General features: G+C 36.1%; 3 protein-coding genes and 1 long non-coding RNA gene across 6 annotated transcripts; 2 read left to right on the top strand and 2 right to left on the bottom strand.

The window, feature by feature from the left end:
* The first annotated feature begins 51,000 nt into the window (after nt 1-51,000).
* Nucleotides 51,001-57,950, top strand: LOC126827824 (cyclin-Q). The gene is made up of 6 exons (XM_050557394.1): nt 51,001-51,139; nt 52,100-52,197; nt 53,175-53,260; nt 53,660-53,792; nt 55,196-55,423; nt 56,584-57,950. The coding sequence occupies exons 1-6, from the start codon at nt 51,082-51,084 to the stop codon at nt 56,677-56,679; spliced, it is 699 nt and encodes a 232-aa protein (XP_050413351.1). The 5' UTR covers nt 51,001-51,081; the 3' UTR covers nt 56,680-57,950.
* A 3,138-nt stretch (nt 57,951-61,088) lies between these two features.
* On the bottom strand, nt 61,089-65,603 carry LOC126827209 (uncharacterized). The gene is made up of 3 exons (XR_007682607.2): nt 65,513-65,603; nt 63,235-63,276; nt 61,089-61,283 (listed from the first exon to the last, which is right to left on the bottom strand). It is a non-coding gene; the product is annotated as an uncharacterized LOC126827209 (long non-coding RNA).
* A 2,528-nt stretch (nt 65,604-68,131) lies between these two features.
* On the bottom strand, nt 68,132-95,009 carry LOC126827345 (copine family protein 1). Of its 3 annotated transcripts, none has more exons than XM_050556621.2 (7): nt 94,896-95,009; nt 82,297-82,788; nt 79,917-80,017; nt 78,516-78,632; nt 77,335-77,466; nt 76,527-76,538; nt 68,132-71,546 (listed from the first exon to the last, which is right to left on the bottom strand). In XM_050556621.2, exons 2-7 carry the CDS (start codon nt 82,760-82,762, stop codon nt 71,238-71,240), a joined length of 1,137 nt encoding a protein of 378 aa, XP_050412578.1. In that variant the 5' UTR covers nt 82,763-82,788; nt 94,896-95,009; the 3' UTR covers nt 68,132-71,237. The 3 variants fall into 3 exon arrangements, with proteins under 3 accessions (XP_050412578.1, XP_050412579.1, XP_050412580.1); XM_050556622.2 differs by lacking the exon at nt 94,896-95,009 and adding an exon at nt 94,746-94,766; XM_050556623.2 differs by lacking the exon at nt 76,527-76,538.
* Nucleotides 95,010-96,014: 1,005 nt separating this feature from the next.
* Nucleotides 96,015-108,618, top strand: LOC126827843 (cleavage stimulation factor subunit 1). The gene is made up of 13 exons (XM_050557409.2): nt 96,015-96,183; nt 97,375-97,502; nt 98,044-98,115; nt 99,075-99,167; nt 99,574-99,614; nt 100,061-100,183; nt 101,275-101,397; nt 101,885-101,960; nt 102,943-103,022; nt 103,812-103,967; nt 104,539-104,683; nt 105,952-106,032; nt 107,557-108,618. The coding sequence occupies exons 1-13, from the start codon at nt 96,131-96,133 to the stop codon at nt 107,667-107,669; spliced, it is 1,284 nt and encodes a 427-aa protein (XP_050413366.1). The 5' UTR covers nt 96,015-96,130; the 3' UTR covers nt 107,670-108,618.
* The last annotated feature ends 35,561 nt before the right edge of the window (nt 108,619-144,179 follow it).

Genomic DNA, 144,179 nt, shown 5'->3' on the forward strand with positions numbered 1-144,179 from the left:
AATGAGGACAGACATATGACATGCAATGTGCTATGCAGGAAATTTTGCCTGGACAGCGGTGTTTCCGCCTAAACCCTTTCTCGAATTCCAACTGTCAAGGGTTCTTGTTTATGCCCAACGTCATATATTTCTGTTGTCTTATCCAATCTTCTAGAAAAGATTCCTAGCCAGGGTTACTGACAGTGACAAAAGAAAAATATGATAAAAGGGTTCCTTAAAGTCCCCATACTGCCCGGCGGCCAAAAATCGTGTTCTTTATTTAAATAGCAATAAAAACTAAACATGGGTTAGATGATAACTTAATACATCGACGGACGATCTTATGACTAGAGACAAACGTGATGACTGCATGAAATCAATATAAAATAGATGGCCATAACTTCCGTTAAATTTTAGGACCAATATTTTTTTTATAATAAGAATATTTAAGACTGGCCTCCTCAATAAATCAGCTTAACACGCGCACTACAAACGGTTCATTTAATTATTTTTATGGGGAAACTATGACACAAGCTAGGCCATTTCGGGACCCCCGCCCCCTACCATCATCCACATGCGTAGTTACCGACTCGGGCGAGGTCAAAATTGTCAATCTAGCTGTGCGTGTCCTACCGGCACACACATTGGCGTACCAGTAACAGAACCCTTAACTTTGACAATGTAGGCCGGAATATCGCTGTCCCGGGCAACTTCTCCTGCCTTGATTTTTCTTATCCAATAATATTAAAGAAGAATAACTTTATGTTGCCATGGTAAAATATCAACACGACAGTAAACCCGATTTTATTTCATGCATTTTTTTTTTCACTCTTTCTGTCTTCACCAAGAGTAAATGTTATTGATAGATACATTAACATAAATGTACATATCTGTATTTTTTTACGTTCAATGCTTTGACCCAGTGAGAGTATTTATGTATAACACATTTTCAGTAACTATGGATACGATGGGAACGAGACATGTTCTTCCATCGGGGAAGTAAGAGGATGAAACACAAAAAATTCAGACTGTCACATCTTTTAGAATTTTATATCAAGTGCATTAGAAACGTATACAACGTATACATTGAAATAAAACTCCGCGATATTTACAGCTTACAGAACCAAACGCGATCTCTATAGATACTCCCAAATACGCTCGGCCAAACGTGGCCATTTTCTGGATTTTGTTACTAATATCGAGTGACATCTAATGTTCATTTTATTTTATTGAACAGAATCTTTACTACCAAAACTGTCCGTAATGGCTGAATTTCTCATTTGATCTAAACGCATCAAGGACATTTTTATGACACTAAAATTGTTTATTTTCTACATCTGAAAAGACATTATTCTGACCCAAAAACTTTAAACGTACCGAAATACTTTTAACAAAATGGCGCCCTTTACGGTGGGAGGAAACCGGGGAGCTTGGCGAAAATCCACGTGATTAAACAGATAACCCTTCTCCTTGTCACAAACAAATATATAGACTCAAAATCCCAACTACTTCAATTACTGAACCCTATAAAACATGAGTCATCTCGAGTTAACGACTTTATTTTATATTATTGAGGGTAATGAAATATAATTTAGTTAAGTTCAGCGTTATTTAAACGATTATTATTTTTTATTATTACTGGTACCGAGGTTGGGCTATGTTTAATGTATTGTATTGTGTTTAAAGAGCCCCCATCCTGCACCATTGACAAGCAGAAACCGGGAAAACCACACAGAACTTGAACTCTGGACCTCATGGCAAATGAGCCAGCATCTTACACACTGAGTCACCATGCCCCCTACCCCTGCCCCCCCCCCCACACACACACCAGGAGTACTGTGGCGGTGGCGTTTAAAGGGCCAATAAACCTTTCTTCCTGTGCCACACAATTATCTGGAGCCATGTGATAAATGTCACCGTTTCAAATGTATGCATTTTATAAGACAATGAAAATAACTAATACACACCTAATGGTGGTAAGTTCTCTTGACCCTACCTAATAATGTAGAAAACAAAAGTATAAATAAAATGTCAGACAGGACCAGTGGCGTTTAAATGGAACTAAAAACATTACGGGTAATATTGTCAACATCACCATAGTTTAACCATAAATAAAAACTGTCTACGGGCTGTCAAAATGAGGAAACCTTAAGTTATTTATTGCATGATGGAGTCAATTCCATGATGTTATATCCGCTTGATAGATGACAAGAACCGCACATAAAGGTACCAACCACTCTTTTACCCAAAATATCAAACGGGTTGATCATGCCGAACTGAAGTTCTTGGATGGATGACCAACACCCCCTGGCCAAAAATGGTTACTGCGGAACGACCATATTGTATATTAATATTTCAATAATTCGCTTGTGATGGCGCCCTTAACGGTGGAAGGAAACCGGAGAGCTTGGCGAAAATCGACGTGGTTAAACAAACGATCCGTCTCCTTGTCACAAACAACTATGTGGACTCAAAATCCCAACTACTTCAATTAATGATAAACCTTAAGGTCACCCTCCAATGGGTAAATTATATTAGTTAAATTATTTTTGGGACAGTGATGGCACTGATGGCATTGGATCGTGGTACCTGATATAATGTCCCCGCTTTAGTCCACAATTTCTCTTAGTATAGTTATAACGAATGGTTTGTTTGCCTTTCCATTCTATCTACTGGAAGCACAGCTTTCCGGCTGTGTATAAAGTGACTTTATTGTTTTATACCATTTGATCTTTATTACCTTCAGCAGGCTTGATGACACCTGGTGCATTATTAAAGTGGGTGTTTTTCTCTGTAATTGTTTTCACAGTTCTACACATTGTCAATTGGAAAGGAGCAACGAGAGAAAGAGAGAGACAGAGACAGAGAGAGACAGAGAGAGGGGGAGAGAAAATGGGGTTTAACGTCCACTCAACACAAACTAGGTCATTTCGGGACTAACATATTGTTTAATTTTATTTCAATAATTCGCAACGAGAGAGAGAGAAATGGGGTTTAACGTCCACTCAACAAAAACTAGGTCATTTCGGGATTAACATATGGTTCAATTTTATTTCAAAAATTCGCTTGCGCGTAGGGGTCTTTAGCAGTGAAAGCAAACCGGGGGACCCGGAGGAAACCCATGGGGTTGGAAAGGCGACCCTACCCCTTGTCACGTACAACTGGGGAATCGAAACCACGCCAATTGACTCAACGACAGACCTTATGATGCAAGGCGCATTCAATGGATACGTGGCAACAACCACGTCAGTTGACTCAGTAACAGACATTATGATACAACGCGCACACGCTACCCCCAACCCCCATAATGTTATGAGCTGGTGCATTTGCCTATTAGTAAAAGTCAATCTACAATTAGTCCAATAATTAATTGTTCATAAGTCACGCGTGCATTAATTACGTTAGTGAGAATCGGATATCAATATTTCCATTGTCAGATGATATTGTAGGATTGGGCGTATGTTTATTTATATGCAAATGCTTTTTAAATACTAATACGGTTGTCAATAACACCTTTATCAATGTAAATGATCCGTTTCTGAGTGGAAAGAGCAGGGGGGCTGAACGAGGAGAAACGATGTTGATAGACGTGACTCCGGGCACTGGTCATCATGGCTACAGCGTTGTCTGTGATTCTCCTAAAACAGCCAATGGCGAACGCCCAAAAATATTTATAATGCGACAGCAGAATAAAAAAAAATACGCTTGAAATAAAGGAATTCCGATCATCAAGTCGCATTATCCCTATTTAGGATGGCTACAGTCTGATGTATATTAATTTTAGGTTATTGAAATCCACAGTCAAGGCTATTCGTATATAGACCATTTAACAATCACGTTAACTGGATCATTCTGCTCTGTATTATAATTCTAATTTTCCACGTGAGCTACAAGGAAGAACGTGGACGTAATATTAAACTACTTCCAATGGTCTGATTTTTTTTAGGTCAGTCATTGTGATTGATTTGTTGAAATATCAAATAAAAGACTGCCTTGTCAATAACTTGTTATATAGTTCTTAGAATCCATATAGATCGGTTTTACTAGCTCTATTAACATGATCTGATCAATTTGCTTAAATTTCAAACCTAACACTTCCTTGTCGAATAAATACAGTTCTCGAAATACTATAACATAGCTTGCCGGGTATATTAATGACCAACTCAGTATTTGTTTTGAGGTATTAGGGTTCGCCCAAGTATTAATTACTATTTAGTCCAGATCGTGGAATCCCCCAAAAGTTTCCTTTTTATAGTGTCAGATTGTTCTCTACACAGATATTGTTTGGTTAAATCCCACTTTCAATAGTATCATCTGTAAGATTCCCTCAAAAACTATTTGTCGATTTCATTTGCTATGCCAAGAGATGCATCTCTTTTAAAAATTAAAGAGTTCCTCAGATTGTTTTTTGCCAACGAGTTGGGTCGTATTCCAAGCAAATATTCCTCCATATTGCACGAAGTCCTACATTTACTCAAAATCTACTTTATCTAATTTAACAATAAGAACGCACTAAGAATTATTGACGCGCATACCCAGGGTGGTATGGGGCATGCAGTCGTCCCCGGGTGCAGCTGCATAAGGTTCAGTTATATACCTAGACCCATAGATATAAAAAATATCCATGCTCTAAGTAAAATGGGCCTACTTTATGACTACCTGCGTGGGGTGCCAGACTTGGAGATACCCCGGGCGACGAGAACCATTGCTACGTCACTGAAAAGCTTCCTTGTTCTTGGCCCTTGGCGTCATGGATCTAATGATACAAGAATACATCCTGACAAGCGACCTAAACATTGACCTAATGATAACTTAGAAACATCCTGTCCAACCTGGGGACAAACAGGAAATTCGAAAGAATTGGTGGAAACTAGGGGACGTCAACTCAAATAAACCCGGTTAGTGGATGAAAGGTTGCCAGAAGACTTATGACTTTTTAAATGGAAGATGTGTGTTTTTCTCAAGGACATTTTGTAAGAAGTCCGTGTCTGTTTATATGGATTTAGGAATGCTGTTTGATAAGTATGCCATTCATCAATGACTGATAAGGCTTCTTATAACATGAAATCCAATAGAATTGACTTAAACTTCTAGTGCCACAATACTTCGGTAATCGAGTTGTGACTGTCAATGGGTATTTTGTGTACGCTGCCAATTTGTACCTTGGTTTGTCGTCCCATCTGACCGACTAGATACACTTTGCTTGTCATCCTCGCAGTCGCTACTTCTGAAAAGTTTGAACTGGAGTGAATTCCAGAGATATAAATGCTCATTAAAATTTGTCTATGCTTTACTGGTCTCATACATGCAGCGCTATATTATTGCGCCTTACTGCTGTTCCACCAAACCATTATCCAAGCTTCTTACATCATTTCTTGCAACTCCAAACCATAGCTTTCAGGTATTTAATACAAGTTACGAGCACATTGGTGCCAATTAAATGGATGAACAACATAAAAGTAATTTCTAGATCTTCTCAACTCCCACAAGAGTTGAAGAAACTGACAACACGGCGTCCCGCATGGACCTTGTTACTAGAAATTGATAAAGCAAAATCACCGAAACTTATTCCACTTTATGACAAGAAGAACGGTTTATGTTTAAGTTTCTCATTTGAATACTATCCAGAGCTTGTATACTTTATGATTGTCTCTTCGTTGAATTCCAACAGCCAGATGTTCTTTTATGTGAACCCCATGGGACACATGCTGTTTCTTGCCAACCTCTCTGTAAACAAGGGGAAAGCAGACTGGGATTTCCCGAGGAACCCCCTCGGTCAACAACTGGTTCGAATCTGTCGGCCTTTTTATAAAGTTACAAAGATGCTTAAAAAAAACCCCACGTACTTTGGTAATTGCATTCATTAATTTGCATAAAATCATTAAAAGATTCTTGAAAAATGGTTGTCTTTCTTTTTCGGTCTTTAATAAATCATAAAATTCATAATTCAGAGCGGAATTTAAGAAGGGCGTTGCACTTTTCTATGAATATCAATGAAACTAGAATTGAGCGTTTCACTGATTATTTGCTCAGAAACCGTTAATTATTGGATGAAAATTATTCATATTTGCATTAAATAGCTTTTTAAACTGATATCGATCTTCCGTGGGCATTATTCGATTTGGTGCAGAACGGCAGGAAGTTACAACCTATTTCATTTCATATATTGATCTTGACAGTAGCCTGTGCATGTTAAATCCCCTATTAACTGTGTTTAAAGAATAAAGTCACGTCATCTTACCTGCGGGATTATATGTTCTAGGAGATTCATATTAAATAGGCAATATCACTGCACCGGAAAAAAAATATTAATTTTGAATCATAAACTGAACATCCTTAAGCTCTTTAAGAAACACTATAGCCTCGTCCGACTTGCAAATTGAATGATCAAGTTTGCTGGACCCTTTTTGTCCTTGTACCTTTTGTAGGATTTTATGTTCTGTAACATTAGTATTAAACGGATAATCTCACTCCCACCGGAAAATAAATATATCTAATTTTGGGTAATATCGTATTATTAAAAATAACATAACAACTAACGAATCATAAGGTCTATAATTCAGATTTCAAAGGGGTCTTGGACTTTTCATTTTATTTCTGCGGGGTTGGATGGCCGAATGGTTAGCACGTCCGCGCTGTATCATAAGGTCTGTCATTGAGTAAACTGGCGTGGTTTCGATACCCTGTTGTACCTGACAAGGAGTAGGGTCGCCTGTCTAACCTCGTGGTAGGTTTTCTCCGGTTCCTCCGTTTCCCTCCCACTGCTTAAGGCCCCTACTCGCAAACGAATTATTGAAATAAAATTTAACTATGTGTTAGTCCCGAAATGACCTAGTTTGTGTCGAATGGACCTTAAACCTCTCTCTCTCTCGCTCCCTCTCTTTAAGTCCCTGTGCGTGATTTGAGCGATAAAGGACTCTCTTACAATTTTGTAAAATTTGAATCTCTAAAAGGATCTGTCGACAAAACAGGTCTACATTTCTTCGAAGTGTAAAATGCTTATAATTAGCTCTTGTCAACATAATTTTAATTACATTTTGATACTTTTGTTCTTGTGTGTATCTTATTTCATTTACAGTTTGGGAAGCTATTTCATCAGCATTGGGAAATTAGAACATTACTTTTACATCCAAACACCTGCGCGAAGAGTTATTGAATGTGACAAAATGTCGTAAAAATACTATCTTTTTGGGATGATCTCTGATTAAATGGAAAATTCAGACGAAGCAAAGTAATAGTAAATACTTAAGAACTGGAGACAGGCTGTCGTATATTTTGAAATTTTCATTCGTTTTAAAGAACACAAACCATTAATTCACTTGGAAAGAAGTCGGCGGATGTCGGCTTGTTGTCTATTTCTACTTTAATTTTTTCTAACTGTATATCAACAACGGAACACCAATTAGGTTTTTATCTACAGACGTAAACTTTTCAATGAAGACGGACCACCGTCCCTCAAAATAGATCAATATATAAAATCCAAGGACATCTACAATTTTACTGTTGATCCAAATTAAAAAGGTATAGGCATTTCAAGCCGACATCAATAAACTTCTATTAGTAAATCATTCAATTTTGATTGTATATAATATGACTATTCATCGATTTCGGACATGTTCAATAATGTATTAATAATATGGGGACACATAGATTCAGCAATCTCTGTCCCTCTAGATATTACGTTCCGATGTTTATTCATACATACGTATATATTCCTCATCACACCTTCTCGAAAACCCTTGTCCTGGAGGAGGAACGGTGGCTAAGTGGGTAAGACGCTGGCTCAGCAGCCTGAAGGTGGCGTGTTCGATCCTTGCATTGGCCGAGAAAGTTCATCGGGATTTTCCGACGTGGTTTCCCCTTGCCAGTGCTGGAGGGCCTGACAAGAAGAGCTGTCTAGTCGTTCGGATGGCACGAAAAACCGAGGTCCCGTGTATACATAGTCCCGTTGCCCGTGCAAAATATCCCCCATAGCACACTGTATGGCGTATGCCCGTCTTCATAAGTCGGAGCACAACATTAGGACCTTAAACCCCATTTAACTTCATTTCATTGTCCTACAAAATTTATGTACATCAAATATGAACATTTATGATAACAACAAGTTGTGTAATTATTGAAATATTTAGTTCTTATCAAGATCCCTTAATCAACTTTTATTTAGTTAGATTTATTAATTGTGGTTTCCCAAAATCCTAGTTTAGAAACTAAGTGGATTCAAAGTTACTTACACTGACGATAAGGGTTAGAACCGTTAATATATATATGAAGAGTCCAGGGGAAGAACGAGCTAAGTCACATTTTTGTCTTTTCGCATAAAAGGCAAAACAGACTTTTGGGCGAGAATACTTGACGCGAACAGAACAACGAGTGGGTTTAATTACAACTTCAAATTGGTGTTTAATACGGATCATAATTACCAGTACAACAACTGACTTTCACTTTTCAGCCAAATTAAGGTCAAATAAAGGGTACGATGGACGTATTTGTCCGGGTGGCCATTTCAGAAGGGCCTTGGTTTGATGTGGACTCCGATCGTTTTTATCCTAAATTTATTGTTCCACAGAAAGCTTATACAATTTGCTACCATATGGCGCCATTAACTGGGGTTCATTGAAAAAGTGACTTAGATCGTTCTTCCCCGGGGCTCTTCATATGGGAGTGATCCCTGTCGATCTATATATTATTGCTTTGGGACAAGGGTTTGCCCGTTTTGCATTAACGGAAGACACACCTAATTCCCGGGGCGCAACGGATCATCAAGGCATCCTCGTCGTAATAACGAATAAATAATGCGAAATAAAACCCCGTTCCCAATCCAATTTGCTTGTCGCAGAAAGCTATAATGGTTCCAAAAGCACTTAATGTTATGACTTGTTCAATATTATAATATTATTCAAAATTAATCGCATTTGTTTTCCCGATAGGGAATGCGGATTTCATTATTATGATCTAGCTGTATATTCGTGTTACAAAAATACATAATGTCAGTTGGAAAACTTTAAAGCATATTTTATGGTATATTCATTAATAGAACATGTATAACACGATTTTCAATGGTTAAATGCCGTGGGTTTATTTACATACAGGTGTTGCATGTCTCCCAGCGGACATCCATTTAATACAATTAATTTTGTTACAGTCGACGTATCTTTCCTGCAAAAATTAATTAACATGCCGTCTATATATTCTCATTAGTTTTATATCGGTTTTAAACTGATTGACCTTAACTGTAATATATTATGTGTGTCCATATTTTGTGGAGTCGCGGTGACTCAGTGAGTAAGACGTTGACTTGTTAACTTGGAGGTACCGGTCGTGTTCGATCCCGGTATTGACCGAGAAAGTTCGTCTGGTCCCCACCCCCTCTTGATAGTGGTATAGGACAGAATCAGGGACAATGTATAGTCGTTCAAATGGGACGGTGTATACATGGCGTTTACACATTGGTACTCGATATAAGAGTAATCTGTAGCGCCGCTTTCGAGGCAAAATTTCCCTCGTAGCACACTGTACGGTAAATGCCCGTCTTAAACAGGAATGTGGTTTTTACGCAGTGTTATCACTGATCGTAGTTTCGCAACGTCCATGTGCTTACAGAATTTCTTCTGCCACATGGATTGGGCTTTGCTCACAAAGTATTTGGGTAAAATCCAGATAAAGCTTAAAGAGGAATTAGTTAAAGATGCATTATGTAAGACCTAAATCTGTTTAGTGCCGGACTTTCCTTAAACCTTAAATGTTATATTTTATTATTAATTAAACATTTATTAATTCAATTCACAAATCTTGTCAAAACTAAATGTTATATAAATTATTGATTAGATACTGATTAACATGATAAGACCATAATCAACTCTCGATGCTATCTGATGCCTCCGATTTTAAGTAGATTAGAGCGGTTCGGCCATTTAATGATTTAATTTTAAAATGGAGAAACTAGGTTGTTTGAACAACCAGTACGGGGGTTACGATAATAAACAATCAATTCACACATCTTGTCAAAACTACAAACATTGATAACTTCGCTCAGAATTAAGTAATTTGAATGAAATATTCAAAATATTTAAAATCTTATAGCGAGAACGGTCAAATCTTTACCTAAATCTTACGTAATGCCTCTTTAAATCATAAGACATTGGCTGCTAAATTGTTGGGTCTCCATAAGTTACGGGCCTTGGCAACCGCAAGCTTTAGATAGTGAATAGACTACTTATAAATACTTGCAGAAGAACAGGAAAATGAATAGTCCTGGTGGAGCTTATATACTTCACCCTGAAGAAGAACAGCAAGACGATTAGCGACTGGGGCCCATGCAGATCCCGATTCAAAAATACGTGTATCTCAAATAATCTCAAGGCAACTTAAACATACATTAAGCAAAGGCTAAATCTTCCTATTTGCAGGTCTTTTTTGAGGACTCAAATGTTATATAAATTATTAATTAGACATTTATTAACATGGCAACACCATAATCAGCTCTCGATGCCATCGAAAATAGAACGGTTCGGCCATTTAATGATTTAATTTAAAAATGGAAAAGCGTGGCTAAGACTCGAATGACCAGTGTGGCGGTTACGACCAATCGTGTCAAAACTACAACCCTTGATAACTTCGCTCAAAATAAAATAAATTGAACGAAATGTTCAATATATTCATTTTGCATTATCTATTTTTGAAATATTACAGTGAGAACGGCCAGCTCTTTTTCTAAATCTAACATAACGCCCCTTTAAATTTACCCAACAGTCCAACGAACCCGGCAGTTTCGTGAGCCTTTAACGTCTATTGATTATATTTATACTCTTTGAGTTTTGTTATCTTACTATTGAGTTCCATAAACAAGGTATTAAATATTAACCCAGCTATTTCATAAAAAGATTGTTTTGTATATAATTGAATGGTTACCATAATGGCAGAAAGGATTTTCGATAAATTCCCAATTGTAATATATTAATTATTTGATATATAGGTTCAAGCACTAAGTTATTGTTCAGCTCCGTTTAAATGGCGCTAGCTAGACACCCACCAGAGACAGTTGATCAGCAAAATTCTTGATCATAATATTTGCTCATAAATAAAAAAGTTACCTATTATAAATTACCTTTACAAGTAAAAATATTTGAAAAATTGTCATCCTAGTAAATAAATCAGCGCATCCAATGAAATCGACTATTTTATTTTCGACCCAAATCAATGAAGTCTAACTATTTCAACATGGTACATGTTTTTTGCAACTTTTATTGGCTTGTTAATAATGCTATGTTGATAGGATTCAGCCTAAGCAGGAAGTCCCAGTCATGTCCGATAAAGTTCCTCGGGATATTTTAAAAACTAACTAATCAATTAAATGGTTATAATTTGTTTTAGGCTATGTTGGATAGAAGTGTTTCCGAATCCCCAGATTATTGTCCTGTTTACTAAATATCACTTTCACACCCTGATATTTTCATTAGTATTTGATAGACGCAAACATCGTTAATGTAAGTAAATATCGTGGGTGTAAGTAAATATCGTGAATGTAAGTAAATATCTTGAATGAAAGTAAATATCGTGAATGTAAGTAAATATCGTGAATATAAGTAAATATCGTGAATGTAAGCAAATATCTTGAATGTAAGTAAATATCGTGAATGTGAGTAAATATCTTGAATGTAAGTTAATATCGTGAATGTAAGCAAATATCTTGAATGTAAGGAATTTAAGTAAATATCGTGAATATAAGTAAATATCTTGAATGTAAGTAAATATCGTGAATGTGAGTAAATATCTTGAATGTAAGTAAATATCGTGAATTTAAGTAAATATCGTGAATGTAAGGAATTTAAGTAAATATCTTGAATGTAAGTAAATATCTTGAATGTAAGTAAATATCGTGAATGTAAGTTAATATCGTGAATGTAAGGAATGTAAGTAAATATCGTGAATATAAGTAAATATCGTGAATGTAAGTTAATATCGTGAATGTAAGGAGCATAGGCCGATGAAATTTTCACTTCGTGATATCTTTGTAGATACTGAACGAAATTGAACCATTTTTTTGTTTCAACAGATATTCCTATCAGAGATTCCACTTTCACAATATAGTAGATGGAAGGGATTCTATGGTGTTAAATCACGCATAGAGCCTTTAAATAAAACTATAGGGAACTCATGCATACCAAAATGGTCTTTGTTCATGCGAATCCAATATAACCATCGATAAAGATCGACAGTTATAATATAACATGACTATTTGATGATTTTAAACGGTATTATTTATATTTGTCAACGAATAAAAACATTAAACACAATACGATAAATTTATCTTGAAACCTGTCTTAGCAATGGTTGCTGTGGAAATGAAGATAAGCCCAAAATAACGTGTCTTATCTGCTATGCAATTATGAAATTTAGATCGGTGATTAAGCAAAATCTATTTAGTGTTGATCTATTTGATTATCTCAGATGGGTTACAACATAGGAGATGCATATCTTTCTACTAATCTTTTAATATAGTATAACAACATTTAATGGGCTCTTAAAGACTTAAAGAGGCATTGGTGTTTGTTCCGTTTTTGGTTAGGTTTTTTTTGGTGGGGGGGGGGTAGCGGGTTTGTTTTGTTTTGTTTTTTTTGTTTTTTGGGGGGTGGGGGGGTATCGAGATTTTTGTTCTTATTTGACGTGGTTGGACTATGTACAATTACATACTATATAAGAAATATCTACAAATATATCGCCGCAATACACTCATCTGACTATCAAGGTACCAGTTAGACAATTAATGTGGGCCAATATGGTGTAAAAATAGATGATTTTATTTTAAAAACAAAGTGAGAAGTAAAACGAAAAGTCGAGAAAGATAAAAGTGTGTTTTAAACACAATTATTAAGGAGGAATAATTCAAGAGCCAAATCTGCCTTTTGATGGTTTTTTCTTTACATTTATTAACTTACCAAGACCATAATCAACAGTTAATAATTCAAATTACAAATTTTATTATCTTACTTAACAACGGTAGCAATGACAATCGAGACTACACTGTTCCTCCAACGGCGATAATTCGGCTCTGAATGAAGTAATTTGGCTGATATTTTCAATATATCCTCTTTTCATTATCTATATCTATTGTATCGAGAACTGACAGCTTTTTATCTAAATCTTACATACTGCCACTTAAGCAAAGCCGCGAACAATGCGAGATCTTTAAGACTAGAGTGCGTGTAAAAAAGGCTTATGACCGCGTCAAAAATACGCCTTAACCGGAGGCCCCCTAGATCACGAGGTCCTAGGCTTTAGCCTGTCAAGGTCATAGGTAAATCCGGCATTAAGTACAACTAACAATAAAATAGATATTAATATCGCCGGAAGAGGTTCAAGAGAACTGAAAACGTTAGCCCAAAACATGTTTATTTCTTTTTTAAAGCGTAAATAAAAAATACGTCCAGGTAAAAAAATCAATCACTTTACTTCAATATGATATACACCAAATTATAAGCCAGCTGTTGTAGCACTTTGGCCCTTGAGACAATTTTGGGTTTTTATAAAATTGTCCCTTCAATTTTGTCTATAAAGTCAAATCACACAGTACTAAATGAACGTGGATATAGTTATTCGTAAAAAACAGTGATGTTTTGGTTAAATTATAATCATTGTCAAAATAGTCATCAAATTCTAGCTGTTTATTGACCTATGGTTGATAGACCAAAAATAGGTAATGTTTCCTATCTTATTTGTGGGAAATAAAGAGTTTTATTCCTTATATGGAGTGGAAATTCACGTCAAGGTTATGGAAGACCTGCAGAAATTAGGGGATATAAATTAGGGTGTAGAGGCGAGCTGGATTAGAGCTCACCTAGAAATTCTTACCAGCCTTTACCATTGAGAACGAGGAACCTGCAAAGCCAGTACAACTTAGAAATAAAGTTGTGAAACTATTATTACTGTAGTATTATTAACGATCACAAACACAACAAATAAAGAAGTCCGTAGTACTACACTGTCTGTCCTCTACAGGTGTCTTCAGGTGTTAATAATGTATATAAATAATTAAACAATTAGCCATGCATATATAGGCCTACATTCGTAGAATAATAGAATTCCATGACAATGGATTATAAATTATTTCGGATAAAATACAAGGTCACATTTACATAGTCTTCCGTGTATAATCTGACAATAGTAGCCTACAATACAGGAGTAATGAGATGAAATGAATGTCAATACATTAATTATGTAATCTGGCTATAAATCTATAAATGAACCTTTCATTAGAATTTATTTCAATCTTATTACCTAATAAACCGATAATAATAACAATAATATTAAAATCCTCTGATATTGTCGAAAAAATAGTTGTTGTTTTTTTTGTTTGTTTGTTTTTTAAAAAAAAACAACAACATATATCCAGAAAACATTGTATATTTATAGGGTGGGTGGGAGGGGGTAAGGCAAATTAAACATGAAATGTAATTCCATGTTTCTTCTTAGAACGATATCTTCAAATTTGACTTTATAAAAGGGAAAAATACTAAATTTAAATAAATTTGTATAATTAATTATACATTTCATTGACAAGTTTTTTAATCAGATTGCCACCATACATTTCGTTTCGTTTTTTTTATACTTTCGATGGCCTACACCACACTGATCCGCAGTGAATATTTGCTTGGCCGCGACAATCACTGATAAGGATGACATTGATGCGGCTTAATGAGCTAGAAATATTAACTTTTTTCCTGCGACAAATTAAATTCTAAAACATTTTTTGTATATATTGGAAAAATAAATAAAGGCGTTTGACGTATTTGTAGGTAAAAATTATTTCCGATTTAGTGTAAATGGGTATTAAATTGACTAAAATGCAGCATTCTCTCCGAAGCAGTTATGTCTTATGTAAACAATGCACGCGCCATTCAGTCAATGATTCACGTGTTAAGGCAGTACAGATTGGGCCTACACTACATGAAATACAGATCTATATTTCGTTTCGTTTTTTTATACTTTCGATGGCCTACACTACATGAAGATCTGACCAGTTTTACTGAAAGGTCGCGCCAGGGGTCGTACGAGCGGCTTTTTACCCTATGACGTCAGACATTGATTAATCAATCAGCGCTGGCGTTTCTAGTGCATGGCACGCCAAGAAGTCGCCGTAACAGATGGTTTCATTGGTTAATACCTCACGCCATCCAGAACGCATGTTATATAACAGCTCTTCCAGATCCTAATTTTAAACTATAAAAAAACGAAACGAAATATGATCTGTGTATGTAACTATTAATAAATAAATGAATCACGAAATGAAATGAAATGAAATGGGGTTTAACGTCCTACTGTTTTGCTCCTATACTGGGCTAATGAAGACCATACAGTGTGCTATGAGGGAAATTTTGCCCGGGCAGCGGCACTATCGCCTACTCTTATATCGAATTCCAACTGCCAAGGGATCTTTTACGTGCATTCCAATGTTTACACGGGACCTCGGTTTTTCGTCTCATCCGAAGGACTAGACAGCTGTCCTTGTCATGCCCTCCGTCCTGCATCACTGACAAGGGGAAACCACGTCGGAAAATCGGGATGAACTTTCTCGGCCAATGCAGGGATCGAACATCCGACCTCCAGACTAGCGAGCCAGCGCCTTACCAACTTAGCCACCGTGGCTCCCGAATCACGACGAAATATGCACTAGATAATTGAACTGACTGCACATGCTCACTGATAAAATGAATATTCTATCGATATTAGCGATGTTCATTAATATATGTAGAATATAATTAAATTGAACTTTCCTGGCCGTACTCACTTGTTTTGGGCAAAATGAAAAGGATGGCCCTGAAGTCCTTTTTGACTTCACTTTAGAAATTTAGATCATGTATCTGGAATGATGACAAGACAGACCGAGGGAATTATTAAAACGAAAAGCACGTATTTGAAATTACCGATTTAGAAAATAATTACGATCCATTAAGAATAATTCCAGTCTTGGTGGCGTCTGTACATATACAAATGTATAACCATAATCCGTTTTAAGCTCTATATTTAAAAGTAAATCGGTGCGGATCTACGGCAATCAGATAATGACAACATGACTTGATAATTAAATTCTGCATATGTTGATTAAACTTTTATAACGAGATGACGAGATGAATTCTTACAGAGATAAAGAAAGATAAGAGTTAGGCTACTTCTTTCATCTTATCTGATGTAAATGGAGCACTGTAGAAGGTAAAGATTCCATCTCTAACGAAATGAAATGAAATGAAATGGGGTTTAACGTCCTACTGTTCTGCTAATAAAGACGGGCAGTGTGCTATGAAGGACAGTTTGCCCTGACAGCGGCACTACGGTCTACTCTTATATCGAATTCCAACTGTCAAGGGATCTTTTACGTGCACGCCAATTTGAATACGGGACTTCTGTTTTTCGTCCCATCCGAACGACTAGAAAGCTGTCCTTGTCAGGCCCTCCGTCCTGCATCACTGACAAGGGGGAACCACGCCGGAAAATCTGGATCGAACACCCGATCTCCAGGCTAGTGAGCCAGCGTCTTACCCACTTAGCCACCGTGACCCCCTCCAGTTCTAACAAGTTTGATTCTTGGTTTAAAAAAAGGTGTAATAAGTTTGATATTTGTTTACAATCATATTTGCCTCCAATTAATATACTGTCGTATATTAACAATACAGCAATTATTATGACGTAATGTACAGAAAGCAAATCTTGCATCAATTCCATAGGATCAGCATATTAGCACCAGCTTAAGTTTAAAACGGCAATAAATAGGTACGAGTGGTTATCACAAATAAGACAAACAATTTGATTGGCCATTAAGCTGCAGGCGGTAGTTCGCAAAACGTTACCAATCTGTTGCACACAGGTAATGCGAAAGGCTTCATCTAACTCTGTGTAAGATGGCTGACCGTTATGGCGTTGATGTTTCTAGTAGGATACCCACAGTTCCGTGCATCGCACGCCAAGAACTCGCTGCAACAGACTGTTTCATTGGCTAATCCCAGAAATCAGCCAGAATGCGGGTTATATTAACAGACCCTTGTGTCGTAAAGACAAGTGAAACGAAATTTATAACTATACGAAACGAAATAGGATCTGTGTTTTTAGTCAGGTTGGAAAAAGTTAATATTGTGAGCTAATTAACTCGCACTGATGTCATCCCTCTCAGTGATTGTTACAGGGTTATTAAATATGGTAGTGTAGATCAAATATGTAAATGACTGATGTATTTATTTTCTAACAGTTTTACCTTATCATCAGTGGTACATTTATAGTCCTGTATCGTTTAAAAAATTTGTCCCAGTTTCAAAATATTCACCGTAGATTGCATATCAAATATGCAAATCACTCAATTTAATGCATGATTTTTTAAATAGTGTCACATTGTCCTCGATGATAGATTTAATCGATATAAATATAAAAATCAATCATATAGATGCTGTCAAATAAACATGGTATCCATTAAGAAATACATACCAATCTAATTTCACGTAACCAGATGGGAATTGGTAATTTAATGGTCCATATATTAACCTTGTTTTACTGTATCTATATGCTTACGATGGAATAAATATATCGATAATATGTATACATATATAAATAAATATACAGAAATTTGTAATTCTATATTATATTAGTTATGTATGATGATCTTGTATTGCTATATCACGAATGCAAACAATATCGTCCAATTTCTGTCAAATTCTTATCACTGTTCTTTTGACACAATTTTGTGCACGAGATGGTTTAAAACAAGGACAATCATATTGAACATATTCAGAGAAATTTCAATCTAATTAAAACACAGGTCCTATTTCGTTTCGTTTTTTATCGTTCGAAATTTCGTTTTATTTGTCTGTACTACACTAGGATATAACCTGCATTCTGGATGGCGTGAGGGATTAGCCAATGAAACCATCTGTTACGGCGACCTCTTGGCGTGCGATGCACGTACCTTTTACTATAATCGGTCAGATTTTCATGTAATGTAGGCCATCGAAAGTATAAAAAAAACGAAACGAAATATATATCAATAACAATACCAGTTTCATCAAATTTGATCAAAATCTCCTCTCCTGGTTGCTTGAATATAAAATTTGTGAATGGAACTTTTGAAGCAAGAGCAACCAGCCATTTCTAAGGCTGATGTCCCGCGCCTTAAACCATAAATAAATAGATGCCACTCATTAATTATGTACACCCTTATCCTTCTATAAAACACGCAAAATCAAATTACTTGTCACGCTGCGTAACCTATGCATAAAATACGTAGGCTATTAAGGAATTTAGTCATGGTATTGATGTAATGAAATGAAATGAAACGGAGTTTAACGTCCTATTGTTCTGCTCCAACTAAGGCCTACTCCTATATCGAATTCCAACTGCCAACGGATCTTTTACGTGCACGCCAATGTATACACGGGACCTCGGTTTTTCGTGTCACCCGAATGACTAGACAGTTGTCCTTTCCTTGTCAGGCCCTCCATCCTGCACCACCGACAAGGCGAAACCACGTCGGGAAATTGCGAGGACTTTTCTCGCCAATGCAGGAATCGAACACGCGACCTCCAGGATGGCGAGCCAGTGTCTTACCCACTTAGTCACCGTGGCTTCATCTTTCTCTGAAATTTAGAATCCAAGTTATCATGTTCCAAAGCAACCACAAATCAAATGCTCATCGCTGCTTAGCCTAAGAAAAGAAATGCTTATCATCTATCCTAGTGTCGGCATTGGTGTAATGAAACTATACACCAAGTTTTAGCATTCTCTCTCATTTAGAATCAAAGTTATGGCGCTTTAACCAGCAGAGTTATTGTATTCTAAGTCCCTGCCAACCAGATTGTGTACTCTTGTTTAGATAGATCAAGTAAAAAAATGTCCATCATCGAACTCGAGAGTAGACATTCACCAAGTTAGAACATAGAAGTGGTTAGTGCTAAATGGTAAGGCCAGCTCAATTTTTCGTCATAGGTCACGAGATGTAAACAGGGTTAGCGCTAATCCCAACACTAACCCTAGACCTACCCCCAATGCTTACCCTAACCCTAACCTACAATCTCGCGAACAATCACTGCACGTGGTGCAGTCATTTAGTACATTCACAAAGCATACAACTTTTTTCAATAAGCATTTGAATTTTCCGTTTCTACACTGTAAATTATGTTGATCATTAACTTGATAGGGATGAGTAATTCTGATCTATTATTTCTATTTCTGTTTCAATTATTTCAAACTGAGGGTAATATTTATTTTTTGCAGTAAACGCAAACAGATCCTAATCAATCATAAAGGTTATCTTAAATCAATCTTAGCAACAGTTGTTATAGAAAACAAGATAAGCCTAAATAACATTTATGTACTAGAAAACTAGAGATTGGAGATTCTAGTATTTTGTTAGACAGCGCAGAGTATTTAATACAGTATTTACTAGTATTCAGGGTTATTCCTGTTGAAATTAGCTCTTTGTGTTAAACATATTATATTATCTGAAGAGATATAAAATATTCTATTGTTCTAATGGGGTATTACATTATTTGAGTTTCGATTTAGATAGTCGACATCTTGCGCTTAATTGTCATTGCACCTGTTTAGTTCTCGCTGGATACTGAATATATAGGCCATTTAATGAGGCATTATTACAGAAATTGAGGCAATCATGTAAGATTGTACTTCATATGTCAACATCTGGTCGTGTCACGATGTTGTGGGTGTCGACAAGAGAGAGAGAGAGAGAGAAATGGGGTTTAACGTCCACTCGACACAAACTAGGTCATTTCGGGACTAACACATGGTTCAATTTTATTTCCAGGCGACCCTACTCCTTGTCACGTACATCCGGGGATTCGAAACCACGCCAGTCAACTCAATGACAGACTTTATGATACAGCACGCACGTGCTAACCATTCAGTCATCCAACCCCCCGGGTGTCGACAAGGCTACCCAAAAATATGGCAAGGCTGCCCGAAGATTATGGTTGGAAATTAAAAGACGGGTTTAAAAAAAATCGATTAAAATAATAACAATTGGCTTTTATCTGATTTAATATTCTGTTGGGAATTAAAAACTAAGCAATAATCATCAGCTCATAAACGATATTAAATTTTGTAAACTATTGGAAATATTATTCGACATTTCGATGTATGCTTTTTGATTAATATTATTAATTCCGATTATATAAGCTTCTTTTTGTCAAGCTGTGTCGATTGATCAATAAACAAAATGTTTTATTTAATCTATTAATACAAAATTAAGCTTGTGGAGACATTCTGTTTGCACAAAAAATCTGTAATGACCTGATAGTTAAATTTCTAAAGAGACGAGTTCTTGAGAGATGCAACTTTGCAAGGTGCCTGTTTGACACGTCATTGCTTAATGTTGATGGTGCACTGGAGAATCCCAATGGCACTTTATAAACTTAATTTTGTCCCCTAGTATCAAACAAGTTGTCCTTTTATTAGAGGAGTAGTGATTCACTCTCAGCGAAGAAATATATTTCTATAGTCTTAGCATTTGAATCTTTGCATGGCCATGTTTTGGGTAGATGGGGTATTCGGGAAGCCAATGGCATGCTGCAAAAAAATGATATTCGCCAATGACACAGCATTCTTAGTTTGTCAGTAAACCTTTATTCTCAACAAAAACATTCTCAGAGTCGAAACAGGTTATAACACGTTGGAGAATCATGATGCCTCCTCTCTCAAAGTCTAGCGCTTACTTATTGTAGATATAGAAATATAGGTAGCACTGAAGAATCCAAATGGCATTTAATAAAATACGATATCATTCTCCTATGTAGCATTCTTAAATATAGTGTAAAAGAATTCTGCATTTCTGAGAGTAGTAAGCGTTTGTTGTCAAAAATGTATGAAATCTAAACAGCTGTATGGAATGAAGATAGCCTGTTATTAATTTGTAGATGCATTCGTTGTAATAATGCTAGCCCCTTGTTATATTACAGGCGAATGCTTGTATTATTACTGTGCGTATGGATTTCTTTATCGGATCCGTAAATATTAATTTCATTCTTCGGATATTTTAGGAATGTTTACATGATCACTAAAATTGGATTTCAGCTGATCTCTAATGTCAGAATACGACATGTAAAACATGGTTTAGCTAAGCAGCTGTTCCGTTTAAGATCTAATATGAACACTTTAGGTTTAACCGTTAAGTATAATCAAATCAAGAGTAAAGTTATGGCGCACTTTAAAGCTTGGTATAATTATTTGGATTCTTGCTTGCAAGGAGTTAACATCTTCTTGATTTAAAGTTTAAGTAATGGTATAACTCAAAGTGTAAAAGAATGTATCATTGGTATGTACATAAAGTGTAAAAGAATGTATCATTGGTAAAAGAATGTATCATTGGTATGTACATAAAGTGTAAAAGAATGTATCATTGGTATGTGCATAAAGTGTAAAACAATGTATCATTGGTATGAACATAAAGTGTAAAACAATGTATCATTGGTATGTACATAAAGCGAGTTTTAAACAATCTGTGTAAGCAGAAATTGACTGATTACCTAGGTTGGTTTGATCACTTTGTCCCCGGTTGTGCGTGACAAGGAGTAGAGTCGCCTAGCTGTCCAACCTCGTAGGTTTTCTCCGGGTCCCCCAGTTTCCTCCCACTGCTAAAGACCCCTTTACGCGCAAGTGAATTATTGAAATGACCTAGTTTGTGTCGAGTATCATCATGTTCAAATCAAAATGCTGTCGGTCTTGAAATGGCGTACTCTTTAGATATTAGTTAGTGGCTCAGTTAGGCACTTGCTACCCAAAGTTCCTCGGGATTTTCCGGTGTGGTTTACCTCGTCAAAGGGGACGACAAACTGAGGTCCCGTATACATAATGCTATGCGCATAAAAGAACCCTTGCCAGATTCAATTCGAAATAAAGAGTAGACCGTAGCGTAACTGTCTGTGCAAAAGTTCCTTCATAGTACACTGCGAGACATATGCCTGTCTTCATTGGCTCGGTTGGTGTAGAAACGAAACGTAGGACGTTAAACCCATTTCATTTCATGTCTTAACCATTTCAGTGTGTTTTATATAACCGTTCTCCAACCAACAACCAGACGAAATCGTCAAATCACGCCCACTAAAGATTCTCGGCTAGAATTCCTTCACCTTAAACCTCAAACAAGGAACATAACCAAACATGATACTGTTGGTATTTAACGTTCTTGTTTTCATATGCTTACATGTTATACACGTGTAGATTAAGAACAGTGCGGGTAATAGAGTGCATCCGAGCACGTGGATTTATATCTTGTTCCTTACTATTTCGATAGAAAAATGCTGTTTACCTTTCAAACTACAACATAATCTATTAGATATGTCAACTTCCCAATTAAATGAGAATCATATCGGCCCCGTGTTCCGCAGAGTATTTGCTTTGCAACGGTTCTCGTCGCAAGGCGGAAATGAAAATTGTGTAGTATGTAATGATACAATACTCCGTTCAACCTTTCTTAAATTGGCAAACGGTAGCTATCGTATAATTACATTTTATTTTTCATTTACAAACGGTAGCTATTATATCGTAATGAAATGAAATTTGGTGTAACGACCGTGTACTATGAAAACAATTTGGCCCACAGAGCCAGTGAGAGAGAGAGAGAGAGGGTAATGTCCACGTCATTTCGGGACTAACATAGGATTCTATTTTATTTCAATAGTTCGCTTGCGCGTAGGGTCTTCTGGTGTGGGAGGAAAGCGGGGGACCTGGAGAAACTCCACGACGTTGGACAGACGACTTACTCTGTCACCTACAAACGGGAAATCGAAACCACTTGACCTAATGACAAACTTTACCCCACCCAACCCTCTTTGGATGTTATAAATATTTTTGTACTCACTTGACTGCTCGTTACTAGTACACAAACCAGCTTACAAACAAAATGCCACCTGATTTTTGTATCTAACCTTGTACTTCGAATCAATAACCGTAGGGTTTATTGTGCTGTTATTACCTCTAGTACGGATCTGGGAGTATTTATTTTTTTTATTTGCTCTCTTAACAAATCTCGTTCTTTTATCAGTAAAAATCAATTTGTATTATTGATCTTATAATCAATGAGCAGAGAAATCCCAGGCCGGTACCGTCTGAAGTCTTTGCAAGTTGGTAAAAATATAGTTACTTTAGTAACGAATTCTTATAGGCTCTGCTCTCTATTCGTTACTGCATTACTGATGCATCCTATACACAACTAATATGAAAATTTATCGTTTGTGGTGAAATTACATTCCAAAGTTTGAAATAATGGCTGAGCAGTTATGAACCGATCTTGTTTGTGTTTTTGTATCGCACAATTCTAAATGAAATAGTACTGGGTTATTATAAATATGTGTCGGATGTGGCGAACAAAGAATAAGCATGGTAAAAAATAGACGATAAGGATTCCAAAATAGCCTTAGAACTGAGATGGGGAAAAGGCCTTATTTTCATAATAGTTGTGTATAGGATGCATTAGTAACGAATAGAGAGCAGAGCCGATAAGAATTCGGTACTAAAGTAACTAGTAAAATATGTTTCGATTTGACGCGATTTTATTAAACACGCAGACCAAATAACACAATTACTATTGTTTAATACACTTCAAAAAGATTTCACGCGTCATTCCATTTAATTCATTTGTGTGTAAGCTGTATGCTTTATAACGATTTGTGAAATCTTGGTGAAACATCGCAGTGTAATATAGCAATCCTTTTATCCATAAATAGTGTATTCATTCAAAGAAATACCTATGTAGACATTTTAACATTCAATTTCAATAAGAGTCCTACAAATTTTATAGTCGCTTTCCGGGAGATTAGCGAAAACTCGTTCAAAATATTTTAAGAAGGCCATTGCTTGAAATGTGGATAATTAGCGATAGTCTGGAGTTATTTTGAATAATATTTATATATTATTCATTTTTTTTTTTTTTTTTTTTAGTTTCGGTTGAGAATGATAATGACTCTTTAAATATACCAATCACAAAGGCTTATTGTTCTTGGAAACGTAGGATATAACCAAGCAATCAAGTATTTGTTTTTTCTTAGTGGAAAAAGAGTTACTATTTATGGCCGAATGACTGGAAATAATTGCGGTTAATGAGCTCAGGTGAAACCCTATTTAGTATCAGTACAAAGAAATTCTAAGAAATTAGATTTACTATAGTCAGCTTTGTTATCGAAACAGAAGATAATCACATTACGGTCAATCTCATTAAAATACAGATCAATATTTCGTTTCGTTTTTTTTTTATACTTTCGATGGCAAGACAAGTAAAACAAAATTTTGAACTATAAAAATCGAAACGAAATAGGATCTGTGTTTTAATCAGATTGCATTACGGTAGGACACGTTGATAAATATTGGAGAAAAGTAGATCGAGACATCACGGCTGTCAGTCTCAAAATAACTCTCAATCAATATAATATGTGAATTCAGTAAATAATATTGGCATGCGACACAAACAAAATCGTTAAATTGACAATAATATCAATTATATATATATTTAAAACAAAGAAAGCATGCGTTTCGATCAGTCGTGAGTCACGAATGTAGAGATAATGACATTTATTATTTATTGAAGAAGATATTGCATGATAAGTTCCATGAATTGTATTCCTGAACTTCATAATGGAAGTCTTCAGTATTGAGGGATGTTTATCTTTGTAGGAGAAACCGGAAGAATCAATGATAAATAATGTTTAGTATATATATATGTGTGCGTCAAACAGAGGCGTGGTGACCGATGCCTTTGCATGAGGAATAAGATCGCGCCCCAAAAAAACATATTTCTTTGTATGTGTGTGTGTCGAGGGGGGGGGGCATCCCAGTGCCGCCGGGTAATATTGGGCTGTGTGGAACATGCTAGAGTCGATTTGTAACATAACTGACAATGGTTAAGCATTATGATTATGATTATAATGTTGAAAACCGCATTGTGACCGCGTAATTTTTCGCCATTTTCGAGGGAACACAAAAACTCAAGGGGGCACAAAAACACAAGGGGCACAAGGGAGCACAAAAACTCAAGGGGCGCAAAAACTCAAAACCATGACGCAAAGTTCCTGATGTCAATGTCTAGGTTTATTTTGCGAAATTAGGATTTATAAAGAGATGTCTATATATAGAAGATATTTAATTCTTCTTTCAGATCTGATTATTTAATGAAAGAATGTAGGTTGTAGGCTAAACGGAATGAAATGGGGTTTAACTTCCGACTGGGCTGCACCGACTGGACTAACGAAGACGGGATGACGCCGTGTAGAGGGTCGTGAGGGAAATTCTACCCGACAGCAATCGCATTCCAACGTCAAAGGTTCTTTTACGTGCACGCGAACGTGTACACGTGACATACCTTCTAAAACGATGCATGGTTATGGTATTAGTACCTCAAACGTCATATAAATTTATCTTTAAATATACTGACGTCCAAAAGAAAGTATACCAAATACAGGTGTCGTTTAAAATCTTAGTTTTGAACCGATATCTACAAAACCTAATGCCCCCGTCAGACCGGGTGGCGTCCTTACTGCGCTGCTGCGACCGTACAGCGACTAGAAAATGCACAAGGTCGCCGGCAAACGTAAATAACCTTGTGCATTTTCTGGTCACCGTACGGTCGCTGCAGCGCAGTAAGGACGCCACCCGGTCTGACTGGGGCATTACAACTTTCAATGTTAGATCGCAAAGCCTTGGCGTTTGTTTTGAACATGCTTAAAACAAGCGCGGTGACTAGGTGATCATTTATGACCATGGAGACCACAGCACGATATCTGGCGTTTCCACCACGCGTTTACAGCGCTTATGGCGATCTTGACGCGCTCTGCGACCATTTTCCGTCGCAGTAAGGACGCCACCCCAGTCAGACGGGGGTATAACAGAAACATGTGAAAAACTCATGGCTACTAATGTGTTCTGATAAAGTTCTCGTAATTACGAACCCGGTCTCATTTTGCCAAAAAGTAACCTACAGTTACACAAAAACACACTTACTTATGGAAAAAAAACAGCTACTTATTTATTTGGGCGACGTTTCGAAGACCTTTTGGCTGCATCCGTGTATGCATCCCCAGGCTGTTACACCGTATACGGCAGACATGCCAGACAGCAGACAGGCCGAGAAGTGGGAGACCCGGGATGACCACGCCCAAGAGGACCACTACATCCTAGGTATCTACCTCAGAAACCGCTTCATCCCTGCAACAGCAACTGCATGAACGGGGCTCGGACATTGTATCAGCCGGCGACTGCGGCAGCAGGGGATTAGAGCGAGACGTCCTTACCGCGGGGTATTACTGACACAACAACACCGGCGTAACAAGAGAAGTTTGACGTTTGCACGGCTGAGATCGGTCACGTGTCCTCTTTTCAGATGAGAGCAGATTCTGCTTGTACGGAGACGATGGCCATCAACGAGTATACAGACGGCTGGGGAACGTTTAGCTCATGTGTACAGAAAGTTCAGGCGTATGGCGGGGGTGGTGTTATGGAGTGGGGAGGCTAGTCATCATACACGGCAACCTCAATGCGTAGAGGTACAGGGATGAGATTCTGTGACCAGTAGCCCTTCCATTTATTCACTAACAGCCACGTGGTATTGTACAGCCAGACTGACACATGACTAGCTGAACAACATGAATGTGCACGTTTTCCCGTGGCCTACGTGTTCACCAGACATGAAAAGATAGGCAGATTAGGAACATACCTGAGCCTCCAGCCAAACCTCAACAACTTGATGCATGGCAACATATTACACGTAACGTCATTTAATTTCGTTATGTTTATTATTGACGAAATGTGTTTACATTCAAATTATGCAGAAATGAATTATTTTGTTAAACTCGTTTTTGTTGTGTTTTAATTACTTATCAAAGTGGTGATATACTTACTTTTGGACGGCAGTTTAGATATGGTTATTTTCCTTCCTCGCTAAATCCACAGTTAAGATAATTTAAAGAGATTCTATCTATATAATTTGGGAGTAGCTAACTCTCTAACTCAATATCACCCACGTCTTCGGCATTACAAACACGACTTATTGGTCAATTTGAATCAACATTGATGTTGTTATCTTACCGGGAAACGATGGGCTTCTGATTTATCCAATATTTAATGCAAAATGAAAATTTTAAAATCGGCACACGAATCGCTAAAGACTACCATTCAATTTGGACTGATTAGAAATTACAGTAAAAACTGAAACGATTGAATGTAAATCAGTTTATATACATTCATATTACATTATAATATGTGTTGCCTGAAATTTGTGTCCATTTCTAGGTGCCAAAGAATAGACATTTGGCTCCTTTAAAACTGTCATAAAGTCTGTCATTGAGCCAACTGGCGTTGTTTCGATTCCCCGGGTGTACGTGACAAGAAGTAGGTCGCCGTCCAACCTCGTGGGTTTTCTCCGGGTCCTCCGGTTTCCTCCCACTGCTATAGACCCCTACGCGCAAGCGAATTATTGAAATAAAATTAAACCATACGTTAGTCCCGAAATGACCTAGTTTGTGTCGATTGGTCGTTAAACCCCATTTCTCTCTCTCCCTCCTTTAAAACTGCTCGCAAGATATGTAGACAGAATCTCTTTCTGACAATGTGTATTTAGCGATTAAGGAAGATGAATTTATCGTCTATATGAATAGTTCATACTCTTATTAATTCAGCAGATAAAGGACTGCGTGACGTTCTGCTTAAAAGCACAATAACCAGGATGAAAGACGGGCAGCAAACAGCTGTCTTATTTAAACTTCTTTAGTAATTGAACAGTTAAAAATCTAACTCGACAGAGTATCGCCCAGTACCAGTCAGTTAATTATCATCGCAGAATTAAGTTCAAACTGTTTCGACTACTCATTATTAACAGGAACTGTGTTTTTATCTTGCGATAAGTGGAGAGCTTAATGCGCCTTGAGCATTAACTTTGATGGATCTGTGTGCAATATAAAAACTCATTATAAATATGTATTCATATATACCATCGTCGAAATCTGACATTTTAATAAACCAGTAATTGGTTTTCCATTTATACTTTTTTTAGAGCATTTGAAAAAGCATACTGGTTTGAAAATCCAATCCTGGCGGAAATTATGGTCATCGAAGGATTACATTACTTTCTGTTAATTTCACGAAGAGCCATATTTATGGGCTCCAGTCAACATAGGATACATCATTCATACCAAGCTAAATTTGTATTAAATTTGAATCGTTTAAATTTCTATTTATAAAACACAGTTTAACTCTTATTTTTGTTAAATTAGGGGTTCCCAACCTTTTGTATGTCCCACGCCTCTAGGAAATGTTTGGCCCCTAAAAAAGGGACATCACATTTGAAGATAATAAGTCTAATTTATAATTACTGCGGGAAAACAGGGCTTCCAAACCTTTTTATGTCCAAAACCCTAGGAAATGCTTGGCTCCCTAAAGAAAGTAACATCACACTTGAAGATGAAGAAGGCTAATTTATAAATACAGTGGGAAAAGGGGTTTTAAACATATTTTTGTTTGTCCAACACCCTCAGGTAATGTTTGACCCCCTAAATAGTATCACGAAATTTGAAAATGAAGACGTCTAATTTAAAATTACTGGCTGTTAATAAATGAAACGTAACAAATAAGCATTTAACTCGGCACTAATACAGCTATTAATTAAGGATTTAGATTTTAATTTTTAAAAATTGCTAACAGTAGAATGGATTATAAAATGTGAATATAAATTCTAATGAGTTCTTTACTCGAGCTTCTTGTTGGTGAATACTATATCACGATATTATTTGCTTCCTTCCTGAGATAATAATTATTCACGCCACATCTGTGCTGGAGTACAGAGATTTTAAACGTAATACTCTGGCAACCAGTTACTTTCTTTACTTAAAGGACCATTATGTAAGATTAGATAAAGAGATGACAGTTCTCGTTTTCGCTTTAATAGTTAAACAATAGATAATGAAAAGGGAATACTTGAACATTCCAGTCCAATTACTGGGCTGGGTTACTTTCTTTACTTAAAGAATCATTATGTAAGATTAGAAAAAAGAGATGACAGTTCTCGATTTTCGGTAAAATAGTTAAAAAATAGATAATGAAAGGGGAATATTTGAACATTTCAGTCAAATTACTTCACCCTACACTGAGTTGAGTTGCTTTCTTTACTTAAAGGGGCATTATGTAAGATTAGATAAAGAGTGAAGTTCAAATTTCTTCTAGATGTGACGTCACATCACGCGGCGTCGATCATTGACTCGAAAGCTCGTGCAATGCTTATACAACGTGGATTGGTCCGGGCAGAATGCTGCCTTTTAATCATTTTATCTACCTATTTACACTAAATGGGAAATATTTTTATCCAGATATACTTCAAACACCTTTATTCATTTTGTTTTTTTTTAATATTGAGAGTAGTTAACAAATATGACAAAAGTTTAAAGATGCATTATGTAAGATTTAAATAAAGAGCTGACCGTTGTTGCTATAATAGTTTAAAAATAGATAATGAACAATGACTATGTTGACAATTTCATTTTAATTACTTTATTCTGAGCTAAGTTCTCAGTGTTTGACAAGATGCGGCGTAGATTGTTTATCATCGTAGCAATGGTGCTTGACAATCGAGATTAAATCTCCATTATCCTGTTTATCATTAAATTTTTAAATCTGGTGGATGTTCAAATCAATTTAAATCTCGGCCATCCGATGGTCTAGAGAGTTGCTTATAGACTTGTGATGTGGATAAATGTCTAAATAATAATTTATATAACATTTGAAGGCAAAAAAGGGTCTTCAGTAGGTAGATTTAGCTCTTACATAATACATCTTTAATAATTATGTTAAAGCTAGTTTCCATATAATTTTCATCTCCATAAACAAGATAATTTGGTTATTAAATCAAACAGTGGATTACTAGATCTGAAATCCTAGTAAGAAATCTGATTTGATTTAAAAGCAAAACCGGTCTTAACTTCGGTGATCTGCTTCAACTCAAATCAAGTTTCAATTGAAAACAACTGCGAAGTGGGTAGTTTTTAACGCCGCTTGGGGGAACTACGATCTTGTAAATGTTGAATCTATACAAGGAATATCGGTATATTATTATTTACAAAGATATGGTGAATTGAATATCAGTCCAAAAATAGTTCACTTCTGTTCAGTATTTACAAAGTTATGATAAATTGAAAATTGTCAATAATTAACATCCTCCGCACGCACACGATATAGACAAGTCAGTGCCACCTGTAAGTCTTGGATAAAATCTTAAGATGGGCCTCTTTTTAATCTGATGTAATTCGACCCGGGGGATTATCTACCGTTGATACTTTTTTGGTTATTGTTTTCTAAATTATCGCTAAATAAAATTAGTAGCAGTGAAGAATCAATATTGCACGAAAATTGCATTGCAACCAGTGGCTTAAGTCTTAAGTCAACACAGTCACATGCCTAATTTACAAAGACTGTTAATATTTGGAATCCAACTAAATAGGGAGAGACAGGTGGGTGATAAAACTACTTCCCAATAAATTATCATTAAGAAAGCACTAATGAGAATATCCGACAACCCGTCTTTAGATGATAAATTCATCCGTGTTATTGACAAATCGATCTATGTTGATAACTCCCACGTACACGCTGCTGTTACAGAAATACCGTTGTGCAAATATACTAAGCAGCAAAAGAAACGTCAGGTTGGTATGTTACTCCGAATAGACGCATTGCATAAGAACTTGCCAAATACTGATCAATCGGTCTATGTTGAAACATCCCACGTACATGCTGATGTTACAGAAACACCGTTATGCAAATATACAAGACAATATTAATACCATAAAAAAAACATAAGTTCCATGTCCGACCTGAAGCTAATAATTCATCTGTGTTGAAACACCCCACGTACACGCTGCTGGTTTTCGATTATAAAGTATTGTTTATGCAGATGGCATGAAGTTTAAATGGTGTAGGCTATGTCATTTAGGCATGGTCTTTAAGAGTACCATTGTACCTTTAACCAAGAAAATGGAGGCTTGAAATTTCTTACTCGCCCTATGCTATACTGGCCTCTCATTCACAACCTTCTAATCTGACAAGTCTGCTATATATGGAAGCCTATAACTACCATTCATAATTTCTACTTTTCCCCTCTTCAGAACACGAAAGTCGAAAAGTAGAAGTTACGACAAAATGTGAGGCGACAAGACGGTATACAAGCCAAAATCAACTCGAAAATAGGAAATTAAGAAATAACACACCGCGATAATAGCGCCCCCCGTTTTTTCATAATTTCTACTTTTCGACTTGCATTTTGGCTTGTATACCGTCTTGTCTACTTTCGACTTAGTCATATTTTTGTATTTATTGATGTCAGTAGGAAGGCGCCAACACGCTATACAAGCCAAAATGTAACTAGAAAAGTAGAAATTAGGAAATTAACACACTGCGCTATTAGCGACCTATGATCTGTCGTACTGTCGACTATATAACTGGCTGAAGTGCCGACTGATAACAGATACATGGGCGAATTTCTACTCACTAATAATTCCTTCGAAGACCAAGAGTTGTTATATGGGACTGTAAGAGGATAGCTGACAATTCAATACAGTAATTGAATGTCATTAGATAAGAGAACACGAGAAAAATAGAAATAGTCCGTACATTCCCTTGTTTATATTCATTCTATAGGGGAGAGCGGGGCTAGTTCGCACCATTTGTAATGAAACCAACATATACTATTCAAAAAAAGTAGGGGATATTTGATTTTTAAGTGTTATTAAAGTCACCTAATGAAACTGACGAAGAAACAAATGACAAAATGAAATGAAGTTCACATTCATCGATTTATTCCAAATGATCGTTAGACTAAGTAAGGCACAGACTGACCATTATAAGGGTAAAATGATACCCGGGGTCAAACAGCAAAGTTACCACAGCATCACAACCAAGCCAGTAACGGGTAAATCCTCCTCTGTTTGCCAAACAAGCATTGATCCGACGTGGCATACTCCTAATGAGACGTCTAAGGTCATTTTGCTCCAGATTGTCCCATTCCTGTTGCAACGCAGCAGCAAGTTCTTGGACATTGGCAGGACGTTGTTGACGTTGACGTAACCTCTGTCCAAGCATGTCCCATACATGCTCGATGGGGGAGAGGTCGGGACTCAGTGCTGGCCAAGGTAATGTGGTGATGTTCTGTTGTTGGAGGTAACCTGTAACGATCCTGGCCCTGTGACATCTTGCATTGTCATCCTGGAAGATGAAACGGCGGCCATGACGTCGTGCGAACGGCACAACATGGACTGCCAAGATGTTGTCCCGGTAGTACTGGCCTGTAACACGCCCTGCAACAACATGTAAAGCCGTTCTTCCAGCAACAGTGATGCCTCCCCACACCATAACAGAACCACCCCCAAATCGATCATGTCTGATGACGTTAACGTCTTGGAAGCGCTCGTTTCGACGACGCCACACCCTCCTACGTCTGTCCAAAAAATCAACAGTGAACCTTGACTCATCTGAAAACATCACATTGCTCCAGCGTCGATTATCCCAGTGTTGACGATCCCTACACCAACGACGTCTTGCCTGAATGTGATGATCTCTCAAACAAGGGATCACGCGAGGACGTCGGGCGCGAAGGTGATCCCTATGCAGTCGATTCCGAATCGTCTGGCCACTCACTCTCACACCAGTGTCTGTTTGAAGACGAGCGCTGATCTGATTTGCTGTGATGACACGATTTCTCAAGGCCAAGGTACGGATAAATCGATCCTGGGCTTGAGTTGTCGCCCTTGGTCGACCTGAGCGTGGTCTGTCCTGTACAGATTGTGTATCACGGTATCTGGACCATAGCCTGTTTATGACAGACTGAGAAACATTCATCGTCCGCGCCACAACCGCCTGTGTTGTGCCGATCTGTAGCATGCCAAGGGCACGTAACCTTTCATTTTGGGTAAGCCGACGCATATCAAAATTTGTTTTCTGGTCACTAAAACAATTAAACTGATGTTTCCACCCTGGAATTCAATGCCACAATGACTGTAACATTCAAAGTCAGAGTCGTGCAAATCTTGGGTTGGACCCCCATGATGATCCCAAGCATCACCTGCATTCCATGCGGTAGCTATTGGTGCGTTTGGGCGTCACATGTAACTGGAAATGTTTCTTCTGTTAGGTTCTATAGTGACTTTTTTCGTAGTCATTTGCATATTTTAGTATTATGCCCCCAAAATCAAATATCCCCTACTTTTTTTGAATAGTATATCTCGATAACTTTTGAAGCTACGTTACCGTAGACCAGTGATTCCCAACCAGTGTGCCGCGGCACACAGGTGTGCCGTGAGATCTTCCTATGTGTGCCGTTTAGTTTGAGCCATACTATGTGTCAATAGGCGTTTTTGTGAGTCGATTAGATTAGGTTTTGATTTGCTAGTACGATTTGGTATGATTTCGATTTGATTAGCTATGGTCCACAAATGTGAAATTTGATAATTACGATTTGGTAAGATGGCTGCCATCAGGGACACCGATCAGAAAAAAAATTGTCTCTGCTAACATGACGAGGGGGGCGTGTGTTTCACGTGTAGTCCAAGTTACCTACAGATTACAGTGACACTGCTGGCACCCAGAGGGCCTAAAATTGCTTAGAGCCAGAGGTGATCTAACATTCTTGTGGACTATAAAGTTAACATTAAAGGAGCTTAATCGCTAACATTTGGGACCTAGAAATTGACAAAAGTGGGTCGCAATGCATATAATACTGTAATATGAATGTATATAAACTGATTTACATTCAATGGTTTCCGTTTTTACTCCAATTTCAAATCCGTTATGTTCGGCGTTATAAGCCAGCAGTCTCAAGCGAGTGCAAATTTCTAGCGTCACGTCTGGTTATTCCAGTTTACATACGCCGTTTGATTTGGTGCAATGTGTCTAGCCTCGTCCCTCGAGTCTCTTGATACAACTAGGGCTGAAGCGCATTATGGTACACGATTCGTGTACCAATGGTAAAATGTTTATTTTGTCTTAAATATTGGATATCAAAAGCCCATCTTTTCCCGTTAAGATTACAACATGAATGTTGATATAATTTGACAAATAAATCGTGTTTTCAATGTTGAAGATTTTGGATGATATTGAGTTAGAGACTTAGCTACTTTAAACACATCAAATGCGTTTTAAAAAAACATTTTTTATGGAGAAAAACAACAATAAGCATTAAAAATTACTTGCGATGTCGAACATTCCGCCATTTTGAAAACGTCAAATCTAATCGCCTAAACACCTCCTGGGACGATTAGGTCGATTGCCTAATCAGTTGAGTTAAATCGTCTCACAAATGTAACGATTAGCATAATCAACTTGGTTCACAAATGCGTATAATAGCTAATCGGTCTAATCTAATCGGTTCACAAAAACGCCTTATGACTAGTCTGTTGCTACAGTTGTATGTCGTCTATGATTTGCCATGTTTTTTATTTTGCAAAAAAAAATCAAATATTTTTCATATATATTAAGTCAGGTGTGTTGCTGCTTTTTCATGTGTTTCAAGGTGTGCCGTTGGCACAAAAAGTTTGAGAACCACTGCCGCAGACCATACTAGATTACAGACAGTGGAGTTGGCTAATTTACGGCATACCTTAAATAGTTTTATTAACAGGCGTATCCAAGTAATTTTATCTCAAAGTCACCATGTCCGAATGGGCGAACATCAAGCCTCGGCTGTATGACAGTAAGTGATATGTACCTACGCCTATACAATTGCGATGCAGCACCAGTTTACTTATGCCCCCGTCAGACCGGGGTGGCGTCCTTACTGCAAACGTGAACACAACGCACGAAAATGTCCCTAAAAACTACAAACTTGACAGAAAAGTCGTATTCTCATAGTTTTACAGTTCAGATCACAGAACCTTGGCGTTTGCTTTGAACATGCTCAAAATAAACGCGGTGACTCGGTGATCATTGGCGACCATGGTGACTACAGCACGATAGCTGGCGTTTCCACTACGCTTATGGCGATCTTAACGCGCTCTAAAACTATTTTCCATCGCCGTAGCAGCGAAGTAAGTACGCTACCCCGGTCTGACGGGGGTATTATTGGGAAAACTTGCCGCTTTTAGAAAGAAGTTCTCAAAACTGCGTCGTTCGAAGCGTATGTAGACTTTTCAGTTCAAACTGGTCCGTGTCTAAAGGAAATAGGATAAACTTGAAAGAAAAACCGCTTCAGACTTTGAAATCTTTGTATGGTAAAACATTCTTTAAATGCGACGTCATGGGCAACGGCGTTGGTAATCAGGAACTTGAAAGTAGTTCCAATGGCAGACTTTGTCATACAGTCGAGGCTAGATGTAGGGTACTGGAATCTGCTGAGGTTTGGCCGAGTGGGCGCGAGATATGAATGGGGTCGGACTAACCCCGCTTTCCCCTACCTTATAAAAACATGGTAATGCACGGACTTTTTTTCTGTTTTTCTTTCGTATTCTCTTATCTACTGGCAGTCAATTCTTTTTATAAATTGTTAGATATCCTCTCACAGTCTCATACAACAACTTTTAGTCTTCGAAGGAATTATTAGTGAGCAGAAATTCGCCCATGTAACTGTTATCAGTCGGCACTTCAGCCAGTTATATAGAGGTATGTCTCGTGTTTTCCTTTGGCGTTCGTCACTTCCGATTCAGGAATCCTGTATAACTCAGCTATCGTAACAATGATCTCTGAGTTAAAATTATATTTGGAACGTGTTTAATTAGTTCTATCACATATGTGATAATGACTGGCACCGATATTGTCCTTTAACGGGAATCGCGCGTATTCAAATGTGATCTGGAAGGCAGAGACTACAACAACTTCCTAGGCGAAAAGTAGAAAAGTCGACAGTACGACAGATCATAGGTCGCTATTAGCGCAGTGTGTTAATTTCCTAATTTCTACTTTTCGAGTTACATTTTGGCTTGTATAGCGTGTTGGCGCCTTCTTACTGACATCAATAAATACAAAAATATGACTAAGTCGAAAGTCGACAAGACGGTATACAAGCCAAAATGCAAGTCGAAAAGTAGAAATTAAGAAAAAACGGGGGGCGCTATTATCGCGGTGTGTTATTTCTTAATTTCCTATTTTCGAGTTGATTTTGGCTTGTATACCGTCTTGTCGCCTCACATTTTGTCGTAACTTCTACTTTTCGACTTTTTGACTTTCGTGTTCTGAAGAGGCGAAAAGTAGAAAGTATGAATGGTAGTTATAGGCTTCCATAGCTATATCACCTTTGGTGGAAGCGGGCGTAAAGTTTGGGAAACTGAAATGTTAATTTGTATTCAAACAAGGGTCAACACTAAGCCCGTGAAAAAACACCTTACTCTAGTATGACGTTGCTTGTTTTTCTGTTATTTGAATATTGTTATTCAAACTTAAAGATACATTATGGGAGATTAGATAAAGAGCTGGTAGTTCCCACTATAATAGTTAAAAACTAGATAATGTCAAGGGAATTTGCTAAAAACTTCAGTCAAATTGATCCACCCTGAACCGAGTATTTAGCGACTGAATTTTGGGCCTAGCCTCGATCATCATTACTAAAAACGGCACAATAAAAAAAAAACATAGTCTCGATTATCCACCTTTTTGATTTAATTAGATGCAGCAGATCGGGCTCTAATCCAGTAAATTTCGCAGTTGATTATGGTCTGGATAAATTAATTAATGTCTAATTTATAATTTAGATAACATTTCAGGCCTAAAGAAAGACATGCAAAAGGCAGATATAGCTCTTGTAGGTTTAACTAAATTTATTTGAGTGGTGAAAGTGAAAAGCCCTCTTTAGTTGATAAACCGCAGTACGAGGTGCTGTAGAAGCATCGTCACGTACATGAAACAAGTGCGATTCCTGTATAATTACATCTTTTGATATAAATAATTGCATGGATAAATAATTGAAAAGGAGATTCGTGTTTGTTGTTAAAATTTCTATATTCTAGGTTAACATCAGCGTGACAAGAATTACAGCACACACGTAATAGTATCTCCAGTTAAAGTAACAGTCCTGGTACAAATGCCTAATTGTTGATAAGCTGCAATATGGACAAGGTGATTGGCATGCAAGTTTGTCTCCAATAATCCAGATACAGATTGGTCCTTATGATTATGATCTGAAGGTGATCGTCTATGACGGCTTGTCAAAAGATGTCTTGGCTATTGACTCGTTTGGGTCTATATGGTGACGCTTTACCTATGAAATTAATTCTATTGATTGTGTGAAAATTGACATCTAGAATTATAGATAATGTATACATAGATATAACGAATTCTCTATTATTTAATGACGACGCTTCGTAACACCTACAGACTACGTTTTCAACTTTGTATGTGTCACTAAACGTTGTTATTAAATAACAGAGAAGTAGTTTTATCACCCAATAATACATTCTACAGTAGATATCGCTTGTGTGATATATTTCATAATCTACCGCGATATCTCCTTACATGAATTTGATTGGTCAGTTGAAAAGGAACTACTTTTTTTTTATTTTCAAAGAACAGTTCATTTCTTATTAAAAGTAACTTTTTTTTATTACAAATGAACTATTGTTATTCAATTGAACTTGATGGAAACACTGGGTCAATATAAAGGACTCTGCAATGGTTGAATTGAGTGTGTTGATGTATCACTACGCCGTAATGTTGAGTAAAAGTGAAATCTACAGCAAAGAATTACATTTATCTATTTGTGCATGTAAGTAGTGATTGGATGATAAATAAAATCTCCTACTCGTCTTTTTTTATATCAAAAAATATCAACACTCGTTGATAAAGTAAAAAAAAAACTCGGCAGAGCCTCGGATTTTGTTACTTTATCAACTTGTGTTGATATTTCTTGATATCAAAAAAGACTGATAGGAGGTTCTCTATTTATCACCCAACACCACATTCTTCAGTAGATATCGCTTGTGTGATAACTGTCCTAATCTATTGAGCGATATCTACTAAGGATATATCTCTTTACATGAAATAAAATCTATACTATTTTTTATACGCCCACATTTTCATGTGGACGTATATTGTCGTCACCCCTGTCCGTCCGTCCGTCCACAATTGTTTGTGAACACTCTACAGGTCACAATTTTTATCCGATTTCAATGAAACTTGAAATATAGGTTTATCACCCTAAGACCTTGGTTCCTTTCGATATTGGCATGTATCGGACTTTAACTTCATGGATTATGGCCCCTGATTGTATGAAAAATCACGGGTTTAGCTTGTGAACACTGTAGAGGTCGCAATTTTCATCTGATTTTGATGAAACTTGAAATGCACGTTTATAACCCACAGATCTCGGTTCCTTTCAATACTCGCGCATATCGGACCATAACTTCCTGAATTATGGCCCTTGATTGTACGAAAAATCACTTTTTTAGCTTGTGGACCTTATAGAGGTCACAATTTTTATCCGATTTAAAAAAACGTTTGAATATATCACCGTTACACCCTAAGGATGGTTGGGTTCGAATTTCATAAAAATTGGATCAAAACTAACAGACAAAATGACTGCCCCTCGTTCGCAATAGTGTCAAAATATTGTGTATCAGGGTTGTGAACCCTCTGGAGGTCACAATTTTCATCTGATTTTGATGAAACTTAAAATGCATGTTTATAACACAAATATCTTGGTTCCTTTCAATTTTCGTACATATCGAATTGTAACTTCCTGAATTATGGCCCCTGATTGTACGAAAATCACGTTTTTATCTTGTAGTCCCTCTACAAATATCAAATATCACCGTTACACCCTAAGGATGGTTGAGTTTAAATTTCATGAAAATTGGACCAAAACTGCCGGACAAAATGGCCACCCCTCGTACGCAAATAGCTTGTTCTCTATCCATCTCTTGCAAAATGTGGGCGTATCCTGCCTGGCAGCCGCTGGTTTATATATTTATTTGTGCGTGTATAAGAAAGGGTTAGGTGATAAATAATATCTTCTATTCGTTCTATTTTTACATTATCGACGTGTGTTGATAGTTTTTGATATAAAAAGAGACTGGTAGATTCTCTATATATCCAAATATACCTTACGGCTTTGTTTTGTGGTGAAGTAATTTTATTATCTAATACATATACAAAAAATATAGATAAATAAAGCGGCTTAATCGACAAACGTTAATTACGAATTATACGATAGATGAAAAGTATATAACAACGAATAATGAAGAAAGGCGAATTAGGATTACATAAGATAATACAAAATACAGTTAGATGCATTAAAATGGATAAATGAAAGGGATCAAGATCCATTGAAACATTACTCAATAGATGAGCCAACTATTGTGTGGCTTAGCATGATGTATTACATACAAATGAACTAAATCCATAGTGAGGAAATTGATTATTTAGAATTGACTGAAAGACACCCCTCTTCATATATATATTTGACAATCAACATTTGGCGCAGGATTTATTTTGATATTACCAACGATAAAAAACGCACTCGACATCAGACACGCTATGGTGCGCGCTGGCTTTTAAGTCATCATATACATCATGACTTACAACCAGGGGCGCCGGAACGTCCGAGGGGCAGGGGCGGGGGGGGGGGGGGGCAAGAGGGGGTCTCTCCAACTTGGTTGAGGGCGGTCCGGCGGTCCTCCCCTAGAAAATTATTGACAGGCTACCAATTAGGAGAGAGAGAGAGAGAGAGATATGGGGTTTAACGTCCACTCGACACAAACTAGGTCATATGGGGACTATCACAAGGTTCAATTTTATTTCAATAATTCGCTTGCGCACAGGGGTATTTAGCAGTGGGAGGAAACCGGAGGACCCGGAGAAAACCCATGAGGTTGGACAGGAGACCCTATACTCCTTGTCACGTACAACCAGGGAATCGAAACCACGGCAGTAGACTCAATGACAGGCCTTATGATACAGCACGCACGTGCTAACCGCCATACCCCCCCCCACCCCCCAATTACAATTAGTAGAACGTTAAACCCTATTTCATTTCATTTCAGGCTACCAGTTCAAACCTATCAGATCAAAATACTACTCAGATCATTAGAATCAATAACCGATTCGGTTCACTTCGACGTAGCGTATCGAACAAATATCTCGAATCGCTCTCAAGTCTCCACTCACCAACCGGAGACTAGCACAAGATGGGACCCCCCCCCCCCCACCTTTACCTAAGCAACCAATGCTGCAGCCAATGCTCGAACATATCAATTGTTAAAATCGGTTAAGAGTTGAAGCTGGTGTACGACCAACATTGTAAAGGACAATCAGCAAAAAAGTAAGGGCAGCGGGGATGGGGCATTTGCACACATAGCCCTGCCGTTCCGGCGACCCTGCTTACAACCAGGTCATACGTACGATCTGGCACTATGTTAGTGTCATTTGTTGCTAGAGTTTTCTTGTTAATATCCGTTCTCGGTTGATTTCTATAAGGAAATGACAGAAGAAAGGCCAAAACCTGTCTGTCAATAAAAAAATGTTCCGTCTCTTAAACATGTCATACGTTGATAGGTTCGTGTCTAGGCCATAGGGTAGTCCATTATTATCAAATACTTGAATTTCTCCAAACTTTTTATCGAATTATAAGCTAGACATGTCACTGTTTACATTTCGGCGGAACTTCAACCCTACTTGTTCAACTCATTGAAGAATATTGCGTACTAAAATAACTGTTAACATTTCATCCAATTTATACGCATTTTTGCAAGTCATTAATGTCAAATGATGCCAACCACTTTCCAAAAGCATTTCCACTAACATGTTATTCGACTCGAAAATACCGCCAATTCAATCAATTTTGCAATAACGCTTTCTTTTGGTCTTGTAGAGAAATTGTTGAGGGATCAATTTTGATTTCGGTATTTTCTTTGAAATGTTCACGTTTGACCTCAAAGCAGTAAACCTAGTTAAACGTTTGTTCAATTGAATTTTGTTTTATTTTTCCCGAACAAATGACAGTAATGGAAAACTCGCTAAAACTTCGTTAGCTGTATTATTTCTTAGTAACATCTTATTGTAAAATTAATTAAGTCGTGGAAATAATAAAAGTAGAGTGCCCAAGTTATCCACAGACATTTTTGTTTGAATTATACGGTGACTCGGTGAGTAAGGCAATACCTATCTAAGCAGATGGTCCGAGAAAGTTCCCCGAGATATTCCAGCACAGTCACTGGTGCAGCTAAGGAAACATGTCTAGTCGTTCGGGTGAGACGAAAACCCAAGGTGCACGTAAACAAAAACCTGAAAGTTGGAACTTGAAAAAAGAGTAGGCCATGATGCCGCTGTCTCCATCCCTAACCCCCAGATGATAGGACTCGATAGGGTGGTCAAGAGCATATTTTGTTCCTCCTTACGTTTATTGTGTTCGCGGTGGCTAAGAGGGTAAGACAGTTCCTCGCTAGCCTGGAGGTCGGGTGTTCGATCCCTGCATTGGCCGAGAAAGTTCATCCAGATTTTCCGGCGTGGTTTCTCCCTTGTCAGTGATGCAGGACGAAGGGCCTGACAAGGACAACTGTCTAGTCGTTCGGATGGCACAAAAAACGAGCTCCCGTGTACACATTGGCGTGCACGTAAAAGATCCCTTATAGCACACTGTATGGCGTATGCACGTCTTCATTAGCCCAGTTTGGAGCAGAACAGTAGGACGTTAAACCTCATTTCATTTCCTAACGTTCATCGAAATAAAGAAGAACAAACAAATGAGCGAACCATTATCGCCGTTTTGACCGTGATTATATAAACCTCTGGGGTAATCCCCCAGACATCACCGTCAGACTTGACGTTATCTCCAGCCCGGACCTCCCAGATGACAGGACTCGACTATAAGCTTCATTCTACAATCAGTAGTCTTACCTCTTTTATCTTCCACTGTAATTTTACTCGCGAATTCCTGAAACATGGACATTAACAGATTGGCGTCTAATCACTTCTAGATGTGTCCATAAATAATCCACAAGCATGGTGAATGGCACTGACTAGATTTATCGACTAACAACTTTTTTTCTATTTAAAGCGTTCAGTACATCCATTCCACAGAAACTATTTAAAGATACATAATGGGAGATTCGATAACGAGTTGGCCTTTCTTACTATAATAGTTAAAAACCAGATAATGTAAAGGCAATTTGCTGAAAATTTAATTCAAATTGATCCACTATGATCAAGCGTTTGAAATTTCCGCTTAGCCTAGATCATCATTACTAAAGTCAGTACGATAAACAGCATAGTCTCGATTATCCATTTAATCGTTAAATCGTGAAGGAAAGTTATGCAGTAAATCGGCTCATTATCCACTAAAGATCGCAGCCTAGCGATGCCATCTAGAGTTGATTGTGGTCTTGATCGGTTAATTAATGTCTAATTTTTAATTTAGATAACATTTCAGGCCTAAAGAAAGACCTGCAATAGACAGATTTAGCTCTTGCATAATGTATTTTTAATTGTAACTGCTATTTAAAGCATGCCCTGTATAAGGTGCAAATTTACGATTCGATTAACAAATATTCAATTTATTTTATTAATTTTATACCCCACCCGAAGTCATATTTTGTTGTTAAGAAATACTTGCTGGAATTAATGTTAAAGCATTCAATGGATACGTGGCAACACACACACCTAGCTAAATCTATATTCAACGAAGGAGGAATTGATGATATGAAACAGGTTCTGGAATGAAGAGTGTGGAATTAAATTTAAAACACCTACAAGTGCTTTAATAAAAAATAAGGAGTAACACTTTAAAGCTCTTCTTCTTATTTATTTATTTATTTTTTTTTGGGGGGGGGGGGTGCTTCTGAAATATTAGTTATGAATTTCAAGGAAAGTCTCGGATCGTCGCCACATGGATTTAGCTGTTAAAATAAGTTTTTGTCATAAAATGCAAATGGCGGCTTTCAAGGAAGAAACATTTTCAGGGTCATTATTAAATAGGTACAGTCTCACTATATAGACCCTTGCCTGTAAAGAAAGGTTTTCACATTTTCAGGGTCATGCGAATGGTGTTTCATATCACATCAACTTCGAGGGTTCTATGCTTTAAGATATGTTGTAATCCGCAAAATGGGGCCATACCATGTTGATGCATGTTCCCATGCCAGCCACATTACCTCTTGGATCGTCGTCATACATCCCAATGTCCCAATAGCCCCCAAAACCTCAAACGGGGTGTGGGGGGCCTTGGGTCTAGCCACTGTTTACCTGTTTTAGAAATGAAGTGAAGTGAAATGGGGTTCAATATCCTACTTTTCTGCAATAACCGGGCTAATGAAAACGATAACACGCCATGTAGTGAGGGATATTTTATCCGAACGGCAACGTTTCCGCCTATCTCTTCTTAGAAATCCAACTACCAGTTGTGTTTGTACGTCAGTGTGTATACGGGACCCCGGTTTTTGTCCCATCCGAATAACTAGACGTTTTTCTTTGTCAAGGCCAACGCAGCATTATAAAATGGAAACCAAACTGGTAAATCATGAGGATCTTTATCGGCCAACATCCAGCACCCCAATATTCACGCTGAGCCACCAATGTATTTAAAATGAAATGAAATGGGGTTAACGTCCTACTATTATGCTCTTATACTGGGCTATAATGAGAGAGAAATAGGGTTTAACTTCCACACGACACAAACAAAGTCATTTCGGGACCAACATATGGTTTAATTTTATTTCAATAATTCGCTTGCGCGAAGGGGTCTTTAGCAGTGGGAGGAAATCGGAGGACCCGAGAAAACCCACGAGGTTGGACAGGGCTATAATGAAGACGGATCTATTTAAACATTAGATTCTAATTTCAGCAGGGGGTTATCTTTTATGTAGTTTAAAAATCAAAAAAAATATAAACGAAATGAAATTATAATCTAATTGAATTAGATTAGTTGGTTGGCTGAAGAACTGGATTTCCCAAATGAGATATTTATACAGAAATTTGTTTCGATGTATGACATTTAAATTTATAACCCATGAGTGACATTTAGCGACTGGGCACAACATAGCACGACGTATCGGCAAGTGTTCTTTTACCGTCTTCAGGTATTTTTACACAATGCTTTTCCATATAAATTGTTTCGTTCAAGACATTTAAATTTATAACCCTTGAGTGGGATTTGAAGATTTAGCACAAAATCCCCCACAATTTATATGGAAAACAATCGCCTATTATACACATATATAGCACGACGTTTCGAAAAGGGTTGTTATCAAGTATTTGTTGCACAATGCTTTTGCATATAAATTGTAGACATTTAACTTTATAACCCTATAGGGTTGAATTTAACGCTTAGTGCCCAATATAGAAAACCAGTCCTGTCTGGTTATTGACCAAGGCCCACACAAGTACGCGGCGAAGACGCGTCACGAGTGCGCCAAAGGCGCGCAAACGTGCGTGGGAGGTCTCGGGGGGCGGGGGGGTCTCCCAGTTTCCAAGCATTTCGGACCAAAGCAGAAAAAGGCAATTTTTTAATTTCCTGATACAATTAGATAACAGAATGACCTAAGAGCACTATCATTAGATGAATTTGAGAATTCTCTTCAGTGTCAAAAACAAAAATTGAATTACACGGTTCTCGGTATAATGAGGTCAAACTCATAAAGTTCTTTCCTTGTAGTACACTTCTTTTTTTTGTGTTGTTTGTCAGTCATTTTTTTTTCCTATCTTTTCTTTCTCCTGTCCTGTGTCCTGTCCTCTCCTTCCTTCTTTCTTTTCTTCCCTCCCCCTCTCCTTTCTTTCTCTTTTCTTTTTTCTTTCTCTTTTTTTCTTTATAGGCTTAGGCACACTTTTTTAATGAGCTTAGGCCAACGGACAGGTGGACAGGTGGGCCCAGTCCGGCACTGAAGAAAACACAATACATTCAAGGAACTAATCACTGGTTTATTCACAGATGTTCTCTTATCGTTTTCAAGAATTTTCACACAATTCATTTCCATGTCAATTGTGTGGTGTTTGTGTGATGTATTGAATTAATCTCAATCCTAGAGATTAGTTTACCCTTCGTTTATCTCTGGTAAAACTCGTCAGCCATTTTGAATATCACGTGATGTATTCTTTCGCTTCACAAAGATCCAAGATGACAGCTCAAAATCACGTTTCTTCAGAAATTTCACGTATTTAGCCGAATCACTCACATTGTGCGCTAGAAATAGTTTCTGGTAAATCATCAAATCGGAATGAACTTTTGATGTCAAGATGTGTAAAATGTTCCAAGGATCATTAATATGTACCTCTTGCAACGAACCGGTGTCTAATTGTCGAGAAATCGGCATCATTTCATTCTAACGGATCCTGTCAATCAGTAGCCACTGGGGCGGAGCTTAAGAGCCGATTTCCCACTCATTAATGGCCGGTGAGTTTTACCAGAGATCAACGAAGGGTAAACTTATCCCTGGGATCGAGATTGGTATCGAATATTAGATGGTTTACAGTAATATTTGTTCATGCGCATGCAGTTAATAAAGTCAATAAACTATAACACATACTTATGGAAGAAGAATTGCTGATTTATTTAGGCAACGTATTCTCTCAACGTTTTCAAGTCACGTGGTTAGGGTGCCACGCTTTCAGTCACACAATGAAGTAGTACTTTATGTAATATGTTCCCGAATTCAAAATGCCTTGAATGAAGAACCCACGAATACAACGACCCTACATTACAGTTTGGTATTTAAATTATCAGTTTTTAGTGTTGACAGCTCATTCATCAAATTTAGGATTACAGGTTACATTCATGGCATAACGTGTTAAATTACTCAGACGAACACAGCTTTTATATACTTTCTATATAATAAGAAACGAATAAATCAAAAGCTACAAATATTTTGGGATCTCAAATCGTATTAAACAATAATAGTGTTGTTTCCATATACGTGATTTACTTTTGTCATGGCGTGACAAATTCGAACTATGCTATACCTCAAATTCGAACTATGTTATACCTTAAATTCGAACTATATTATACCCCGAATCAGGCGAAACCAATTTGCTTAGCTGTTGTTCCGGAACACCTGTTAAAAATGTTCGTGCTATTTCTTCAGACTAATTTAAAAACAAAAAAGTACTTAGTTACACAGTTTAAAAGCTTTTAGTTCCCATTTTGAAAGTTTTGAACATTTAAACAAAAAAGGACATGGTTGCACAGTTTAAAAGCCTTTAAACAAACAATCTTTCACGTCATTCAAGTGGCTATTCATTTCTCATCATCCCGAAATCAGATTTGTGTGGCCTAATGCAATTGTTTTCCTCTATTACAAATCTATGTTTATTATTATTTCTTATAGCATTATATCACTTTATAAAGAAATCATTCATAAATTGAACACGCTCTTCCATAGATGCGTGTAATTACATAAAATTATAGTTCATTTCATTCCAAAACATCATTTGTCAGTGAAACAAAATAACGGGTTTATTAGTTTAGATTTTAATCATTTTCACATTAAATCCGACTCGTGAGAATAACCAATTCATAACAAAACAATCATTTTATTTAAAAGATCTAGGAGATATAATACCGCCAATTTGCTCCATACACCTGTTCTTTAAAATCTGAATGGATTCATCAATTTATCATCACAGAAAACGGATATTTGAAACTATAACAAGATTTAAGAGAATTGTTGAGATCATAAAATATTCAATATTCTCACCCAATTACTAAGTATTAAGTATGAAAGATTGAAATGTTTAATAGAAAACAGATATTTTGTGTGTGTGTGTGTGTTTTTATTATCGCAAAAAAGAATCAGAATATGATATTCTATGATATCATTCGAGCTTAAAGAGAGTGTTTTTGTCATGATAGATTTCTCATTTATATCCTTATTAATGGATTTAACATTTCCATGATGAATAAGGTTCGAAAGCGTTTGGATCACTATTTCTCTCGAAAATCGATTCTTGGGACTAATTCTCATATGTTATACCACTTAGAATTACAGTTGAAGACCATGGACATGTCTTTAAAGCATTTTAAATCCTCGCCTCTAGCCCTATAGTAATTATTCTTATATTACGGAATTCCACAAATCAATTTATAATTCAGCACAATGCGTGCACTATCGGCTTGATGTAAAGTTTTGATACAAAATGCTCGCTATTACCCTTTGCCCTTCTGTGCCTCCTTAACTTAATAATCCTTTGTCAAATCATATGTTGCTACTTAAGACTGATAGGCGGGGATGATTGGGGGAGGGGGACTTGCAGCCTCCCAAATTAGTCCATTGGTCAGATTTTGCAGGCAAAAATACCTTATATATTTGGACGCCAATTGGATAATTTAAGGCAAGTATCCTTTATAATTTCTAACAACATTTACGAGCTTTAGAGAGAAATCACATACATATTTAAAACACGAAAGTTTGCCCTTTTTACTCCAACCACCGGATTAATATCTTTAGTTAAACAATGGATATGCTAGATCGTGTACAGTCTAAGGTAATGGGGTGGGGTGGGGTGGGGGCTCATAACAAAACTATACTATTCAAAAAAAGTAGGGGATATTTGATTTTGGGGGCATAATACTAAAATATGCAAATGACTACGAAAAAAGTCACTATAGAACCTAACAGAAGAAACATTTCCAGTTACATGTGACGCCCAAACGCACCAATAGCTACCGCATGGAATGCATGTGATGCTTGGGATCATCATGGGGGTCCAACCCAAGATTTGCACGACTCTGACTTTGAATGTTACAGTCATTGTGGCATTGAATTCCAGGGTGGAAACATCAGTTTAATTGTTTTAGTGACCAGAAAACAAATTTTGATATGCGCCAGCTTACCCAAAATGAAAGGTTACGTGCCCTTGGCATGCTACAGATCGGCACAACACAGGCGGTTGTGGCGCGGACGATGAATGTTTCTCAGTCTGTCATAAGCAGGCTATGGTCCAGATACCGTGATACACAATCTGTACAGGACAGACCACGCTCAGGTCGACCAAGGGCGACAACTCAAGCCCAGGATCGATTTATCCGTACCTTGGCCTTGAGAAATCGTGTCATCACAGCAAATCAGATCAGCGCTCGTCTTCAAACAGACACTGGTGTGAGAGTGAGTGGCCAGACGATTCGGAATCGACTGCATAGGGGTCACCTTCGCGCCCGACGTCCTCCCGTGATCCCTTGTTTGAGAGATCATCACATTCATCGACGCTGGAGCAATGTGATGTTTTCAGATGAGTCAAGGTTCACTGTTGATTTTTTGGACAGACGTAGGAGGGTGTGGCGTCGTCGAAACGAGCGCTTCCAAGACGTTAACGTCATCAGACATGATCGATTTGGGGGTGGTTCTGTTATGGTGTGGGGAGGCATCACTGTTGCTGGAAGAACGGCTTTACATGTTGTTGCAGGGCGTGTTACAGGCCAGTACTACCGGGACAACATCTTGGCAGTCCATGTTGTGTCGTTCGCACGACGTCATGGCCGCCGTTTCATCTTCCAGGATGACAACGCAAGATGTCACAGGGCCAGGATCGTTACAGGTTACCTCCAACAACAGAACATCACCACATTACCTTGGCCAGCACTGAGTCCCGACCTCTCCCCAATCGAGCATGTCTGGGACATGCTTGGACAGAGGTTACGTCAACGTCAACAACGTCCTGCCAATGTCCAAGAACTTGCTGCTGCGTTGCAACAGGAATGGGACAATCTGGACCAAAATGACCATAGACGTCTCATTAGGAGTATACCACGTCGGATCAATGCTTGTTTGGCAAACAGAGGAGGATTTACCCGTTACTGACTTGGTTGTGATGCTGTGGTAACTTTGCTGTTTGACCCCGGGTATCATTTTACCCTTATAATGGTCAGTCTGTGCCTTACTTAGTCTAACGATCATTTGGAATAAATCGATGAATGTGAACTTCATTTCATTTTGTCATTTGTTTCTTCGTCAGTTTCATTAGGTGACTTTAATAACACTTAAAAATCAAATATCCCCTACTTATTTTGAATAGTATACCTAGCAGGATATTTAATACGAAAGCTGATCTTGGAAATAAAACTTCTATAGCGTTTTTCTTTATCTATTCAAATTCTTCTATATGATTCAATAGGTGCACTCCTGCCATGGAAAAAGTCGGTTACTTTAAAACCTTTTTCTGATCAAGTTTACGTACAGTTACACTATTGCCTGCTTAGGGTTTAACGTCCTACGGTTCTGCTCCGATTGGGCTAATGAAGGCGGTCATGCGCCGTACAGTGTGCTATGCGGAAAATTGTGCCCGGGCAGCGGTGCTATGGTCAATATTTCCTGGATCTTGGTTTTTCGTTTAATTCGTACAACTATAATTTGTCCCTTGTCAGATCCTCTGTCCTGCCTACACCTCTGACATGGGGGGACCACGCTGGAAAATCAAGATGAACTTTCTCGGCCAACACTGGGATCGAACACGGGACCTCCCAGTTAGCGAATCCACGTCTTACTCACAGAGCCACCACAGCTCCCCAAATTATTTGAAGACTCAGATAGTAAGAGAAACATTATAGAGGATGCTCGTGAATTAACATTATTAAAGACAAATTGTTGTCCGCTGTAGTTAGAACAAAGTAATCGTTTAATATCTAACACAACTATGGGCAAGATAGTGATATATAATGAATATGTTAGCCCAAAAACAAGAAGAGTGTGGTCAATTAAAGCCAGAGACACATTGTGAGGGACAGGAAATGGACCAAACAAACTTATATAGCTACTCTAAACCTATAACAGAATATAAGGTATGTAATTTAATGTAGCTAAGTCTCTAACTCAATACCATCTAAAATCTTCGACATTCAAAACACGAGTTATTTGTCAATTTAAATCAACATTAAGTTGCGATCTTACCAGGAAAAGGTGGGCTTCTGATATTCAATATTTAAGACAAAATAAATATTTTAACATTGGTACACGAATTCAGCGCCATTTGTAACATGGGGCTCGAAAAATGAGGCTAGACATATTCCACAAGTCATGTCAAACGGTGATGCCATATTCTTATCTGAAGAGCATGCGTAATAAATGCCATTTGTGTAGACTGGAATAACCAGACGCTAGAGATTGCAATTATATTGAGACTTCTGGCGTGTTTCGCCGAACATAACTTATTAGAAATTACAGTAAAAACATAATCGATTGAATGTAAATTAGTTTATATACATTCATATTACATTATTAGATGCGTTGCGACCCATTTGTATCCATTTCTAGGTCCCGAATATTAGTGATTTAGCTCCTTTAAAGACCCAATACCACTCTTGTTGTAACTGAATAATATGTCCAAATCTTTATTCTGGTCAACAAATTGTACTACTGTATTTTACAATATTCCAATTAATTGATGATACAAATTTCATCTTAAAACACCTAATTTAAAAAATTGGAAAAATTCAACTAAATGATTTGAAAAGCCTGACGTAAAGATTTTCAAATGTGACTTGGATTTAAAAATATTTTTGAACCCTTTGGACAAGTAAAATAGGATTTAATGGATAATTTACAAAACAGGTAGGACACTAACACATCTAGTACTTAGAATAAGGCTATTTTTATTTTCTGGAGCTGCCAAGCCAGCATGATAGTTTTATTGTCCCTTTAAAACGCTGGTAAAGTACTGGTACTTTTTAAGCGTAGGCCTATGGGAGCTAAATAGCCTATGCTTGGCAAAGTAAGTTCTTTAGTAAAATAGTTTACGCCATTTCGTTCCAATCGCTCTGTCTAGTGAAATTAAATCAACCAACCTAAATAAGGCGTATGGTCCACTCGAACACAACAATAAATGCAAGTTTTCTATACATGTAACATCTGAAGACTTAGTTCCTTTACGCTATTCGCTTGGTCGCTACTATCACTGAGAGGGATGACATCGGAGCGAGTTAATTAGTTCCCATTATTAACTTTTTTTTTCTTCTGCATATTAATTCTAAAACATTATTTTCTGATGAGACTGAACTACGGTATCGATATATATATCAGCTGGGGTCTGAAACCAAAATAGCTCCAAGAGAGTTATCTTCCGTTGATTTCAAAAAACGAAGTAGCTCGAATGATATGCGGAAGTTGGGAAATCCCTCGGCGTACCGTTAGGTATATTCCTATTTGTTTTCACCACATTTTGAACAGTTGAATTCGTTTTTGCCTTGAAATGACTGATACAGAAACAAAGGTGCATTTCCGAGTTGTGAGATTCATGCACGAAGCAGGTGAGGTTACATGCAGGTGCGATGGAGCTAGTGGATGTCCATTCTATTTATTATTCTTCAATCAAGAGTTCAGATTTGAATTGAAATGTATGGTGAATGAGCAGAATGTCAGTGAGAATGGTGCTTGAAACCACTGTCGAGTTTATCTCAACGCTATTCAAATGATATTTTCATATTCTTTGTAACTATATATGTCGAGGGTATCACAAGCAAACAAACAACTTTTCAATAATTAATGGGCATATTTTTAAGAGTGTCAGTTTTTAGTCATGTGTAAACATAGCGTAAATTCACTACGATCACAAAAATAGGTTGAGATTAAACACTCAAACAGCCCAGGGTTAAACGGTTTTGGAATGAAACGACCCACAGCCATTATCAACTTCAACTCACAAATTTCTTGTAGTTGTAGATCGTAAGCCAAGCCAGCTAAAATCCGATATTCGGGTCTACTCTTACCGGGCAGCGGCACTATGGCCTACTCTTATATCGAATTCCAACTGCCAAGAGATCTTTTACATGCAAACCAATGTATACATGGGTCCACCCAAGGTTTTTCGTCCCATCCGAACGTCTAGACGACTGTCATCATGCCCTCCGTTCTGCACCATTGACAAGGGGAAACCACGCCAGAAAATCCTGATGACCTTTCTCGGCCAATGCAGGTATCAAACATGCGACCTCCAGGCTAAAGAACCAGCGTCTTAGCCACTGTGGTTACCTTTCTAAAAAGAGTTATATAGTTAGTATACTGGTTTAACATTAAAGGAAAAATACAGGGTAGCATTACCACAGGATTTGAATTTAGACCAAATGTTCATGAACTGTAATCTGCTTTCACTTTTCTTATTATTACTAATATTGATAAAACCAGCAATGACTCATTAATACCACATATTTTTGTTTAGTTTAAATATGAGACATTATCTGACAAGATCTAATTTAAGTTTTAATTTTCAGCCTTGAAACTACACATGAAAAGTGTACCATTAGCCACAGCAGCAGTTGTTTATCATAAGTTTTTCCGAGAGAATGCTTTAACAGATTATGATCCATATGTAAGTACGGTACATCAAAAAGTTGGTTTGTGTACTATTTTTATTTTTATTATCCCATGATGAACGAAGATAACGAGGGATATTGGTACATGTATATATATACTATTTTATTAGAGAACAATATATATATATATATATCTCATAAACAGTTCAAGATATCTTATTGGCAGACTGTACATTACTCTTATTCCATGTATAATTAGATATGTGCCTTTTGCTGATTAATTTTTTAATAATACCAATCTGATAAAAACACAGATCCTGTTTCGTTTTTTATAGTTCAAAATTTCGTTTTACTTGTCTTTACTACCCTAGGATCTGGAAGAGTTGTTAGATAACCCGCGTTCTGGATGATATGAGGGATTAGCCAATGAAACTGTGTGTTACGGTGAGGTTTTGGCATGAGTTGCATGGAACTGTGGGTAACACACTAGAAACATCAACGCTGATTGGTTAATCAAATGTCTGATGTCATAGGGTCAAAAGCTGCTTGTATGACCTCTGACCCGACCTCCCACTACAACTGGTCAGATCTTCATGTAGTAGAGGCCATCGAAAGTATAAAAAAACAAAATGAAATATAGATCTGTATTTTAATTAGATTGGTATAATAGATGTGCCTTTGGCTGATTAACTTTTACCTAGGATCTGTTTAATGATGCTAAGTAAGACCTTTTGTAAATGTCTAATCCAAAATATATACAGTATGTACCAGTTTATAAATGCTACTAAGATATTGTTATCATTCAGGATCTAGTTGTTGCTCGTATTCTCTTCTCTTTACCTATCTTGTTGAGGGAAGTTAGCTGTTCATGACCTCAACTTGATGGTGGCTTGGAACCACAGGGTTGTTCTAGATGCAATCAAACTTCTTCCAGATGCTCAGATAACCTTGAATTACATGAATATTGAGATACTTACCAGCAGTTACATGTAGTTTTTTTTTAATTTAGTCAATTGTCATGGATATTTTTCAGTTAATTGGAACTACGGCTTTGTATTTAGGAAGTAAAATCGAAGAAGAAGTTGTTAAATTACGAGATGTTGTCAATATTTGTCACAGGTAGGTTATATTACACCTGTAGTCACATAGGTAGGTTATATTACACCTGTAGTCACACATGTAGGTTATATTACTGTAGTATATTCTGTAGTCACACAGGTAAGTCATGTGTATACCGTTACATGTTAGAGATTCCATGAAAGTTGGTACTGGTAATTAAAATTTTGTAAATCTGTTTTCATTTGCCAGCTTGGTGGAGAAAAGTAAGACATTAAATCTCATTTCATTTCTTCAAAATATAAAGAAAGAAAAAATGCAGACAAGAGACATTTTGTAGTCCATTTAGAAAATTACGACAGAATGATAAATTGATGGAATTTTCAAAGATTGAAGATTATTTAAGAAATAATTTTATGAATTTACTTTTATTTATGGATATTTTTATATTTTTTTGTACAGAACTTTACATAAAAGCAAGCCACCATTAGAAATTGGAGAAACGTTTTGGAACTTAAGAGAAACAGTGGCTAGTTGTGAACTGTTTATATTAAGGGCATTAAGATTTAAAGTTGTTGTTTCTCATCCTCACAAGGTAAAATCATTTTGTGGTTTTCTCGACATAATCTTTAAGTAATTAAAATATTGATATTAATGATAAATTATCTCATTTTAAAGTCTGTCTAGAAAATGTATGGTAGGCCTACTCAAATTAACGTTTACTTAAAGATACATTATGTAAGATTTAGATAAAGAACTGACCGTTCTTGCTATAATATTTGAAAAATAGATTATGCAAAATGAATATATTGAAAATTTCATTGGTTGTAGCTTTGACAAGATGTGTGCATTGATCTTACTGATCTTCTGAACTTATGGCCAAACTGTTCTGATTTATTTAAAATCAGAACCATCCGATGGCATCGAGAGTTGATTAGGGTCTTGTCATGTTTTTAAATGTCTAATTAATAATTTATATAACATCGAAGATTTGCAATAGGCAGATTTAGCTTTTAAATAATGCCTCTTTATAAGAAATAACAAACAATGTCAACGGTAGACAATCTTCTGGCTTTTATTTTAAAATCTAATTTAACAAGGGCTCATCATAAGATTTTACAGACACTCATGGGTGGCACCGGGGCCTTAACTAGCTCAGAGCAACAAGGTGGGCGGGAAGTGTTCTCAGGGGTGCTGTAAAATTGACGGACAATATATATCTATTGTTTTTATGATTGACAATATTTTCACAGGGGGGGGGGGGGCGGCTTAGCACCCCTCCCACCTGCACCCTTAATGTTACGGGCAAGGGTGGTACTGGCTTATTTGAATCATCTGCAGATAATAATAAACGTTGGTAAATTTTCAGCTTTCACAGTATTGTACAAATGTAGTTTGCAAGGAATTTCAAAGTCCGTTAAAATGACAGTCAGGGGATTTCTGTTTTAATTCATGCAGTTCTTTATGGCAAGAACGAAATAAAAAGTTACAAATTAAAATTCAGTGAGGGTGGCTGAACTGAAAACATAACTACTAGAATCGATAGTTATATGGCAGACCCCGTTGACCTGAATGGTTAGCATGTGCGCGCTGTATCATAAGGTCTGTCATTGAATCAACTGGCGTGGTTTTGATTCCCCGATTGTACGTGACAGTGAGTAGGGTCGCCTGTCCAACCTCGTGGGTTTTTCTCCGGGTCCTCCATTTTCCTCCCATTGCTAAAGACCCCTACGCACACGCGAATTATTGAAATAAAATTGAACCATATGTTAGTCCTGAAATGACCTAGTTTGTGTAGAGTGGACATTAAACCCCATTTCTCTCTCTCTCTCTATGGCACAGAAAATTTCACCCATACAAGGGCGGGACACAGGGTCAATTCCCAGCAAAATCATTTTATGTGCTCGGAACTAAAGTACCAAATATCAATACAATTATGATTCTTGGCAACAGATTGACTGATTCTCTGAAGTACTAATATCTATATTTATTTTTCAGTTCCTTCTCCATTATTTAAAATTTTTAGAAGACTGGTTTGATCCATTAGAGTGGGAACGTTTACCTATTGCCAAGACCTCGTGGTCTTTATTACGAGACAGTTACCATGGCATTATTTGTTTAAATACGAAACCAGAACACATGGCTGTAGCTGTTATATACTTTGCTTTGTTATGTCACGGGGCGGAAGTTCCTTGTAACAAGGAAGCAGACACAAAATGGTGGAAGGTGTGTAGTGTTTTTATACATGTATATATAATTCCTATTGACTATTTGGTATATCCAATCATAAAAAGGGGGTTGGATGGCCGATTGGTTAGCGTGTTACACTGTCCTAAGGGTAGATGGAATTTAAAGCAGAGTATGCAGAAACATTGATGTCCAGACAAAATTGTACCTCATAGCAGACATCATGTTGTATTCATTCCTTCATTATAATCTGTCCTGAACAGGACAGTTAGACATAAAATCCCATTTCACCTAATATTTAGGGGGGGTGGATGGCCGAATGGTTAGCACGTGTGCGCTGCATCATAAGGTCTGTCATTGAGTCAACTGGGGTAGTTTCGATTCCCCGGTTGTATGTGACAAGGAGTTGAGTCACTTGTCTAACCTCATGGGTTTTCTCCGGTTTCCTCCCATTGCTAAAGACTCCTTCACGGAAGCGAATTATTGAAATAAAATTGAACCATATGTTAGTCTCGAAATGACCTAGTTTGTGTCGAGTGGCCGTAAAACCTCATCTCTCTCTCTATCTCTGTCTCTCTCCAATTGTAAATTGTATGCCATTTAACTGGATTATACCCCCCCCCCCCCCCTCCTTTCCACTTTAAATAAAACTAACAGAATCAACCTTTTTGACAAAGTTAGAAACTCATAAACACTATATACAGTACATGTACAGTAAGAAAATGGAGCAGTACTCAGTCTGATCCTGTTCTGGTGTTCAATTGTACTCAGTCCAGGACGAAATTGGCATACGGATGCGATATGAACTCAATCTTGGATCTAGTACCGTTCGATTGAAAATTTGAAAGTCCAGGTTATTTCAGGTTGTATGTATTTTGTAGTAACCTTAACTTTTCTGATAAAGACTGGTCAAAATGATGCTCAGTAAAAAAACAGAAATTATATTCTTCACACCAAATTTGAAAAATTTAGCCTCTATCGCGTTAACAAGGTTTTTGGACAAGATGGGGGAACGAACTCTAACCTCTATCGCGTTAACAAGGTTTTCGGAAAAGTGGTTATAACTCTGAAATGAAATGCCACAGAGTGGTGAAAATTGACAGAGTCTGTCCTCTTAAGACCCCCAAGTCTTCAGACCAAAGCTGTAGCCTCTATTGCGTTAACAAGCCAGTTGTTATAAACCATCTTTCTATTTTCAGGTATTCTGTGATGATATTAATATAAATATAATAGAAACTATAATATCAGAATTAATGAACTTATACGATACAGAAATATATGTTCAAACATCTTGACCCATTATTGGTGGAATGAATGAACTTACACATACAGAAATGTTCAAACATCTTGAATCATTCTTGGTGGAATGAATGAACTTACCGAAATCTATATTCAAACATCTTGAATCGTTCTTGGGGGAATGAATGAACATACCGAAATCTATATTCAAACATCTTGAATCGTTCTTGGGGGAATGAATGAACATACCGAAACCTATATTCAAACATTTTGAATCATTCTTGGTGGAATGAATGAACTTACCGAAACCTATATTCAAACATCTTGAATCCTTCTTGGTGGAATGAATGAACTTACCGAAACCTATATTCAAACATCTTGAATCCTTCTTGGTGGAATGAATGAACTTACCGAAACCTATATTCAAACATCTTGAATCCTTCTTGGTGGAATGAATGAACTTACCGAAACCTATATTCAAACATCTTGAATATTCTTGGTGGAATGAATGAACTTATATGGTATTCAATCGTCTTGAATTATTCTTGACTGAAGTGTTGATAACTTTATTGAACAGGAGAACGCTCATCATAAAGAGTTTCATAAAGTGAATGTCGTAAAATTATCTAAGTGCGTCAGCGAGGATCCTAAACTGAACGTTCCGGAATTGCATTCTCTCAATCAAAAAAATTGTGACAATATAGTGAAAAGGGGGTTTCTCAAAGGGGGATATCCCAACCAACCATGACAGCTGAAACATATTCGTAGTGTTTGATTACGTAACGATTCTACTCACACCACCTCAGTTGTTGGGACTGACATAATTGTGACAGAAACGAATTCTGTGTCACTCGATTACAATTCTGTCAATTCAGGACATTCCGAACTGACAATTAAGTATCGCCAGTGTGTTGTGAACAACTTTCATTCATATGATTGAGGATATAACTCCTTGAATTATCATTTTCAATGTTGATGTTCAGGACTACCAGGCTGGATAATTGAATATGACTCCGCTTGATATATATCATTTTCAATGTTCATGTTCAGGACTACCAGGCTGGATAATTGAATATGACTCCCCTTGATATATATCATTTTCAAGGTTGATGTACAGGACTACCAGGCTGGATAATTGAATATGACTCCGCTTGATATATATAATTTTCAAGGTTGATGTACAGGACTACCAGGCTGGAAAACTGAATTAAAATTTAACCATATGTTAGTACCCCCAAGTTTGGCCTTAGTCATCAATCATAGCTGCCTTATTAAACTCTGTAAACTAAGAATAGAAAAGAATAAAAAAAACGTCATAATTGAAAAAGTGTACATGTAGTTTCATATAGAATGTTGTTGGGTTCTATAGAAGGCTATAGAATATTGCAGAACAAAGATTTTAGCATGACCAAAGATCTGAAATAATTTACTATAGGTTGGTATTGGATCGGTAGTTGGGTTTCTTCCAAGTGTAATTTCCTGTAAAAACCATAAATAACCTATAGATTCGTTAATGCTTCAATAGAATTGATAGTAAAGACTATTACATGTATTTCTTTATCGTCACGTCAGTTTTGTAATCCTATAGTTTTATATTTTATGCAGAAATATATAATGAGAGGGGGGGCATGTGTGCAAATGTGTCCCCTCAGTTTGACTCTTAGATCATGTTAGGAAATCCTGTGAGTTGCCACTCTGAATAATGGGAAGGAAGGGTTAAATTCAAGATGGCGTCCAAGGTGATCGTCAGTCCATAACAGACCATAACGCGCCTGCTATTCATGTTGGGGTAGAGGGGTTTATAATCTATTGAAAGCAATTTCAGCATTCCATTCCATTTCATTAATCAATGCGGGATCAATCACAGGTGAGTGGTTCACCTTAATATTCAGTATTAATACGGTCTAGAAAGGGGTATTTATAAGGAAATAAATCGACCTATAAGTATAAGGAGGTATGACCTCCATAATAATAATATGGACAAAAAGGCCAACTTTCAAATATATGCGTACCATATCGTTAGGGCCTAGAGGGATTTATAATAAAAAAGATAAAACGAACTGTCTATGTAACTCAATTCACTAAATATATTTTTATCCAATCGATTGAATATTATTATGGCCTAGAAGGGGGTGCGTATCTTAAAAATTCTGTTATCCATAATATTAAAAATGTTTTTCGTTTTATAGATTTAAAGCTTCTTCAGTTCAGCAAAATTTTGAATATTGCTCCTCGGTAGTTCACATAAAACTTTATTTTGGATAGATCTAAATAATTTGTTCAGTTGGACGATTTGAAATGAAAGGACTGCTTGATTGACAGATAACTAAACTATCTATATCATGTAAAGAAATAAAATCGATTTTAAAAATAATCTATGACTTCTATCATTTACCAGTAGGATAATATCTGATGCCGATTGGAAATATTTTTTTTTAAAAAAAAAAAAAGGAAAATATAAACACGCCTATGATTTTCAATTTCCATGATCTGGTGTCTAATTTTTCTATTTTGAAAAATACGGCGGTATATTAAATTTTACAAAAAAATAAGACTAACCTAATCATACTTAATAAGATTTTCGTAGTAGCAGCGATTAAAAAAAAATATCATTATCATCAGGCCTATTTTTTTTTTTTACAAAATTTGACTGGGAAGGAAGTTATCAAGATTACATATTATTATTAACCTTTTTTTTTAACTAGTTCGGGGGTTTTATGCGGGTTTTCAGAAGAAGAAAAAAAAAAGAAACATAAATATTGCAAGAAACTTTCACTTTATTCTGTACATCTGTGTACACAATGAATGTCGGCCTAATTAATAAAATCCGAGGGAGTAAAACTAACCGATAGTAAAGCAACTACTGGCCAGTGAGTGCATGTCTGTGACTAAACACTACACTCCAATAAGTAGACTTACTCCCCGCGATATTTTTCGTACAATGCAAAATGTGTGTATATAAATATAATATGCGCAATTTCCATAATAATTAAATATACATTAATTTGGAAGTTTGCTAAACGCACGGACCTTGTAATTATTACATAATAAAAGTATCGGTACTAATAATATAGACCCGCCCGGTTCCGGACTCAAACTTCCAGTGTTCGACGTCTTCTCGCCGTGTTTATTAAATTATTTTACACAATATTATCATGATTATACTATATCTATTAGATCACTATTTGACTTATAATATATCTTACGTACTTATAAAATGATAAACCACTCCCTTTTCGCCTGACATTGAATTAACCAAAACAACAACAACTCTCCGGCATGTTGATCAACGTAGGCTAAATCTTCCCGGTTGTAAAATGGCTGCCGACCTCCATAGTCGGCACGCGATCACGTGACCACCATACACTCTAGTCAATATATACACCTCCATGGTATAAGCCCAGCTTGTGATCCTATCAAATTCTTCGTTAAAAATATCGTTACGATTATCAAGTCTCGCGCTTATAGCTAAAATGTCTACATGTGACAATCGAGTTGCAAAGTTCAAGGTTCGATCAATGTCAAGGTTGCTGGAAATCATACCATATGGAGGCCGCCATATTTGTGTACAGTGTGCTATGTGCGACGACCCCTGATTGGACAATGCTAATTGATTACGTGTAAACACAACGAGCGCAAAATCTCGGGAATTGCCCAGTACTGAAGCAACGGTTAGATGTTGTAAAACTCGCGATCGTTGCTTCAGGAACATGGGTGTACCCAGTGTTAAGGTGCTTTGGCTTCTGTATCCCCGTGAAGGAGGTCATATATTTTGAACGGTATAAACGGGTTGCCGTTTACCTCCTATAGGCCAATGATCATTTATTGCATGCGGGTGGCCTTCACAACTTCTTGAAATTTCAACCGGTTTCAACCAACTCTGCACCACTCCATTTTTTAAAAAAAAATTCTAACAGATACATTAGTTTAGAGCTAAATCTGCTTATTGCAAGTCTTTTTTTAGGCTTCAGATGTTATAGAAATTATTAATTAGACCTTTATTTACATGAAAAGCTCGAGAATATGTGGGTGGAGTTATCGTCTGTCAATCAAGCGATCGGCAATTCTCGGAGACGGCGCGGAGACAGTTGATGCCTATTTCTAGTCCAAACTTCCAACAGTGACAACTCCGTTCAGCATAAACTGATTTGACTGAAATTTTCAATATTTGTCCCCCGCCTTTCGAAGAAAGCAGGGGACTATTAAAATGGGTTCGTCTGTCTGTCTGTCCGTCACACTTTTTTGGCCACAATAACTCTCTTTTTAATTGAGCTAGAATGTTCAAACTTGGTGTAGGCGTTTATTAGGTTTATTCGACGATGGGTATTTTCTGTTTAGGGTAAGCCGAGATAAGCAATCTGATTGGTTGATGCTTTGGCCGGTCCTCCTGCACTTATTATTAAATTAAATTCATTACCGTGCTTTATGGACACAGCTTTAGAATTGACCCCAACATAACACAGCATTTCAATGTAACACTTTTATTCTAATGTGATACAGCCCACAAAGTTTGAGAAACACGTTACAATTGGATTATTCTGATCATTTCTCCAACATTGACAATTTGCGCAATTTCCACAAGCATCACAATCAAGTTTAAAAAGCTCGTCGATATCGTACAGCTCCCCTTTAAAGGAACACTGATTGGATCTGCTTGGTCCTAAAATATAATATATAGACCACATTAAACTAAATCAACAAAAAACATTCAGATATCACATGTCTCTGGGAGGAAAGAGCTATGGGAAGGGGTCAGGGTTGGGCGTAGTCTCAATCATTCAGACCAATATCTGTATGTAGAAGACCAGGAGGTTGTGGGTGAACGAGACTAGTTGGCGCGCGAATGAGACTTCTGGAATATCATGGGCTTGCATCGAGAAGAAGTCCTTAGTAGCTGATGATATAACGTCCGCGATATCACTTTAGAGGAATTAAGATAAAAGGCGCCGGGTCCGGTATATACGGCAACAATCCCCCAGAAAGTTATGAAAAGACATATTCCCGTATTTTTGGCGCATTCTGGTGTATTTTGTGGACGAGTAACACTTGTTAAATATTGAGCATTTTGCCAACCGTAAAACCTATTATATCCGCATTAATCATATTTCCTGACGAATCAATTACCTTTTGATGTAAAAGGAATGGTGACCTGTAGAGTGTCCACAAACAAATTGTGGATGAACGGACAGGAGCGACGACAATATGAAAATGTGGGCGTATAAAAATGAACCCCCACTGCTAGTGGAATCAGCAGTCACTTTTAGAGGGAACACACAAGCTCACCGGATTCAGTGGGTCAAATTCTTATAGAAACTATCTTCATACCAAGGTTCGAGGGAATCTGTCCCGAATTTTACCGTATTAAATTAAACTAAATGGGCAGAAAATGTCTCATGACAGCCATCTTGAATATTAAAATTTCCCCCAGGGTGGCATCATCCTTCAGCTTGTGTAGTGTTGTTGCGGGGTACACCACAGAACATACTGTCTTGTAGTGGTCATTCTTGATTCCTGTGGTGGCGCTGAATAACCTCCAATCAGTTTTAGGTGGTACCGACTTCAGCTAATAAAGCCTAGTTGCGGGGTGTGGCATTTTGGACTGTCTGTCAAGGGTACCCCACCGCACAAACGGTCTGGCAGTGGTAATCCATGATCCCAGCAGTTTGCCGAACAACGTCCAAGCAATTGTAGATCGTGCTAATCTAGCCTAGTTGGGGGGGGGGGGGATTTGGGCGTGTCTGTCAAGGGTAACCCATCACACAAACTGTCTGGCAGTGGCCATTCTTGACTGATGTGGTAGTGCTGAACAACGTCCAAGCAGTTTTAGGTAGTACGGGCTTCAGCTAGACTAGCCTGGTTAGGGGCGTGGCATTTCTGGCGTGTATGTTATAGGTAACCCACCACACAAACTATCTGGCAGTGATCAACGACTTCCAAGCAGTTTTAGGCGGTACGAACTGTGGGGCGTGGCATATTGGGTGTGTCTGTTAGGGGTAACCCACCACACAAACTGTCTAGTAGTGATCATTCTTGATTCCTGTGGTGGTGCTGAACAACTTCCAAGCAGTTTTAAGTGGTAGAGATATAGCTAATCTAGCCTAGCTGTAGTGTGGCAATTACATAACTCTGTCGGGTGTACACCACCACTAGAAATGTCTGTCGGGATGTTTTTGTAATACTTGAAGTTGTAAGGTACACTGCTGCACCATTTTCATGTGGTACATTTTTGAGCTAATCTAGCCCAATAAGTCATGCCCAGAATCTCAGTCCTCACAGCCACACCCACTACCAGATTCTGATGATACCAAATATGCATGCTTTGATACCATATAGGTGAAAATTGGTACGCTTTTCAGCTAGGCTGGGCTCCTGGTCTAAGGGGGTAATACGCCGTGAAATCTGGATGAACTTTCTCGGCCAATGCAGGGATCGAACATCTGACCTCCAGGCTAGCGAGCCAGCGTCATACCCACTTAACCACCGTGACCCCAGGCTTGATTGCGGACCGAATGACCCTCCCTTCAATTATCTGTTACAAGAGTGTCAATTTGGGGTGAGTGCGTAAATTGTGGGATGTTTACCAAGATAGATAAAACAATGAATAACAATACCTGGCCGCAATGATCTCGTATCATGGCTTGGTATACTTGCACCTGTAATAGAGAAAAAGGTTTAGTTAAAGCATAGTTTAACCTTAAAGGTCCATTCCAGTTGAACACTTTCATAAAGTCTAAATGTTGACATTTATAATATCGAATCTGTTGAAAATACACAAGATAACTTTTGCTTTCAGCTAAATGTGGCAAATAAAGGAAGAGGGGTCAAACGGAGACCATTTATGTAAATGGTCATACATCAGATCGTGGTTTATCTCTCAATTTTATAGGTTTCCTTGAGACTCGAACATTTTTGTTTCTTGACATAAAAATGTTAACTTAGATTCATTAGGTCATTTTGTCGTACACACCATTTTGTTTTAAAAAGGGGTGTTTTGTTTAATATAAAATTCTTTATCTACATGATGTGTAATGAAGTAGCTTGCATTATACTACTACTGTTTTAGACTAACTCACCGACAGTTATGCCAGTATCCATTTCTGGAAGGGGGTTACTACCTTCCAGGTATCTCGTGCACAGATTAGTCAAATTAAATAATTAAATCGTTTTTATAGTTCAAAATTTCGTTTTACTTGTCTTTACTACACTAGGATCTGGAAGAGTTGTTATCATTGACGTGTTCTGGGTGATGTGAGGGATTGGCCAACAAAACTGTCTGCTACGGCGAGCTTTAGGTGTGTTTTACACGGAACTGTGGGTAATCCACTAGAAACATCAATGTTAATCAAATGTCTGGCGTCATAGGGTCAAAAGCCGCTCGTGTGACCTAGGCCACGATCTATCTCTACAATCGGTCAGATCTTCATGTAGTGTAGGCCATCGAAAGTATAAAAAACGAAATATAGATCTGTATTTTAATCAGATTGGGTGCCCATGCAAAACACTAACCCAAAAACGGTAAGTTTCCCGCCCTAATAACTGACGTATTATGCTTTCTATATAGGAGAGAGCTAGATTTATTTCACTTCAGACATCATGATGAGACCGTAGAGAAGACATAATCCGTGAGTTCCTAGGGGAACCTCTTACCCACAGCCGCCTCGGCTGAGAAGCTGGGATAGAGACAAAATCTGATGTTTAAACCGAGTTATAAGGATGTTAACCCCAGACCGTGGGATACTTTAATAACTCCTAAAGTATCTATAATAGATATTGTTGTTTTCCTGCATTTAACCTTGTAACAACATAAACGGTGTTCCAGAGTCAGTTAATTGATGATTGAAATAATTGATCCCACAACGTGAAGTCAAATAAAGTCCTCTTCGATAGTGTCACAGCTAATCCCTTGTTGTTGCCGAGAAAGAGGATAGTGTCACATCTAATATATAGTGCCCTGACGAAGGATAGTCACGACGTAACCCTACCTGTAGTGTCACGGTCGTTTTTATTTGGAGTCCGTGACCAGAATAGTCACATCTGTCCCCATAGTGTCACACTAAAAGTACAAATTGTTACGGTCATCGATGACATGGAATCGAGTTTGACGCCATACTATACGCCATACAATAGCTATGGAGGAAATCTTACGTTTTTGACTTGTCTTCATCGAATTCCAATTGTTAAAATTTCTTTTTATGTGCTCCAACGAGAACATCCATAGACTTCGGTTTCTCGTCCCACCCGATAGATTAATCGCGTTGTCCTTGACAGGCCCTCCATCATGCAGCACAGAAAAGAATTACTAGACGCTGCTCATTGCCAAGCCCTGCCTTATGCACCAAGGATATACCTACCTGGAAAATCCAGGAACTAGGGATTGCAGCGAGTTTGCCACCATATAATAGTGTCGGTTATAATTCACCAACAAACCGCCTAACATGATCACAAAAATTTACATGTCATACCGACGGTGTTTGCTTTCGTTTCGCGAAAAAAAAAGAGTCTATAGTGGTGACGTCATACCGAAGTTCGGCGATCGATGCGCAAGCCTTAGGCTTTCATTTTCGAAGAGCATTGCCATAAGAACAACAAGATGAGCAGCGGCTGGGGTCCAGTTCGTGGTCGAAAACTTTTAGTCGGCCAACATGAAAAATGAATATGCTGAAAATTTCAGTCAAATCACTCCACTCGGAGCAATCCGATGGCATGGAGAGTGGATTATGGTATTGGTATGTTAATTAATGTCTAATTATTAATTTATATAAGATTTCGGGCCTAAAGAAATACCTGCAATAGGCAGATTTAGCTCTTGCATGCATGTTTGACATAATCTTCTTTCTAAAGTATTTGGTGTGACTTGTACAGTAGATTAAAAATGTTAATAATACTTACTGGATACAAGTCCGATGAAATAGAGTACAAGAACTAACGGTAAAACTTCCATGATCACCAACTACTGTTTAAGATCTGCGTATCATCAATAGAACAGACAGAAATATTTATAGGACTAGTGAACAATTATGAACATATAATTATTCAATTATCCGACCACTGTTATGTACAGAACACAGCTAGAATATATTTAACTAGCAGTTAACAGCAGTACAGCACCGATATATAATTAATTCTGCAATATACTTCGGTTGCAATAAAAACGAAACACTTAAACTGACATTATTTGTGACATTCGAAAGATAGATATCATATGGTTTTGTTTATCTATGGGTCGTTTTAACTGTAAAGTCTGTAATTATCACCCTTATGTAATTTTTTATTTCATAATCCAACTGGATCACAGATGTTCTTTATGGGGCAACGTGAAGTTGGCACGTTATTCGGGATACCGAGCTGGCTCGTTATTCGTTATTCGCGAATAACGAGCCAGCACGTTATTCGTTATTCGGGATTCGACAATAAAACAGGTGAGTGCTGGAGATGACTGCCCAGTGCACTCTAACAAACCAGTCAACACCCTACGCGCTTGAGAAACGGTCGTCTCCGTGCTAATTGGTCACCCAATGAGGAAATGGTCGGATGCAAGATATATCGTTTTCTTTTAGTGGCGAATCCCGAATAACGTGCTGGCTCGTTATTCGTTATTGGCGAATCCCGAATAACGAGCCAGCACTGTATTCGGGATTCGCGAATCCCGAATCCCGAATAACGTGCCAACTTCACGTTGCCTTTTTATGGTCAGTATAGCCCCCCCCCCCCCTATTACGTCTTTTTAAAATTTTATACAATTGTGTGCGATTACTGTCAATATTTTTTTTAATGGCACTGCCTATTACGTGTTACTGCATAGTTTGTTTTGTCTGATGTTTGTTGATAAAGCTGAGTCGGTTCTAACTTGTGTTTAGTTGAGAGTTGATGTCTGTCCTGTTCAAACTTTTGAAATACGTTGCATTTAGAGGAGACGATTTCCAACAGTTCGTAAATGAAGTTGGCTTTAACATCCCGTTTTTCTGCATCAAATGGGTTAGACGAGCATACTACAGTTTACGCGGCCAGTCCAGTGGTATTAATATAACAATAATAATAATATCGTCATTACCCTTAGCAAAAAGTCCTACAGAATACCAGTGTAGAATTCTATAGAAAATCTATAGAGTTTTTTGGGGGGCGTGTCCCATTTTCTATAGGATAAAATTCTATAGTATTCTACAGAATTTTGGGGGCCTGTAGGAAATAACGGCCCCAAATATTCTATAATTTCTGTAGCGCACATCCTATAGTTTATCCTACAGATTTATGGCAAAATTTCTATAGGAAAATACTATAGTATTCTATAGGTTTTTATATTGCACTTTCTGTAGGAAATTGTACAATTATGTATAGGAATGAATACTGTAGTATTCTGTAGTTTGGAAATTGGGCCACTATAGTTTTCTGTAAGAATGGGTACTATAGAATTCTATAGACTTTTTTTTATTAAATCTTATTTTGGGAATAAATGTAGTTGGCCCATGATTTCTTTTAAATTGATAAGCTTATTTTTCTCTCATGGATTCTTCTAAATTGATAAGCTTATTTTTTCTCAAATGGATTAATTTGAATTCTGTTGATGATTCACCAGCCGGAACCATAGTGTTATATATACTGAAGAACATTTTCTAAGGCGCTGTTCAGTCACTGTTACAGTAAAGGGTTCTACAAGACTTTTTATATAAGATCGAGCTTTGAAGACGAATAGGATTTACTTGGACTTAATTCTTTGCTGAATTGGGATTCAGTGTAGGGATTGCAATACACGGGAGATATATTGATGTTTTCTAGTTTTAGTTCGAGTCGAGCTGCTGAATTTTGAACATGTTGTAGTTTGTTAATCTAATGGTCTGGTAAGCCTATAGTAAACCATTGTGATAATCTACTTTAGTTGAGATGGATGCGTGAATGAGGTTTTTACTATCTGCATTTAATGGAATTCCCGTGTCTTGTCAGTTACACACTGTCCTAAGAGTAGATGGAATTTAAAGCAGAGTATGCAGAAACACTGATGTTCAGACAAAATGTACCTCATAGCAGACAGCATGTGTATTCCTGCCTTCATTATTATAGTCTATCCTGAGCAGGACAGTTAGACATAAAACCCCATTTCACCTAATATTTAGGGGGGTTGAATGGCCGAATGGTTAGCACTGCGCGCTGTATCATGAGGTCTGTTATTGAGTCAACTGGCGTGGTTTCGATTCCCCAGTTGTACGTGACAAGGAGTAGGGTCGCCTGTCCACCCTCCGGATTTCTCCCACTGCTAAAAATAAAATTGAACCATATGTAAATCCCGAAATGACCTAGTTTGTGTCGAGTGGATGTTAAACCCAATTTAACTCTCTCTCTCTCACTTAACATTTATCTCCATAGCACCCCCACACCCATACTTCCCAAAAATATAGCCTGGCTTGGGCAGGGCAGTAAGTAGAGACTAGACAGTAAGACTCCCATTTCATTTCATTTCACACACACACCCCCAACCCCCCACCCCCGCACTTAAAAAATATAAAGACTAACAAATTCTATTAAAGAACATTTTATTTCCATAATGGTATTGTCACTATACACCATTAACAAAAATAAGTGGAAAGTGAAAAATATTATGTGGTATCATGTAAAAGTTAATAAAAGTCTACATCAGTAATACAGATCTTAATTACAAAAAAAAAAAAAATCTAATAAAAATATAACAAGTGTAGAAATATAGAAATACAATCATAATGGATCAAAAGCTCTGGTGAATACAGTGGGTGCGGGGAGAGGGTAAATGGTGGCATCCAATCAAAGAGTGAAATTAAAATAAAGTTTTTTTTTTTTTTAAATATGAAAGTATCGCTGTTAACTTTGGTGTATAAACTGCCAAAGAAGTTTATTTCATCTGCTTGAGTGAATGACGTTAAATATTTGATCCATGGACAGTTTTCAGAGTGATTGTAGATGAGTTTTAAGTTAATGACACCAAATATTTAATGAAGTAATCACTGTTTCATACGCCTTTAAGAGACACTCAACAGTATTTCCGAGAATACTGAGTAGACCTGGTGACAAGCTGCATTAACATTCTACGGTACTTCTCGGCTTCATCTCAGCTAATGAAGACAGATTATAAAAAAAACCATAATAATGTAGAGTTTTAATCATCCTCAGTATACATAGTGGTTTCATTCCAGTCTACCTACTAACCACTGGGGGGGGGCGACACATTTTCAAGTATAGTGGAATAGAACGGAATGAGAACACTGGGGATACCGAGGATGAGTTTTAATGAGACTAACTTGATTTCAGAAGAATGTTTTTCTGTGTTAAATGTTTCTTTCCCAACTTTTTCCGGAATGTACATAATTTTAAAAAATTGAAAAAAATTACAACAAATCTAAATTGATTTTAACAAATAAAAAATGGCAAAAACATTAATATTTTAAAAGCAAATATACCTACATCCAATATAAAAAATATTATGTATGATAATAATAATTTATACAACCAATGAATATCAATAAAGGAATTATTACAATGCTTTTTGTTCATTACACATGATATATGATTTGAAAATAAAGCTTAAATAATTCTATATAATATAACAGCGCTAACAGTTAAAGATGCAGTATGTAAGATTCAGATAAAGAGCTGACCGTTGTTGCTATAATGATAATGAAAACTGAATATATTGAAAATTTCATTCAAATTACTTTATTCTAGGAAAAGTTATGACTAAAGATGTAGCATAGATTGCTTAGTATTGTAGCAACGGTACTTAACTTAACAATCAAGGCTAAGTCTTGATTATCCATTTCATTGTTAAATTTTAAATGTCCCGGGTGTTTCAATCCATTTAAATCTCAGTCATCCGATGGTCCAGTGAATTGATTACACCCTTGTCATGTGAATAAATGTCTAAATAGTAGTTTATAAAACATTGGAAACCAAAAGAAAGATCTGCAATAGTCAGATTTAGCTCTTATATAATGCATCTTTAAAACATTAACATTTTTATGACCCACATATCTATTTAGACACACTATATGACTATTACATGTATACAAATAGATCTATTCCCTAATAAAGTAAAAGTAAACAAATACAAGCCTTCATATGAACCAGGAACCGTATCGCAGCCACCTTGGAATTGTGACGCCACCTTAAAAATCGAAGTTTGTGGATCAATGCGCATTTGTCAAAAGAACAAGCAATCCAAGTTCCAAGTTGATCTTTCTCAAAATATTAGGCAGGGGTCGCCACAACAACCACCAGATTAACCCTGGGTATAGAATCAGTTCCTTGTTCAACAGGTAAGCTTGTCATATATAATTATATCGGCATGTAAATAAATGAAACAGATTTCCCAAAATATATAATTTGAGACTAAAAATGTACATCATTATAAATTTATACATTATACATAACTTTATAGAAATATATTCTTGGTGTAAAATATAATTTTGTCAGTTTTAACAGAGATCTTCAACCTGTTTTTGGACGAATTCTTAAAGAGAGACCATCGCAAAGGATTAGAAAAACAGTTTGAATTCTTAGCAAAATGAAAAGAAATTCAAAAGATTCCATCTAAAAAGTTTATGTTCCAAAAACTGTACTACAATTGATAAACATACAGTTATCCCCCATTAATCAAAATTCAATTTAAGTGGTTAAATGCTCTAACAATCGGTGCTCCAAATATTTTTTCTAGCACAATACCCTAAAGTTCACTATTGATTAAAATAATAACCATTTATACATTATACATATAGAAATATATTCTTGGTGTAAAATATAATTTTGTCAGTTTTAACAGAGATCTGATGTAATGCAGCATATTCACATTTACATCTTCACACTATTTTTGGACGAATTTTTAAAGAGAGACCATTCCTAAGGATTAGAAAAACAGCTTGAATTTTTAGCTGTTCAATAGAAATTTAAAAGATTTCATCTAAAGATACCAAAAACCTTATTAAAATCGGTAAACATATATAGTGAGCTGTTATCCCCCCATTCATCAAAATTCAATTTAATTGGTCAAATTCTCTAGTTATCAGTACTCCAAATATTTTTTCTAGCATGTACTGACAGTACCCTAAAGTTCCCCATTGATTAAAAAAATAACCATTTTATAACTTCGATTAAACCTGTAGACTTCTGATGATTACCCAAAGAATGTATTAGCACTTGACTTGGCAGTTTTGGTTATATCTTAAAGTATCTTGGCTGTTTCAATTTTTGATCAGGTCGAAGGCTAGCGCATCAGCTATAATCTACTACTACTAAACCACCATCAAAACACTAAAACAAGTAGATTAATTAAATAAGAAAAAGAGAATAACCTACGGTAGATTGCATTAATGTCACAAAGCATTAAGGTTTTTATTTGAAAAATACAGACCTGTACAGGGCTGGATATAACCATTTTAGATGTACCTGACAAAATGTCAGGTGCTACTGAAGATATCAATAATATAAAAAAAACACACGGAAAAAAGACAATCTGTGCCAGGCTAAAAAGAAAGGCATCGGGTGGATTGTACCTGACAATGACTGTGACAGGTGTCTTATTTCCAGGCTTGGACGTCCATATCATTAGATTGAGGCCGACGATATGAAAAAACCAAAAAGTATAACATCGTATAATTTAATTTGATAAATATCCAAGATCTTTTATTTCTCTATATTGATCAGGAATTTCCTTTAGAGCGTGAAGAGCGAAGGCAGCATCCGGTGTTAAGGTGTTTGATGTAACTTTATGATAGTCGACAAACTCAAAGTTGTCAAATTTTCTGGCAGGAAGTTTGTGATCGTACTCGTCCATTGTATCCCATGGTCCATCTCCTACTCCAACCATTATAATAGAGAGAGGATAGTTTGAGGCGTCGACGATGGCTTGAATCGTAGCTTGTTCACTGGTCACCTGACCATCAGCCACAATAACCAGAATGTGATACTAAAAATAGAAATGAAAAACATAAATTAGTCCAAGACATTAAAACATAATAAAGGATTATACACATACAGAATCTCAAAGGCGAACTATTTCTTATTTTTAGATTCATCATCCTTATTTTCAATTTAGAATATTAATTTCTATTTTGAATTTTGGATAAACAATCTATCTTATTTTTAGATTCATCATCCTTATTTTCAATTTAGAATATTAATTTCTATTTTGAATTTTGGATAAACAATCTTATCCTAGCAGTTGGTAGACAAAATATTTTTTCAGATGCATCATATACAATAGGGCGTCTCTATAACACAGCCTGCTGACCAGCCTACAATACACTAGGACGTCTCTATAACACAGCCTGCTGACAGAGAAAGATCATAGGGATTTTTCTCATTGTATTCCCCTTGTCAGTGGTAAAGGACAAAGGGCCCGAAAAGGAACAGCGTTTAGTCATTCAGATTGGCCTAAAAATCGAGAACCTTTGAAAATGAAATTCAATTAGAGGGGAAAATAGTGATGCTCAGGCTACAAAATGCACTCATAGCATACTGTATGGTGTATGCCTGTCTTCATTAGCCTGGTTCGTGCAGAACCCATTTCATTTTAACACAGTTCTCTATAAAGGAATATCAATATCATACTAATAGCGTTACGGTCAAACCCCTGGGATATTCAGAAACAATACAAAATTGCGGAAATGCACTGCTGTTTTTATTAGAGGTAACCAGTGTATGTTAATAACAGACCAATTGCCTATACATGAACATAAACAGTTCATTTCACCCGCAAAGAGATACACTGACAAAAGTGAAAATGGACGTTTTTGATTTTTGTCTTAATAATGAATAATTGCTCCACCAATCTTCAGACATTCAGCAATTCGGTGTGGCATGCTCCTAATCAACCGTCCAATCACATTTTGTGGCAATCTGATCCACTCCTCTTGCAGTGCCACAGCCAATGAGCATGAAGCACCCGAAGGGCATGACGTAAATGAGCGCCTATAGAACGATATATACTATTCAAAAAAAGTAGGGGATATTTGATTTTGGGGGCATAATACTAAAATATGCAAATGACTACGAAAAAAGTCACTATAGAACCTAACAGAAGAAACATTTCCAGTTACATGTGACGCCCAAACGCACCAATAGCTACCGCATGGAATGCAGGTGATGCTTGGGATCATCATGGGGGTCCAACCCAAGATTTGCACGACTCTGACTTTGAATGTTACAGTCATTGTGGCATTGAATTCCAGGGTGGAAACATCAGTTTAATTAAAAAACACAACACGTTTATATGGAAATACAATCACTGGTTTATAAGTATAGCAAGACGTCGTTGGTGTAGGGATCGTCAACACTGGGATAATCGACACTGGAGCAATGTGATGTTTTCAGATGAGTCAAGGTTCACTGTTGATTTTTTGGACAGACGTAGGAGGGTGTGGCGTCGTCGAAACGAGCGCTTCCAAGACGTTAACGTCATCAGACATGATCGATTTGGGGGTGGTTCTGTTAAGGTGTGGGGAGGCATCACTGTTGCTGGAAGAACGGCTTTACATGTTGTTGCAGGGCGTGTTACAGGCCAGTACTACCGGGACAACATCTTGGCAGTCCATGTTGTGCCGTTCGCACGACGTCATGGCCGCCGTTTCATCTTCCAGGATGACAACGCAAGATGTCACAGGGCCAGAATCGTTACAGGTTACCTCCAACAACAGAACATCACCACATTACCTTGGCCAGCACTGAGTCCCGACCTCTCCCCCATCGAGCATGTCTGGGACATGCTTGGACAGAGGTTACGTCAACGTCAACAACGTCCTGCCAATGTCCAAGAACTTGCTGCTGCGTTGCAACAGGAATGGGACAATCTGGACCAAAATGACCTTAGACGTCTCATTAGGAGTATGCCACGTCGGATCAATGCTTGTTTGGCAAACAGAGGAGGATTTACCCGTTACTGACTTGGTTGTGATGCTGTGGTAACTTTGCTGTTTGACCCCGGGTATCATTTTACCCTTATAATGGTCAGTCTGTGCCTTACTTAGTCTAACGATCATTTGGAATAAATCGATGAATGTGAACTTCATTTCATTTTGTCATTTGTTTCTTCGTCAGTTTCATTAGGTGACTTTAATAACACTTAAAAATCAAATATCCCCTACTTTTTTTGAATAGTATATTGACCAGCAAAGGCGCGAATTCACTAAGGGGGGGGCGGGGAGGCCATGCACACTCAGAATTTTTTTCATTTTTTAAATTATTGCTTGTAAGTTAACACCCATGTGGTAATATATAGGTGATTCCCTGCAACGCAGATGTCGCCAGAGATTTCTAACATCTGGGTTATTGTGAAACCCTTGTGTTATTACATTCCACAGCTGCCGAAAGGTTAACGCATGCATGTCATTGAGTCAAGTGGCATGGATTCAAATCCCCACTTGTACGTAACAAGGAGTAGGGTCTCCTATCCAACCTCATGGGTTTTCTCCGGGTCCTCCAGTTTCCTCCCACTGCTATTGACCCCTACGCGCAAGCGAATTATTGAAATATAATTGAACAATATGTTAGTCCCGAAATGACCTAGCTTGTGTCGAGTGGATGTTAAACCCCATTATCCCTCTTTCTTTTTTTACATCCATGGAAGAACAGAGGTAACACAGGGAAGTATATTATATGTGTATGGTATAAGCTTTTATAATAATAGATGGGTAATTATATAATATTTTATTGTTAGTAAAGCTATAATATATCTATTTAGTAATGCTAGAAATACTATCTAAATTAATGTTTATACTTTAGTAAACATAGTGCTCCAAAATAAATATTTATACAGAGACCCGTAAGTAACATTTTTACACATAGGCATAGGGGGCCAATCTCAGTTTGTGGTGGGTGGGGTGAGGTGGGGGTTGGGGGGTTGGACTGAGTCTATTCACCCGAAAATTTTCTTTGTCATTTTTCAGAATGAATCAATCATTATCTAAAACGAGTTTTCCACAAATGCTATAGCTGGAGGTCTTAACTATTATAGTATTCAAAACGTAAACAACGAGCGATTTTATTTTACAATTAGGCCGTGTTGAATTGATTCCTTGTTTCTCCTCGCCCGCGCGCTTAGGTCGAGGACCCCGAAAATCGTGCGCTTACGTTTTTAAAACAAAAAAAATATTCAAAAACGAACGACCAAACGGGACCACTATTATTTACTTGAACATCAATAAATAAATTAGGCCGACCGGTATGCGAAATTACTTATCTCGACTCGACTTTGGTGGTTATTCCCAGCACTTTCACGTTGGATGATATTATCGAAACCATCTATAACTCAACAAGCGAATCAAATATCGTCTAACTGGAATGTTTCCATTGTATTTTAACACAAGAATACGGAAAATTTATATCAAAATATGGTTATTTCATTTTTTAAAAAGTTAAACAAAGAAGCCACTTGTTACCAAATTTTAGTTTGTTATTAAATTTATTTAATTAAATATTATCTGTGTTTTTATTCTAACCAATAATATAACTAGATTATTTATAATATTATTAAAAATGGTACACAACCCTCAGACTATATAGGTATTATGCCAGACCACTTTGTGTTTTGAAACCCACTTTGTGTTGTGTTTACCGCACTACCGCACATGATTGCCAGAGTGGTGGCAGGAGAAACAAGGAATCAATTCAACACGGCCTTATATAATTATATTTCTATGATCTATGGATTTATTTCTCCGATGTACCGTTTTTGCCCGAAAAATGGATAGTTCACCGAATCTTCCACCCCAGCTCCAACGCCTATGTTTTTAGACTTTTTTTTATTAATTTGAAATAACAAAATAATATTTTGAAGAAAACTAAAAATATTTTGAAATAGTATTTTGGTACAACCAAATAAGGATTTATATCGTAATATCATTTTGTTCGTCTCTATTCGTTTTTTCTATAGTCTAAACTTTGTATATCAATTTGTTCTGCAAAATACTAGAACATCTTTTTAATAGTAAAACAACAGTAAATTCAAATTACTGAGGGTTTTTTTTATAGCCCAACATAAATTATAATTAATGAGATAGTCATGCCAAGTGTGGAATACGCCCACACGGCAGCTTATCTGGAAGGAAAACTTGGATGTTAAAAAATTTGATAAGGATCAAGGATCCTTAAAGAAATCTAATCTCTATGATTCATCCTCTTAAGATCGCAATGCTTCACACCAAATTTGGAAAAAAAACAAACTGTTATAACAAACCTATATAGATTCTATCGCATTCACAAGGATTTAGGCAAAGGGGGGATACAGTAAATTCAAATTACTGATTTTTTTTTTATAGCCCAACATAAATTATAATCAATGAGATAGTCATGCCAAGTGTGGAATACGCCCACATGGCAGCTTATCTGGAAGGAAAACTTGGATGTTAAAAAATTTGATAAGGATCAAGGATCCTTAAAGAAATCTAATCTCTATGATTCATCCTCTTAAGATCGCAATGCTTCACACCCAATTTGGAAAAAAAAATCTGTTAAAACAAACCTATAGATTCTATTGCATTCACAAGGATTTAGGCAAAGGGGGGATAACTAAAGAAAGGGAGGCTGCGGATTATGAACAGCGATCAATGCCTCTAATGCTTCAAGCCAAATAAGAAAGATGTATCCTCTATCGCATTCACAAGCCAATTGTTGACGGACTGACGGAGAGGGGGACGACATAAAACTCCCACATAGGAATTAATCCTTTCGGAGCACTACTAAATAATGTATATTATATAAATATATGAGCTGAAAATTTAAAAGAGATTATAGCTTTAATTAATATGCTGAAATTCAAACATAGTCATTAAATGCTCATATTAAATAAATTAGGTGCAACAGTCTTACTACAAGTGTAAGATAAAAACATTATTAGTTCTCTAGAAGCCCACATATCTCTTAATATACCAAAATAAATATATTACGCTACCTTATGTTTAGGCTGTAATATAGACAATTTCAATATAATGTATTTAGTTCAAATTTCCTATTAACATGATTGACATTTTACAGCAGAAATATACTTAATCCAGAATGCAAAAGATCAGCCATTTTATATTCTATAATATACATGTGAAAGTCTCCACATCATATTTTTGTTTTGTACAGATATTGAAAGGAGCATAAAATAAAAGCAGACATTCATGCAACAACCGCGTTAACAGCAAGTCAATCGCTCATTTGGTCCTATGGTCAGTAATTCATTTTACATTAAACAATAGTTTATGCATAAGAAAAGGACTGGATGACAGACTATACCTATTATAGTTCTTCCTTTCCATAATTTATTCTACATGTACTGTAAAAACTTTAAATACGTCCACACAATGTAACATTTACTTCCAGAATAAGACTTTAAGCTACAAAGGTTCCATGGAGGTACCTCTTTTTGTTAAAATTATTTTGGCACTTTGCCTTTGGAGTCAAAAATACTAGCTTCACCAGTCACCACTGACTAATGTACAATTTAATATAATATCAAATACAGGATTCTATCAATTCGTTGATGTGCAACATGCGCATAATAAATCTGTGCATGTATCATTCAATCATTAGTTTCACTTAGATATAATATATAAGGCATACATATGTGTGCAGCAGCAAATATATATATGACCCTCTGATAATAATAATAATAATCAGTGCTAACTTTTTTTTTTTAAGATGACTTTTTTCAATGTAAAATGGAACAATTATACATTATAAGAATATGAAGAATGACAATAACAGTCACGTACCTCACTAGTTGCCTTGACAATTGATATGGCCTGATAAATCAAGGGAGCGAAGTTTGTGGGACCACTAGGATGAACATTTGGTGTAATCTGATTATAAATCTTTAATACGTCTTCAAATCCAGAACATAACCCCTATAAAAAAAAAAGAAAGTTTGTTAAGCTGAAATTAAATGTTAAACACCGAGCGCTGACTTCACTACTCTATATACTCTGGTTTTCAGCTCATTTTCTAGCCATCATGTAAAGATTCGACACTATAAATTTTGTTCAAGATCTTACCAGATAGTCAGGGAAGATAATGATGAAATTTCATTAAATGTCCACTTAAAAAAGCTTGCTGGAATTAACATTTAGTGGCAGATCCGGAAATCTGAGAACCTGATTAAACTCAAGCAACCCTCTTTCCCTTATCACAAACAATATATTGTTGGATCAAAATTTTCACTGAATTGTTGCCAGACCCAAAAGTGATTCAGAAGCTTCCTTATCTAGGGGGGTGGGGTTGGATGGCCAAATGGTTAGCCTGTCCTTGAGTCAACTGGCGTGGTGTATCATTTAAGGTCTGTTATTGAGTCATGATCAGCTGACGTGGTTTTGATTCCTCGGTTGTACGTGACAAGGAGTAGGGTCGACTGTCCAACCTTGTGGGTTTTCTCTGGGTCCTTCGGTTTCCTCCCACTGCTAAAGACCTCTACGTGCAAGCGAATTATTGAAATAATGACCTAGTTTGAGTCAAGTAGACGTTAAACCCCATTTCTCTCTCCCTCCCTTATCTAGGGAGCTTAATGACTGAATAGTCAAACTCATTGACTTTTAGATGATAAGGTCTGTCACTGAGTCATGTTTGTCAATGACACAAGGGTAGACAGCCTAGCTTATTGGGGTTTTCTCTGGGTCCTCCACTTTCCTCCCACCGCTAAAGGCCTGTTTACGTGGATTATGGAAATAAAGATGTATTATATGTTAGTCCCAAAATGGCTGAGGTAGTTTGTGTTCCTCTCTCTCACAATATTAAAGATTCATAGTGCAAGCAAATTATTGATAAAATTATACCACAGGTTGGTCCAAAACTGACCTAGTTTGTATCGAGTGGAATTAAACCCCATTGTCATCCCTCTCCCTCTCTCATCTAAAAAACCCCAACCCACTCCATTCCATTCTATTTCTTGAATAAAACTTACATTTGTATTAAGAGCAAAGATTGATCTATCTTTAGTTCTCATATCACCAAAACCAAATGCTGGTATACTACCATCACTAGCAAATGAATGTAGAGTCTTACCCAATACTTGAATAACCTGTGAACAACAAGAGTTTATAGTTAAGGTCACAAAATATGGGAGCCACAGTGACTCAGTGAGTAAGGCACTGGATCGCTAACCTAGAGGTCCCTGGTTCAATCCCATTGTTGGACGAGAAAATTTTACAGGATTTTCCTTCATGGTTTCCCCTTGGTGGTGTAGGACGGAGGACCTGGCAAGGAACAGTGTCTAGTCATTCGGAAGGTATGGTAAAACCAAGATAATGTATACACCTTGGCGTGCATGTAAAAGAACCCATGACATTTTGAAATTCAATTGCTGCTTTGGGCCAGGATTTTCCCCCATAGCACACTGCTTGGCATGCATGTATGTCCATCTTCTTTAGCCTTGTTGAGGCAGAAAAGTAGGTTGTTTATTCATTCATGGACACAAAATATTGCAAATTTTCAAAACTTGTTTCTCTGTGGATAATCCTATTTAATATATGTATTTGTTAACTGGCTCTATTATAAAACTCTTAAGTGGTGTTAGTCAGTGGTAAAAAATCTGTAAATAGGCGAACAGCTTTCCCAGATTGCTCTCAGCTACTAGTTTCGTTCTTATTCGAACTCTTCAGGCTTAAATGAGGATGTGCGGTGGCCCTCTATATATAGTGTTGGTGGGCACCGGAGCACATGTGATGTCACAGATGGACCGGAGTCGATCTTAGGCACCGGAGTCGATTATTCCGAAAAGTGTGCGAAGATATTGGTGTTAGTCAGTTTACATTGTCTGTTCAGCTCAAATATTGCAAAATTTTTAATTGATCATGTCTTTGTAAATACTGAACATAACTGAACCACTTATGGACTAATATTCCTTTCAGATATTTGGCTTTAATGAAATATTAAAGATACATTATGTGAGATTAGATAAAGAGCTGGCAGTTCTCACTATAATAGTTAATAACTAGATAATGTAAAGGGAATTTGTGAAAATTTTATAGTCAAATTGATCCATTCTGAACCGAGAATTTAGCGATTGATTTTTGGCCTAGCCTCAATCATCATTACTAAAATACATAGTCTTGATTATCCAATTTTTGATTTAATTATCAATGAGCATTGTGCAGCAGATAGGATTCTAATCCAGTAAATATTGCAGAATAGCGATGACATCGAGAGTTGATTATGGTCTGGATAAGTTAATTAATGTCTAATTGATAATTTAGATAACATTTCAGGCCTAAAGAAAGACGTGCAATATAGGTAAATTTAGCTCTTGTATAATGCATGTTTAAGCTGATGAGATAAATGTATATCTAATGTAAATATTTGTTACCAGTTGATAAGGATTCAGACAATCTGGATCGATCTTGTGAAGATATTTTCCACCAAACGTCTTTTTACCTTGATTATAATTACTAGCTGTATAATCAACACCTGAAATAATCCAATCATTACAGGTAAATAAATATATCCATGGTTACACAGGTGAATAAAAAACACAACACAATTTATATAAAAAACAATCACTGGTTTATAGACATATAGCATGACAAGATGAAAATTGTGACTCTAGAGTTTCCACAAGCTAAAAAAAAAAGATTTTTCGTAAAATCAGGGGCCATAATTCATAAAGTTACGGTCCGATACATGCCAATATCAAAAGGAAACAAGATCTTTGGAAGAGACACCTACATTTTAAGTTTGGTTAAATTGTGACACTTGGACATAAAGGAGCGACGACAATATACATTCACATGAAATTGGGGGCGTATATCTATTATCGGAGATTAGATAATTATAAAGAGCTGGCAGTTCTCACTATAATAGTTAAAAACTTGATAATGTAAAGGCAATTTGCTGAAAATTTCAAACAAATCGATCCACTCTGAACAGAGATTTTAGCGATTGAATTTTCGGCCTAGCCTCGACCATCATTACTAAAGTCGGTACGATAAAAACATAGCCTTGATTATTCATTTCATGACTAAATCATGAATGAAAGTTGAGCAGCAAATGGGATCCTAATCCAGTAAATATCGCAGGCTAGCGATGCCACCAAGAGTTGATTATGTACTGGACAAGTTAATTAATGTCTAATTAATATTTTCTTATATAACATTTAAGGCCTAAAGAAAGACCTGCAATAGACAGATTTAGCTCTTGCATAATGTATGTTTAATAATTATGTGACTTATTGGTTGCGTACAAAATTACATACAGAAAATAATAACGTAACAGTGTAGGAGAGGATTAAAAAGTCTCAAAAGGTCAACCCCTAAAATGCAATCCACTTTACATTAATTTAGGTCACTATAACAATATAATATACACACACTGGCATATTTACAATGGTGGATGTTTAGTGTTCAGGTCAGGGGGTATTAATGCATAAAATTTCCAGTTGACTCTGAATTTCGATAGGATTCCTCTAAGCAACAGTAGAGAGTTTCATCAAAGTTTTGAAGCAATAAATGCACGTAACCTCTGTATGACTCCATGAACAATTCAAACAAGTTATCAAATAAGGTTTTGATACTGATGCTCCTTATAGGATTAGCCGGACCATCACAGCAAGGTTGAGGACAAAATAATCTCAAGAACTTGTTAGTGTTTACAAGGCTTTGGTTGCAAGAGCAGTAACCTGGTAATTTCTATATGGTTCCTTTTTAGGACTAGTCGAAGAATCGCAACAAGTTTAAAAGAAAAAAAAAAAAAGAACCAATGACTAACTGACATGAAATGTGGGCACATAAAAAATATCAGTCAGTGGGACCCCCTATCCCTAAATAACAATACAAACAATTCACTTCATATACTGGAGCCACGGTGTCTAAGTGGGTAAGATGCTGGCTCACTAGCCTGAAGGTCGCGTGTTCAATCCCTATTCATTGGGATTTTCTGACATGGTTTCTCCTTGTCAGTGGTGCAGGATGGAGGTCCTGACAAGGACAGCCGTCTAGTCATTCGGATAGGACAAAAAACCAAGGTCCCATGTATACATTGGCATGCATGTAAAAGATCCCTTGACAGTTGGAATTTGAGTAGGCCATAGTGCCACTGCCCGGGCAAAATTTCCCTCATAGCACCTGTATGGCGTATGACCATCTTCATTAGCCAAGACAGAGCAGAACAGTAGGACATTAAACTCCATTTCAGTTTTTTTCATTTCATATAATGTGTCTATGAAATGTGTAAACTTGAAGTTTATTGTTGGTTTGGGGTGATACAGCAGTATAGTGAGGTTGTAGCTGATAAGGATGGGGGGGGGGGCTTAACTTCCACTCGACACAAACCAGGTCATTTTGGGACTAACACATGGTTCAATTTTATTTCAATAAATAGTTTGCTCGTAGGGGTCTTTAGCAGCGGGAGGAAACTGATTTTACAAAATTTTCTCCGAGAAGAATACGAAAATGTGCTATGAGTGAAATTTTGCCAGGACAGCGGCACTACGGCCTACTCTTATATCAAATTCCAACTGCCAAGGGATCTTTTACGTGCACGCCAATATGTACACGGTTTTACGTCCCATCAGAACGACTAGACAGCTTTCCTTGTCAGCCCCTCCGTCCTGCATCACTGACAAGGGAGAACCATCCCGGAAAATCTGGATGCACTTTCTCGGCCAATGCAGGGATCGAACACCCGACCTCCAGGCTAGCCAGCATCTTACCCATGTGATCCCTCGAGGAGAATACCATTCGATAACTTACCAAATATAAGATTACAATGTTCTAAACCTGCTCTTCTCATAGCTTCACTAACTTCATCGGTAGATTTAAATTTCTCCGCTAATATTTCCACATGTTTATTTTTATATAATCTGTCCGTCTTAAGTGCGTCCACATGATCAAAGTTTTTATCCGATATAGACATATCTAATCCACTTGATACTTTCGAATTAGCGGAACTTGTTAACACGGCTTGATTAACTACAGTAGTAGTTGTCGATTTAATTTCTTCATAATGCTCTTCTTGCATCTGTCGATGTCGTAGATTCTTAAAAACTGTCGTTTGGACATCAGAACGGAATTCCTCATCTTCTTTCACGCCAGATAATGTCTTTTTTGCTTTTCCTGCCAAAAGACCACCACTCCTTCTCCTTTTCACACAGAAGATCCACAACAAGAGAAGCACAATGAGGAAGACAAGAGCACTTGCGATGTACGTTCGATCCATCTTGATCTCAAAAAAGTACAAGTACACTACAAAAAATGGAGAACAAGATAAAAATAAGGGATTTAGAATCCAAAGGAAAAGAAACAAAATTAAAATAAGGCCACCGATAATATAAATTCTTTCAGACGCAGCTTGAGACATTCCGCTGGAACTCATCAGCATTCCTGAAACAGAAACAAAATGTCTGTGCAAAATAATATTACGTATCAAAAATCAAGTTATAGACTAGATTCGGTAGTATGCAGGAAACTGTAAAACCCCTGTAAAAACCGTACGCCTTATTTACAAAATCTTTCAATCAGATTAAAATACAGATCCTATTTCGTTTCGTTTTTTATAGTTTAAAATTTCGGTTTACTTGTCTTTACTACACTAGGATCTGAAAGAGTTGTTATTTAACCCACGTTTCGGATGATGTGACGTTTTTGGCGTGAGATGCACGGAACTGTGGATAACCTACTAGAAACATCAACACTGACTGATTAATCAAATGTCTGAATTTATAGGGTCAAAAGCCGCTGGTATGAACTCTGACGCGACCTTCCACTACAACCGCCGAGATCTTCATGTAGTAGCTGGATATAAAAAAAACAAAACGAAATATAGATCTGTATTTTGAATCAGATTGAGAATCTTTTAACAGCACACCCCTTCTTTATTGTAGCAAAAAATATATGAGAATTTGAACTCTGATCCAATGAAAAGGCTGTATCCTTAAATTATTTTGGTTTAAGTTTTTGTGAATAAGGCCCCAAGATTATGCTGATTATTTTAAAACTGCGTTACTGATAATGAATAAGAAATGAAATGGGGTTTAACGTCCTACTGTTCTGAGCGCTTAGGACCCCAGAAACATTCTTATATAAATGCACCCCTTTCATTGGCCAAGAACCATAATTTGTATGAAGATTTTGAACTCTCAACAAATGAAAAGGATGCATCCATATTCCATAAAATATTTTGATTTAAATTTCCCTGGATTAACTAAGAAAAAATATTATTGTGATTCTGACAATGAAAATGAAAAAGAGAGGAGAACCTAATCATGGATTGTAATTTACTCGGAGTGGGTTGGGCAGACAATAAGATCTTACTTGAGCACTCCCAAAAGTGCATGTCATCTTTAAGTAGTTTGAGATACGGTTTATTGGTAGACAGCACACCTTTAACAAAGCCCACACAGAATCTCATCTCAAATAAAATTCTCTCAGCAAAAAAATCCTAAATTAAATTCTGACATCCCTGATGATCATATCATAAAGATTCATGTTTTTACCTAAAATATTTATTATTTATCTTGTACCTTGTAGGCAGGCCACTCCATCAAGGTGTTGTCCTACCTGATGTTCATGAAGTCAACAACCTGTATATATACCAACTTCACATTTATTATACTGATATTATTGAACCGGTCACCATGAAAACCACTCAACTATGACTATTAATGATATTTTATTGTGCTATATTCAGATATCATCGACAGCTAGGTCAAAGCAATAAACTGTACATAATTTGTTTATGATTCATTATGGTTGACTGCTAATAAAATTATTATTATTATTATAAATCTAAGCCTGAATTACACCAGGATAAACCCCATGCATATCAGTAATCCCATTGGCATGTGAACAAAGGCAATGTTTTACAACACAACAGGCCTTAGGACAGCTATTTGAAAACCACAAAACCTCACCTCATTAAACGTCCAGCTTTATGCACCAGCAGGGGATGCAGGTGGGGGTGGGGGGATGGCCGAATGGAACACAAACTGAGGTCCACCTGTACTCATTGGTATGAATTTAAGAAAAACCTTGCTTGGTTAAATGTGATGAAACACTGCCAGTGGAAACACCACTATCCAACCAAAATGTCTCTTGTATAATACTACAAAGTGTATGAGAGAGAGAGAGAGAGAGAGAGAGAGAGAAATGAAATGAAATGGGGTTTAACTCCTATACTGTTCTGCTCCTATGCTGGGCTAATAAAGACGGGGGGGGGGGGGAGAGGGAGATGGGGTTTAATGCCCACTCGACACAAACTAGGTCATTTCAGGACTAACATATGGTTCATTTTAATTTCAATAATTCGCTTGCGCAAATGGGTCTTTAGCAGTGGGAGGAAACCATAGGAAACCCATGAGGTTGGACAGGCGACCCTACTCCTTGTCACGTACGACTGGGGAATCAAAACCACGCCAGTTGACTCAACGACAGACCTTATGATGCAGCGTGTACGCACTAACCATTCCACCATCCAACCTGGCTTAAATTGATTAAACAATTACCTTTAAATCCCTCTAAAATCCTGCTTCATGTTTATATGATTAAAGGACATAATGAACCCCAGATTTCATGATGATGTGCTATGGCTACCAGCCACTTTGACATTATCATTAGCAGGTGTTGGCACAAAATTACGAAGTTGTTTTCAATAACTTGTATCTTATTTATTATAATTTTATGATTTACTTACCAGGTAAGTATTTTATTTATGCATAGGCCTACATGACCTAGATTGTAAAGTAAACAATGGTTACCTTCACATATGCATTAACATGCTATTAAAATCAGACCTAGACATCACGCCATGCATATCCAAACATTTGATATCTAACCTGTTATATGAGCAGGCCCAACTAAACAGACTGATGGTTTTATAAAATGCAGGGATTAAAATGAACAAACTGAAAGTAAGCAACCTAGCTGTGTTATCATACCAAAATCTGCTGACAACCAAACTATTTTTCATCAAAGCTAGCTTATTGATTTACAAGTCTGATCAATAAAATAATCTTACCTATCAATTGCTTCCGTAAAGGTCAAATCGTGGATATACGTAGGCCTTATCTTGGAAATATGTAGGCCTGTTGTTGATATGCTATTTAATGCATGTTAATCAACTTTTCAGAGTCAACAAGACGGTGGTTATTAAGGAAGATAATATTTGTATATATCTATATCGTACTCGTATATGCTTCATACAAAGCAGACGGCATCCAGTTGATTGCTTTGTTAGTTATTGATTATACCACAGTTATAGAAATACCAGACACTAGTTAATTAATGCACCTGGACCAATCAGAATATTTCTTTCATTCAGTATGAAAGCTTTGTGTGCGTTAATATTCATACCTTCTGAATGACACTGTCAATATTTGTTGCAGTATGAGTGTGGAACACAAACACACGAAACCTATATATGTACACTGGCAGTAAACTATAATATGATTTATTCTTGCAATTAAAAATGAAAGTTTTGATGAAGTTCATCATATTGTGTCTCTCCTAACTTGGTAAAATATTTTGTCTGCAGGAGATGAAATGATCCATGCTAATAATCTAATTATATCCTCCTTAATGAGAAATGAAATGAAAATGAAATGAAATAGGGTTTAACGTCCTACTGTTCTGCTCCTAACCTGGGCTAATGAAGACGGGCATACGCCATACAGTGTGCTATGAGGGAAAATTTTGCCCGGACAGCGGCACTACGGCCTACTCTTATATCGAATTCCAACTGCCAAGGGATCTTTTACGTGCACGCCAATGTGTACACGGGACCTCGGTTTTTCGTCCCATCCGAACGACTAGACAGCTTTCCTTGTCAGCCCCTCCGTCCTGCATCACCGACAAGGGAGAACCACGCCGGAAAATCTGGATGAACTTTCTCGGCCAATGCAGGGATCGAACACCCGACCTCCAGGCTAGCGAGCTAGCGTCTTACCCACTTAGCCACGTGATCCCCTCTCCTTAATGAGATATCCCTGATACATTTCAGAGGATAAAAATTTCATGTGAAAGGCTCTTAAGACTATGAACAGGTAGAATTAGAGCATAGTTAATTTGAGGTCTCTGCCATTACAGATTAGTCTGGAGCCTAATCAAAGCCAACTCTGTAATTATATTAGAGAACCCCCCCCCCCCTCCCCCTCCCCCAGATAACAAACAATTTTGAATGCTCTGACTGATTACATAAACTGATTTGGCAATCATTTCCAAACAGTTTAATATTTCTGCACATTTTGGCCGGTAGCACTATTTATTCAAATCCATCCAAATCTACCTTAATCCACCATTGTTTCAACTCATAATATAATAATTTATCCATATTTGATAATATGCCAATTTTTATGCCGAATTGTCATTTTTAATTTAAAATCGTAATTTATTTGTTTCAAAAATGCCCTTCAAAATGCGATACCTCATTTTGTCCTATCTTGCATAATAGAGACGCAACTCCTGATCATGCATTTAAACTATGTTGAATAAAAAATACAAGTCTCCTGAATTACAGGTAAAAACCAGGTAAAATAAATTATCATGTTTACAGTCATCATACTACACATCCCTGTCACTTGAAAAATAAAATTTATTGTCGCTGTCAAATCTGGTAGCTCTATTTAAGACATTTGATGCAATCAGTATTATTTATCACATAACCTATAACATAGCTAGGTTAGAAACATAAGTGTGCCATACTTTTAAGCTCTGCATTTGAAATTGACAACTTTTAACAATTTCAATTCATGCAAGCAAGCCTGCACATAAGGCAGCTGTCACAGGCTTTTTCAGACACGAGAGAGAGTGAGAAATGGGGTTTAACGTCCACTCGACACAAACCAGGTCATTTCGGGACCAACATATGGTTTAATTTTATTTCAATAACTCGCCTGCGCGTAGGGGTCTTTAGCAGTGGGAGGAAACCGGAGGACCCAGAGAAAACCCACAAGGTTGGACAGGCGACCCTACTCCTTGTCACGTACAACCGGGGAATCGAAACCACGCCAGTTGACTCAATGACAGACTTTATGATACAGCGTGCGCACGCTAACCATTCAGCCATCCAACCCCCCTTTTTCAGACACAAATTATCCCATAACGTATATATAGATAGAACTTCATGACCATTGAATACGGCTCGGGTTATTCAATGGTTCAAGAGAGTATATTCCTGCAGCAGGGATACACTCGAGTGAACCATTGAATAACCCGAGCAGTATTCAACGATCATTGAGTTCTGTTTTTATTCTATAAAACTACATGCAAATCTCAAAATAACATTGTACCATCCAGATTATCAAAAAAAAACATCACCAATAACGTTAAAATTCATCATTGGTTCCACCCTTTTTTCTTTCTTTTTTACAAAAAGTGGTGACGTCATTACAGTTTGACGTAATTCTGAAAGTGACGTCATTTTGGACAAAAGTAGAACGTGTCCAAGCCATTGAATACAACCCTAGGTTATTCAATGACTTTATTCAATCGCTGTATTCAATGATATTTGCATGTATCTGTATTTGTATAGAATAAATATTATAACGTTGTGTAATAATTTGTGCCTGATAATGCCTGTGACAGGTTCCTTATGTCTAGGATTTTAGAAATACCTAGTGAGATAATTTGTACTGGACAAACGCTGCGACGAGTGTCTGATGTCCTGACGTGCTGGCAAGATAATTAAATTTATCAACTAACTCCACACACAGTTCACGTTTTATTTTTTCAGTCCAGTCCTAAGTAAATCAGTTTTTCTTAAAAATATGCAAATCACTCAATACATTATAAGTACTTCCCCATTAATGTTAAAATGACATTAATAATTTGACTGTCGATAAATTAATCTATATGTAAAATATTTCTAACCATAAGAAAATAAATATAACTAGCAAAAGGTAACCACTGTTCACTTTTAAATCAAAAACTTTTAAAAAATAAACTTATCCAATCTTTAATACATCATGATAGAATAACAATTACTAATTTATTTTGATGACGTTTCAAAGTTTGTTGATCTATTCAGTTACTATAAATGCATCTAAAGTATTATTATCTAATTCTGCTGGGTTTTGGAACAAAAATCAAAGTGCACTGTTAAAACGCATTAATAATAAAATTTACTTACCTCTCTGTAAAATATTTATAGTTCTAAAAATCCACTTATCGACATAAATCCTTTATTGTCTTAAAATGTTTTTTTCAATTGTTGTCCAATACTTCTGAAGACCACGTGTAGACTTGTGGATAAACAAGTACACAGACGCCAACCTGGTGACCTTAATATGTTAATTTGGCAGTAAAAAAGATTGCCTAACAAAATGATGGATAAGATATGGTTGACCTGTTGTATATATCCCAAATTGTACTGATGTTTTGTTGTTCAGGTTGATTTCATGCATCACTGCTCGGATGTATAAAAGTTTCATATGAATTGGAGAAAACTTCAACCTCCTGCTGATCGAATATATCTCTGCAAATTTTTTTTATCTGCCTAAAAGTTTTATCATATTAAAAACATTAGAGAGGAAAACATTAGAGTAAATAAGGAACTAAACTGGTGATTCACATTGATGTATTTTTATGTACTTGTATTTAATACTTTGTATATTGTATGCTGTCCTCTAAGTTTTCAAATAAGTTAAAGTTAATCTGGTTTTTATTAATTACATTCTGCAAATACATTGCATACAATCAAGAGAATTAACAATATTAAAGCATTTCGCTTTAAAAATACATTTATTGTCGATATACATTTCATACATTTAATATACAATACCCCATATTTTATTTCCAGAGAGCGTATAAGGTACTTCACCTCATTCCAGTCTCTGGCTACTTCCATTTAAAAAAAAACCCTTCTTGGGTAAGAACCTATTTCTATTAGTAAGATTAATTAGTTTATACCTTCATATTTCATGCTGGTTAACAGGAGGTAGTTGTTCCTTTAAAGTATTGATATTATAAATTAAGTATATATAAGTATATATAGATAGTATTTAGAGGTGTTTTAATATTAACATGTAATATGTTATTTTAATGAAATGAACGCATTGATTTTATATGTTGATTGTATAACTTATATTGAAATTATATACTTTCAGGTTTTTTTTTACTGAATATTAAATAAACTGTTGTGAAACTGAACCCTTGTGTGGTCGTTTTATAGATAATTTGACCCCCTACAACACAATAAAAAAAAATGTCTAAATTTCTAAAATTCCTCGAACATTAGGAGAGATACACAAACTACATGTAGGTCATTTCGAGAGTAACATGGTTCAATTTAATTTCAATAAGTAGAGGTCTTTAGCAGTGGGAGTACCCGGAGAAAACCCACGAGATTGGACAGGTGAACCTACTCTTTGTCAAGTTAATACAACCGGGGAATTGAAACCACGCTTGTTGATTCACCAACAACGCACACGCGCTAACCATTTGGCCATCCAACCCGCCATGTACATTAGGACTTATTTCCTAATGAATGTAAAATACAGATTTTAAAATTGATTCCAAATTTTATCCTTTCTAACAGACCCTTTATAACGTATTCTAATATCCGTAGCCAAAAACATTTTATTTTGCACAGATACTTTCGATTTCCCAACATACTACACCTAAAGCTGCTGATCGCAATTTGCATTATTCGCACAGTATCTTATTTTTCACGGCTTATATCACGATAAAATATACTCAAATTGATTATTCAACATTTAATTAAGAAATCAAAATCAAAATATCAACAGCAGATAATCTACCAACATAGATTCAAGACTAAAATGAGGCCTATCAAAAGATTTGACCAAATTTTCACAATATTGCAGTCTGCAAAAGATTTAAAATCCCTCAGCCTCAAATGATGCACACTGTGGGCTAATTCGGCTTTCTAAGTATGCAATGAGAGAACCTTGGTTCACTCCTCCTTTAGGCTACTGTCTGAAAATAATTGAAAATAATAACTGATATGAGTCAAACTGCCAACAGAAATTAATTTGTATATATCTGAAATAAAAAACAAAACAAAACAAACCCACATGAATAAAAGAAACCAACAGAAATTAATTTGTATATATCTGAAATTAAAATTTTTTTTTAAAAAAACCCACATGAATAAAAGAAACCAACAGAAATTAATTTTTACATATTTGAAATAAAAAAAAAACCCAAAAAACCCCACATGAATAAAAGAAACTTAAAAGCACTAGAAACCACAATACAGTATGTTATAACATATTAACCTATAGACTATAATATATACAGGTAGATCAGCTTACATGTATATATCAATGTAAAATATACCTGAATGAATGAATTATGGCATGAAAGAAAAGAAAATCTTTACAAGAAAATAGATAAGTTCACACACTTCAACAAAGACTGGCTAAAGAGTACTTGAAATAAACAGGTATGTGTCGAGATATAATGTACATAACAAAAGTATCCAGACAAGATTTACATATAACCCAAATTTTTTTACTCCTGTTTGCCCTTTTCTTTTATGTGCTCTAGATATGACAATTCATACTGAAGCATAGGTTCAAATCTGATGAATAAAACATATTTCAAGCAGACAGAATTATAAAATTTAATTAAAACTGATTAAATTTACCAATAACGAAAATGTGGACACTTCTGTTTAATATCTATATATCTATATACCCCACAGTAAATACACCTATAAACCACACCTTGTACTAGACCTAGTAGATATTTATTACTGTATATATATCACAGTCAATTTGAAAATAATTTATATCGTTGCTGATGACAATGTAATACTTTGAGCACATATGATGATAATAATTTGAAAAATACTTTATATCTTTACAGGTGAAAGTGAAATATCTTGACCACAGGATAATAATAATTTGAAAATATATTTACTGTTGACAGTGAAACACCTTGACAACAGAAAGATAATACTGTTATATAAAATCCTATATACTCAGCAATATGAAAATAGTGAGATGCTCACAGCAGATACTAGATACATCAAATTTCAAGTAAAATTTATACCTGTAGTAGGCTATAATAAAGTGTATGTACCAGTATTTTTATCTATGTTGATTGTCAAAATGAACATGACACTATCAAAATACTGAGATGCTTACTGCAGATAAAAATAGATCAAATTTCATGTAAAATTTCTACCTGTTGTACCTGTATGTTGTATAATAATAAATAGTATATATCCCGGTATGTTGATTTAGATCTAATTTACATACATAAATCAATAAATAAACATGGACCTATTCCTATTAATAAAATATAGAACCATCAATATTAAAGGGGAAGCTAACTCAAAGTCCAGAAATAAATGAAATGAAATGGGGTTTAACGTCCTACTGTTCTGCTCCGAAATCGGCTAACTAAGACGGGCATATGCCATACAGTTTGCTATGAGGGAAATTTTGCCTGGAAAGCGGCACTACGGCCTACTCTTATATCGAATTCCAACTGTCAAGGGATCTTTTAAGTGCACGCCAATGTGTACACGGGACTCGGTTTTTCGTGCCATCCAAACGACTAGACAGCTGTCTTTGTCAGGCCATCCGTCCTGCATGACTGACAAGGGAGAACCACGCCGGAAAATCTGGATGAACTTTCTTGGCCAATGCAGGGATCGAACACCCGACCTCCAGGATAGCCAGCCAGCGTCTTACCCACTTAGCCACTGTGATCCCCTTGTCCAGAAATACAGAGATATCATATACACTACAGTTATTTAAATTTGTAATTTTGAACATCCATTTTACCAACGAGCCAAAATCTAAAAAGCTCTAAATTCTCCTTTAACTGTGAATAACAAGGTGTGTTTAAAACTGTGTTATACAGTGGGTTTAAATGTGGGTGGATAGATAGTTCACATATTGTACAGCTTTTGTGCTAATCCTATTAAATCTACATTGATGCATACACATCTCATTATTCAACATTTCACTAATAAATTTTCATTTTAAACAGGTTAGAATAACTGCACATTGTTAGGTTATCTCAAATCAAATATTCTTTTTTTTTATTCTTGCTATTCAAAAGGAATGACTAATTGACGAATACCTTTATTCAATGATACAGAAACATTTATTTCACTATCAAAGTTATTGACAATGTATTTGTTCAGATTCATGGCTTCACAGTCGGTCTTGTCTATCCCTTTTGACAGAGAAAGATAGAGAGAAATGGGGTTTAACGTCCACTTGACACAAACTTGGTCATTTCGGGACTAACATATTCTTCAATTTTATTTAAATACTTCGCTTGGCGTAGGGTTTGGAGGAAACCGGAGGACCTGGAGAAAACCCAAGAGTTTGGACAGGCAACCCTACTCCTTGTCATGTACAACTAATCGAAACCATACCAGTTGACACAATGACAGACCTCATAATACAACGGGCATGCGCTAACCATTTGGCCATCCCCCCCCTTTTTGAGAGGTCAAAGGAAAATGAAATGTAAAGGGGTTCAACATCCTACTTTTACACACCAACAGGACTAATGAAGATATTTCATGCAGGTAATTTTGCCCTGACAGGGGCGTTTTCGCCTAATTTTCATTGAATTCCAACTGTTAAAGGTTTGCTTTTTTGTCCCATCCAAACTACTGAACACTGTTTTGTGACACGTCTTTTGAGGGAGAAAGGGGGATTGCCGAATGGTTAGCTTGTGTGTTTTGTATCATAAGGTCTGTCATTAAGTCAGCTGGCGTGGTTTTGATTCCCCGGTTGTATGTGACAAGAGTAGGGGCTCCTGTCCAACCTCCTTCCACTGCAAAAGACCCCTACGCACAAGCGAATTATTGAAATAAAATTAAAACCATATGTTAGTCCCGAAATGACCTAGTTTGAGAGGTAAATTTTTAGGTTATCAAGAAGGCAATAAATATGAAGTCATGTTTCAATTATTTCAATAGATTGTGAATAATATTTGAATATAATAGTTTAATCAACAGATGTTACCAAATATCCTGGTTATAGTCAGTACTGACACATATATAGTCATAATATACACATATTACACACAGACATTAAAATATCTAGATAACTTAAAACATATCAAATATTTATAACAGGATTCAATGATCTCACAGAGAGAGAGAGAGAGAGAGAGAGAGAGAGAGAGAGAGAGTCATTTTGGGACTAACATATGGTACAATTTTATTTTAATAGGTATAAGGGTCTATAGTAATGGGAGGAAATCGCAGAATCCAGAGAAAACCCCAGGGGTTGGACAGGCCATTAATGTCAGAATCGCTACAGTAGTTGGATTACATTGAAAAAGAAACGAAATGGAATGGGATTAACTTGTATGTTTCAGCATCAGCATCAATCGGTGTACGCTATGCAGTGTGCTATAATTGAAATTTTGACCAGACAGCGGACCGTTCTGTCTACTTTTTCTTCAAATTCCAACTGTGCCAAAATTTAACCATATGTTGGTCCCGAAATGACCTAGTTTGTGACGAGTGGACGTTAAACCCCATCTCTCTCTCTTTCCCCAATACAAATCTTGAACAAAGAAATAACAAAACCAAAAAAATTTGGATATTATATGTCGATACTTAGATAAACTGACCTGTCACTATAGCAAACAAATAGATTTATATACATATATACCTAGTGGTGTATAATACAGCTGTCATTTACCAAGTGGGTGGGATAAATAATTCTCTATTAATTCTGCATAAAAATGTGATTTAAATTATACTGACACATGTTTCATCTACTTGAAACAAATATAAATCAACCAAGAGAAAGCAGCCTTTAATCCAATGAGGGTGCATGGATGCACACGCTCACCCTTTTTTTTGTATGCCAATTAGTTTCTGTTACTGATTTCAACAGTGCCCCCCCCCCCTTCACCCACTTTCACCTCCTTTCATACCTTCACCATCCACTTTTTGAGAATTCTATGATATGTCCCAGAACATTTATGATAATAAATCTACCTGTAAGACTCTAGAAAGAGCTAAACGTTTTATAGAAAATCTATTTATTCATGAATATTTTCATGCATTATTAAGATACAAAATGGATTTTCCTGAAAGAAAATATATTGAGCATAAATAATGTAAATAAATCATCATAGAAAAGGGTTTATCATAAGAATCATATACGGTAGGTCTAAAAGTGAAAATATTTATTAAACAACCTGTTAACTATAGTGACACGGTATAATTCTCTGCAGAGATTTAATATGGAAACACAGACCTGATCGGTTGGTAGGTCTGTCATTTATTCACTGGAATGATTCTTCTTCAAAATAAGATAAAGAGTAGATCTCGGGTCGAATAAATACGGGACATTTATTTAAGCTATTAAAAAAGGAAACGCCTGCTTACAGAAAATACTTTCACTTACCTGAGCTACCGTTCACTACAAACCGGCCACATCACAGTGAATCAACAACCGTTATTTGAATGGAAGTAATGAAGCATACCTGTAATACAAACTTGGAAGTCGAGGCTAATCATATTCGCGCGTGAATGAAACACGTGGTGAATTTTCAACAGCCATTTTCCGCGGGAAATAAAAGTTCGTCTCCTTTCAATTGTAATTATGCGTTGTTTAGATGCACCGAATGGTAAATTTTAGATGGGGCATTCCCCCGACCTTTAGGGTCTGTCATTATGACTACATGGATCCGAGAATATTATTCAATACAAAGATTACGCTCGAAAGTAAGACACCGAGAAACTCCTATCCCTTTACACTAATCCTTTTTAATCCAAAAATCAATGTATGTAATTTTGATTTGAAACTATAGACATTGCCAAGCTAATTTTGCCCCTTTCATATCGATGTAAATTATAATTTTATAAGATGCTATTATTTCTGTTGATTGTGCATTTTCCAGGCCTTGCTTCAAATCACATATTTGGCCTCCTTGGTTTTTTTTAAAATGAATGTAGCCTTAGGCTAACACAAAATTTCACTTCTAAAAAAATGGATAATTGAAAAATCATTTAATGTTAAATTAATTAATAATAATGTCGTGGATGCCACCGGGATTTATTGCATAAAAACATTTTACAGCATGGAAAAGGAATAAAGAAAGGATAATCGTTATAAAGTTATAATCCACCCTCTTCATTTTTTAAAATTATTATTTATCATTTTTTATTTATAATTGGTGATTTTTTGAAAATGTTAAAATATTTCATCTTTTAACCATAGTATTCATTCTATGCTTAAAAGGTTTTTTTCTGGCAAGCAAGCCCGTAGAAATAGATCGTTTATGGTATAAGGGAAGCAACTCCGGTTTACGCTATTTTTAATAATAAGGGTTACCTCCCATGGATTATATATATGTCCTGTCTTGGATAAACAAATTACTTATTTATAAAACTGTCCGAATATTACCTAGTGTCGATCGTAAATCAAGCTATATATAATTTCTGAACATTGTCATACAGCCTGTTTTAAACACCAACTCCACAATAAAGAAATATTAGTAGCTCCAATGTTAAAATAAAATAAAATATTAGACTGGTAGATCGGGTCTTCATTTCCGTCTGTGTGTTTTCGCCGGTTTTGCACTTTACAAAATTGTAAACAAAAGCACGTTATTTTATTGTCTGCAAGTTTGTACAACAATGGGCGACTTGGAAATTAAACGACGCGAACAACTTTACAGACTGATTATCAGGTTATATTATTTGATATATTTAAACGGGCCAACGAAATTGTAAACCCCAAATTCTCACTGCATTTCTTTCGGTATCTTTCTGATCCATCGACTCTATCATAATCTATCTACTTTAGCCTTGAAATATTTACTCCCAAACTGAATAATAAACAATTTGCTTGCAAAATCTAAATCTATAATTTTCCTCCTAAATTAGTTTGAGTTAGGATAAAGAACACAGTGGTCGTTTCATATATGGCATAGGCAATAAACACAAAATACAAGTAAATTTTGTGCAGAGCAGGTGTGAAAAAATGTTTTGGCTTTGCTTTGGGAGGTTGGATGGCCGAATGGATAGCACCTACACGCTGTATCATGAGGTCTGTCATGATCAACTGGTGTGGTTTTGATTCATCGGTTGTAGGCCTACGTGACAAGGAGTAGGTTCGCCTGTCCAACCTCGTGGTTTTCTCTGGGTCCTCTGGTTCCCTCCCATGGACTGAAGACCTCTACGCGCAAGCGAATTATTGAGACAAAATTAACCATGTATTAGTCCCGAAATGACCTAGTTTGTGTCCAGTGGAGTTATACCCATCTCTCTCTCCTTCTTTCTCACTCTGATCTCTCTTTCCCACTCTCTCACTCTCTCTCTATCTCTGTTGTGACTTTAGTGGTTTAGCTATGAAGATAAGAGATGGTATACTATAGCATAGGTCTTTCTGGCATATGCACACGTGAACCACATATATATTATATACGACGTATGTATACCGGTAGTAGTAGTACTAAGTATTGCAGCAGGGATACACTCAAGTGAACCATTGTGATTGAATAACCCAAGCAGTATTCAATCAATTCAATGGTCATTGAGTTCTGTGTTTATTCTATATTCTATAATTATATAACTACATATGCAAATCTCAAAATAAGAACAAATTCAATTGTCATTAAGTTCTGAGGGCACTGTACTATCTAGATTATAAAAGCATCAGCATCAATAACGTCAAAATTAATCATAGGTTCCGCCATTTTTTTTTTACAAAAACAGTGGTTGCAGTTGTGACGTCATTCTGACAAAAGTAGTCCCTGTGGAAGCCATTGAATACAACCATCGGTTATTCAATGGCTGTATTCAATGATATTTGCTTGTATTTGCATGTAGTTATAGAATAAAACCCTTTATTTTATGTGTTTTTTGTCTTTTATTTTCAGTCAGTTATTTTATGATGGTTATAAAGAGCCAGCTTTTAAACTGTGTGAAATATTTAAGCCACATCCAACATGTCCTCCATCAGACCGTCTGCTACAGATAACCAAAGTAGCTTTTCAACTTGAAGATGGTAATACTTTGTACATAACAATGATTAATAGTCCAGAAATATTTTTGTCAGTGATAATATTTTCTTTTTAAATAGAAAATTTGTACATCTTGTTTAATAAAAGAGTATTATTAATGCATTATTAGTCAAGGAGTGTTATTAATGCATTGGGGAGGTGGGTGGCCAAATGGTTAGCACGTGCGCGCTGTATCATAAAGTCCAACCTCGTGGGTTTTCTCCGGGTCCTCCGGGTCCTCCGGTTTCCTCCCACTGCTAAAGACCCCTACACGCAAGCGAATTATTGAAAAAAAAATAACCATGTGTTAGTCCTGAAATGACCTAGTTTTGTCAAGTGGACACTAAACCCCATTTCTCTCTCTTTCTATTAATGCATTATTAGTCAATATTGCGTTTAATTAGTAATTAGTACTAATTATCTTGTTTACTAAAAGGACTATTGTCTTGTTAACTATCTTATTAATAAAATCAATGTTATAAGTTCCATAAACAAGATTCTTAAAGTAGGTGTCTTGTAATTTTGAAATTTGTTGTTAATTTACAGAGAAAAATGAGAAGAAACAGGCAGATACAGTTGCTCCAGGTTCTGGAATAGATTTAGAATTTGAAACAGAAGGTAAAATTATTAATTAATGTAATATTCTTCTAAACCCATATCCATAAAGGAACATTAGTTTTGCATTCAAAGAAGATTCACATAAATAGTTATAGAACTGTTAAAAAAAATTTAAGTTTTTCAAATCGAAATGAATTTTGGATAAATATATAGCATTAAACACAAATCATACATCTAGGGATGGTTGGGAAGGCCGGAAATTCCAACATGCTGAGTTAAGACTCCTTAATTATAGGTTTAAGGATTTGGGCTGAGGGTTTTAACTTTTAATCACCACTTAGCCTAAGCACTTATGATGGAGACCTAGTTTGTGATATTTCCTAATGTCATTAAGAAAGATATAATAAAAGTACATTCAATTTATATAAAAAAAAGATCCAGGAGGCATTGGTCGCTGTTTTGGTGGTTCTAACACTGGTGGTCTTCTGTACAGGTGTGGCCTGTAGTCTTATTGTTTCCATTAGTTTTATTTCTGAATAGTAATTGGAGGCTCTTGAGATAGAGCCACATTAGTTTGTTTCTTATAATTACTAGAGACTGGATTATTTGGCCTACAGATAAACAAAATGTATATAACTTCAGTTATACGTTAGGGGGATTGGGTGGCCGAATGGTTAACGCACGCGCGTTGCATCATAAGGTCTGTCATTGAGTCAAGTGGTGTGGTTTCGATTCTCCGATTGTACATGACAAGGAGTAGGATCACCTGTGCAACTTTGTGGGTTTTCTCTGGGTCCTCCAGTTTCTTCCCACTGCTAAAGACCCCAACACACAAGCGAATTAATTAAATAAAAATTGAACCATATGTTAGTCCTAAAATGACCTAGTTTGTGTTGTGGACATTAAACTCTCTCTCTCTCTCTCTCAACCATTTTATGATAAATTAAAACAGATATTTAATCTAGTAGTTCAAAATAACAATATAAAGTAAATTTTAAACTGTTTTATTTCTATTATAGTTCAGTCTATATCAGCCGAGGCAGCTCTGTATGAAACTTGTTATGTCACAGCTCATAAAGGTGCTTGTAGGACGGCAGCTTTTCATCATTCAGGTATACTATTTCTGTGCCTCTGATCGTCATTTGCATTTTCAGATCATTATCTATTTTTTCACTGCTTAATCCACGCTAGGATTAAAAAGAGGCCTATCAAAAGATTTTTACCCTGGTTGTACTGGCGTGTTTATGTCATCGGCTGAGGATGCTAAATGTTGGGAAAAGTTTCAGTTCTTCCATATAATTGAATCACATAAAATCATTCCTGAACGGTGCAAAATTTTGAGGCGAAACTTTCAGACAAATTATTTGGGCTATTTCTCCAAACTGTTACAGTACACGGTCAAACTCACTTTTGTCAAGTGTTCCCTGTGAGATCTGGAAATGTGTCTTTAAATTTTGAAAAATGTATGCATCTTCTGCCTTGTACATGATACCTGTCTGTTTTGTTTGTTTTCTTTAGGTCAGATTATTGCCACTGGTTCCGAAGATGCATCAATAAAGGTAAACCAAAAATTATAACCACCTGTAGGAGATTTAATTAGTTTTAACCTTTTCTTTATGCGTGTCCTGGTCACCGTTGATCAGGCACATCTAAGCCTAGAATATGAATGACCACCGTAAAAAGGATACCACAATGACCAAACCCAAATTGTCATTATCTGGGGCCTGCTTATCAGGTCATCACTCATCTTAAACTTTCTGTAGGACCTGGCTACCAGGTCCAGTTTTATTCTTAGAATAGCTGTAATCAAAATAGGCTTCAGTGAAGTTCAGTCAGCTGGTGACCATAGTAACCAGTAATAAAAGGATTAAGGTCATTTTATTAAACACAAATTCTAAAAAAGTTTTAAAGATCTGAAATGTAAAAAATGTGTTATTATAAAGGGAATTATTTGAAATATTTTATAGATTCTAAGGGAATTATTTTAGATAAATATATTTTATAGATTCTAGATGTTGAAAGAATGTTAGCAAAAAGTGCCACTCCAGCTGAAATGATCGCCATGGAAACACCTCAGCAACAAATGGAAAATCACCCAGTAATACGGACATTGTATGACCATAATGATGTAAGTTATTAGTAAATGATTGGAAATTTAAAGTACATGTAGAACTATTGAAGAAAAGAAGTATCTTTTTTACACTTTGAAACTTTTATTCAAGTTTCTGTTTGATTCATTTTACCCTGAGTCAATATATGATAGCTACATCAGACAAGGTTTTCTTCCCATTTGACATCTAGCAGTATAGGGCCCTATAAAACAGTAGTTATATAAAAAAAAAGTGGATCCCAACCTTGTTCAGTGGCCGAATGGTCAAGTGGCGTGGTATTGATTCCCCGCTTGTATGTGACAAGGAGTAAGGTTGCTTGTCCAATCTTGTGAGTTTTCTCTAGGTCTTCCGGTTTCCTCAGACTGCTAAAGAACCCTACACACAAGCAAATTATTGAAACAAAATTGCTGAGGACACGCCACATCTGCATTTATTCTGTTCAGTGAGATTTCCAACATTAGGTGTGTAAGGTTTAATGCATGAGCCACCCCTTTTCACATAAATCTTTGATAAACCCTAACATCGTCCATCATAATCTGAAAAATTAGAGCAATTCTGATCAAAACTATGGTACATCAACTCATAACATGATGATCACTCATAACAGAGATCCTACTAAAAAAAGACAACGACAGACAAGAGCGTTCTTCTGTCAAAATATAACATATAATTCCTTGTCAGTCTCTTTTTGGGGGGTTGGGTGAGCCGAATGGTTAACGTGTGCACGTTGCATCATAAGGTCTTTCATTAAGTCAAGTGGCGTGATTTCGATTCCCCGCTTGTATGTGACAAGGAGTATGGTCGCCTGTCTAACCTTGTGGGTTTCTCCGGTTTCCTCCCACTGCTAAAGACCCCTTATGCACAAGCGAATTATTGAAATAAAATTGAACCATATGTTAGTCCCAAAATGACCTAGTTTTTGTCTAGTGGATGTTAAACCCCATTTCTCTCTATCTCAGTCTGTTTTTGTAACACTTTGGGCAATGTTTAAAATAAACTGCTGTTGTTAGTTCTTGTCGATGATTTGTAAGACTTGGAAACATCCATTTATCACAGACCACATCTTTATAACTGGAGATATTCATGTGTTTAATCATTGTTTTCATAGGAAGTTAGCTGCCTAGATTTTCACCCATTCCATCAGATTTTGGCCTCTGGTAGCAAGGATTACAGTATAAAATTCTTTGAATATTCCAAACCATCAGTTAAAAAAGCCTACAAAAGTATACAGGTATGTACATGTAGTATCAGTCCATTTTATGTTTTAAAACTATCATTTTAGACAATCAGAAGTTTTATTTTAGAATATTTTAAGAAAATCAAAAGTTTTTATTTTAAAACATTTTAGGAAAATCAAAAGTTGCTATTTTAGTAAAGCAAAAGTTTTATTTAAGTAAAGCAAAAGTTTTATTTAAGTAAAGCAAAAGGTTTATTTTAGTAAAGCAAAAGTTTTATTTTAGAAAAGCAAAAGTAGACCTAGTATTTTAGAAAATTAAAAGTAAGCCTATTACTTTAGTAAACCAATAGTAGGCCTAGTTTTTTAAAAAAATCAAATGTAGTATTTTAGAAAATCAAAAGTATTTTTGTGGAGAAAATTTTTTGGCTGAGAATATTAAAATATGCTAAAACTAAATCTAAAACAAGCTATTACGAAAGGTTTGTTCGAAACGATAACAAAATTTGGAATTAAATTTAAATTGTATATTTTCTATTAATAGGAAGTCAGTCCAGTTCGTTGTATATCATTTCATCCATCAGGAGAATATTTATTAGTTGGTGTCAATCATCCTACATGTAAGTTTCATCAATTGTAAAGTTGAATATTAATTTGGGTATACTGTTTACAAATTTTAAAATATTTTCTTGACAAACAAACTACATTAACTAACAAGAAAAGTGGATTTGTTGCTTAAAAACATTATTTAACATTCATGAATTCAACAGTAGTGTCATTCTTAGTACAACCATCATTTGGCAGAACCACAAATACTTGACTCAGATTTTATGATTTAAAGTCCTCAGCAACAATAGTCTTGAACATGAGGTATGGACGTATAATGCAATTGCCCTGTCCGTTGATCTCTCCACACTTGCTTGTCCGTTCTTTATAGGACACAATTTTCTACAAATCTTTTTCAAACTTTAGGATAATGGTTCTTACAAGTAGACAATGTTTGGGATTGAAATTGAGCACAACCGATATTTTCACTCCAGAGTTATAGCCCTTTAATTAGCTTAATTTTGCTTGTCCGCTCCGTAGAGCCCACAATTTTTGACGAATCTTTTTCAAACCTTTGGTTGAAGATTCTTATCAGTAGATGACTATTGGGATTAAATTGATGCACAATCCCTATTTTCTTTCTGGAGTTCTACCCCTTTAATTTGCATAATTTTGCATGTCTGATCTCAAGAAGCCACAATTTTTGTAGAATCTTGTTCAGAACTTACGAGTAGACGACAAATGGGTTGAATTTGAGTGTAATGGCTATTTTTGTTCCAGAATAATTTTGCCTGTCCAGTCTTTAGAGGCCACAATGTTTCCTTTCAGATAAGTTTGAATGCTGTCTATGACTCTCTTTTTTTTTCAAGACTATATTTTTTGCGTGGTTATCTTGATAGAATAAAAGGAGACAGTATGTAACCTACTGGACTGAAGTGATTTACAGTAAATACAGCAAGTTTACACTGATAAGATACAATAACTTCTTAATATCTTCCTGGCCACTGATTAGATTACAGTTTCAGGGTTGTAATTAATAATTATTTATATTTTCAGTAAGATTATACGATGTGAACACATTTCAATGTTATGTAGCCAATAATCCTTCATTTCAACATACAGCTCCAGTTACAGATGTATGTACAATATTATTATTTAAAAAACTTTTATCTTTTCAAAATTTTAATAGAACTCACAGCAGTCGATACAGATGTATATACATCTATTTTCTGACTGTCGTCTGTTTGTCTGTTCAGGTTTGACGGCTACAATAGGGCTGTCCCGAGGCTGAAATTTGGTGTATAGGGGTAGCTTGGACTGGGGAGAAACATAGGCTAGGTGGCGTTGGCCAACCACTTGCGATTTCAGAGTTGCAAACACAACCAGGGCAGCGTTGGGTTATCCACCAGTAATTATTATTTTATTTAAAAACTATTCTCTTTTCAAAGATTTAATAAAACACACAGCAGCGGATCACAAAAGTTGAAAAACAATTGAACAGGCATTGAAAAACAACTTGAATATTTTTCTGATCACTGGCCAGTAACATATAACAAATAGCTTTGAAAACCTTCAAATTCGAATTTTTGTGTGAGCAGAAATATTTGGATTATCTATTGAATATCAGGGGTTTGGATGGCTGAATGGTTAGCATTTACACGCTGTATCATAAAGTCTGTCATTGAGTCAACTGGCGGGGTTTTCGATTCCCCATTTGTACGTGACAAGAAGTAGGGTCGCCTGTCCAATCTCATGGGTTTTCTCTGGGTCCTCCGTTTTCCTCCCACTGCTAAGAATCATGTGTTAGTCCCAAAATGACCTAGTTTGTGTCAAGTGGTCGTTAAACCCCATTTCTCCCCTCTCTCTCTATATATATATTGAATATCACCATGGTTACAGTTTTTTTTTTTTTTTTACTATTTTAGATCAGTTGGTCACCGAATGCCAATATGTTTGTAACCTGTAGTAAAGACGGAGATATTAAATTATGGGATGGAGTCAGTCAGAAGTGTTTTAATACTTTTAAAAATGCTCACGATTCAAGAGAAGTCACATCAGTTCTGTTCTCAAGAAATTCTAAGGTAAATTGCTTCCAAGGCCAAACTAAATTAATTTTGGGGTCTACGTGGTCTTTATAAATAAATATCCACTTTAGTCCCAGGAACAATATTTTTGTTTAAGATTTCAAACATACAAAACTTTGAATTAAAAGCTTTTGAGAAGAGCAGACAAACATTTTTTGTTTTAATATTTTTTTCCGCCCCTAACATAAAGGAAGAAAAATTTGAATAGGTGTTCCCAAAGAACAAAAGTTCAATATGGTGTAGCGATGGTTTAAGCCTATAACACTTTAAAAATGTTAATTGAAATGCTAAAAAAATTAAAGTATATGCTTTCTGAGCTCTAGTCTCCTTTTACTGATCAATGTAATTTAGTCAGATAAAGCCGTAAATGTTACAAAATTAATACAAAATTGATATTAGGACTTAGAAACATATTGTTAATTAGTTATGATGATGGACAAGAATACTAATTTAATTATGAGCTTACAGAGTAATTTCCTTGTTTTTAAATATGTCTAGAAATCTGTTCAGGTTTTTTCGTGTCTTTAGTATGAATTATTTAAAAATATTTATTTTCCCCCTTTTTCAGTATGTTTTATCTAGTGGTAAAGATTCATTGGTTAAACTATGGGAACTGTCAACCAATCGTTGTTTAATCGTTTATACTGGTGCCGGAGCGACTGGTAGAATGGAGCATCGAACACGAGCCACTTTCAATCACACAGAAGATTATGGTAATGTTACATAATTTATTATGGGTAATCAGTTTTAAAAGCCCCTTTCGTCAACTCTTTAACGACAACAATGTCAAAACAATTGTTAGGCCCAAAATTGGTGTCAAAAACAAATCATCTAATACAGAAAATTATGGTAAAGTTACATAATTTATAAACACTTGGGACCATAAACCCACATGCTAATTTTGAGCAATCAGATTTGAGAGCTCCACTTGTCAACTTAGCTGATATCAACAATGTCAAAACAATTTTTAGGACCAAAATTGGTGTCAAATGTCAGTTTTATATTCCTAATCTCTAAAAAGGGGGGTTGGATGGCTGAATGGTTAGCGTGCGCGCGCTGTATCATAAAGTCTGTCATTGAGTCGACTGGTGTGGTTTCGAATCCACGGTTGTATGTGGCAAGGAGTAGGGTCGCCTGCCCAACCTCGTGGGTTTTCTACGGGTCCTCCGGTTTCCTCCCACTGCTAAAGACCCCTAAGCGCAAGCGAATTATGTAAATAAAATTAAACCATATGTTTGTCCCGAAATGACCTAGTTTGTGTCGAGTGGACGTTAAACCCCATTTCTCTCTCTCTCCCTAATCTCTAAAAAAAAAAAAAAAAGCTGATAATTATTCTGAATGTATGTACATGGGGGTTGATGGAAGTGGGTATATGATCTTAAATAATTTTAGGCTCCCTCAATAATTCAGATTGTGACTGCTAGGACTAACAGGATATATTGTGCTATGGAGTTCAGCTCTCTTCAAATTTTATGAGTATGGTAGATTTACTGTTCAAGGATGTGATCAAAGAAATTAAATCATTTTATTTATTTTTTGCATTGAAGATATTTTTGGATTGACAATATATATATGTTCATGGCAGGAACACTTTTCGAAGAAAAGCTCAAGTTAACAAAATGTCTCTCAATATGATAACTATAATCAGACCTAGTTCCTAATACACTTGACAGGACGCCTCAAGTTCACAAAAATAATGTGTCTTTTTATGAAGCCATGACAATAAGGTGTCTTTATAAACGAAAACCATTAGCAGAGCCAGATTCTAATACAAACACTTAGATGAGATAAAAAATATAATAGTAAATTTATGATTCATGATACATTGCTAACAATGTGTACAATCCAATACAGTTTATTTATCAGATTGAAGACATATTTTTGGATTGACAATGCATGCATTTTTTTGATTACCATTTAATATCTGAGTTACAAAATTACTTTATAAAGAGTTAATTTAGTTATTATTTTATTTTTACAGTTTTATTTCCTGATGAAAAAACAACAAGTTTATGTTGCTGGGACTCGAGAAATGCTGAACGTCAGAGATTGTTAGCTTTAGGTAAGTTAAAACAAAGAATATTTGGGATTTATCAAACACCTTTATAGATAGAGTAAATTACATCAGGTTTTAGTGCTGGGTATTGCGACTGCAGTCACAACGCGTTATGCATTGCGATTCAGGTACTACGATATGATTCATATCATGATTCATAACCAGGTCACTATTTACCAAGACAACAGCAGAATAAATGAATAATTGAAATTTTTATGGCGAGAATTTTTATTCCTGTCAAAGTCAAAGAAATAAAACTGTTTTATATCACGGTATTCATATGGATCAAAATAGAGACCAAAACAGTTTAAGTGTGTTTAATTAAGTTACTGAAGTGCCGAAAAAAAACATAGCAAAAAAAATCAATTTAGAGGCTCACGAGAAGGTGAATCACGATACATCGATTTAACGATATACCGTGCCAGCACTATCAGGTATACCATAAGACTAAAAGCCTTTTTTTTTGTTGCTATACCTGCTATGTGTGCAATTATAATAGAGAAATTTGGCCAATATATATGGTGATTTTAGTTGTACCTCACATTTTGAAGTTTGTGTTGGACACGTACTAAAAATATCAACAAAAGATAAATCTCGGGCAGCAAACTGACAAAAACCTGACATTGTCTGAGAAAGGTAGCTTATTTCCAGGCCGAATTCTGTTGAACTTTGGCGACTTATATCCAAGCTTAATTTTGTTGAACATTGCACAGATTCAGTTAAAATACAATTATTTTAAAACATTTTTGTTTTTAATGGAATGTTCATAAATCGGTTTTCATAATCACACAAATGGTATCACCATCTTCTGCCGCCACTGGGACTACATGCTAGTTAGTAGGCTTTAGCAGATTCAACATGAGCTACAAAACTCAATGTAAAAAAACATCACTGTTAAAGGAATGAAGCCTTTAACTCTGTATCATCCACAGTCTTCAACATTGCAAACACGACTTATTGGTCAATTTAAATCAACATTGATGTTGTGATCTTACTGAAGACAGATGGGCTTCTGATATTCAATATTTAAGACAAAATGAAAATTTTAAAATTAGCCCACAAATTGTGTGCAAAATCCGTTCAAGCGGCATATGTATGAAGCGACTCAATGAATAAGGCTAAACATATCCCGTGTAGGAGAATACTACCGGTGTAGACTGAAATAACCAGACGCCAAAGACTGACATTCAATTCTGACTCATCACATATTTCGTCGAACATGACTGATTAGAAATTACAGTAAAAACAGAAACGATTGAATATAAATCAGTTTATATCCATTCATATTACATTATTATATGCGTTGCGACCCATTTGTGTCCATTTCGAGATGCCAAAGAATAGTGATATGTCGAGTTCTAGTTCCATTTCAAAATGTAATTTCTTTATATTGGTCCATATATGTTTAGTTCTATTTCATCCCTGTTTACTAATAATACATAATATAACTTGTAATTAAATCAATAATAAATAATAGAACATGCAATTTAATCAATAATAAATAATGTAATTCTTTGTATGTATTTGCAGGTCATAATGGAGTAGTAAGAAGTATTGTTCATTCACCAACAGGTCCAGCGTTTATATCTTGTAGTGAAGATTGTAGAGCCAGATTCTGGTACAGAAAAGCTACAACTGATTGAAAATCAAATCATGGAATACAAATAAATCAATTAATGAGACAATATGCTTGACTAAAAAAAAGTCTGTGTATAAAAAAAAAATTGAGTCATTTTGCATTAATGATGCATGCATGGTGTTTGAAATTCTCAAATCTAGAGATAAATTGTCAAATTTTGGAATAAATGTATCATAGATCTAAAGAACCTGTGTAAAGGATTAGTGCCAATTTGCATTTATGGTGCGTTGTGTTTGAAGTTCTCAAATCTTTGAATACATTGTCAATTTAGGTATAAATGCATGGAGGGATCTTTAATTGGAGCCAATGTATATTCGTCATGCTTGATGCCAGTCAAATCGTTGGCTAACTTTTTGAATTCAGAATAATTATATACAGTAATTTAAGTCAATTTATATCATTTGTGCTTTTATTTCATGTGCGAAAAGTTTCAACTCTGTGGCTGAATAGTTTTAAAGAAACAGTATTCATGATGAAATTTATCTTCAAAGGGTATGAAAGTCAATTTATATTGGGTATGCTTGATTTCATGGTTGAGAGTTTCGAATCTGTGGTTGAATATAAGAGAAAATAAACCATTTTTGGTATTTTCTTTCAAAGTCTGTGTAAACTCCAATCAATTTGTTTCAATTTATTTTAGGTTTGAAATTGTCTTGTATTAGTATAATGACACTGTATTAACTTTTGATTTCAGTAAACAATCAAATTGACATGTACATATTAGTCTATATTTTTTTTTAATTTTGGGGCTGTACATTCATCCATTGCAGTGAGTTGTAGCATATTTTGAATATGATATTGAAAACAACTTCTTTAATCTCTTTATAAGATGCATTCCTATAGAAAATATTAGTATTTTGTAATTAAATTTTCATTCATTCTATTTCATTTATCTGTTCATTTAGACCATACAAAAATAAATATTCTGGTTCTCAGACAGTCATTCAAAAAAATCTGTGTTTGTTTTCTCTTTTCTTTTATTATTTGAAATAAATGAAATCAAATGAAATTGGGTTAACGTTCTACTTGTTCTACTTCGACTAGGTTTATGAATAATCAATAACCCTTGGAAAAAGAACATTTTATAAAAAATCTTTTTTTTTTAAAGTTCAAAGTATTAAAGACTAATAGTGATATAAACACCTGTGGCCTACACATCATTTTCATTTACCATAAACAGGTCATGCATATGGAAAAAAAAAATAGAGAAACTAATCCCTCGCATAAATAAATAAAATTAATTGAAATAAAATAAAGACAACAAGAATTAGTATCCGTGTAAAACATAAATAAAACAAAAAACAGTCATATTCCCTAGCGTAAAATTCGAGTAAAAAATAAAATGCAAACATGTATACTCGTGTAAATAAAAATAAAATAATTTATAAAAAACATCAAAAATCCGTGTAAAGAAAATATAACCCTTAGCGTAATTAGATAAAATAATCCTATTATAAAATAAATTAAAAAAACAACAACAATCTGTGTTTAAAATAAATAATAAGAAATTAATCCCTCGCGTAAATAAATTTTGAAAAATAAAATAAAAACAAATCTCCGTAACAATCCGTGTAAAAAATAAACAAATGGAAAAGATAATTTCTCGTGTAAATAAATAAAATAAAATACAAAAAATAAATGTAAAAAAAAAAACAACAAGTATCCGCGTTAAAAATAAATGATAAATAAATGATACCTGGCGTAAATAAATTGAAAAAAAAATAAATTGAAAACAAGTCCATAAAAATCCAGTTAAAAATAAATGAAATATGTAAAAAAAACAACAACAATATCCGCGTTAAAAATAAATGATAAATAATACCTGGCGTAAATAAATTCTACAAAATAAAATAGAAACAAAACCATAAAATCCGTGTAAAAAATAAAGAAAAGGAAAAGACAATTTCTCGTGTAAATAAATAAAATACAAAAAATAAGTGTAAATAACAAAGAAAAGAACAAAAGTAGTCCCTCTCGCATTAAGACAAAAAACAAACAAAACCACAAATATCCTTGTAAAAAAAATAATAAATCGATAAAAGAATCCCTCAGGTAAATAAATAAACTAAAATAATTTTTGGGAACAAAAAAAAAACGGTGGTAAATAAATTTCCGCAGTTATCTTTTAAACCCCGCGGTTCCAGTCTTGGGGCTCTGCCCGAAGAGCGAATTGAAGAGCTGCGCGCGTCACGTGACGTCGACAATTAGTTACCAAGCGAAACCATTCCAGCAAAGGCCGCAAAGTAATTCAACTGAAGATATATCTTTAAGAGAAACAGCGTTTTCTGGACTGCACAGGCCACAAAGTAATTCAACTGAAGATCTGTTTAAGAGAAACAGCGTTTTTCAGCAATAGTATAGCATAGCATATTTTCCTGAAATAGTTTTGTTACATTATTGTAAGTATAAATTACTTGTCGCGTGGAAATCTATTTTACGCGTTCACGCCCTTTTTAAACATATAAATTTAAGTTTTGGGGGGAATGCGTAATTTTATCTGCGCTTTGTCCACGTGATCTAAGTTTCCGTTTTATATGCGGTGTTAGATGTTTTTTTTAAATTGATTAATATATGCCGCGATCTAAAATTTCCAGTAAACGCGAAAAACTCAGGGCAAGTTCTTGTAGGAATGGAATTGCAAACACACGGTCTTCTTCGTGTAAAGTTTCTTTCGAGCGGGGATTGGGGGGGGGGGGGGTCAATAATTTATTATCAATAAAGTTATTATCTGCTTAGAGATTAGATGTTTTTTTTTTAAATTGATTAATATGCCGCGATCTAAAATTTCCAGTAAACGCGAAAAGCTCAGGGCAAGTTCTTGTTGGAATGGAATTGCAAACACGCGGTCTTCTTCGTGTAAAGTTCCTTTCGTGCGGGGATTGGGGAGGGGGCAATAATTTATTATCAATAAAGTAATTATCTGCTTAGAGCTGCTGGTAAGCTCCAATAGGTTTTTTAAGATGCTGGTAGTGGTAAGTTTTGATAGATTAATAAAGACAAGTATGACCAAATGAGTTTGTTGTTTATTTTTATATTGTTAATTATTGGTAAGTATTCACCTTTTAATTTTAAATAAGTCAGAGGCTAAGCTGAAAAACGTCAACATAATTTTATTTTATTATCAATATGCACACTGTCGGAGGCGATGATATTATTATTTAGGATAGTAAATAAATTATGTACTATCGTAAACAATAATATTGCCCCAGTAGTTATATGCCCCTATGCAAATAGATATAAACACACTTACGCATACGCAAACCATAGTTTTAAGCTGTTCCCACCCGCATCCCCATCAATCAGCTTCCATTGAAAGCAATTAAGTAACCATGGAAATTTATGCATCCCGCTCCCCCACCCCTTCGCCCAAACACACATAGCCTACATACACTTTCACAAATCCTTTGTAAGTAAGTATACCGACCATCGGCATATATCTGTGGATTAAAATTAAATAAAATATGAGATAGGCCTATCTACTTTCACAAAATGGCGCCAAAATAGTGTTTGGGGATAACAGATAAAAAAATATCATTTATTAGCCCTATTTTAAAAAACTAACATAGCACGCTTTGCTAAAATGAGTTACATTTATTTTCCCAATCCACTAAAAAAAAGAAATCATTTTTATTCATGTATCTGCCCCTCGCCACCCCCACCAATCCCGCGCCATTGTAAATCTTAAGTATTAAATAGTCCGGTTTTCGAGGACTAAACTCTTGCGCCGTCCCTAAGAAAACGCAAAGTGAATGCGCGAATCACGTGACGTTAACAATCAGTTACGTGTAAAACCATTCCCGCAATATAATTCGACCAGAAATAATGTTAAAGATAAAAAAAAACATGTAAACCTTCCGGAAATTATTATTTTACATTAATGTAAGTATAAATTACTGTGGAAGGTTGGGTGGCCGAATGTTTAACGCGTGCGCGTTAGATCATAAGGGCAATCGTTGAGTCAAATGGCGTGGTTTCGATTCGCCGCTTGTACGTGTCAAGGAGTAGGGTCGCCTGTCCAACCTCCCGCAACCTCGTGGGTTTTCTCCGGGTCCTCCGGTTTCCTCCCATTGCTAAAGGCCCCTACCTGCTTTCGAATTATTGAAATAAAATTGAACCATATGTTAGTCTCGAAATGACATAGTTTGTGTCGAGTGGACATTAAATCCAGTCTGTTATCTAAAAAGATCATGTGTGTAAATGTACGGATATTTTTGTGTTTCAATTATTTATTTATTAATATGTTACATGTCACTGTCTGCTATGAATCATAGTATGATGTAAGTAAGATGTTGGCAAGTTCCCATAGATGTTGTAAGACGTTGGTTATTTCCTGTAGATGATCTAAGATGCTGCTCGTGGTAAGTTCTGGTAGATTAATAAATAAAAGTTTGACCAAATGAGTTTGTTGTTTATTTTCATATTGTAAAATCGGTAAGTATTCTCTTTTCAATTTTAAATAAATAAATCTATTCAAAGCTAAAGTACCATAGGCAGGTCAAAACAATTTGCAACAACACTGGTTAAAACAACATACCGAAAACGCTGGTCAACACACCACACTGACACCACTGGTCAACACAACATACCGACATGTACCACTGGTTAAAACAACATATCGACATGCACCGCTGGTTAAAACAACATACCGACATGCACCACTGGTTAAAACAACATACCGACATGCACCCTTGTTAAAACAACATACCGACATGCACCAATGGTTAAAACAACATATTGGCATGCACGACTGGTTAAAACAACATAAGGACATGCACCACTGGTTTAAACAACATACCGACATGTACCCTGGTTAAAACAACATACCGACTGCACCAATAGTTAAAATAACATACCGGCATGCACGACAGGTTAAAACAACAACCGACATGCACCACTGGTTATAACAACATACCGACATGCACCCTGGTTAAAACAACATACCGACATGCACCAATGGTTAAAACAACATACCGGCATGCACGACTGGTTAAAACAACACGACTGGTTAAAACGATATACCAACATTGATTAAAACAACCCACAATATGCTCACTTGTCAGAGGCAATGATATTATTATATAGGATAGTATCATGTGTGCACAATCGTAAAGAATAATATTGACCGAGACACCATTGTATATGCAATATGCAGGATTGAGATAGAGGCGGGCGATACGTCCCACTCGACACAAACTAGGTCATTTCGGGACTAACTTATTGTGTAATTTTATTTCAATAATTCGATTGCGCGTAGGGGATTTACCATCGGAAGGAAACCGGAGAATCCGTTGACACCCCACGAGGTTGGACAGGCGAACATACTCCTTGTCACGTTCAAGCGGGGAAACGAAACCATGCCACTTTACTCAATGACAGACCGTCTGATGCAACGCGCACGCGTTAACCATTGGACCTACCAACTCCCCTACGGCATAAACAATAGATATGTATTTTTGTTTTAATACAAATACATCTTCGCGTTCAAACGCTTTGAGGTATCGGTTATTGTTTTAGAGAGAGTACAATATTTTCCGCGCATATTTCCTGAGATCTTGATGAATTCAAAGGTGTGTGTGTGTGGCGGGATGGGGGAGGTGGTGCTACGGGATGAAGACAAATGTTTCAGCTGTGGATAATTTCTCTTTAAAATTGTTCGTTGGTTTCAAGAATTAAGAATACACTTGATAGCTCGGCAGTATCTGAATATGTGGTTTTTTTGTAATGTTTTCTGATAAAATATACCTTTGACGAAATTGCGACGCATACACAGGTCTTGCAATAGAATAAAAGATATACAAAGTACTAAAAGCTTAGAAGGGCGTACATTTCACATTATTATTAGATTATCATATTTTTTCTAAAAAAAACCTAATAAATATAAACTACATAAACTTGGAACATTGACACACAACATTTTGGAAGAAGCTTTATATACATACAGGTAATGCACCGACTATATTTTTACACGTCCACTATTTATTTTGGTGCATGCCTCGACCCCCTGGGGCAGTGTCACACCCACTTTTTTGTTACTATTTTGTCTGTAAATTTGGCAAAACAAACCCAACGCTTAGCCTTCTTTGCCTCTTGTCATATTACAGCCATTTCATATTTCATTCTCTTCATTTTAAAAAGTACCCTATCAATCAAAGCAGGAATGTGGACGTATATTGCAGCGTTAGCGAAGATGGCTGGGATTCACTATTAATCACATTTCATCCGCGCACCTTTAATTAATTAACTACAATCAAAATAGTTTATTATTTGAAACGCAGTAAATTTACTTCCAGTAAATGGATTTTGACAAAACTTGGAATCCGTCTTCATTATCACAGTCACTCGTCTAGGTTCTAACAGCAATGCCAACCGCGCATTTTTGATTGACCTTCTGCAACGTGACCGAATTAACACACGCGCATAATATATTTTAAAATACAGATGTGACATCATCCTTTGATGTTGGCGTATCATTATTTCAAATAATGATACAGACAATGTGCCAAGCGTACATTATTTATACTATTTAAAATTTTGGACCCGTGTGACGTATTTCATTGCAAAGCACGTGCGAGTGTCTGTATTTTAAGTTGTTTAATGATCTCCAGCTGAAGACATTGCATAATATCTCGCTCTCGATCATTAAACCACACTGAATTGCCCACCGCAATACCACTGCAATCCGGCCGATACTTGGCAATTTATTTGAAATTTAAATAAATAATACCTGCCGCAAATAAATTTAAAAAAAATAAAAACAAATCCATAAAAATCCATTTAAAAAAAAAGAAAAAGAAAAGATATTTTTTCGTGTAAATAAATAAAATAAAATACAAAAATATATGTAAAAAACAACAATATCCTCGTTAAAAATAAATGATAAATAATACCTGGCTTAAATAAATTCTACAAAATAAAAAAAAACAAAACCATAAAATCCATATAAAAAAATAAATAAAAGGAAAAGATAATTTCTCGTGTAAATAAATAAAATAAAATGCAAAAAAAGTATGTAAAAAAACAAAACGTATCCGCGTTAAAAATAAATGATCAATAATACCTGGCGTAAATAAATTCTTTAAAATAAAATAGAAACAAAACCATAAAATCCGTGTAAAAATAAAGAAAAGGTATAGACAATTTCTCGTGTAAATAAATAAAATAAAATACAAAAAATAAGTGTAAAAAATAAAGAAAAGAAAAAAAAATAGTCTCTCTCACATAATATTATTATCCTTGTAAAAAAATAATAAATTGATAAAAGAATCCCCGACGTAAATAAATAAACTAAAATAATTTTTGGGAATAAAAAAACGCTGTTAAATAAATTTCCGCATTTATTTTTTAAACCCGCAGTTCCAGTCATGGGGCTCCGCCAGAAGAGCAAATTCAGGAGATGCGCGCGTCACGTGACGTCGACAATCAGTTACCAAGCGAAACCGTTCCAGCAAAGGCCGCAAAGTAATTCAACTGAAGATAGCGTTTTTCAGGACTGCAAAGGCCACAAAGTAATTCAACTGAAGATCTGTTAAAGAGAAACAGCGTTATTCAGCAATAGTATAGCATATTTTCCTGAAATAATTTTGTGACATTATTGTAAGTATAAATTACCGATTGCGTGGAAATATATTTTACGCGTGCACGCCCTGTAAAAACGTATAAATTAAAGTTTTTTGCGAATGCGGAATTTTATCCGCGCTTTGTTCACGTGATCTTTGTTCACGCGACGTCGACAATCAGTTACCAAGCGAAACCGTTCCAGCAAAGGCCGCAAAGTAATTCAACTGAAGATATATATCTTTTAGAGAAACAGCGTTTTTCAGGACTGCAAAGGCCACAAAGTAATTCAACTGAAACAACATTTTTCAGCAATAATAACATATTTTCCTGAACAAGTTGTGTGACATTATTGTAAGTATAAATTACCGATTGCGTGGAAATATATTTTACGCGTGCACGCCCTGTTTAAACGTATAATTAAAGTTTTTTGCGAATGCGTAATCCGCGCTTTGTCCACGTGATCTAAGTTCCCGTTTTAGATGCGGCGTTAGATGTTTTTTAAATTAATTAATAATTAAAGGCTGAAATATGCTAAATTATAAACAAATAAATTAATTATCCGCGGATAAAGGCAAGTTCTTGTAGGAATGGAGTTGCAAACATACGGCCTTCCTCGCTTAAAGTTCCCTTTCATGTGAGGGCTTCGATCGAATAACTTCTTATTATTAATAAAGTAATTATCTGCTAAGATGCTGGTAAGTTCTTGTAGATGATCTAAGATGCTGGTAAGAAACAATAGGTGTTCCAAGATGCTGGTAAGATCCAATAGGTATTCCAAGATGCTGGTAAGATCCAATAGGTGTTCCAAGATGCTGGTAGTGGTAAGTTCTGGTAAATAAAAGTTTGACCAAATGAGTTTGTTATATATTTTTATAATATTGTTAATTATTGGCAAGTATTCACCTTTTAATTTTAAATAAGTCAGAAGCTAAGGTGAAACACGGAAGCACTGTTAAATATGCACGCTTGTCGGAGGCAAGGATATTATTATTTAGGATAGTATAATGTACTATCGTAAACAATAATATTGCCCCGGTGGTTCCCTTTTCCTATGCAGATAGACATTCACACGTATACGCACACACCATCTTTTTACGCTGCATCCCGCACCCCCGCACCAATTAGCTTCCATCGATAGCAATTTAAGTAACCTTCGAAATTTATGATTCCCCTTCCCTCACACCTTCGCTTACCCCCCCCCCCCCCCACACACACCCAAACCCCCAAACCCCCCCACACACACACTCACTCCCCCACCCCAGTGCGAACCGTCCGTAAGTACTGAATAGTCCGGTTTTGTGAGATTGAAATCCTTGCGCCATCCCCAAAAATGCGCAGAGTGAATGCGCGAATCACGTGATAAAAGTATACTTTCGAGAATATATTTTCTCACATTATTGCAAGTACATATTATTGTTCTGATGGAAATACATTTTTCGCGTTCGTATAATGGTTTTAAGAAAGTAAAATAACCTTTTACCGAGGGTGTAATATTCACATTTTCTGCTGTGATCTATTAATAGGTATAGATACTTTGATAAATTTATTAATACGCTGTTATCTAAAAAGAATATCATAAATGTTAATTAGTATATTACATGTAAATACCTGCTATGATGTAATAATATGTTGGCAAGTTCCTGTAGATGATATATATTTTTATATTGTTGAAACGGTAAGTATTCACCTTTTAATTTCAAAAAAATAAACCGTGGTTAAAACAACATACCTCCAACACTGGTTAGCACAAAACATCGACATCACTGGTCAAAGCAACACAACTGACAACACTGGTTAGCACAACACATCGACAACACTGGTCAAAGCAACAAACCGACAACACTGGTCAAAGCAACACACCGACAACACTGGTCAAAACAACACACAATATGCACTTTTGTTGGCGGCAATGATATTATTATTTAGGATAGTATTATTATGTACTATCGTAAACAATAATATTTTCTTCGACTGTCCGAGACTCCATTTTCCTGTCCAAAAGGGTCACCGGATCCATCAATACGTTTAAAACCCGATTTTAGTTGCACATTTTCAAGAGATAGTTTTGTTAAATTATAATATAATTTCTGTTTTAAAGGAGGCAAGTCTCTAACTCAGTATGCTCCACTGTCTTCGACATTGTAAACACGACTTATTGGTCAATTTAAATCAATATTGATGTTGTTATCCAGTATTCAGGACAAAATGAACATTTTAAAATTGGCACGCGAATCGCGTACAGAATGCTTTCGAGCACAACACACCGACACCACTGGTCAAAAAATAAATAAATGCAAACATGTACCCTCCTGTAAATAAAAAAAAATAATTTATAAAAAACATAACCCTTCGCGTAATTAGATAAAATAATTCTAGTATAAAATAAATTTAAACCAGGCAGGATACGCCCACATTTTCGAGAGATGAATAGAGAACAAGCTAAAATAAAGTGATTTTTCCTACAATCAAGGGCCATAATTCAAGGAATTACAATTCAATATGCGCAAATATCGAAAGGAACCGAGATCGTTGGGTTATAAACTTACATTTCAAGTTTCAACAAAATCGGACAAAAATTGTGACCTCTATAGGGTCCACAACCTTGATATACCATATTTTTACGCTATTTGAGAACGAGGAGCGCCATTTTGCCAATCAGTTTTGGGCTGATTTTCACAAACTTCGAACTCAGCCGTCCTTAGGTAGGACGTAACGGTGATACACTAAAACGTTTTTTTATAAATCGGATAAAAATTATGACCTCTATATAGGGTCCACAAGCTAAAAACGCGATTTTTCCTACAATCAAGGGCCATAATTCAGGAAATTACAATTCGATATGCGCAAATATCGAAAGGAACCGATATCTTGGTGTTATAAACTTACATTTTAAGTTTTAACAAAATCGGATAAAAATTGTGACTTTTATAGTGTCCTCAACCTTGATATACCATATTTTTACGCTATTTGAGAACGAAGGGCGGCCATTTTGTCTGTCAGTTTTGGGCCGATTATCACGAAATTCGAACTCAGCCGTTCTTAGGGTGTAACGGTGATACAATAATACGGTTTTTTAAATCGGATAAACATTATGACTTCTATAGGGTCCACAAGCTAAAAACGCGATTTTTCGTACAATCAGGGGCCATAATTCAGGAAGTTAATGTCCGATATGCGCGAATATCGAAAGGAACCGAGATCTTTAGGTTATAAACCTACATTTCAGGTTTCAACAAAATCGGATTAAAATTGTGACCTCCATAGGGTCCACAACCTTGATATACCATATTTTTACGCTATTTGAGAACGAAGGGTGGTCATTTTGTCTGTCAGTTTTGGATCGATTTTCACGAATTTCGAACTCGGTCGGCCTTAGGATGTTACCGGTATATAATAATAAGGTTTTTTAAATCGGATAAAAGTTATGACCTCTATAGGGTCCACAAGCCAAAAAACGCGATTTTTCGTACAATCAGGGGCCATAATTCAGGAAGTTATTGTCCGATATGCGTGAATATCGAACGAGACCAAGATCTTTGGGTTATAAACTTACATTTCAAGTTTCAACAAAATCGGACAAAAATTGTGACCTCTATAGTGTCCACAACCTTGATATACCATATTTTTACGCTATTTGAGAACGAAGGGTGGCTATTTTGTCTGTCAGTTTTGGACCGATTTTTACGAAATTCGAACTCGGTCGTCCTTAGGATGTTACCGGTATATAATAATACGTTTTTTTAAATCGGATAAAAGTTATGACCTCTATAGGGTCCACAAGCCAAAAAACGCGATTTTTCGTACAATCAGGGGCCATAACTCAGGATGTTACGGTCCGAGATCTGTGAGATATAAACTTAGATTTCAAGTTTCAACAAAATCGGATAAAAATTGTGACCTCTATAGGGTCAAAAGCTAAAAACGTGAATTTTCGTACAATCAGGTCCATAATACATGAAGTTTCTATCCGATACATGCCAATATCGAAAGTAGCCGAGATCTTTTGGGGATAAACCTATATTTCAAGTCTCGTCAAAATCGGATAAGAATTGTGACCGGTAGAGAGTCCACAAACAATTGTGGACGGACGGACGGACACGGGCGACGGCATAATACGTCCACATGAAAATGTGGGCGTATAAAAACAACAACAATCTGTGTTAAAAATAAATAATAAGAAATTAATCCCTCGCGAAAATAAATTTTAAAAAATAAAATAAAAACAAATCCGTAACAATCTGTGTAAAAAATAAATAAAAGTAAAGGATAATTCCTCGTGTAAATAAATAAAATAAAATACAAGAAATATATGTAAAATACAACAAGTATCCATGTTAAAAATAAATGATAAATAATACCTGGCGTAAATAAATTTTAAAAATAAAATGAAAACAAATCCGTAACAATCCGTGTAAAAAATAAATAAAAGGAAAAGATAATTTCTCGAGTAAATAAATAATATAAAATACAAAAAAAAAAATATATGTAAAAAAACAACAAGTATCCGCGTTAAAAAATAAATGATAAATAATACCTGGCGTAATAAAATAGAAACAAAATAAAATAGAAACAACACCATAAAATCCGTGTAAAAAAAAAAGAAAAGGAATAGACAATTTCTCGTGTAAATAATTAAAATAAAATACAAAAAATAAGTGTAAAAAACAAAGAAAAAAAAATAGTCCCTCTCACATTAAGACAAAAAATCAAATAAAACCACAAATATCCTTGTAAAAAAATAATCAATTGATAAAAGAATCCTTCACGTAATCCTTCACGTCGACAATCAGTTACCAAGCGAAACCGTTCCAGCAAAGACCGCAAAGTAATTCAACTGAAGATATAATATCTTTAAGAGAAACAGCGTTTTTCAGGACTGCAAAGGTCACAAAGTATTACAACTGAAGATCTGTTTAAGAGAAACAACATTTTTCAGCAATAATAACATATTTTCCTGAACAAGTTTTGTTACATTATTGTAAGTATAAATTACCGATTGCGTGGAAATATATTTTACGCGTTCACGCCCTGTTTAAACGTATAAATTAAAGTTTTTTGAGAATGCGTAATTTTATCCGCGCTTTGTCCACGTGATCTAAGTTTCCGTTTTAGATGCGGCGTTAGATGTTTTTTAAATTAATTAATATGCTGCGATCTAAAAATTTCCAGTAAAGACTGAAATATGCCAAATTATAAACAAATAAATTAATTATCCGCGGATAAAGGCAAGTTCTTGTAGGAATGGAGTTGCAAACATATGGCCTTCCTCGCTTAAAGTTCCCTTTCATGTGAGGGCTTCGATCGAATAACTTATTATTAATAAAGTAATTATCTGCTAAGATGCTGGTAAGTTCCTGTAGATGATCTAAGATGCTGGTAAGAAACAATAGGTGTTCCAAGATGCTGGTAAGATCCAATAGGTATTCCAAGATGCTGGTAAGATCCAATAGGTGTTCCAAGATGCTGGTAGTGGTAAGTTTTGGTAAATAAAAGTTTGACCAAATGAGTTTGTTATATATTTTTATAATATTGTTAATTATTGGCAAGTATTCACCTTTTAATTTTAAATAAGTCAGAAACTAAGCTGAAACACGGAAGCTCTGTTAAATATGCACGCTTGTCGGAGGCAAGGATATTATTATTTAGGATAGTATAATGTACTATCGTAAACAATAATATTGCCCCGGTGGTTCCTTTTTCCTATGCAGATAGACATTCACACGTATACGCACACACCATCTTTTTTACGCTGCATCCCGCACCCCTGCACCAATTAGCTTCCATTGATAGCAATTTAAGTAACCTTCGAAATTTATGATTCCCCTTCCCTCACACCTTCGCTTACGCCCCCCCCCCCTACACACACACACACACCCAAACCCACACACACACGCTCACTCCCCTACCCCAGTGCGAACCGTCCGTAAGTACTGAATAGTCCGGTTTTGTGAGAATGAAATCCTTGCGCCATCCCCAAAAATGCGCAGAGTGAATGCGCGAATCACGTGATAAAAGTATACTTTCGGGAATATATTTTCTCACATTATTGCAAGTACATATTATTGTTCTGATGGAAATACATTTTTCGCGTTCGTATAATAGTTTTAAGAAAGTAAAATAACCTTTTACCGAGGGTGTAATATTCACATTTTCTGCTGTGATCTATTAATAGGTATATATACTTTGATAAATTTATTAATACGCTGTTATCTAAAAAGAATATCATAAATGCACAAATATTTTGTAATTAATACACAAAAAAAGAAATTTACACGTTGGGTTTCAATTATTTATTAATTAGTATATTACATGTAAATACCTGCTATGATGTAATAATATGTTGGCAAGTTCCTGTAGATGATATATATTTTTATATTGTTGAAACGGTAAGTATTCACCTTTTAATTTCAAAAAAATAAACCGTGGTTAAAACAACATACGTCCAACACTGGTTAGCACAAAACATCGACACCACTGGTCAAAGCAACACAACTGACAACACTGGTTAGCACAACACATCGACAACACTGGTCAAAGCAACACACCGACAACACTGGTCAAAACAACACACAATATGCACTTTTGTTGGCGGCAATGATATTATTATTTAGGATAGTATTATTATGTACTATCGTAAACAATAATATTTTCTTCGACTGTCCGAGACTCCATTTTCCTGTGCAAAAGGGTCACCGGATCCATCAATACGTTTAAAACACGATTTTAGTTGCACATTTTCAAGAGATAGTTTTGTTAAATTATACATGTAATATAATTTCTGTTTTAAAGGAGGCAAGTCTCTAACTCAGTATCCTCCACTGTCTCCGACATTGCAAACACGACATATTGGTCAATTTAAATCAATATTGATGTTGTTATCCAGTATTCAGGACGAAATGAACATTTTAAAATTGGCACGCGAATCGCGTACAGAATGCTTTCGAGCACAACACACCGACACCACTGGTCAAAAAATAATAAAATGCAAACATGTATCCTCCTGTAAATAAAAAAAAATAATTTATAAAAAACATAACCCTTCGCGTAATTAGATAAAATAATTCTAGTATAAAATAAATTTAAACCTGCGACTGCCAGGCAGGATACGCCCACATTTTCGATAGATGAATAGAGAACAAGCTAAAAAGAAAGTAATTTTTCTTACAATCAAGGGCCATAATTCAAGAGATTACAATTCAATATGCGTAAATACCGAAAGGAACCGAGATCGGTGGGTTATAAACTTATTTCAAGTTTCAACAAAATCGGATAAAAATTGTGACCTCTATAGGGTCCACAACCTTGATATACCATATTTTTACGCTATTTGAGAACGAGGAGCGCTATTTTGCCAGTCAGTTTTGGGCTGATTTTCACAAACTTCGAACTCAGCCGTCCTTAGGACGTAACGGTGATACACTAAAACGTTTTTTATAAATCGGATAAAAATTATGACCTCTATATAGGGTCCACAAGCTAAAAACGCGATTTTTCCTACAATCAAGGGCCATAATTCAGGAAATTACAATTCGATATGCGCAAATATCGAAAGGAACCGATATCTTGGTGTTATAAACTTACATTTTAAGTTTCAACAAAATCGGATAAAAATTGTGACCTTTAGAGTGTCCTCAACCTTGATATACCATATTTTTACGCTATTTGAGAATGAAGGGCGGCCATTTTGTCTGTCAGTTTTGGGCCGATTTTCACGAAATTCGAACTCAGCCGTTCTTAGGGTGTAACGGTGATACAATAGTACGGTTTTTTAAATCGGATAAAAATTATGACCTCTATAGGGTCCACAAGCTAAAAACGCGATTTTTCGTACAATCAGGGGCCATAATTCAGGAAGTTAATGTCCGATATGCGCGAATATCGAAAGGAACCGAGATCTTTAGGTTATAAACCTTCTTTTCAAGTTTCAACAAACTCGAATTAAAATTGTGACCTCTATAGGGTCCACAACCTTGATATACCATATTTTTACGCTATTTGAGAACGAAGTGCGGCCATTTTTTCTGTCAGTTTTGGGCCGATTTTCACGAAATTCGAACTCAGCCGTCCTTAAGGTGTAATGGGGATGTAAATGATAAGTTTTTTTAATCGGATAAAAATTATGTCCTCTATAGGGTCCACAAGCTAAAAACCTGATTTTTCGTACAATCAGTGGCCATAATTCAGGAAGTTACGGTCCGATATGCGCGAATATTGAAAGGAACTGAGATCTTTGGGTTATAAACTTACATATCATGTTTCATCAAAATAGGATGAAAATTGTGACCTCTATAGTATCCACAACCTTGATATACCATATTTTTACGCTGTTTGAGAACGAAGGGTGGTCATTTTGTCTGTCAGTTTTGGACCGATTTTCACGAAATTCGAACTCGGTCGTCCTTAGGATGTTACCGGTATATGATAATACGGTTTTTTAAATCGGATAAAGGTTATGACCTCTATAGGGTCCACAAGCCAAAAAACGCGATTTTTCGTACAATCAGGGGCCATAATTCAGGAAGTTACTGTCCGATATGCGTGAATATCGAACGAGACCAAGATCTTTGGGTTATAAACTTACATTTTAAGTTTCAACAAAATCGGATAAAAATTGTGACCTCTATAGTGTCCACAACCTTGATATACCATATTTTTACGCTATTTGAGAACGAAGGGTGGCTATTTTATCTGTCAGTTTTGGACCGATTTTCACGAAATTCGAACTCGGTCGTCCTTAGGATGTTACCGGTATATAATAATACGTTTTTTTTAAATCGGATAAAAGTTATGACCTCTATAGGGTCTACAAGCCAAAAAACGCGATTTTTCGTACAATCAGGGGCCATAACTCAGGAGGTTACGGTCCGAGATCTGTGGGATATAAACTTAGATTTCAAGTTTCAACAAAATCGGATAAAAATTGTGACCTCTATAGGGTCCAAAAGCTAAAAACGTGAATTTTCGTACAATCAGGGTCCATAATACATGAAGTTTCTATCCGATACATGCCAATATCGAAAGTAGCCGAGATCTTTTGGGGATAAATCTATATTTCAAGTTTCGTCAAAATCGGATAAGAATTGTGACCTGTAGAGAGTCCACAAACAATTGTGGACGGACGGACGGACGGGCGGACAGGGGCGACGGCATAATACGTCGACATGAAAATGTGGGCGTATAAAAACAACAACAATCTGTGTTAAAAATAAATAATAAGAAATTAATCCCTCGCGAAAATAAATTTTAAAAAATAAAATTAAAACAAATCCGTGACAATCCGTGTAAAAAATAAATAAAAGAAAAAGATAATTTCTCGTGTAAATAAATAAAATAGAACAAAAAATATATGTAAAAAAACAACAACAATATCCGTGTTAAAAATAAATGATAAGAAATAAATAATACCTGGCGTAAATAAATTTTAAAAATAAAATGAAAACAAATCCGTAACAATCCGTGTAAAAAAAATAAATAAAAGGAAAAGATAATTTCTCGTGTAAATAAATAACATAAAATACAAAAAATATATGTAAAAAACAACAAGTATCCGCGTTAAAAATAAATGAGAAATAAATAATAACTGGCCTAAATAAATTCTACAAAATAAAATAGAAACAAAACCATAAAATCCGTGTAAAAAATAAAGAAAAGTAATAGACAATTTCTCGTGTAAATAATTAAAATAAAATACAAAAAATAAGTGTAAAAAACAAAGAAAAAGAAAAAAAAAGTCCCTCTCACATTAAGACAAAAAAACAAACAAAACCACAAATATCCTTGTAAAAAAATAATCAATCGATAAAAGAATCCCTCACGTAAATAAATAAACTATAATAATTTTTGGGAACAAAAAAACGCTGTTAAATAAATTTCTGCATTTATTTTTTAAACCCCGCAGTTCCAGTCATGGGGCTCCGCCAGAAGAGCGAATTCAGGAGACGCGCGCATCACGTGACGTCGACAATCAGTTACCAAGCGAAACCGTTCCAGCAAAGGCCGCAAAGTAATTCAACTGAAGATATAATATCTTTAAGAGAAACAGCGTTTTCCAGGACTGCAAAGGCCACAAAGTATAATTCAACTGAAACAACATTAATTATCAGCAATAATAACATATTTTCCTGAACAAGATTTGTTACATTATTGTAAGTATAAATTACTGGTCGCGTGGAAATATATTTTACGCGTGCACGCCCTGTTTAAACGTATAATTAAAGTTTTTTTGCGAATGCGTAATCCGCGCTTTGTCCACGTGATCTAAGTTCCCATTTTAAATGCGGCGTTAGATGGTTTTTTTTAAAATTAATTAATATGCTGCGATCTAAAATTTCCAGTAAACGCTGAAATATGGTAAATTATAAACAAATAAATTAATTATCCGCGGATAAATGCAAGTTCTTGCAGGAATGAAGTTGCAAACATACGGTCTTCCTCGCGTAAAGTTCCCTTTCATGTGAGGGCTTCGATCGAATAACTATTTTTAATAAAGTAATTATCTGCTAAAATGCCTGTAAGTTCCTGTAGATGATCTAAGATGCTGGTAAGCTCCAATAGGTGTTCCAAGATGCTGGTAAGCTCCAATAGGTATTCCAAGATGCTGGTAAGCTCCAATAGGTATTCCAAGATGCTGGTTTTGGTAAGTTCTGGTAAATAAAAGTTTGGCCAAATGAGTTTGTTATTTATTTTTATATTGTTTATTATTGGTAAAGTATTCACCTTTTAATTTTAAATATGCTATATGCAAGATAGAGAGAGAGAGAGAGGGGGGGGGGGGGGCGGTAGCGTCCCACTCGACACAAACTAGGTCATTTCTGGATTAACTTATTGTGTAGTTTATTTAAATAATTCGATTGCGCGTAGGGGATTTACCAGAGGAAGGAAACCAGAGGATCCGTTGACATCCCACGAGGTTGGACAGGCGACCATACTCCTTGTCGCGTTCAAGCGGGGAATCGAAACCATGCCACTTGACACAATGATAGACCGTCTGATGCAACGCGCACGCGTTAACCATTGGACCAACCAAATCCGCTATATGCAAAAGGGATCACATGAACAACACCTCACCCACCAATACGTTTAATACACGATTTCAGGATTAGTCCGGCATAAACAATAGATATGAATTTTTGTTTTAATACAAATACATCTTCGCGTTCAAACGCTTTGAGGTATCGGTTATTGTTTTAGAGAGAGTACAATATTTTCCGCGCATATTTCCCGAGATCCAATAGGTATTCCAAGCATGGTAAGCTCCAAAAGGTATTCCAAGATGCTAGTAAGCTCCTAGGTATTCCAAGTTGCCTGGTAGTGGTAAGTTCTGGTAAATCAAATTTTGACCAAATGAATTTGTTATTTATTTTTATAATATTGTTAATTATTGGTAAGTATTCACCTTTTAATTTTAAATAAGTCAGAAGCTAAGGTGAACCACGGAAGCACTGTTAAATATGCACGCTTGTCGGAGGCAATGATATTATTATTTAGGATAGTATAATGTACTATCGTAAACAATAATATTGCACCGATGGTTCCTTTTTCCTATGCAGATAGACATTCACACTTTTTACGCTGCACCCCCACCCCCACCCCTAACCCCCACCACCTGCCCCGCACCAATCAGCTTCCATTAATAGCAACTTAAGTAACCTTCAAAATTTATGAATACCCTTCCCTAACCCCTTCGCTTAGACCCCCCCCCCCCCCCACACACACACACACACACCCCCCACCCCTTTGCCAACCATAGATATTAAATAGTCCGGTTTTGTGAGAATGAAATCCTTGCGCCATCCCCAAGAAAGAGCAGAGTGAATGCCACGTGAGATCATTCCCGCAATACAATTCGACCTAGTAGCGTCTTTCACTAATAAAAGTATACTTTCGGGAATACATTTTCTCACATTATTGCAAGTACATATTATTGTTCTTATGGAAATACATTTTTCGCGTTCATATAATAGTTTTTAGAAAGTAAAATAACGTTTTACCGAGGGTGTAATATTTTGCGCATTTTCCGCTGTGATCAATAGTTATAGATACTTTGATAAATACGCTGTTATCTAAAAAGAATCCCATAAATGCACAAATATTTTGTAATTAATACACAAAAAAAAGAAATTTACACGTTGGGTTTCAATTATTTATTAATTAGTATATTACATGTACATACCTGCTATGATGTAATAATATGTTTGCATGTTTCTGTAGATGATATTGATCTAAGATGCTGCTCGTGGTAAGTTCTGTTAAATTAATAAATAAAAGTTTATTAAAACAACATACCGACATTTACCAATGGTTACAACAACATACCGACATGCACGACTGGTTTAAACAACATAAGGGCATGCACCACTGGTAAAACAACATACCGGCATGCACCCTGGTTAAAACAACATACCGGCATGCAAGACTGGTTAAAACAGCATACGGACATGCACCACTGGTTAAAACAACATACCAAATGCACGACTGGTTAAAACAACATACCGACATGCACCAATGGTTAAAACAACACCACTGGTTAAAACAATATACCAACATGATTAAAACAACCCACAATATGCACACTTGTCAGAGGCAATGATATTATTATTTAGGATAGTATCATATGTGCACTATCGTAAAGAATAATATTGTCCGAGACACCATTGTATATGCTATATGCAAGATAGAGAGAGAGAGGGGGGGGGGGGCGGTAGCGTCCCACTCGACACAAACTAGGTCATTTCTGGATTAACTTATTGTGTAGTTTATTTAAATAATTCGATTGCGCGTAGGGGATTTACCAGAGGAAGGAAACCAGAGGATCCGTTGACATCCCACGAGGTTGGACAGGCGAACATACTCCTTGTCGCGTTCAAGCGGGGAATCGAAACCATGCCACTTGACACAATGATAGACCGTCTGATGCAACGCGCACGCGTTAACCATTGGACCAACCAAATCCGCTATATGCAAAAGGGATCACATGAACAACACCTCACCCACCAATACGTTTAATACACGATTTCAGGATTAGTCCGGCATAAACAATAGATATGAATTTTTGTTTTAATACAAATACATCTTCGCGTTCAAACGCTTTGAGGTATCGGTTATTGTTTTAGAGAGAGTACAATATTTTCCGCGCATATTTCCCGAGATCTTGATGAATTCCTGTAAATAAGATGTTTCACAGAGGCGAATTCAAAGACGTGTGTGTGGGGGGGGGGGGGGGTGCTACGGGATGAAGACAAATGTTTCAGCTGTGGAAAATTTCCCTTTAAACTTGTTCGTTGGTTTCAAGAATTAAAAATACACTTGATAGCTCGGCAATTTCTCACTACGTGGGTTTTTTTGTAAAGTTTTCTGATAAAATGTACCTTTGGCGAAATTGCGACGCATACACAGGTCTTGCAATAGAATAAAAGATATACAATGTATTAAAAGCTAGAGAGCGTACATTTCACATTATTATTAGATTATTATAATTTTTCTAAAAATAACCTAATAAATATAAACTACATACACTTGGAACATTGACACACAGCATTTTGGAAAAAGCTTTATATACATACAGGTAATGCGCCGACTATATTTTTACACGTCCACTATATATTTTGGTGCATGCCCCGACCCCCTGGGGCAGAGTCACACCCACTGTTTTGTTAATATTTTGTCTGTAAATTTGGCAAAACAAACCCAGCGCTTAGCCTTCTTTGCTTCTTGTCATATTACAGCCATTTCACTTTTCATTCTCTTCATTTTAAAAAGTACCATATCAATCAAAGCAGGAATGTGGACGTGACGTATATTGCAGCGTTAGCGATGCTCTTGTATTTTTACAGCGAAGCTGGCTGGGGTTCACTATCAATCACATTTCATCCGCGCACCTTTAATTAATCAACTGCAATCAAAATAGTTTATTTTTTGAAACGCAGTAAATTTACTTCCAGTAAATGGATTTTGACAAAACTTGGAATCCGTCTTCATTATGACAGCCACTCGTCCAAGTTCTAACATCAATGCCAACCGCGCATATTTGATTGACCTTCAGCAATGTGACCGAATTAACACACACGCATAATATGTTTTAAAATACAGAAGTGACATCATCCTTTGATGTTGTATCATTATTTCAAACAATGGCACGGACAATGTGCCAAGCGTACATTATTTATACTAGTTAAACTTTTGGACCCGTGTGACGTATTTCATTGCAAAGCACGTGCGAGTGTCTGTATTTTAAGTTGTTTAATGATCTCTAGCTTAAGACATTGCGTAATATCGCGCTTTCGATCATTAAACCACACTTAATTGTCCACCGCAATACCACAGCAATCTGGCCGATACTGGGCAATTTATTTGAAATTTAGATAAATAATACCTGGCGTAAATAAAAATTTTAAAAAAATTAAAAACAAATTCGTAACAATCCGTGTAAAAAATAAATAAAAGGAAAGTAATTTCTCGTGTAAATAAATAATATGAAATACAAAAAATATATGTAAAAAACAACAAATATCCGCGTTAAAAATAAATGATAAATAATACCCGGCGTAAATAAATTCTACAAAATAAAATAAAAACAAAACCATAAAATCCGTGTAAAAAAGAAAGAAAAGGAATAGACAATTTATCGTGTAAATAATTCAAATAAATACAAAAAATAAGTGTAAAAAACAAAGAAAAGAAAAAAAAATAGTTCCTCTCACATTAAGACAAAAACCAAACAAAATCACAAATATCCTTGTAAAAAAATAATAAATCGACAAAAGAATCCCTCACGTAAATAAATAAACTAAAATAATTTTTCAGAACAAAAAAAAACGCTGGAAAATAAATTTCCGCATTTTTTTTTTAAACCCCGCAGTTCCAGTCATGGGGCTCCGCCAGAAGAGCGAATTCAGGAGATGCGCGCGTCACGTGACGTCGACAATCAGTTACCAAGCGAAACCGTTCCAGCAAAGGCCGCAAAGTAGCCTAATTCAACTGAAGATATATCTTTAAGAGAAACAGCCTTTTCCAGGACTGCAAAGGCCACAAAGTAATTCAACTGAAGATCTGTTTAAGAGAAACAGCGTTTTTCAGCAATAGTAGCATATTTTCCTGAAATAATTTTGTGTCATTATTGTAAGTATAAATTACCGATTGCGTGGAAATATATTTTTACGCGTGCATTCCCTGTTTAAACGTATAAATTAAAGTTCTTTGCGAATGCGTAATTTTATCCGCGCTTTGTCCACGTGATCTAAGTTCCCGTTTTAGATGCGGCGTTAGATGTTTTGTTTTTTTAAATTAATTAATATGCTGCGATCTAAAATTTCCAGTAAACGCTGAAATATAGCAAATTATAAACAAATAAATTAATTATCCGCGGATAAAATCAAGTTCTTGTAGGAATGGAGTTGCAAACATACGGTCTTCCTCCCGTAAAGTTCCCTTTCATATGAGGGCTTCAAATAACTATTATTAATAAAGTAATTATCTGCTATAAGATGTTGGCAAGGTCCTGTAGATGATCTCTAAGATGCTGGTAAGCTCCAATAGGTGTTCCAAGATGCTGGTAAACTCCAATAGGTATTCCAAGATGCTGGTAGTGGTAAGTTCTGGTAAATAAAAGTTTGACCAAATGAGTTTGTTATTTATTTTTATAATATTGTTAATTATTGGTAAAGTATTCACCTTTTAATTTTAAATAAGTCAGAAGCTAAGCTGAAACACGGAAGCTCTGTTAAATATGCACGCTTGTCGGAGGCAATGATATTATTATTTAGGATAGTATAATGTACTATCGTAAACAATAATATTGCCCCGGTGGTTCCTTTTTCCTATGCAGATAGATAGACATTCACACGTATACGCACACACACCATCTTTTTACGCTGCCCCCCCCCCCCGCTCCCCCGCACCAATCAGCTTCCATTAATAGCAATTTAAATTTAAATAACCTTCGAAATTTGTGATCCCCTTCGCTCACCCCTTCGCTTAGAATCCCCCCACCCACACACACACACACACACACACTTCCCCACCCCAGTGCCAACCGTAGATATTAAATAGTCCGGTTTTGTGAGAATGAAATCCTTGCGACACCACCGGTCAAAGCAACACAACTGACAACACTGGTCAAAGCAACACATCGACAACACTGGTCAAAACAACCCACAATATGCACGTTTGTTGGCGGCAATGATATTATTATTTAGGATAGTATGGTTATGTACTATCGTAAACAATAATATTTTCTTCGACTGTCCGAGATTCCGTTTTCCTGTGCAAAAGGGTCACCGGATCCATCAATACGTTTAAAACACGATTTTAGTTGCACATTTTCAAGAGATAGTTTTGTTAAATTATAATATAATTTCTGTTTTAAAGGAGGCAAGTCTCTAACTCAGTATGCTCCACAGTCTTCGACATTGTAAACACGACTTGATTTAAATCAATATTGATGTTGTTATCCAGTATTTAGGACACCACGCCGACACCAATGGTCAAAAAATAAATAAAATGCAAACATGTATCCTCCTGGGGGGGTTGGATGGCTGAATGGTTAGCGTGCGCGCGCTGTATCATAAAGTCTGTCATTGAGTCGACTGGCGTGGTTTCGAATCCCCGGTTGTACGTGGCAAGGAGTAGGGTCGCCTGTCCAACCTCGTGGGTTTTCTCCGGGTCCTCCGGTTTCCTCCCACTGCTAAAGACCCCTACGCGCAAGCGAATTATGTAAATAAAATTAAACCATATGTTAGTCCCGAAATGACCTAGTTTGTGTCGAGTGGACGTTAAACCCCATTTTTCTCTCTCTCTCTCTCTCTCTGTATCCTCCTGTAAATAAAAAAAAGTAATTTATAAAAAAAAACACCAAAAATCAGTGTAAAGAAAACATAACTCTTCGCGTAATTAGATAAAATAATTCTATTATAAAATAATTTAAAAAAAAAAAAAAACATTCTGTGTTAAAAATAATTAATAAAAAAATAATCCCTCGCGAAAATAAATTTTAAAAAATAAAATAAAAACAAGTCTGTTTTAAAAAAAAAATAAAAGGAAAAGATAATTTCTCGTGTAAATAAATAAAATAGAATATAAACCAGCGGCTGCCAAGCAGGATACGCCCACATTTTCGAGAGATGGATAGAGAACAAGCTAAAAAGAAAGTGATTTTTCCTACAATCAAGGGCCATAATTCAGACAATTACAATTCGATATGCGCAAATATCGAAAGGAACCGAGATCTTTGGGTTATAAACTTACATTTCAAGTTTCAACAAAATCGGATAAAAATTATGACCTCTATAGGGTCCACAACCTTGATATACCATATTTTTATGCTATTTGATAACGAAGGGCGGCCATTTTGTCTGTCAGTTTGGGCCTATTTTGACGAAATTCGAACTCAGTCGTCCTTAGGGTGTAACGGTGATATAATAATACGTTTTTTTAAATCGGATAAAAATTATAACCTCTATAGGGTCCACAAGCTAAAAACGCGATTTTTCGTACAATCAGGGGCCATAATTCAGGAAGTTACGGTACGATATGCGCGAATATCGACAGGAACCAAGATATTTGGGTTATAAACTTACATTTCAAGTTTCAACAAAATCGGATAAGAATTATGACCTCTATAGGGTCCACAACCTTGATATACCATATTTTTACGCTATTTGAGAACGAAGGGCGGCCATTTTGTCTGTCAGTTTTGGGCCGATTTTCACGAAATTTGAACTCAACCATCCTTAGGGTGTAACGGTGATACAAAAATACGGTTTATTAAATCGTATAAAAATGATGACCTCTATAGGGCCCACAAGCTAAAAACGCGATTTTTCGTACAGTCAGGGGCCATAATTCAGGAAGTTACGATCCGATATGCGCGAATATCGAAAGGAGCCGGTATCTTTGGGTTATAAACTTACATTTCAAGTTTCAACATAATCGAATAAAAATTGTGACCTCTACAGTGTTCACACGCTAAAAACGTGATTTTTCGTACAATCAGGGGTCATAATCCATGAAGTTACAGTCCGATACATGCCAACGTCGAAAGGAACTGAGATCTTAGGGTGATAAACTTATATTTCAAGTTTCATTTAAATCGGATAAAAATTGTGACCTGTAGACTGTTGACAAACAATTGTGGACGGACGGACGGACGGACAGGGGCGACGACAATATACGTCCACATGAAAATGTGGGCGTATAAAAATATATGTAAAAAAACAACAAGTATCCGCGTTAAAAATAAATGATAAATAATACCTGGCGTAAATAAATTCTATAAAATAAAATAAAAACAAAACCATAAAATCCGTGTAAAAAAAACAAAACAAAAGGAAAAGACAATTTCTCGTGTAAATAAATAAAATAAAATAAAATAAAATAAGTGTATATAACAAAGAAAAAAAAAAGTAGTCCATCACGCAATAATACGGAAGTGTGTAGGGGTCACGCAAAATTTTGTAGAAGACCTCGAGATCCTGCGATCCTGTGATACTTTCTCGAGATCTCAACTTAATGTTCTCGAAATCCCCTAATAATTTTCTTGAGAATCTCCCATCCTGTGTTAACGATCTCGAGAATTCGAGTTAACATTCTCGGGATCTTGCCATCCTATGTAAAATTCTCGAGATCTCGGGTGTTTTTATGCGTGCGCGTAGATTTAACGTATTCTCAGCGCCCCACAACCAGTCGTTTGGTAGTTTACCCCCCCCCCCCCCCACTTTCCCCAAAACCTTAATAGAACGATAGAGCCTACAGATTTTAACGGATTTGTTTCAAATTTAGTGTAAAGTATTGGTGCCATGAGAGGGCGGTCCCTGTCGCTTCTAGCGCGCCTTGTCGTTCTGGAGTTGTCCACCTTTTCCGAAAAAATTGTTAACCCATTAGAGGCTAAAGTTTTTAACTGATTTTGTTTTTCAAATGTGGTGTGAAGCACTAGGACCTTTCGATTTTCAGTACTTCGCAAACTTCTGTTCGAGAGTTACCCTCTTTGTCCGTATTTTTTTCAAATGTGACGATGAGAGGAAGAAGCCTATCGATATACATCATTCTTTGACCTTCTGTTCCGTAATATACCCCCCCCCCCCCCACACACACACACACCCTTCACCTCCTTGGAAGCCTTGTTCACGTCATAGAGGCTTCGCTTTTACAATTTTGTGTTAAGCTTTGGGGTCATTCATATTCAATGGTTAGCGATCTTCCGTTCCGGAGTTATACTCTCCATTCTTTGAAAACCTCGTTTTTAACGGATTTTCGATATTCAGTGTTCCGCGACAAAGATGACTGACCCCTGTTAATTTTCAGCAATATAACGTTTTCTGTCCCAGAGATATAACAAGCACGTGAACACGATAAAGATTAAATTTCTTGATGAATGCTAGATCCTTATTCAATTTATTACACAACCAAGTGTTTCCTTTCGAATAATTTGCTGTTGAGGCATAGATGCTGCGTGGGCGTATCTCCACACTTTGCGTGGCTATCGTTCAAATTCCTATTTTCCGGTAAACCTTTTGAACGCGTTAGAGCCCAGAGTTTTTCAAGATTCTTTATTTAAAATCTGCTCGGAAGCATTTGTGCCACAAGACAATAAACTCTATATCTAGCTTTATTCTAAAACAATATATGGTCTGAAAACCATGCAAAAAATGACATTTTCAATTAAACGTCGCCCACACATTAAATTGGAATAATTTAACAAGGATGTCTGTAATTCAAAGCTTCACAAGTTAAAACTAACGTGGCAGGGTTTTGAATTTCATATTTGGTGTGAAGTATTAGGGCCATAAGAAGATGAACCCTATCGATTTTAATCATATTTCAAATTTAGTGTAAATCATGGGTACCCTATCGATTGTCCGTTTGTTCTTTCATTAGTTAGCAGTTTGTAAAAAATGTTAGAGTACTTTTTTTTATCAAATTTGGTGCGAAGTATTGGGCGAATGGTGGCTTCACAACGTGGAGATACTATCATGTAAAGTTTTATATTAACCCGGGATCTCGAGAAAATTTACATAAAATGCTAATATCTCGAGAACATTAACTCGAATTCTCGAGAAAATTAACACAGGATGTCAATATCTCAGGAAAATTTGCATGACCCCTATACGCTTCCGTACAATAAGACAAAAACAAACAAAACCACAAATATCCTTGTAAAAAAAATAATCAATCGGTAAAAGAATCCCTCACGTAAATAAAGAAACTAAAATAATTTTTGGGAACAAAAAAAAAAAACCACTGGTAAATAAATTTCCGCATTTATTTTTTAAATCCCGTAGTTCCAGTCATGGGACTCCGCAAGAAGAGCGAATTCAAGAGATGCGCGCGTCACGTGACGTCGACAATCAGTTACTAAGCGAAACCGTTCCAGCAAAGGCTGCAAAATAATTCAACTGAAGATAAATATTATAATATATCTTTAAGAGATTAGCGTTTTTCAGGACTGCAAAGACCACAAAGTAATTCAACTGAAGATCTGTTTAAGAGAAACAACGTTTTTCAGCAATAGTATAGCATATTTTCCTGAAATAATTTTGTTACATTATTGTAAGTATAAATTACCGATTGCGTGGAAATATATTTTACGCGTGCACGCCTTGTTTAAACGTATATTGCGAATGCGAAATTGTATCCGCGCTTTGTCCACGTGATCTAAATTCCCGTTTTAGATGCGGCGTTAGATGTTTTTTTAAAATTAATTAATATGCTGTGATCTCAAATTTCGAGTACACGATGAAATAATTATGGTAAATTATAAACAAATAAATTAATTATCCGCGGATAAAGGCAAGTTCTTGTAGGAATGGAGTTGCAAACATACTGTCGTCCTCGCGTAAAGTGTCCTTTCATGTTAGGGCTTCGGATAAATTATCTGCTGGTAACTTCCTGTAGATGATCTAAGATCCTGGTAACCTCCATTAGGTGTTAAAAGATGCTGGTATTCCAAGATGCGGGTAGTGGTAAGTTCTGGTAAATAAAAGTTTGACCAAATGAGTTTATTATTTATTTTTATAATATTGTTAATTATATAAATAAGACAGAAGCTAAGGTGAAACACGGAAGCACTGTTAAATATGTACGCTTGTCGGGGGCAAGGATATTATTATTTAGGATAGTATAATGTACTATCGTAAACAATAATATTGTTCCGGTGGTTCCTTTTTCCTATGCAGATAGACATTCACACGTATAAGCACACATACCATCTTTTTACGCTTTACCCCCCCCCCCCCCTCGCATGAATCAGCTTCCATTAATAGCAATTTAAGCAAACTTCGAAATACCCCCCCCCCTCAACACACACACACACACACCCACACCCACACACACACACACCCTCACCCCAATGCCAACCGTAAGTATTAAATAGTCCGGTTTTGTGAGAATGAAATCCTTGCGCCATCCCCGAGAAAGCGCAGAGTGAATGCGCGAATCACGTGACATCAACAATCAGTTACCACGTCAATCTGTTTCACAGAGAATTAGGAGTCTCGTATAATATCTCTGTCATAGATGACTGCCTTAACACGTGCTGTCACAGCGCGCGGTGTGAATCATTGGCTGAATGGCGCGTGCATTGTTTACATAAGACATAACTGCTTCGGAGAGAATGCTGCATTTTAGTCATTTTAATACCCATTTACACTAAATCGGAAATAATTTTTACCTACAAATACGTCAAACGCCTTTATTTATTTTTCCAATATATACAAAAAATGTTTTAGAATTTAATTTGTCGCAGGAAAAAAGTTAATATTTCTAGCTCATTAAGCCGCATCAACGTCATCCTTATCAGTGATTGTCGCGGCCAAGCAAATATTCACTGCGGATCAGTGTGTTACCACGTGAGACCATTCCCGCAATACGATTCGACCTAGTAGCTTCTTTCACTAATAAAAGTGTACTTTCGGGAATACATTTCTCACATTATTGCAAGTACAGATTATTGTTCACATAATAGATTTTAGAAAGTAAAATAACGTTTTACCGAAGGAGTAATATTTTGCGCATTTTCCGCTATGATCAAGATGTATAGATACTTTGATAAATTTATTCATACGCTGTTATCTAATAAGAATCCCATAAATGCACAAATATTTTGTAAATAATACAAAAAAAAAAGAAATTACACGATGGGTTTCAATTATTTATTAATTAGTATATTACATGTAAATACCTGCTATGATGTAATAATATGTTGGCAAGTTCCTGTAGATGATATTGACCTAAGATGCTGCTAGTGGTAAATTAATAAATAAAAGTTTGACTAAATGAGTTTGTTGTTTATTTCTATAATGTTAAATCGGTAAGTATTCACCATTTAATTTCAAATAAATAAACCGTGGTTAAAACAACATACCTCCAACACTGGTTATTATATCACAACACATCAACACCACTGGTCAAAGCAACACACCGACGACACTGATCAAAGCAACACAACTGACAACACTGGTCAAAACAACATACCTCCAACACTGGTTGGCACAACACACCGATCGCGGCACCACTGGTTAGCAATACACATCGACACCACTGGTCAAAACAACCGACAATATGCACGTATGTTGGCGGAAATGATATTATTATTTAGGATAGCATTATTATGTACTATCGTAAACAATAATATTTTCTCCGATTGTCGGAGACTCCATTTTCCTGTGCAAAAGGGTCACATGAAAACCACCGGATCCACAAATACTTTTAAACACGATTTTAGTTGCACATTTTCAAGAGATAGTTTTGTTAAATTATAATATAATTTATGTTTTAAAGGAGGCAAGTCTCTAACTCAGTATGCTCCACAGTCTTCGACATTGCAAACACGACTTATTGGTCAGTTTAAATCAATACTGATGTTGTTACCCAGTATTTAGGACAAAATGAACATTTTAAAATTGTCACACGAATCGCGTACCAGAATGCTTTCGACCGCCATTGGTAATAAAGCTACTCGATGAACGAGGCTAAACATACCCCATAGGAGAATACTAACGGTGTAGACTGTAATAAACAGAAGCTAAAGTCTGCCATTCAATTTGGACTCTTCGCGTCTTCATTATCACAGACAGTCTACGTTCTAACATCAATGCCAACCGCGCATATTAAATTAATTGACCTCTCCAATGTGACGGGATACCACACGCGCATTATATATTTTAATTATCCAATGCAATCTGACTGGTCGATAATTGGCATTTTTTTAAAAATGAATTCTATTAAAATTAGTTGAATTAAGCTAGTTTCGTTTTCCATCCTCCAAGCGTCATATTAATGATAGATATATCATGTCACACAATTTAATCAGTACAGGATTTATCTATCTTTGGAACTGTCATAAGCCTTTCTTACACGCACTTTAGTCTTAAATATCCTTCATCACGCTTAGTTTTCTCCATTGTGTTTAAAACACACTTTCATCTTCCTCAAGTCGTGAGATTGGGGGATTGGGAGGGGCCTCCTCAGTTGGAGAACCTGGGGTCCCTCTTCATCTAAATCCTGTACTGAGTTTAATGCAAACATTTATCTATTTAAAACAGACAATGAGGAAGCAAGATAAGCCTAGAACAAAACAAAATGGCGCCAAAGATATTCTTCCTCCCATTCACCACTCTAATTCAAGGAAGGCCCGCCCACCGGCAGGTAATAACGGTTTCATTCCATTTTACGGTTTACATTGAGGCAGTCCTTCTTAAACTCCAAAAGATATGTACAGTTGGGTTATGTTGTTTAATAAATACCTAATTACAAGCTTATTAAAAATCGTTCACGAGAATTTGGTGACGCGTTGTTCCTATATATGGTAGTTAAAATGTTATTAATTGGTTGTGATGAGGCATTATCTTTCTCGCCAAGACAATGTATGTAAAGAATTATGTCAATAATATGTTCAAAATAACCTTAGACGATTTCAGGTACCGAAAATCAAAGTTCTAGCCAATGTAAAGTAAGATATTAAACCTCGAACCAAGTAGATTTCTCTCTGACTTTGCAAACAATTTGATTTGAATTTTAATGTAATCGTTTTATCAAATTATTTCAAATCGAAGGAAACTTTTACCAACATCGACGAACACCCCAAAAGCATTATAAATACATCTTTAGGACGTACATTTGAAAACACAGTAACTCACAAACGAGCATGTGGGACACAATAAATATGATTGTGAGTTGTGTGCTCGGATAATTGCCCGGATAGTGGCGTTGCCATATACACTTTGTCAAATTCCAACAGCCAGGGGTTCTTTTACAAACTAGTACACAGGTGACGTCCGCCATGCACCATGAACAGGGAGAAAGCAGGCTTGAAAATCTTCTCCATGAACACCGGGATAGATTCTAGGACGCCTTGTTTAGCGAGCCAGTACCATTTTCACCGATCTGGGTTTTTATACCTTAGGATATTTTGAATACTTTTCTACATACAAATAATATTAATGTTTTGGTACTAACTATTATAATGAATATTTCCTTTTATTTGAAATTAGACGATTTTGTAGAATCGATGCGCCAAGAAACCCTTACGAGCCTGACAGATTTAAATCCAGGCAACAGGGACCAGCGAAAAATGCATCTGCCACAAATATCAACACCAACCACCAATCAGCGCAGAGACGGGCAGATACACATGGAATACCGGGAGTTTTGTTCAAAGGAGGGTCTCCCAGCCATTTCTGGTGCCAAGCGTGATAAAGGTGCTCCATTGATAAGCGACCGTTTACCTCCAAGGTTTCCAGGCCTTGGAGCTACGGCGTTTGATGGAACTTCGCCATCGGCGATGATTCCAGCTCCCCCGATGTGCGATAAGTCCGGTAGCACGAGAGCGAAGGTGGGAATGCAGAGGAGAAGAATACCTACACACGTGGTGCCCATGGGATTTTCCTTCAAAGAAATGCACGAGGGACTAAATTCCAAACCTGCACCAGGTACTCCTTCGCTTCCCAAGGCTGACGTGGGCACCCAGGGCTTATCAAAGAGGAGAGGTGTGCGTTCATCAGAAACTAACTCCACTGATGCAATCAGAAGTGTTCCTCCTCCCAAAGACCAGACTGTGGTGTGGACTGGGTCGGATAAGAAGGCAACCCACTCAGGCGGGAATTACCTAAAGGTAATACCGAAAACACCTTCGCCTGCAGCTGAAAAATCGCTGGATAATGTCAAGTCCGGGCCATTCAGACTCTCAAACCTCGAATCTGTGATGGATATTGAGGGTCTGGAAGTTCACCCGGAAGCTCAGAACCCATCTGCCAATGAGACCCTGAAACAGTGCCCTTCGCCATCAGTGCAAAATCCCAAAAGATTTCTGAAAAGGCCAATTATGATCGACACGCGCCTATCGCCCACAGAAAGAATTTGTACTGATTTCGCCGACATTGGCCTTGTAATACCAACATCAAGAAATCTTGACAAGGCTTCAAAACTCCCAGTGGCACCTAGGGGCAAACAGACTAAAAGGGAACCAACACCCCCTAGAGCTGGATCACAGCAAAGTCAGGCAGCACCCTCACGAATTGGTAGGAGACGGACGTATAAGCCAGCAAAGATGGAATCGGGGGAATACATGCCAACACCTCCAAAGGAACCAAAGCCACACCCACCTACCAATCGGAGATAAAATGGCAGAGTAAAAATAATCATTTGTATCTGCTCTCCGTTCCGGGCCAAGATGAACAGAGGGGAGTCGACGTCAGCACGACAAATATGGTTTCCTTGAAACTACCAAGTTCTGCCTCCCCAGCTTCTGCTCCAAGAATGAACCGTGGAGTCAGTGCCCGTGAATGTTGATGTTTTCAATGTACGTGTATATTGTACCGCCACCAGTGTCTTTGCATTTCGTAAACATGTTTACCAGTGGATAGTATAATTATGTCAAAGAAGAATTTGCTCGTATTTCTACATATCACCGACAAATAGTTATTGTTCAGCTCAGCTCAGTTTAGTTGAGTAATGTCCTTAACAACATTAGTAATATTTAAAGTTTTTAAAACGTTTTATGAATGGATAAAGAATAAATATTTTACTAGACGCTAGATATTAAAGATGCATTATGTAAGATTTAGATCAAGCTCTGATAGTTCTCGCTATAATAATTAAAAACTAGAATAAAAAGGGAATGTCAAATTTCTTCATTTTTTCTGAGCGACGTTGGGGTTGTTTGGAGAATAGCAGAGTCTCGATTGTAATTGCTACCGTTGTTACGATAGTAAACGAAGTCTCGATTATCCAGTTTTTAAATTAAATCTGTTGAAAATCTAGAGCATCCGATGGCAACGAAAGTTGATTATGGTCCTGGCCAGTTAATAAATGTCTAATCAATAATTTATATAATATAACATTTAAGCTCCAAAGAAAGATCTACGTTAGGCAGATTTAGCTCTTGCATAATGCATCTTTAACTTAAAGATGCATGCACATATTAAGATTTTTAAAACGCTTAATGAAAGGATTAAAAAATAAATATTTTACTTGGTGCTAGATAATAATTTAAAGATGCACGTACATTTAGAGTTTTAAAGCGTTTTATGAAAGGATTTTTAAAAAAAATAAAGATACATGTACATTATGTAAGATTTAGATAAAGAACTGACCGTTTTTGCTGCTATAATAGTTCAAAAATAGATAATCCAAAACGAATATACTGTATATTGATAATTTCATTCAAATTATTTTATTCTGAGCGAAGTTATCAATGTTTGTAGTTTTGACAAGACGTGTTCATTGATTGTAGATTATGGTAACCACGGTGCTAGTTATTCGAGGCTTAGCCTAGCTTATCTATTTTGAAATTAAATCATTTAATCGCCGAACCGTTCTAATCTACTTAAAATCGGAGTCATCCGATGACACCGAGCGTTGAATATGATCTTTTAAAGCCTAAAGAAAGATCTGCAATAGGCAGATTTAGTTCTTGAAAAATGTCTCTTTAATCCAGTTGCTAGATAAAAAGTTAATTTTAAAAATGTTTTATGAAATGATTAAAAAATATATTCTAGTTGATGCGAGATAACAACAGAGAGTTGAATATATTACAGAGGTATTAGAACTTTCAACAGAAAAATAAATCTAACTAAGCAAACCTAGATTGATGTATCCGTTTCAGATTTTACACACAATCTAATTGGAGCAACTCCTATACAACAAATAGATCTGTAAAGTTCTAATACCGCTTCAAGCTTAATGTTCTAGTATTTGTTTAGTTTGATCTATTCTACAGTATTATGTAAAATAGGCTATATAAGGTTTTGAACGTAATATTTTGTTCGCATGCATACATAACTAGGTCATTATTTTAGAAAGAGTGTAAGAACACTGCCTTTTCATTGGTTAAAACCTAAAATGGGTGCTATGAATTTATAAAATATTTTAGTTCAAGTATTTGTGACCCAGTCTGGTATTTTAGATCTTTGTGTTGTATGTCGGAAACCTTTAATTATCAGTATAACAATTTGTCAAGTTTGAATATAATAACACTTAATTAGAATTGTCTGTACATCTATCCGTCCGTCGAATATATTTGTGACCCAGTCTGGTATTTTAGATCTTTGTGTTGTATGTCGGAAACCTTTAATTATCAGTATAACAATTTGTCAAGTTTGAATATAATAACACTTAATTAGAATTGTCTGTACATCTATCCGTCCGTCGAATATATTTGTGGAGGTCTCAGTTCTTTTACAGTTTGTTTTTAAAAAACGAATCATCAAAGTGTGGCACCCTGGGTTATTTCTGTTTTGTCTTCCATTATCATTCTAATTTTTTATACTTCATTGGTTTGTCACAACTACGAAGCTATCATATTGAATTCCTTCGATAATTTCCAGTTGCCTACTCTCATTTTCTCCTAGATATTCACTCGTTTGTGTACAACTTCCTTGTATATACTAGTAGGTCGCTCTTTCAAATCCACATCTTCGTTAGCAATTTAAGTGCTAATCCTCGTCTCAAGGGCCCGAAACAATAAAAAAAAGAGGAAAAATAATGATCAAACCATAAAAAATAATAATAACTTTGTATTAAGGTTTGTGTCCTTGATTCAACCCCCCCCCCTCCTCCTCCTCCTCTATACAGAAAGTTTTCTGGTTTGATTCCAGGCAAAAGCCGTGTAGATTTTTTAAATCATTTTGTTAAATAAGGTTTGTTTTCCATTATCGTTTATCTCTTTTCTTGGTTCCAGCCGCCTCATTTGGAACCAGCCTCTTCTTCTTTTCTGCTTTTCTGAGCAATAACGTTCCGGATTTGAAAGCCGGTAAGCTCTTGGGACCCCCCCCCCCCCCTTTATCCTCATCCCCTAGAAAAGAATATTCCAGATTTGTATCCCAGCGACTGTTGGGAATATTTTGCGTCCTTTTCTTTTTCTTGTCCTTACAAGAAGAAATATATTATGTGTTACGTTATTCTCTTTATCATTCTTATCCTCTTCCTGTTGACAAGAATATTTTGGATTTGTATCCCAGCAACTGCTGGATTTAATATTTTGCGTTCTTTTTTCTTTTTCTTGTGCATCTTTTCCACTTCCTCTAGATAAAGAATATTCCATATTTGTATCCCAGCGACGGCTGGGGGAATATTTTGCTTCTCTTTTTCTTTTAATTAAAAAAAAATAATAATAACTTTCCTTTTTTCTTATTATCTTTCTCTTTTTCTGTTAATAAAGAAAAATAATGATAATTTTCCTTTTTTTTTCATAAAAAAGAGATAATAATAATAACTGAACCTTAAAAAAATAATAACTTTCTTGGGGGAATAGTTTGCATCTCTTTTTCTTTACATAAAAAAATAATAATAATTACCGAACCTTATAAAAAAAAAAATAATAATAACTTTCCTTTTTTCTTATTAACTTCCTCTTTTTCTGTTAACTAAAAAAAAAATGATAACTTTCCTTTTTTCTTCATTTTCTTTAAAAAAGCGATAATAATGATAATATCCTCTAGATAAAGAATATTCCAGATTTGTATCCCAG

The sequence above is a fragment of the Patella vulgata genome, chromosome 7, assembly GCF_932274485.2.
Source record: "Patella vulgata chromosome 7, xgPatVulg1.2, whole genome shotgun sequence".
Taxonomy (NCBI): Eukaryota; Metazoa; Mollusca; class Gastropoda; family Patellidae; genus Patella; species Patella vulgata.

Bases quoted from the DNA above. Each gene is read 5' to 3' on its own strand.
- LOC126827824 (XM_050557394.1), top strand. From the start codon at position 51,082: ATGACTGATACAGAAACAAAGGTGCATTTCCGAGTTGTGAGATTCATG. The intron at 52,198-53,174 runs GTAAGTACGGTA...GATATTTTTCAG, and splicing joins TAACAGATTATGATCCATAT to TTAATTGGAACTACGGCTTT. The intron at 53,793-55,195 runs GTAAAATCATTT...TTTATTTTTCAG, and splicing joins TTGTTTCTCATCCTCACAAG to TTCCTTCTCCATTATTTAAA.
- LOC126827345 (XM_050556621.2), bottom strand. From the start codon at position 82,762: ATGGATCGAACGTACATCGCAAGTGCTCTTGTCTTCCTCATTGTGCTT. The intron at 80,018-82,296 runs GTAAGTTATCGA...GGATTATTTCAG, and splicing joins ACATTGTAATCTTATATTTG to GTGTTGATTATACAGCTAGT. The intron at 78,633-79,916 runs GTAACAAATATT...TGTTGTTCACAG, and splicing joins GTCTGAATCCTTATCAACTG to GTTATTCAAGTATTGGGTAA.
- LOC126827843 (XM_050557409.2), top strand. From the start codon at position 96,131: ATGGGCGACTTGGAAATTAAACGACGCGAACAACTTTACAGACTGATT. The intron at 99,615-100,060 runs GTAAACCAAAAA...TATATTTTATAG, and splicing joins CCGAAGATGCATCAATAAAG to ATTCTAGATGTTGAAAGAAT. The intron at 103,023-103,811 runs GTATGTACAATA...TTACTATTTTAG, and splicing joins ATACAGCTCCAGTTACAGAT to ATCAGTTGGTCACCGAATGC.